Below are 144,179 nucleotides of genomic sequence, written 5' to 3'. Positions count from 1 at the left end.
TATCAATAATCAAATCAATGAATTCAAATTATGAAATTATTTTTTATATTTTATTTTTATTTAAATTAAAGTATAATATCATATTTTAAAATGTCAATATATCAAGGGTGAATTGGTGTCCAGTCCCTAAATCCAAAAGCAAATTAAGAATCAGTCCCTTTTCAGAAAAATTTGTTGGCACTCCCTGGGCCCACATTATTTTTCTCGGATAAAATTAAGTACAAAACATTGAAAATATGGTACAAATACAAGATATTTGAGCACTAATTGTTCAAGATCGAGTACAAAAAATATAATTTTGAGTATAAAATCTAAACATCTTTATTAATGTGAACTTGCAACATGTGTTTGAGTACTCAAAAATCATATATTTGTACCAGATATAACACATTGGGTACTAAAAAATCACATATGTGTACCATATTTTCAATGTTTTGTACCGATTTTCATCCAAATAAGATAAATGTGTTATTAATATCAATATTTTTTAGTACTCAAAAATCATATATTTATACTAGATCTAACACATTTGATACTCAAATATCATATATTTGTACCATATTTTTCATGTTTTGTACCAAATTTCATCCGAAACAAAACATGTGGGCCCAGAGAGTTTAAACAAAGTTTTTTTTCTGACAGGAACTGATTATCAATTTAAGTTTAGATCTAGGGACTGAATTATAAATTACCCATATATCAAACTAAATATATTATTATTTAGAAAAAAACTGCATGTTTGGTCGTGAAATTTTGTCAGTTTGTGATTTTGATGCTCTCCTTGTCAAATTTTAGTTTTAGTCCATTAATTTTTTTATTGTTAACAATTTTTATCATTTTCATTGAGGTTGTTTATTTAGTGAGATAGATTATATATCGATAATAATACTAATACTATTAAACCAATTTTATAGGATGTGGAATACTAATGTATAAACAATAACACGTTTACTATGATCGATCAATTTTTTAATTTAAGTTATGATTAAGTGACGAATTACAATTTTGTCTTTTGCGTATAACATATAATCTTATTTTTAATTTGTATTTGTAAAATTAAAATTATGATTTTTATTGAAAAATATAAATTATTATTGATCTACATGTAAATTATTTTAATTCACCAAATTTTTTGAGTATAAATATTATTTATTTTCAAAAAAAATTAATAAATTGAGTTAAAAAAATTATATGAATAAAATAAATTCTAATGAAATGTATTAATCTTATCTTAAATTATTATAATTTTTATTCATGTTTTATAAATTTTAAATGAATTTTTCATATATTAAAATCAAATAAAAGGTATTAAATATATCATAAAATATTTGAATTTTTATCAATGTTTTATAATTTTTTAAATTGGTTTTTCATAATTATTTTTGGGAAGTAAATGATATTAATGTAATTTTTTTCAATTGAAAAGATACATATTTAAAAAATGATATCACACGTTTCATTTGTGAGAAATCATCAAGGTTTAAAGTTTAAATTAAGTAAATGAAGATGAGTTTTATGAGTCAATATGAGCCATAAAAAAACAAGTAAATATGATATTGACAAAATTATTAATAATCATATGCTTATCATAACAAATAAAAAGCGTTATAGACACTATACACATTAACGCTACGTTAGTAGTGCATTATTTTCATGTCAATGTCAGATCGAAAAAAGGACTAAATTGCCACACACACAAAAAGAAAAAAAACAAAAATAACATACTAAAACTGAAATTTGACAACATAGAAGATCAAAATCATAAAGAGATAAACATGTTAGAGCAAAAAAAAAAATCATATTATTTATTCAAATGTATCCTACATTGTACTCAAATAATTTAATAGTACGAAAATTATTTATCAATAAAATCATATCAATCCAACTGAAATGAGGGAATTAATAGTTCTAGCCCGTTTCAAAGTCATATTTTTAAAAATAAATTTTTTTATTAAACACTTTACCTTATATATGTCATATATATACTCTAATACCTCTTTTGAGAACGATACTCTATTTAATTTTTATTAAAATTTGACATCGTATATTTGTGAGTAAGAAATATTGAAACAATAAACAAAAAAATAAATAAACAATTTAAAATAAAATTTTGTGATCCATCCCGTGAAAAAATTATACTCTAATACATAAACTGCATATTTATATGCGTACATTATTTTATATCAAAAACACAAAATGCTTTAATACCTAATTCATAAAAATAAAAAAATTTCACACATATCTAGTTACACAACTCCAATAAATCGCACAAAAGCCCCCCTACTTCCACTTCATAATTTTATAAAAAAAAATCAAAATTATGGGAGGAGTCATGACAATAATCAAGTCAAAATATATAAAAAAAAATAAAAAAAATCAAAATTAAAGCAATTAATTGTAGACATGTATGATGTATTCATCATGGACAAAATAATAGTTTGTATTTGTTTAAAAAAACAAATGGTTTGCCTTATATCATTATCAACGCATTTACAAAAATATAAACGTAAAACAATTATTATTTGTGTAAAACAAATATGTCGAAAAAAAATTCATATTTGTTTGAAAAAAAATAATCGACAAGTTCGAAAACCTTTTTCGTACGAAATTAAATGAGATAATGAAACTGGGAATTTGAAAAGGAGAAATTGACGGCGAATAGAGAAGGCAAAAAAAAATAAAATTAAAGAGTATATATCTTTGTAAGATATGATAAAAAAAAATTTTATTTTAGTAAATTAACTTAATTAGAGATTAAAAATTGATTATTGTAATGTGGTGGAGGGAAGCTACTTTTAAAATCCGCAGAAATTAACATTTGTCGGTCGGCTCTTGGGCAAATGAAATAGCATCACTAGATTCTCAAGTTTCACAGGCGACAATTCAAAGAGACAAAACAAAGCATGCCCCGACATTATTACTTAAAAATTCTCTAACGACTACTACAACATATTGGTGCCAGCTTTCAAATAATGTTAAAACAGGACAAGATCTACATCTGTAGCCGACTATAGTCAGCCACAAATACTTTCTTATGGGCTTAGATACACATATACATTGATTTTTCTAAGTGCAAATGTAGGCAACGAACTGATGTAAAATAAATGTTAAGATCTGATGCATTTTTTAAGATGAAACTGAGAAGACCGGGGACGGAACGAAGATTTAATGACGTTCGACCGAAGTTCCTGATCATATTATTGAATAAAGAAGTGGCCTTAAACTACACAATACCAAGTGTTAAAACAGACAATTATGTGTTTTGTTATGCTAAGATACTACTTCCACAGGATACTTATCGATGCAATCTGCCCAAGGGCTGTTTCTAGAGGTTTTAACATTGCGAATCGCCTCCCACACCGCACTGTTACATTTGAAACCACTCCCAAAAGCAATCTGCCACACTCTATGGCCCCTCCGCATTCTTCCCTTGGCTTCAATGTAAGCAAGCTCGTACCAGATGGAGCTGGAAGAAGTGTTCCCGAACCGGTGCAGAGTCATTCTCGAAGCTTCCACATGAACCGGCATCAGCTGCAGGTTCTTTTCCAGCTCATCGATCACAGCCCTTCCCCCAGCATGTATACAGAAATGATCGAAAGCCAGCTTAAAATCCGGGATATAAGGCTTCACATTCTTGCTCAAAAACTTCTTAAGTATCAATTTCGCGAAGAACAAGAGCTGCTCACTTATGGGAAGCACCAGAGGACCCAATGTGGTGATATTAGTCTTTAGAGCCCCTCCGGCTATAGCCATGAGATCTTTCGACAAAGAAACACCGGTTTTCCCCGCGTCGTCCTGCTCCTGATACACACACCTGAAAGCCTTATCATCCGATCCTTTATGGGTTCTCACCACATGAACAAGCTTGTACTTGGCCCTTGCCTTATCCCCTGTTTTATTAGACAACAAAACCGCGGCACCCCCTACTCGAAACAGACAATTCGGTATCAACATCGATTTCTTGTTCCCAAAATACCAATTCTGGGTGATGTTTTCAGTGCTCACCACAATGGCATAAGTATTCCTATGAACTTGTAACAAATCCTTAGCTAAATCAACTGCAATCACCCCTGCACTACACCCCATTCCCCCTAAGTTAAAACTCCTAACATTTCCCCTCAACTTGTACTTGTTAACAATCATGGCAGATAACGAAGGTGTGGGATTAAACAAGCTACAATTCACTACCAAAATCCCAATATCCTTAGGCTTCAAATTCGTATAAGCAAACAAATTATCCAGTGCACCGTACATTACCTGCTCCGCCTCCTCCCTGGCCGCCTGAATAGACGGCGTCGGCGGGAGGAAATGCATCGCCTCCGGAACGTAGGTGTCATCCCCAAGACCCGACCTTTCGAGGATTTTCCTCTGAAATTCGAGCGAAGACTCGTCAAAATCCCCCGTTAATCGCGAATGCTCCATGAAAGTCTGGAACGGAGCCTTCAAACGATCCGGGGCGCGGTAGCAGGAGTAATCGACCAGGTAGACGGGTCTGGGTCGGGTCATGATGTAGACCGTGGATCCGAATACGAGAAAGGCGGAGCAAACTACAACAGAAGCCAGATTGTATCGCAAATGAAGCCATAATTGACGGAGGTCGTTGTGATCCATTTGAGAAGCTTCGATGATTACGATGATCATCGAGGGGATTAAACAGAGAGTCAACAAATGGGAGATCAAGTAATGGTACCCGAGTTTAACGTACTTCAAGTTGACACTTTGAAGGAAGTCCGGCAGGCTGCGGCCATGGTGGATCCGCACGCCGACCGTGGCGGCGGCGGCGGAGGAGGCAGTTTCCTGAGATTGGCCGCCGCCTGATCCTCCGTCCATGGCTTCGGAGCTGAGCTGCAGAAGTCAAAGGAGTGGAGGAAAGTTTACGAAGAAGAGGATGGGTCCGAATAGTTCGTTACGTACTTGGTACCTGTTTGCACATGTATTGTGATATATAACTTAATAATAAAATATTTTTTGAAATATTATGGATTAAATAAAATATTTAACCAAAGTTATATTGACTTTTTTTTTTTATCTCATATAACTTTTCTTGTATCCCAGTGGAAGTTCCTTATATATTACACACGCGTGAAATAAATTTTAATTCATGAAAAATATTTAACAAATTATCATTTTTTTTTTGTAGAATTATATTAAATTATGCATTTTTTTTAATCTGCCGGCCCCACGTGAATTGTAAACCGTTGAGAATAGCTAGTTCTAGGTTAGATAATTAATTAATATGCAGAATCATAGAATATAATATTAACATTGATAATGCGAAACACAAATTACATTACATATTTATAATATGCTCAAGATAATTAATTATTTGATTTTGGTTTATACAATTTCCCTTCACATGAGTCGCGTGGAAGCAGGATCTGTGCGCTCTTAATTGGGCTTTAATTTACTTTATTGGAGCTTCAGATACTTCAGCCTGCCAACAAATATTATATTTATTTATTTATAAATATATATAATTAATAATTAATAAAAAATCATATTGTGTGATCTTAAATTAGAACCTTTGTTCCTGATCGTTGATAAATTTATTATATGATCCTTTGCCATTTTCAGCATAAGATTTGTAATTGGGAAGAGGCACTTTCCCATTCTCAATGTGATCAAGATCTTCGGCAAGCTTCTGGTAATGGCATTTCACCTCCTCCACGGTCTTCCCCCCCACCGCTCTGGCCAGACGGTTCCACCGCTCCGGCGAGTTCTTGTCGAAATCCGCTAACGCATCCTCGAACCTCTTGTTTTCCTTCTCCGTCCATGTCGTCGAATTCGAACCCATTATATATAATTTTATTTTTTTTTTGCTTTATATATAATTAGTAAGGAAAATATTGTACGTGTTGCGATAGATGTGCCTATATGGGTCGGTTTGCTGCTGTATTTATAGCATTGGCCAGTGGTCCAACTCTTCAGGTGATAAAAAAAGGTCCGAAAATCAGATAAGATTTGAATCAACAGCAAAAACAAAAAGGCAAAAGGAAAATTTTACCCATTGGCTTTTTAGATGGTTTTATGTAGTGTGTACATAACGTGACATGCAGATACATATATATTCACGGTGGGTAAAAAGTGAAATATTCAGGCCAGCTGGTTCGAGTTAGCACTTTTTTATTTCTTGAGCAGAGTTCACAGGTAAAATGTGGCCCCCGAGCTTGTATATCTTTACAGAGAATCTTGTCATGTCATTTAACCACAAAATCAAATGGCTCACAGTCACAGGCCACAGCCAGCATAGCACTGCGCTTACAGGATAATATTACACATGCATGTACGTACGTACGTACTTCACTTTCAATTTTTTTCTTGTATTTTGTGCAATTGTGCCAATTGCAGATCATAATCCAATTGGCTCTAGCTGTACGTACCGGAGGAGTCAGAGGGATAAAATTTAGTGTGTATATATATTTCATTTCTTAATTTCCTCATAAATGTGAATAGATTTTATTTTATTTTATTTTTTTGGTTTTGGATGATTATTATGAAAGCTTTGAAATGGGATATTGCAGGACTTTTCTTGATTCTCGAAGTCCCAAACCTATAAAACAATTAATCAAGTCAGCCAAATTCTGATTAATTTATAAGAAAAAAAGAAGAAATTAAACCGATCGATCGTGATTCCCAAAAGATATTCTTTGGTGGTGAAAGATGATGGCGAAACATATAGAATCCTTATCATCCACGTTGGTGTCGAGTAAATTTAATCTTGGTGATTGGTTTGCATTTCTTTGTCACCAACTTTAAGTCCCACATGCAACTTGGAATTAGGATCCTGTTGAAAGAGATCTTTCTCAAGGGATTCTTTGGTAAAAGATTCCATGCATTAATTATTCTATGCACTTTTGATAAGAATGGGGAGTTAATTAATTCTAGGTTTTAATTTGAAGTCAATTTTAGTGACCGGTTTCTAACTTTGACTTTTCATTAATTAATGGTTTGAGAAATTTGGAGATGGGAATTGGGATCGATGTGCTCATAACAAAGTTATAACGTGATTGAATGACCTTTTATATATCCAACTTATTAATTTAGGGTTTCGAATTTCATGGCATAACTGGTCCGAAACGCGAACCGGAACTAAGTAAATCTTTAAAGCTTCCACAACTTTGGAGGAATCTTTTTTTTTTTTTTTCCTTTCTTTCTTTTGTGAATGATACCTCTCGAGATACATACCATGCTTATCATTTAGGATTCCTTATCATTTTTGGTTATTCCTTGTGAAAATGTCATATGTGGTCACATTATTATTGCCCCTCTTTTCCATTTAAAATCTTTGAACTTAATTGTATTCTAACTTGTTTGGTCTTCCATCCGACAACTTGGAGCTGCCCACTTTCAGAGCCTGCAGGGGGTCCAATGTGTATAGACTTTACAGGGATTCTTTCATGCCAACTATTGGAAAGATATTCTGAGACTTGCATGTGTTTAGCACAATAATTTTTTTATACATAATAATAATTTTTCAGTCCCAGTTTGGGTTAAAATATGAATCTTATTAAGATAACAGTTTTCTGAAAATTGCTACAAGTACTCCATATAATCGTTAATACAATAAATTAATGATTTGTTAAAGTTATATCACATTTTGTAAAAAAGTTATATCACATTTTCTAAAAATATAACCGTTTGTCTTCCTATATATAAGTATCAAAATGGGCTAGCAGGACGGGTCGATTCACAACCCACCGCAATCCACCATTATGCGGGGCGATGGAGCGAACCACCTTTTAATAGGGTTGAAAAACACCAACTCAACCCACTTATTTTAGATGGCAGAGCGGTCAACCCAACGGACTTACTTGTAATTTGGCGGATTTTGATGGTCTGACCCGCAACAACCCACAGCCCACAACCCACCATTAGGCAGGATGGGGCGGGTCAGCCTGCCATTTGGTGGGTTGGGAAATTGTCAGCTCAACCCACCTAGTTTGTACAGCGGGATGGGACAGACCAACCCGACAGGCTTAACCCATTTTGACACATCTACTCCTATATATACAAAAATTCATATGAGACAAACAGTCTCACTGGTCAATTTTGTGAGACGGATCTCCTACCCGAGCCGACTCATAAAAATATATTATTTTTTTTATGTCAAACGTATAACTTTTCACAATAGACGTGAATCGTATAAATCGATCTCACGGATATAGATCCTAAACGTAACCAAAAAAGTCTATATTATACGATAAACAAAAATAAAGGGAATCGACAAACTTTAATTTTTCCTATCATTTTGAAGTTTTGGACGGCGTTTGCTTTATTTTCCCTTTCCTTTTTTGCACCAATATGGTGATATTCGCGTGAGAGAGTATCACTATCAATAAACCATATTTGACGGATTTTATAGGTTTTGGGTCAAACAAAAAACCAAAACAAAATTAAAGTTACTAACTTTGATAAATTAAAGCACTATAAACCAAAACAAATCAATTTAAGGGACTAAAATTACAATTTTTCTAAAATTGTATTTCACTCTCTCATAAAAATTCTTCAGTAGACAAGTCACAAATTTAGATAGCAAAAAACAACGGCGGCAGAAACTGAATAAGTTTAGGCACTTCATATATTTCTATATTTTTTAAAAATAAATTTACCTTTTATTTTTGTCTTTGATAAAGAATTATGTTGTACGTTTTTAATTATATCTCATTTTATCGTCAGTTCTTAGTTTTATGACTTTTATCCCATCAACTTGTATTTTTAAAAATTTTATTCATTTTTACCTGAGATCTAATTCGACATTTGTTGGACACTTCATCAATATTCGTTGTCATGTCAGTAAATTTTATTAACGTCATCATTTTTCGATGACATGTCATTGATTAAAAATAACTAAATGTGATAGCGCGAATTAATAAGTTAAGAATAAAAATTGACTGATGACATGATATATAGAAAATATAACCGATCAAATTTCAAGAGTAAAAAATTCAACAAATATCATAATATTGCTTTCATTGTTATTGTTTTCACATTCAACATAAGTAGACACAGCTAGTAATTAATAATTTAAGCAAATGATATATAAATAAATATCTGTATCATAAGTATTTATAAAGTGGAAAAAAATTTATATCAATCCTATTGATATATTATGTTGTCAAAATTGATTTCAATTCCACATTTTCAACAAAATGAATAAAATTAAGACGTTCAATTCGTTAATGAAATATCTCATTTGTAACCCAAAAAAAAAAAGTTATGAGAGGCAGCCCCATTTGCAGCAAATGTGAATTAAAAAATGTATTGTATGGGACGTTATTGCTAAAAGTAGAAAATTTCATTATATATATATTAAAAATATACGATTAGTCAATAGTCATTATTAACAATTGTAGAAAAATGTATAATTTCAATATTTCGATTTCTACAAACATTGTCTGCAAACTTTTTAAAAAAATTAAAAAAAAATCTGCTAAATTATTTCGGGTTTTCGATTCTTATGACTGTCCAATACAATTCCAAACAAAATTTAATTTATCGAGAGTTCTCGATTTTCGCTTATAATATCTGTCAATAATAAATATTAATGACTGGTTAAATTTATTTGAACTTAATTACAGCGAGATCGATTTCTTTACAATCATAACCACGTAAAACATGATAAATTTATAATATCATTTTTCTATTATATTTACTTGTGCACGATCAGTCTTGAGACCAATAAAATCATCACAAGTTAGAATGTATTAAAATTGCCTAAAGATACTTATAAATTTTTTTTTAAAAAAAAAATAAATAGGACAAAAATATTATTAATCAAAAAATTATAGTTTGATTTAAATCTCAATATAAAATGAAAACCCGTTAAATTTATAATGCATAGATAGCAAAAATATGAATTTCAAAACACATTTAATAAAAGTCTCTTAGATTTCTAAAACTATTGGGCCCCTAAAGTAAAAGGATGATTAAAAGTTCAATGAGATTACTGTATTTTTTACAAATTTCAAAACAAAACTTCATTTACAATAAATGAACGCCATCAATTTATCTTTACATAAAAAGTAAAAAAGTCTGCTAAAAGTAGAAACTAAAATTCTGCTCAAAACTTCTTTGTAAAGATAGTATAGACATTATCATTAAATTTAAAAATAGAAATAAAGATATAATTGGATTTAAAATTATAGATAAAGATAATATTGAAGATAAAAAATTTATATTATGAGTGATAGACTATTTAATCTAAAAAATTTAAAATATAGATAAAAATACGATTGATTTTAAAAAAAATTAAATATTTTTTTTTCACGATTAAACAAAATTTAATTTTTGTTTTCAATAGACTGTTTGTTTTTTACTATACACATATATATATACGCAGTAGAGATTAAAAAAATGAAAAATTATTTTTTTGGTCCTGTATCTTTGTCACTTTGCAATTTTGGTCCTATATATTTTCAGATTTCAGTTTTAGTTCGTTATCTTTATTTTTTTTTTGTAATTTTAGTCATTTTCCGACGTGACGCTGATGTGGCATCAATGCAATGTTGATGTGGAGCTGACGTGTACAGTACCACGTAAGTATTTTCAAATAAAAAGGACTGAAATTGCCAAAAATCGAAACATGCAGGACTAAAACTGAAATATAAAAACATAAAGTACCGAAATCGCAAAGTGACAAACATAAATGACCAAAATTGCAGTTTTTTCATAAAAAAAATGATATTATGAGTGATACATTATTTAATATAAATTTTTTAAAATATAGATAAAAATAAAATCATGATTGAATTTAAATAAAATTTACGGAAAAGAAGATGCAATATACGGAAAAGACCAACTATCCTAAAAACCAAAAAATAAAAAATTAACAGCACAAGGACATACACGTAAAATCACAAATTAAAGTCCCTTTTTAAATATATATATTCTAATAAATAGTGCAATAATTTCTATGTTGAAAATAATGAGTTACGAGACAAAACACACAATGGACTCTGCAAACCAGCTGTCGCCACTATGGCATAGTTTGCACGTACATTTTCCGATATCTTCACTTCAATATTGTTTAGACTCATATTCTGTTTGTGTGCGTTTTTTTTTTAAGCGAAAATAATATTCTGTGTGTTAATTTTGTAAGCAGCTAAGGTGTGCAATATCTACTTGAATTTTGGAATTCGGTTGTAAGTATTGTTATATAAAATTTTTTAGAGTTCTATATATTTTCGTGGATAACTTCATTCTTTGAGTTAGATTTTGGAGTTGAGCTAGGTTCAATTCTGAATATTAACAAGTATAATTAGCAAATTGTTTGAGTAATTGAATCTTGCAATTACTTCGAGGGTTTGCTAAAGCCTTCGTACTTTGTCGTTGAATGAAATTACTTTAGTGGATTCTTTTCTATTTGGAGAAGTTGAATTATCTATATAATATAATAATTAATAATGTATGAACCCTTTAGAATAACCACCTTAGTCAAATTAATGGATTGACAAAAATATTCTTGCTACTTATAACTATCATCTTTTAATTATATTTTTTAATTTAAAAATATAAAAAATAATCACAATTTTTAGATGTAATATAAAATATTTATGTAATATAAACTATTTTTGCATGTGAATTTTCTTTGCGTGAATTACTAGTATAGAAGAATTGTTGGGTCTGGGTTATGTGCAAACTTAAACTGTTTGGTTGATGTTCCCACATGCACCGAAACAAGACACTGTCAGAATGTTAAAGTTAATACTAGAGTTTGACTCTCTTTTCTTAAGACGATTTTGCCCCAAACACGATGTTTATTAAATACGGTAATCGTCGCCCACGATACGACTTTTGTTTAATTTATAATAGGAGCATTCCCAATTATAAAACCCAATAAACTTCAAAATGCTTTTTGAACCCTCAAAAAGTGCTGAACAAAAATTGTATGCAACAATATATATTCTGGACAAAAATATTGTATAAGGGAGTTTCTGAATAACAATTTTCATTCCTGAGATCTATTTATAGAGATTGAAAAAATATGAATGAAAATATACTTATTTACATGAAATAGTGCAATCTTTCGTACACGTACACATTATTTCTTTTAATCGCCTGACCTTTTGGTTATCATTGAATTTGTGTGGTATCTCTTCATTAAAGAGGTGCCAAACTAGGGGTTTTTTTTATTTTTACCGTAAATTAAATAATAAATGTCAAAAATAATGTAAAATTAAAAAAATTTTACAAATACCGTAAAACTCCAAATTTGACAGCGGATACTCAGTACACGTGGGCAGAGTCCGCTAACATTTGGAGCGGATGCTGCGGCGTGGCACACTCCAACGCCACGACACAGCATCCGCTCCATTATTGATAATGCACTGCCCCCACCCACATTATCAGTTTGTTTTTTCTGAAATCCTCCATTGTCTACGGCACTCTTCTCTCCTTATCAATTTTTGTTTCTTTAACATTAGATTTCTCCATCATCGTTCCTCCAATTACAAATCGAGAGTAGTTTCGGAATCCTTACAACGAGAGGTTTTTTTTTACACCAATTTTTTGAGTTTTCTTCGCCGTATCGAAAACATCGTCCGACCACAGGTGGAGCATTTTCACATCTTCCATCACCGCCGATCGTTGTTCAAACTAGCAAGAAGATATTTTGGTTGGTTGGAGCTCTATTTCAAAATTAAGGTAAATTCGAGATTAGGGTTTTTTAATTTGGGTGTTTTGGTTTAATTGAGTTACTATAATTGAAATATGTTTAATTGTTGGTTGCAGGTACTAAAAAAAGCCATTTGAAGGTATGGATTGTTTTTCAGAATTTTTTTAAGCATTATTTTGATTTTTTGAGTTTATTTTAATAATATGTTTTAGTATATATTTCAAATTTCTTCTTTTTTATAATTAACTATATTATATTAATATAATAAAAATTAAATGTATTAATAATAAAAATAGTTATGTTACGTTAAGTGTTGTTATTATTATTATTTTAATCTTATAATATATATAAATATAGAATTATATATATATATATATATATATTAAAATACTAAAAAATATATATATAAACTTTATTATTGTTATTGTTATTATATTAGATATATACGCATGTGATATTACCTTATTATTGATATACTATATAATATAGATTATTAGATTGAAATATACGTGTATATATATATATATATATATATATATATATATAAAATTTATTGTTATCGTTATTATATTAAAAATGTGCAATATATAGACATATATTGTTATATGTATAGATTAAAATTTATTTTATTTTATTTTATTTTATTTTTATGTTTTGTTATTTTTTAATTTTATAATATGTGTTTATTGGTTTGCATTATATAATTGTTAGTATATTTGTCAGGATGAAAACAAATCGAGGGCCAATAGATTCCAGTGTGCTATATTTACAAGCCACACATATGTTGTCAGAAGTTTTCACAATAACAATTGATGACATAGTTCGAGTCAAACGATCCGATAATTTGATTTGGCAGTTATTTAATGAGCATGGTCTGCACAGTCGTGTGATTGCATATTTAAATAATATGGGGTTTTATGGTGTTTTGTTGTGTGGATCTCGGCAATATGATAATCATTTAATTACTGCTTTGGTTGAACGATGGCGACGTGAAACACATACCTTTCATTTTAGATGTGGTGAAGCAACCATCACTTTACAGGATATTTCCATTATTTGGGGTCTACCTATTGATGGTGAGCCTGTAATTGGTATAGATGTTTCACGCAAAGTTGAAGAGTGACAGCATATATGTTTGGATTTATTGGGATTTACGCCACTGACGTCGCATTTCAAAGGTGGTCACTTATCGATGACCGCTTTATATGAGCATTGCATGGCTGCACATATCGATGATAATAGTCCAGAAATAGATGTCGTAAAATATACCCGTTGTGTAGCATTAATGATTATTGGAGGAATTATGGTTCCAGATTATCAAGGAGGATCTGTTAAATTGATTTTTTTGCAACTACTTCGGGATATTGAACACATCAGATCTTATAGTTGGGGAAGTGCAGTTCTAGCATTCCTATATCGTGAGTTATGCAATGCAACACGGATAAGAAAAGCTATAATATCCGGGCCTCTATTTATCCTACAGGTATAAATTTTAAGTTCACCTAATATCACATTATAATAATTTATAATTTAATTTATTACTGATGGCAGGTATGGGCATGGAGCAGGATTACATTTGTTAATCCTGATATAAATGGATTATCTCTGACTGTGCCTCAAAATGAATTCGAGGAAGATATTCCATATGCTCCTTATGGTGCACGGTAATATTTGAAAAATATTAGCTTTTTATAAATTACAAATTAATTTTGTAATAATTTTAATAATCTTTTTTTATTGTAGGTGGTCAAATGTGTTTAGTTACACTCATTCACCAACGCACGCTGCTAGAATTATAAGGGATTGCTTCGATCATATGACTAATGCCGAGGTGTGTTATTGGATTATTGAAATTTTACAGCAATTATATTAATTTATATTTATTAATTAAAAATAATTTTATTATTATTATTATGCAGTTTAATTGGATAGTTTACAACAAGAAAGATGTTGATGTTAAAGCGATCATTAGTACATACGATAATAGAATCTGGAGATGTGTTTGTCCTCTGATTTGTTTTGATATTGTGGAGATGCATCGTCCTGATCGGGTCTTGAGGCAGTTCAAAATGCGACAATCTATTCCTAGGCCTGCACTTGACAACGATAACCTACACAATGTTAATAGAACAGGTCATCGCAACACAGATTGGAGAGAGTATCATAAAGATGCAATTATTCTTTGGAATGGAAAATTGAGTAATGTTGCCCGAGGAGAACGCTACAGAAGATCTAGGGAAGTCGATGATGATTACTTTCCATGGTATGATCGCATTACTGTACGATTTATATCGCCTGCAGTAACTGGTCTTGGTTTTAGGCCATATCAACCGAATTTAGATATTGGCAGACACAGTAATATTCCACAAAATTTTAGTGTGTCATCCTCTGATTCGCATCAGTCATCATCAGGGTTTGTTCCTCCTCGTCCATCTGGTGAGTTCTACAACGCGGGTCCATCTGGTGGGTTCTACAACGCGGGTCCATCTGGTGGGTTCGACAACGCAGGGCCATCTAGTGGGTTGTACAATACCGGACCATTCGGTGGATTTACGGTGCAGGACCATCTGGTTCATATATTGATGCCGGTTATCATACTCCATTTTATGAAAATATCCAAAGTTTTACAGATCTGCTTAATACTGGTCAACGCAATATTCTGGCTCCTGAAAGAAACATTCCGTCACCTGTAATATTCTCTAGTTATTCAGATGAGCAACAAGAGAGGAGTGAAGAAATTGTTGATGCTCCTGTTGTGCGTAGAGGACAACGTAGACGTAGACCACCTGCTTGTGGTACCGGTGGTCATTTGTATAACTGCAATTGTCATGAACAATAATGATATTTTTTTTTTGTGTTATAGTAATTGATAATTAGTTATGCATGTGATTTTTTTTTTCTTTCCGTATGAGTTTTTTTTTATTACACCACAATTATTTTAAATACTTTATTAAGTTGATTCAAACAAATATGAAGAAAAATGCTAGTAGTGTAATAGATCAATGCATTTAACCAATATCAAATACATATCTTATTCAATGCATACATTATATGACACAATTATAAAAACGCATATGCTACCAACAAACATTTATTTGTTATACATTTTTCGTCAAGCAATCAATTGTCCACGTTCATCTGATACTCCTGAAAAAAAAATAGACATATACAAATTAAAATATATTACAAGACATATTCTTAGGAACAAATTAAATTTTCAAAGTTTATACCTGTTAGTTCTTCGTTGTTGTCTCTCTCTCGCTACCGGCATGTCCATCTCGTTTCTTAGTCGAGTCGTTGTATCCCTACCTGCTCTTCTTCTTTCACGTCTAACTGGGTTGTGTTGCAACTCAAAGGTAGGACGATCCCAATATCTTTCATCTGCAAGAGGTTCAAATCTTCCTTCATACGTTGCGAGGTACTCCGATATATTGTACCATGGCTGCACAAGTGTCGTGGGATCTAACGAGTGCCATTTAGCGGTGCAAATAGCATGAGAACACGGGATGCCAAAAATTGTCCATTTACCACATGAACAATCTGTTGTTGATATTCTAACCACTTGCATATGTTGGCCGCGACTTGGCCTTCCTCCGGTCGCAACCTGAGCAGTTTGTGATCGTACATCATATTTAACAACACGATGTTCACTAGATTTTTTTTCCCATTCCTCATACTTTCGCCGTGCATAATCCGACCACAATTGATTTTCTTGAACCATACGTTGACCTTTTGTCACACGTTCAATGAAGTATTGGACACATCTCAGAAGGGTCAAGTGTACTATTGCAGATATAGGCAGTCTACGAGCTCTCTTTAACACACTGTTTAAGCACTCGGACATGTTGGTCATCATCACTCCACGACGCCAACCTCCGTCATGGGCCATACTCCATTTTTCCTTTGATATTCCATCCAAATATCTGTGTGCCAAAATATTTTTGTTCTTAATTGCCTCCATTGTTGCATCAAATTTACAAATTTGATGTTGACTACCTGCTTCCCAGCACAAATCTTTCAAATGCACATCTTTGAACCTGGAATTAAAATTTGAGCACACGTGCCGCAAACAAAAACGATGCACACCTTGTGGAGGTTTGAAATAGGGTAGATCTTCAACGGCTCGCACGATTCCCTTGTGCCTATCAGATATTAGACACACACCATTTTCGCCACATACAACATGCCGTCCAACATTTTCCAAAAACCACTTCCAGGAATCAGACGTTTCTTCATCGACAATTGCAAAAGCCAATGGTAGAACTTGATTATTAGCATCGAGAGTGACAACGATCAACATTTTATGTTTGTACTTTGTGTACAAATATGTACCGTCGACACTAATGATTTTTCGACAGTGTCGAAATCCATTAGTACACGGCTTGAACGCCCAAAAACAATAGTTCAATGTTTTTATTTCTTCATTGTTTCTGAGATGCTTCCAGTCGACAATTGTTCCAATATTGTATTTGCAAAGAGCACACATATATTTTGGCAGTAATTGAACAGAGCTCTCCCAAGTTCCATAAACAATTTCCACTGCACGTTTCAGACTCCGCCACGCCTTCGTATACGAGATTTGATATCCATATTTATCTTTCACACTCTCTATTATATATTTAATCTCGTACGAAGGATCACATCGTACAATGCCCAATAGTGTATGTGCAACCATATCATTATTCAAGTTATGATGATCTATGCCGACGTTGGTTGATATACATGTATGAGGCCCACCATATCTGGTTATTTTCCAATAACATGTTTTCTCCTTGAAAGATGCGCGAAGACCCCAACGACATCTGACGGTGGAAGAATCATTTTTGCATTGAATTTTCCACAAAATGCGTGTGCTCTCAACAACAAGATATTCACGCCTAGAAACTCTGACCGAATAATACTTCACAGATGCAATCAGATCTTTTTTATCCTTGAAAACCATGTTTACACATAGTTCTCCTCTCTCCTCATTATAGTATCTTGTCCGTATGTCATGAGGTACGCCAATAGAATCAGGAATCTCTTCTCCAAAATATGTATTAAAGAAAGATGGCATATCAGAAGTGGTAGAAAAGAAAGGAACATCTTGCCTCTGTAATTTCTGACGAGGTGGTGGACGAGATGATGTTCCCTCATCAGTATTTGCATGGATATTCACATGTACATCATCATTCACATCTTCAACATCGTCATCATCTTCTTCCTCAGACTCCCCGTATGACATCTCTGGCTCTGTATCGCTTATCTGAATATCTTCGTTTTCACTCCTAGGATCATCAACACGTGGCACAAAGTTTTGAATTTCTGAATTCCAATTTGCTTCACCATAATTTTGTTCCCAAATACGTGTACTTTGCGGCCAACTTGCAGGATCAGGTTCTGATGTGCCGGCGATATATTGATCCCACGATCCACTTTCAGGATAAAGATACATGTTGTCCATTCCTTCGGTGACGTGTAAAATATCCGATTCTTGGTCGACATGACCAACGTGATGATCAATTTGGTTTGCTTCCACGTACAAATGCAATATACGTATATTGGGAGATTGCATCATAAACTCTAAAGCGTTGTCATCGACAAGATTGACTTGAATTTCATGCCAAGATGAATTTTCCATGAAAGAATATTTCGTTGACAATTTGAGAGTAAAAGTAGTTGGATCAATCCTCAATATTTGATGCACAGCTTCAACCAAATCAGACAAAGTAATGGTACGTAGAACTCGCATCGGTCTAGTATAAGGAATACTATACACAATCGATCCACTATCCACAATAATATGACCACCAAAATATAAAAATATATCAATGTTTTCCATTCTCGATATATTTTTTTGAAATAAAAATGAAAAACGGATAAAATAAAAGAGAAAATTTTAAAGAGTTTAATATTTGTATGAATGATATCCGAATAACATTTGTGAACATATATATATATATAGTAATACAATTACGCGTAGAATTAATTGTTTACGCGTTAAATTAATTCTTTACGCGTTATATAATATATTTAAAAATTTATTACGCGTTCAATACGCGTTTTTTTTAATAATTAAGTCAGTGTTAGATGATTTAAAATAAATTTAATTCTCCACCTAGGCATAGCGTCCGCGCTCCGTGGCATAGGACGCTGCCAAATAGGCAGCGTCCGCGCCCCGTGGCGGAGGACGATGCCTACGTGTAAATGAAAGTCCGCTGTCAGATTTGGAGTTTTACAATATTTGTAAAAAATTTTTAATTTTACATTATTTTTGAAATTTATTATTTAATTTACGGTAAAAATAAAAAAAAACCCGCCAAACTACCCATTCAAAATTCGAAATTTCGAATTGTCAACACATTTATTTTTCTTCTCATTTAATTATATATTATATATATAATCCTTTTATATTCAATATTTTCATGCCATAAAATTCAAATTAATATTTATGAACATTTAATTAATTTTTCATTCATCCTAATTGATAATCGATTTTAAATGGATACACACCCATTTTTTCCAACAAGAATTACATCGTTTTTAACTTTTGTCACTTGCATCTTATTTAGCGCTTTTATCATAATTATTTATTAATTTGCCGCTTTTATTGTTACATTGATAAATACACTCATGAAATCTGTTTCTAACGACAGAGATTATATGCACCATTTCACCCGGCAGAGCATAGCTTTTACGTTTCTTAAGATTGAATTAAATATAATATCTTACATATTTTCATCAAATCTTTCTTAAAATGTATGAATTCAAATAAGAAAAATTTAAGATATCTATTACAACTCTTTATGCTCCCACTAAGACTACAAATAAACCAAATCGAGCCGAATAATAGTAAAAAACTAAGGCTTGGATTCGCTCGAATTAAGTATATTCAACTTCGAGCTCGATTCGAAGCTCAAAAATTTTAAATATTTTGGCTCGAGTTTGGCTCGAAATATCAAACTTATTCGTGAACTATTCAAATTATTGCTCAGATATTAAGGTTCGAGAATTTCGTTCGAAATCTCAAAATGTCTAAAAGCTTCGAAATATATATATATCATTATATTATATTAATAAAATATTAAAACTTGCGAGCGGCTCGCGAACTATCGAACAAAATAATTTTGAGTCGAGTTCAAATCGAAAAAAAAAAATCGAACATGTTCGGGTTCGACTCGAGTTCGACAAATTTGGATACGAATCAAATTTTTATCGAATCGATCGACTCGAAAAACTCACGACTAGGCTCGATTCGTTTTTACCCCTACTCACAAGTCTAACAAATAACTCAGAAATTAAAGTAGTATAACAAAAACTTGGGAAGTTACGTTCTTCTAAATAATCTACTAAGTTCATATAAAATGGTGTAACTAATTAATGTTTTGAAGCTACAAATATTTAGAGAAGCGAAATAATTTTCTCAAAATATATCATGCATATAAACATATCAATGCATAACATGAGTTAAAGATTTTATCACTTTAACAAAAAATATAGCTGATTGTAAAGTACAAATCAAACCTTATAAATCATATATTGATCTAAACGTTACATGTCAATTGCTATCCCAGTAAGGGTCGTGATTACTTTTCAATGTTGGGGATAGTGCCCTTAAAGTGTTTAACAATACTATGTTGTATTATTAATAGAAGTGACATTTATTATCGAACATATTTGCATGAAATTTATTGTCTTGAATTCATAGCAAAATTTTTTGTTTATCGTAAAATTTATGATTTATATATATATATAGAGTTATATATACAAGAAGATTAACATTATGGATAATGAATGTAAATTAAGTCCGTGATGAAAGATTAACTGCAATAATGAGATCACGTAGAATTGGACAGATTTAACTATAATTTCATAATAAATTTTGTTATTACAATGCTATTCTAATTAAATCATAAATATGATCATATATATGGACAAATCTCAATCATGAGGTGATTATAATCTCTTGCTCATTGCAATGTACGTAATTCTTAATTTACTTGTTTAAATTTTGTAATTACGCATTCTCAACAATTGCAGTTTAGATTTGTTTTTAAATGAGTGGTTGATAATATGAATTCACAAATACGTAATTTATTCCTGCAAAAAAATAGAAACAAGGTTATCTCATTTGTTAATTTAGGAATTGAGTGCTTGTGTCTAACTAATTTTTTATTAATTGTGTTATTTATTGAAACATTCAGTACTAATTAATTAAATGGTAAATAGGATAAAAAGTAATTGGAAATGTAACGAAAAATTTCTAGCTTCAATCAGGAATTGTTTAGTTCAAATATAATGATTATATCAATGAGCTACTCTTTTCGTAAAACAAGATATTTCATGATAAAGAATAGTGCAATTCCATATTTCTAGTAGAGCAATAATGAAATTAATCAATATTTTGGATAATTTTTTTAAAGAGTAATATTAAGAGTTTAATTATTTTTTAAATTTTATTGGAGCTTCTTATTATGAGTCTATGGTTCTTAGTACGCCTTATAAAATAATAACGGGCTAGAAATGAAATCTATATCAAATGTGAAAATGGAAAATTGTTTGCGTGATTTCAAGGACTTAGAGATAATTATAATTAAATGTGAATAATTAAATTACAATTGTGAGGTAATTACAGATTTGGATCGTTGGTAATATCAAAATGATATTAATAATATTTTTAATATATGTATAATATATTAGATATGATTTAATTTTTTTTCTATATAAGTGTGAATGAGATTTAAAATACAAATATGAAAAATTAGATCTTTCAAGGTTTAAACATTTGTTCTTTCTTTTATAAAGAATCCATCGGACATTCTTAAAGAACGTCCTAGAGAAAATTTGAAGAAAATTTCTAATTTTTTTGTATTTTGAAGAGTCCACACACCATCGACGATAAGAAGAATCCTAGTTATTGGAATACGGTGATTTCTACGCTTTCGGATACACAAAAAAGAAAAACTACAAGAGGTTAGTTTTTCTAGAAAATACTTTTTCATCACTTATTTACATTCATATGTTCGATTTTAGTTTGTGAAATTATGTAATCGCTTCCGTTGTCTTTCGATATGATCAACAATAAAAAATTTTATAGTCGGATTTTTCCCGAAATTTCTATCGTTTCTAACACCCAACAAATAAAAATGGGAAAAAAAAAGATGCCAAATCCGACTCAGATATACCTGCATCGGTATAAAAAATCTTTTGCCATCAAACGATTTATGATAGATTAGCATCGACATAGATGAGTTTGAATGAAAACATTTTCCAGAAAAAAACAAGTCAACGCATACGTATAAAGACTTGAACCTAAAGAAAGTGAGTCAACGCTTCAGGTCAACATCATTTTTGGGCACCGACGCCGTTTAACATTCAATATTTTTAGGCCTGGCAGCCCACAGTCCATACCCAAATTGCCTACAACTTGAATGTGAACTATCTCATTTCTATGTCAAACTTTCAAATCAAATGGGATACCATTTTTCGTCTATTAATTTTAAATTCCCAATAATTGAGCAAAGAAATAATCTCTGTTTTTTTTTGGGATTGTAAAATAATCATATTTCTCATAATACTAAATAACATTATCTGTTATTTTCAAAATTCCTTTATATATATTTTTTGAGAACGGAATATATATTCATAATATAATGCGTAGCCTGCTATTAAGCAGGGTTAATGAGATACTTTCTCGATAATAAATTTTATGTATCCATGCATCAATTAAATTAGAAAATTTGTTTTACAAAATCAAATAAAAATCCGACTCGTGGCATAAGACCGAGTCAAGTAAGCTTAAAAATCATGTGAGAATGCTTGTCACGTCAATTTTACATCTTGACGTATTAAGTTACTTCATAATTATATTGACATATCAATTAAAGATTATTATTATATAGTTTCTTTCTTTTTTTTAAAAAAAGAAAGATTTCATTATATAGTTTCCCAAACTATATATTTTAGTCACCAGATTTTTTAACTCCTATATTGTTCCAACAGAATAATAAAAGAAAATCATCTCGATTTAATCATATACGCACGTGTACTCGATGTCGATTACTCGAGGACAAAATTAGGGCTACCACATAATAATTGTCAAAAAGAAAGAAATGATAATAAGGACCAAGGAGACAAACTTTTCCAAGTGGATCTTTAATAACGCGTTGAAACATTGGCTAGGCTCTTAAATAGTACTTTTATAATCAAAATCAATCGTTCTTAATTTACTTTTGTAATAATAATTTTTTTTTTGCCAAAAAAATTGTGAAGTTTATCTATGAATTAGGTCGATAGAGATAAAGGTTTGTAAAAGTTTTTTAAAAAATAGTGTTTTTAAAAATTTTGTAAAGAAAAACTCATAATTATATTCTTTAAAATTGTGAAAAAATGTACTTTGAAAAAAATGAAAATTGAAAACATGTTTTATTATTATTATTTTTTAAAAAAGAATTAGATTAGTTGAGATTGGTAAGAGAGCAGACTTGGACTTACTTTATTCCTAGTTTGCAGTGTTGTTCCAATTCCAATCATGCGGGTCATTTGAACATCTTGATTGAAAAGATGTTCATTTTTTCTCTGTATAATATATATATATATATATATATATATACATTTTTGAGAAAAATTATTATTTTCGACCTAATCTCTCATTTACCTTGCAAGATTATACATGCTACTTTTCAATTACATATTTACATGGTACAGTTTGCATGAGTTTATTGTTCTCATTTTTATAAAGTGGTCCGTTATTCATTTATAAAGTTTATACATTCATTAAATTGCTTTTATATATATATATATATATTATATACACTTACACTATTTATATTACATGAGGGATGTAGAAGTTAGTATAACTAATTTGAAGTCATATTGTATTTATAATAAATCAAATACTCTTATAAAATTACAAAAATATATCATTTTCATTTATTAAAAAAATATCATAAAAATTATTTAATACGAGTTTTGATTGAATATAACTATTATATCTCAATAAAATATTCATTTTATTTATATTTTTTAATTCAATTTTCATATCATAAAATAATGTTATAAAAAACTATATTATAATTTTTTTATTTTGGCGTGATATCTGAAAATATAAAAATATCAGTTAATGTCAAAAACTTTTAATTTATACACAAGCATTATATAGAGAGATTTTGTCTCATATATACACAATTTATGTTTAACGCGTTAATTTTGTGAGACTAATCTTATATTCAATCTCATTTATAAAAAAATATTATTTTTTACGTTAATAATATATAAGATCGAATCGACTAATCTTAGTAACTCGTATACAAAGATGGACTTACTTTGTTGTGATTATTTAATTACAAAGTAAGATTTATGTTTTTAACTCAAGTCATTGTCCTTATTAAACCGGAACTCATAACTAATCACATATTGCCGCCATAAATAAACTTCATTTTGAGAGATAATGCTATTTTCCCATTTCATTACTTGAAAATCTGCCGCCACATCTCACCAGCGCCACCGGCCATAGGCTGAGCGCCGCCAAGTCAACCCAGACGCCACATTCGTTAATTGGCTCCCGCCATGAAAACAACATCAAATATGTACGCACGGTTGTGTCCGTAGAAGAGTTCAATGTATAAATGAATTAATTTTCCCACGCACAGACACGTATTTACACCTTCCCAATTCACGCGCAAACATTTTTAAGTGATTGTGTTGAAATGAAGAACCGAAACCCGTGATCATATAGCTGTGCGTATAAGTGCTCCCGTTTTACTAGCGTTCACGATTGTGTGGTTGTTTTCATATCGAATACCTTCTTTTTTGGTTTTTCCCTTCTTCCATATTTACTTTTTTTTTTTCTCGTTTTTGCAGAGAGAGAATAGTCGGAGGGCTCGTACGATGAAGATCAGAGCAGTTCAGGGACAAAGTTGAGGTCTTGGGTAGAAATCATGGATGCCCATTTCAAGATTTTGGTTGTAATTTTCTTGCTCTTTCTTAATTCGTTAGTGGTTCAGTCACTGAGTGATGATTCAGAGTGGCGGGCACTGTTGGAGCTTCGGTCATCACTGGGAATCAGTGCTAAAAATTGGCACAAGAAATTGAATCCATGTCTGAATTGGACTGGAATAGCGTGTGAAAATGGCCGGGTAACCGGGATAAACTTGTCCGGATTAAGGAGAACCCGGAGTGGAAAACTCTATCCTAGGTTTGCTGTTGATTCATTACCGAATTTTAAGATGCTATCTTCATTTAATTCGTCGGGGTTTTTGCTTCCGGGACCAATACCAGAGTGGCTGGGCCAAAGGTTGCCTAATCTTGAAGTCCTTGATCTTAGGTCAAGTTCAATTTACGGTTCGATTCCACCATCAATTGGAAGCTTAAGTAAGCTTAATTCCTTGTATTTATCGGATAATTCGATTACTGGAATATTTCCATCTGCATTGGGGAAGCTGTTTTCGTTATCTGTTCTTGATCTTTCCCAGAACTTATTGACAGGGAGTATTCCTAGTGAGATTTCAGCATTGGCAAATCTCAGTAATCTTGACCTTTCTTCAAATTTCCTATCAGGATCAATTCCTATTGATTTTGGTTCATTTTCAAGTCTCAAGATGTTAAATTTGAGCAACAATAGCCTAAGTTCTTTCATTCCTAATCAACTTGGGAACCTCTCTCAACTTATAGAACTTGATCTTGAGTACAATTCTTTGATGGGATCGCTGCCGAATGAATTAGGAAGATTAAGAAACTTGAGGAAAATGTTGATAGGAAACAATGCACTACAAGGTTCACTGTCAGATTGCTTGTTTCAGAATCTCACTAAGTTGGAATATTTATCTCTCGGTAGCAACTATTTTGATGGCAAATTTCCAGATTCTTTGGGGGGAATGCCCCAATTGAAGCGCCTAGACATATCCGGGAATAACTTTACCGGTTTTTTTCCGATCTTTAATGCTTCGTTCAATGTTAATGGTGCAGTCTTCAACATTTCCAAAAATCGTTTTTATGGAAATTTGACTTTTGGGATTGAAAAACTTGGCATCCTTGACGTGTCCAACAACTATTTTGAAGGATTAGCTCCCAATGCAACTATGAGCAGTATTATTCTACTTTCCAACAATTGCTTTTCTAACGTAGTGGATCAAAGAAATACAGAGACTTGTGCAGACTTTTATGCAGAACAAGGACTAGTGTTTAAAGATAATGCAGAGCCTGTTGGACGTCCAAAGAAAGATCAGCACAAGAGAAAAAGAGGACTGATATATATAATGGTAGGCGTTTTTGGTGGGCTTGGCTTTGTTATATTTTTAATATTTGGACTGTTGTTGGGTCTGAGGATACGCAATGCTAGAAGTAAAAATCTGGTAACAAAGAGTAGAAGTGTTGAGCATGTTATAGGCAAAGGTAATGAGCCACCCCCTGATACCGCCATCGATTTGTCTAACCTGGGAGAATCATTTACATATGAGCAGATGGTACAAGCTACGTGTAATTTCAGTAACGAGAATCTCATCAAACGAGGTCACTCGGGACACTTATTTAGTGGAAAACTTGAGGATGAGCAGCATGTAGTTATCAAGAAAGTAGATTTACGTTCCTTCAGGAAAGAATCATTCATGTCAGAATTGGATTTATTCGGTAAAGTGACACATAGGAGGTTGGTTCCACTCATGGGACACTGCTTAGAGGACGAACACGAGAAGATCTTGGTTTACAAATATATGCCAAATGAGGATTTGTCCAATTCCTTTTTCAAGTTAATACGTACAGAAGAAGAGGTAGAAGAGGTACGGTCTTTGGACTGGATTACGAGATGGAAAATCGCTATAGGAGCTGCTGAGGCTCTATCTTACTTACATCATGAATGCATTCCTCCTATTATCCATAGGTATGAAAAACTTTGAAAACCACTATGTTTTCTCAGCGTACACATGAGTAGCTAACTGAAATTCATTTTGAATCTTGAAATTTGATTAGTCAGAACTACAAAAATAGGTCTGAAATCCGTTTTGCGCGTAAAATATACAGTCTGTTGTTTACTGGGCTACGTTCACGGAACAGTTATTGACTTATGTGTTCTTGGTTTATGAAGAGATATTCGAACTACTAGTATCCTACTCGATGACAAATACGAGGTGCGGCTTGGAAGTTTGAGTGAAGTTAGTGCTCAAGGAGTAGCTAGTCCACCAAATTTGATCTCAAGGTTGCTTCAAACACCACAGTAAGTTATTTTTTAAAAACTTCATCCTTTTGCCTTCTTATCTTGGTGAAACTGTGTTACATAGTACTCTTCTTTCCGATCCCCTTCATTTTCTCAACACCCTTTCTCTTGACAATGTGCAGGACTTCAGATAAACGACCTTCTGGTAAGAATACTCTTGTTTTTTTCAGCAAGATTGTATTTTCCATTCTGTAGTTGTAATGGGTTTGTATATTCCAGGATCATCATTTATTACATGTGCCTATGATGTGTACTGTTTTGGAAAAGTTCTACTGGAACTCGTGACCGGAAGACTCGGACTCAGCAGTCTAAACGATTCCGAGGCCAAGCAATGGTTGGAGAGTAATTTGCCTTATATCAGTCAACATGACAAAGAACTGATTCTTAAGATTGTTGATCAATCTCTTATCATAGATGAGGATCTTCTTGAAGAGGTATGGGCGGTCGCGATAGTGGCCAAGTCGTGCCTCAATCCTAAACCTTCGAGACGTCCCTCGATGAGGCACGTTCTCAAGGCGTTGGAAAACCCTTTCAAAGTTGTGAGGGAAGAAAGTTTTAGCTCCGGGAACCTGAGACAAACCCCATCTAGGCAGAATTGGACTGCTGCATTCTTTAGTAGTTGGCGTCGTAGTTCATCCGGGAATTCTAATGTTTCGAACCAAACAAATAGAGAGATCATCGGTGGGTTGAGACAGTCCGGGAGAGTAGGATCACGTGGAAGTGGGGCGAATACTCATTCGTCTTCCCATAAACGATCATCGAGTGATGTTTTTCCCGAACCGTTGGAAATGCAGGATGTAGAAAGACAGAATGATACTGGCTGAGTGTGGTGTTCAATCGTAGCTACCCTTTGTTTATGTGTTCATCGCATTATCGAGTTGGCGAGGGGGTTGTGGCCAGCTCGAGTATAGAATAGTCGGGGCTGCTTAAGCCACAAGTTCTTGAGAAGGAGAAATTGGGATGATTTGGCAGTGCAGAATAGTTCGTTCTGGACATAATATATGGCCATTTTTTTGAATCACAAGTGTAAATTGTACAGGAGCTGGTCTATGTTGGTTCAAATAAACAGGTCGGAAGATTTTTCTCCCCGTGTAGGTGTGCGTGAAGAGTGGGAAAAAGGTGTGTAGGATTGTTTACATTGTCCATTTGAATAATTTGGGCCCAGCTACTCTTCTTCCATTAGAATGCTAATATTTATTTATTCCCGAACACAAAAAATCTCGTTTAAACAATACTAAAGAAATAAAAGATGTAACACGCCAAATATTGAAGAGATTAAATTTAAGGATTGATCATCAGGATACTAAGGTGGACATATTCTCAACGCTATAAAACTAATTATATATATGTATATATATAATTAATATACATATAATTAATTTATATAATACAGATATTTTTTCTCGGATGAAGATTGTTTCAAATATATTTTTCTCTTATCTAAAAATGTCATCCCTAATTATAAAGCATTTGTGTTAATCTATTAACTTCTTTTGTATTGTAATATATCTTCGATTAATTAATTTTTAGATTGAGTAATTATATTAACTTAAAATTTTCACATACAAAATTGAAGAGCTTATTTTTCTCTTAACAGTAAATTTTAAACACTTATTATTTTTGAGAAAACTGCATTTTTTATCCTATAATTAAGTTATTTTTGTAAATTTGGTCATATGAGAAGGACATATGAGAGAATGACATATGAGTAAATTCACAATTCAACTCACATATTTATATATGTAAAAGAAATAGATAATATATTTAAATAAATTATTGAAAGAGAAAAACAAATTAATTATTTGATAATGAGAAAAGGGTAGTCAAGATATATATATGTAATAGAAATAGATAGATAGATAGATAATAATAATAATAATAATAATAATAATAATAATAATAATAATAATAATAATAATAATAATAATAATAATAATAAAGAACAAATTAAATTGAATACATTAATGAGAGAAAGACATGTGACTAAATTCACAATTCAACTCACATATTTATATATGTAATAGAAGAGTTTTGCTATCCTGCCCACCCACCGTGCCAACCTAATGTGCCCACCACGAGGTGACACTCAACTATTGGACGCACAATTCATCACATCCAATAGTTGAGTGCCACCTCATGGTGGGCACATTAGGTGGGCACAGCGAGTGGGCAGGATAACAAAATTGTGTAATAGAAATAGATAATAGATTTAAATAAATTATTGAAAGAGAAAAACAAATTAATTATTTGATAATGAGAAAAGGGTAGTCAAGATTTATATATGTAATAGAAATAGATAGATAATAGATATAATTATAATAATAATAAAAAAAAGAACACATTAAATTGAAGAAATTAATGAGAGAAGGACATATGAGTAAATTCACAATTCAACTCACATATTTATATATGTAATAGATAATAGATATATGTAAAAGAAATAGATAATATATTTAAATAAATTATTGAAAGAGAAAAACAAATTAATTATTTGATAATCAGAAAAGGGTAGTCAAGATATATATATGTAATAAAAATAGATAGATAGATAATAATAATAATAATAATAATAATAATAATAATAATAATAATAATAATAATAATAATAATAATAATAAAACAAAGAACAAATTAAATTGAATACATTAATGAGAGAAAAACATGTGACTAAATTCACAATTCAACTCACATATTTATATATGTAATAGAAATAGATAATAGATTTAAATAAATTATTGAAAGAAAAAAACAAATTAATTATTTGATAATGAGAAAAGGGTAGTCAAGATTTATATATGTAATAGAAATAGATAGATAATAGATATAATTATAATAATAATAAAAAAAAGAACACATTAAATTGAAGGAATTAATGAGAGAAGGGCATATGAGTAAATTCACAATTCAACTCACATATTTATATATGTAATAGAAATAAAAATAGATAGATAATAATAATAATAATAATAATAATAATAATAATAATAATAATAATAATAATAATAATAAAACAAAGAACAAATTAAATTGAATACATTAATGAGAGAAAAACATGTGACTAAATTCACAATTCAACTCACATATTTATATATGTAATAGAAATAGATAATAAATTTAAATAAATTATTGAAAGAAAAAAATAAATTAATTATTTGATAATGAGAAAATGGTAGTCAAGATTTATATATGTAATAGAAATAGATAGATAATAGATATAATTATAATAATAATAAAAAAAAGAACACATTAAATTGAAGGAATTAATGAGAGAAGGGCATATGAGTAAGTTCACAATTCAACTCACATATTTATATATGTAATAGATAATAGATAATAGATAATAGATATATATATTAATATACACATGCTTATATATAGTCGAGTGAGTGAGAGTAGAGAAAGGTTACTTGTGCAATTTAACAAACATGCTATATATATATATATATATATAATTAGTTGATATATATTTATATACACATGTTTATATAAAGGTGAATGTATGTGAGTGTAATATTACTTGTGCAAGTAAACAAGATTGCTAAGTATCGAAAATAAGCTCAACACTTGGCATTAACCTAGTCGTTACATTTGGCTTTAAATAGCAGCTCCTAATGAATAAAAATCACTTGCATTTCATCCAAACACTAAGAAATGAGTAAAGTGTGGAGAAAAATGTTACATAAGAGAGAAAAACTCTAGAAAATTAGCAAAAGTCCTCCAAAAATTCCAGAAAAATTCCCTAGTATTCTTATTCCACCCAAAAAAAAATGTTTAGTCTGGAAGGTATAGCAAACCATCAAAAAGAAATTTGTCGGAAAAATAAAAAACGTGAGAATTTTAGGAAGCTGCTGGATTCGAAATCACCTTTCTCAGGTTAAATGTTCATGCATGTTTATCTCTTACTTAATGTCAGTTCTAGGTCTAGGATATAACATGAAAGTTGATCCTTGGGTTACGTAGTATTCATGCTTGATCGCCATTTGCTCGGAATAGTATCCATGCTTGATCGTTGTTTGCCCGGAATAGCACTGGAATGGCAGTTTTTTCGGTAACAAATTAGCATGCTCACTGTTTTGAAAATATGAATTCTGGGTAATATCAGCTGAGTATTTCAAATTATTTTGTATACCAAAGTTGTAGAGCTTGCAAAAAATAATCAAGTCTCCAAAGATCAGCCGCGCATGGTTATTGGAGCAATCACACACGTCGATACATCGGCGCGTGAACTACACGCGCTGACCGGAATCGGAAAATTTCCGATTCCGACGCTTTATGCACTTGTTTTAGACTTCTATTTCAAATTTCATAATTTTTGGATGAGTGTATAAATTGTTATGGATTTTTCAAGGAATCCTCAAACCTATGAAACTTATTTTAAAGCAGGTTAGATGCTAGTTTATGGTATCGGTTTTTCAATCATGAACACTGTTTTTGGTCTAGAGTACAAAAGAAAAATTGTTCACTGTGATTTCTTGTCTACTAAGGGGCCGGCTGATGATCAGAAATATTGCCGGAAGCGGCCTTTTTCGGTGGTCAAAGTACCTCAAAAAACAGTTCGAAAATGTTAAATATGAGAAAAATCAACTGTGAATTTCGAAAACTCTGAATACAAAAATTATAGAATTTTATGAGTTATACATACTGTAAAATTTTTGGAATTTTCTGAACTAATTTCGAAATATTATGAATTTTATTGTAAAGTACTAAAGATGTTAAACCAAGTACAAATTTTGAACGTAACTAGTCGAGTTTTTATGATATTACTAACATATAAAATATCATAACATTATAGGAATCCGAAGTTATTGGATCGATAAAGCTATAAGACAGCAAGGTGAGGTTCCTCCCGTGAGATTTTCATTACTGGTTTCTTCAATAATGGTTATTTTGGCACTTGACCTGGAATTTATAGTAAACTTCATAAAATTACTTGGTTATTCATAATTATCGCATATTGTGTATGTCACAATTTGTTGATCATATTGATCTGCATATTTGATATTCGGACTATTGTTGATTCCTGATTAGCTAACGATCGACTAATGAATGACTGATTGAGTGAATGACTGAATTAATTGAGTCTGGACAACAGTCTATTACCGGATTACTAGTCCACTGAATGAATTGAGCCTGGACAACGGTCTATTACCGATGTCGAACCGAACTGCAGATAATATATAATCGGAAATAATTTACAATTTAAACTGGGATAATATTAACAGTAATACGATCATACAAAATCTATTCCATGATTCTGGGGGAAATCAGTCGAACTATGCTTCGAAAAACCAACAATAACTAAATATATACAAGGAGGTGAACGACTCACGAAGCGATCATATCGAGTTCGTGAGGCATGAAATCTTCGCTTGGCCTGTAGTATTTGTCTGGGGAGTATAGGCTCAAATTGGTAACCTGGCTAGTATACAGGCAAGCAAATCGTTCCACCTGAAATAACACCAAACAAAAATGATTCTAAATCGACAATAAAATGTAACACACCATTGCTATTGATCTTTTGACGTCCGACCTGATGAGCAAAGCGGGAATTCTGATAGCCAGTCTTCATCAGTTGTCCCCAAACCTTGTGAAACTGAACATATTTCATGATATATGTGACACTTGATTCTTGGAATCATCGTGGATAAACCAATCTTTTGTTATAGGCTAAATATAAGCAACTAATAGCAACTTCTTACCTCTTGGTGACATTCTCTTTGAGCTTGTTGATGACTCAACCGAACTTCTTCCTGCTGAGACTGGTATGAAAACAATATGGACAAAATTCAAGAAATATATTTTCAGCATCTGAAGCAGATGACCCAATTAAGGATAGCAAGCATCCATACTTCTCTAAGTCAGTGGTAAACATTATATAGAGACCCGCAAAGAACTGGTCAGTAAACGTTTCTCGCTTCTTGCAGACTTGCACTAATCTTTTTTCAGATTTATAAACACCACGCATGTAAAAGAATCTGATGCTACTCTTCACCATAATATTTACTAACCTGCAATTTTTCAACCTCAGCTAGTTTGCTTTCCTCATTTACAACATTCGCCTCATCGAACCTAAAAAGAGATGGCAACTTTTCCATGAGAAGACATAAATTTTACACATCTTTTATATGTTGAATATTACAGGTGTATGTGGGACAACAGCGCTCAGAATGCCTATGACAACTGAAGCTGTATGGCATTGCCAGAAATCACCACAGAAGAACAAAGGTTGAAAGTCACCTGAGAGACCACTTCAGATGGTGCATCTTGTCTTCAATGTGATCACGATCATTCCTCAATATTTGAAGTTGCTAAGAGAAGTACATGATTTATTTAGAATAAAAAAAGACAACCAAATCAAGATCGAGGAATTGGGGAATTGAGAAGAGGTAACAGGGTTAAAACAGAACGAAATCACTTTCTCACACCCAATGTTGCAACAGTCAAACAAGATCTAATCAATACAGCAGAAACCTGAGAGAATGAGTAAAAAGCCCAAAAGTATCTGAGAGAATGACTAAAACCCGAAAAATAGGCTTCTAAAGCTTATATGGGTGATGGACATTGGACAGTGGACAAAAGCTGTATTCAGCCCATCGTTTAACAATCAACCACAGTCCTAATAAGACCAGTCAACTAGAAAAGGCAGTTTACCTTGCGGGTATCCCTTAATGCCCAGAGAAGTTCGACTTCTTTCTCAAGCTCTGGAACAACAAGCATTGTTCTCCAACCTACAAATAATGATATAATTCTGAATCAGACTCAGAAAGAAACACAACTTTTCAAAACCTGACTATAAGATGCTAATCTTGAATCTTGATACAAGTATATTGCAAGAATGTTAAAACCACAATAATCATCTAAACCGAAACCAGCTAAAAAATGAAATTCGACAGTACTTGAACTCCAGTTCGGATTTAATTCTACAGGAATGACATGGTTGGTGGGACCTAAATTGACCACAAATAGATTCTCATTTGCTATTACTTCTTGAGGACAATGGTTATGTACCAGCTAGAAATACAGAAGAAACCCAGCTAAAAACCTGTAAAATTCTGTGCGAAGTTTGGTTTCCATCAAGGAAACACTGTTAAATAAAATCAAAAATCAACACGTCATTTTCAAATATAATATAAAATATTTAAAACTTGATACTAAATTGCTCCAAATTATCATCCATACAAATATAAATTCAAACGGTGGACAATCATGTTTACCAAAAGTTATCATTTGATTTGAGGAAACTATAAAATATTTTTCATTTATCAGAAAATCAAACCCAATATGCCTTTCTCTCTTCCAAATACAATTCTCAAAACCTTTTTCCAAAACTTATCACTTGTGCTGATTTAGGTTAAAAACGACAATCACTCATCTACAAGTTTCAATTAAAGTGCCCGCACACTTGATATTTATAATTATAATTGAAATTGCAAGTTTCACGCAGCAGAAACGGAACACATGGCACTTCCATTACGAGGAAAAATGTTTGACATATCACACACTAGTTTGCCAATATACTTTAAAGTCAACATCTTAGGATATACAAGTAAACGTATAGGGTTAAAGTGTGTGTGTGTATAGAAGCATCACAATAATGCGAGAAATAACGAAAACATACCTAAAATTTTTTTACTGCGCAAAATATCTCCATATATATGGTCCCCAACATAAAGCACCTAACATATGACAGATGAAGTGAGTACTCACACAGAGAATGAGTACTCATACAAACTGATGTAAAACATAAAGCTTCCACTTGATGAAAACCATGGCAACACCGAGGATTAAAAGTTACACGTTACACCCACCTATATCACTGTTCAGAAACTAAAAGTTACAGGGAAACAAAATTTATCAGGAAACAAATTACCCTTCATGAAGTAAATAAGAGTGATTATTGGTTTATTATTTGATAAACTTGGTTCTAGTTAAGGATATACTAGGAGAGTGGCGAAAAAACCCATTCAGCATTTTTGCAATAGCTTCTTATAGTGATGTATATGGCCTAAACAAGTGGAATACTTCCAACTACCACAAAGTGGTGACTTCATTTCTTATATGATGAGGGTACGACTCACATGAAAGAAGAAACTCATAACTAAAGTTGAACCCACAAAACTTTGAAATCGCATTATTCGCATCCACAACCTAGGGGTTTGAGATAACTATGCCTACAATTGTCAAAAATTGCCATGTGTGTCTTCATGCATTCAAATGTGCATTCAACAGTTTAAATGGCACTTGAAATAATAAATATATTTTAATTTTAAATAAATAAAATAAAAATACCAAAATGACTAGGAAGAAAAGACATCTTCATGAAGGAGAAAGATTACCTGGGAGCTTGATTCTATGGACAATAATTTGTGAAGATGTCCCACATTCCCTCCCTGAAAATGTAATTTAACAAATAATCATAATAAACAGAAGACTGAAGAATTAACAATTACAGAAAATAAAACTTAAATCCTGCTTATTTACTTTCACCTGAAAAACTCGGAAGTTTGTGTCTAAGTTCTTCAATGGAAGCCTCAGAGAAACATCCACCTGAGTTTCATAAAAAAATTGACTGGACTCGCAGAAAAGAGGCACACAATTCAGAAAAAACCAGGATAGTATAAACTAACCTGAGGCATAGGAGTTCCATTATCAGTATTAAGAAGCATTCCTGACTCAGGATCAACCTCAAACAGATTAGCACGATTTTCATCATGGAAAAAGCTTGGCTTTGCACTGAAAAAGAAATCATGACATAAAGCTATCTGGAGAATAGTCATGAGAAATATTAATAAAGCATCAGTTGGAAGAGAGTTTTGCACCTAAATTGAAGTGAGAAATGAAATACCATAGAAGTGATGCATCAATATCTTAGATTGCCGACTCATTTTCATTTGATGAATTGAAGCCAGTTAGGAAGGTCGTTTGCTACTCAATCCCCCACTTACCCCCCTCAACAAAATAACCAGCTAAAATTATCCAAAAATAGATGCTAAAATCCATCCGAAGCTACGTCACGGTCCTTGTATTAATGAATGAATAATGAAATATCGCAGTAATGATTTTGTTCTTTGTTCAATATGTACTGTTCTTTTCTGAATTTGGTACATAGATAAACTAAAACTGGGAAAAAATGATGACAAAGAGTTCCCATAAGATGCTTTATAGGTACTGATGGTAAAGACAGTATAGTCCCACCAAAATCATTAAGACAACTTATTACCATTAGGTAACTTGTCTACTTCATTCTTTTAAATCTGGCTTGGTGAAATTAAATTGACCAAAATAGCATTATTTAGGTACCGCGGAAAGACTTTCAAGCATCAGGAAAAGCTTATTACCTGCCAGTAATAACGACGTCAAAATACTGAAGCCAGTCAAAATTTGAGGTGGAGCAGCCATCCAATGCTTTTGGCTCACAGAGGAAGTTCATTACAATGTTTGTATAATCCCAAAGACTGGATCAAAAACAATGGAAGACGACAACTAAATTTGAGAAGGGAATACATGCACATAGCTTCAGTTTCATGGAATCATTACCTGTTAGTCACTAAAAATGTAGCACGGCCAGAGTCTCTAAGCATCTTCAGCATGGGAACTATTGAAGTGTCCTCGTTGATATATCTGGCAACACAAAATAATGGACAAATAAAAGATTGATCTGGGAACTGGGATTATTATTCCTCCACCCAGAAGAGGTGACAAAAATTATCATCGTGATCTTCCAATTCTTAGACTCATGTTATTCATGTGCAAACATTGTTGAATCAAAGAACAGGAATCAAATGATAATACTCATATTCACAATGTGAGACATCAGACATGTATTACCATGGAAATTCTAGTTTTTGGTAATGGAAATCTGGAATTAAGATAAAATTAAGAGGCGACGCTCAGAACTGTTAATGAAAAATATGACTTCTAAGCTATCAGGCCACAACCCGAAGCACGGCGTGATGTGTGGAAAGTAAACAAGTAAAATGATTGACCATAAGATTGCCTTCCTGTAAGTATTGAACGTAAATGGAGCGATATCTGCCAGAATGGTTCAGCTACAATTAATTAAGACATCTGTCTTTTTTGGTAAGGGATTAAAGAGAATTAGAACTACAGATGCTTGTTATTTTCAACAAACATGACCTGAAGAATTGAAATTCTCAAATACAATCAATTCAGTATGATGAACAATTTTTGTCATTTATTTCTATAATTTTCATAAAATTAACCAACCACTCAGAGAATTAAATTAAATAAAATAAAATAAATATGGTGGTTGATAAAAGAATTTTTATTTGCTAGCAATCATAATCTCTGTTCCCCAAATGTGGTGGTACTATCAACATTCTGCACGTTTTAAGATGCCAAAGTCATTTGACACTATTCAAAAACGACATGAACAAGAAAAATACACCATAAGCAAGTTTATACAATGGTAACTTTAGATCTAGAAACTGTTTTAACCTCAAGTATGAGAAGCCAATGACAAACCTGTTGTAGGAGTATTTGTATATTTAAGGAGTCCTAGTGTCCGTTGTCTTTTGAAACCCAAACACTGTTTTAAACAAACATATTTTACATTTCAAGAGATATTTTTCGGGGCGACATCGTGCACACGTTTCACCACTGATTAAATTGCACATAACAATAATGATTCGTCATGTAAGGTGCATGCATGTCCCATAACTTATCAGCAGTAGCAGAAAGTCGATGCTAATTTCAGCCCAGATAGAAAAGATGAAAACCATATGACACAGAAGAGAAGTATACCCACTTACGACAAAGAAAGCCAGATTAATGAAGAAACTAATAAAGATAATTAGCTAACAGAGCCAAAATTTCAGGCTGTCGTGCCTTATTTGGAAAGACAATTGATATCCTGTAATTTAAAGTGGTATTTGACTTTAGAAAACCTTTTAGGATCTTTTGCAACCATCTTCTTCAATGTACCATCACGATGGCACAAATCAACCGCAGCTCGGACGTCTTTATAGATGCGACCGTAACTGCCAAATCAACACGTGGAAAACATCAAAAAGGTTTACATAAATTAGAAAATAAAATAAAGGAATATGTTGGAATAAATGTCAATGCCAGCATAAGCAGGAAATTGTATACACTTGTAGTGTTCTAAGTCAATAAAACCATGCTCCATATGCTGACAAGTGACAACGCCATATAGTTGACATGTCAAACCTAAAACGATGCGGCAATTCATACTGCGATTTACATTAGTATGATTAATATGTTTGATTCTCTTTCTCCAACAGTTTCAAGCATTTTCTTCCTTGGCATGTATTTTTAAGAACAGTAGTTAATATCATCAAACTGAGTAGGAGCCTCATTATGTTTCTTGAAAACAGTAGAAGCCTCAATACCACATGAAAATATGGTAGTACCTAAAAAAAAGTGTCTTTGGTCAATTTTATTATCCTGGACCAGATGTGAGAAGACATTAAATTCTTTGTCACAGCTGACAAAACTTGTTAGATTTTGTGTCTGAGAATTGAGAAACCTTATTGAAAAGCTATACAAAATTATCAGGATCAATTTATCAACTAGATAAAGTGTACAACTTTCCTGAGACACAACGGTTGAGGACCAAGGTCGTAAAAAACGCGATTATGTGTTAACATTATAAATTTAGGTGTGACTCGTCGGATATCAAGTGTAAGAAAGTGCATTTGATTTTTAGTATAATCTTCATTGTATCAAGAAAAACGATAGATGAAATAAATATATAAACACAATAAATTTAACACCAAATCTGTACATTCTCAAGTTCTAAGAGAAAAAAAAGGTTTTAAAATCATAATTATAATAGTTTAATGTAATTATATCATATATCTAAAAAAGCTAAGCATTGTCTAATTCTTTGTTAGACTTTAAATCAATCTCGTCTTCTTTACGTGACTCATACAAACTCATTTTATTCAGGTTCATTTGGAGAAAAAGCAACAAGGCCAAAATTCTTTTGGGGAAAGAATTTCACATTAAATTCAACCTGAGAGTTTTATTGTTTTATTGTATTACATAAAATATTAAATGATTGTAATATTGATATTGAAACTGAAAAACTTGCAATTTTCTGAGCATTAAGCCCACCTAATGCAGTCAACCATGGGGTTGATTGAAACATTTTCTGTTACAATAACAGTTGTACGCAGACCTATGGTGTTGTCTATCAGGATATATTTGTTTCAATGGCCAAGATGAACACAATCAGAATTTTGCCATCACTTGTCGTCAACTTGGGAGAGGTATTTGAAATAGTTTGATGTTAAAAATGTTTTTCCTCATGGTAACTTAGAATATGACATGTATGGAAATTTCTCAAGAAATCATGAGGAATACGAGAAGCAGCAAGGTTGCAAGTTAGAGATAGCATTATATGGTCTCATGAGTTTTTCCTAAAGCCTGGTTTGGTATGTTTCCGAAGCGAGGTTGGTCATCTTTTATGAACAGAGTTAGGGAGATCATAGCTCTTTATGAAGCACTCAGATTCAAGGAAAGTAACCGCTCTGTTGATGATATAAAATTATGAAAGGTAACAATAGAAAGGACAAACAAGCCTTGCAAAAATGTCTAGCCAGGTAGTGTGAGATAAAAGAACTTGGTAAACTTTAGTATTTTTGGAAATTGAATTGAAATAGCCCGCTCCATTGAAGGCACTCTTATCTCACAGACCTTTTGACGGAAACAGGAAATCGACATGTAAACTAGTTTCCACACCAACTGATACGGATGGCAAACTTGGCAAGACAAATCAAGATCCAGTCATGGACAAAGAAATGTATCAGAAGCAAGTGAGGAAGCTCATATTAGGCCAGACATTGTGTTTGTTGCAAGTGATAAGAAAATTTATGCGAAATCCCAAAGAAACTCACTCGCATACAGTAAACAAGATACTACATAAATTAAAAAGGAATCCTAATAAGGGAATCCTATTAAATTGAAATGGTGAATTGACTTTTGACAATTTCCCATTGTCAAAGCGATGACAATGGGAAATTGGGAATCCCCGTGTATCAAGATACTTTTAGGGGACCTGAAGGTAAAGTGGGAAGAGTCCGTGACATTACTCTTTGACAACAGCTCTACCATTAAAATAGCCCATAATCTCGTTCAACATGATAGGACGAAGTACATTGAGGTAGACCGGTACTTTATTAAGAGGAAACTGGATAGTGGACTAACTTATATCTCAAGTCTCAAGAATGCCCAACTTGCCAATGTACTCACCTAGAGGCTTGATATTACAGCATTCCAAGGAATTATCTCCAAGCCGGGAATGCAAAATGTATATTTTAGAGTTTGAGGGAAATGTTGGAGAATTTAAAATATATATTTATATTTTTTGGATTTTCATGTACCATATTAAGAATGTATATTATTAATTTCCAAGGATGATAATGTAATCAGTTTCTCATTTTTTAGGAGATCTGTTTCCTCATTTTTACTGTAATTATAATGATTGCTATAAATCAGTGCATATTTTTATATGAGAAAAGCTGTGTAGGCCTCACCTAATATAATTTTTTCTTCCCAAACTGTTGATAACCAGCGCTGAGACATAAAGTATTCTTACTCTGCTATAACTTGCCCAATTAAAATCATCGAAATTCAACATATTTTCCAAACTCGCATTTTCACATTTTTCAACTTCTCCCCAGCAATGATTATTTTTTAATTCAAATCGTCATGTTCCCCAATAACAATTATGTTACTCTATTATATCCCTATGAAATATCATATGATATTAAATTTTAAAATACCAATATATCTGTTAAAAAATTAACTCACAAATTTGCTGCATGATTGATATAAAGTAGAAAACATCTCTTCCAGAAAATAAAACCAAAACATACATCATAATTTCCATTTTTTCCTGAAAATATATTTTCGGAAAATATTAGCGAAAAACAAACAAAACAACACATGGCTGAAATATTTCTCTTACTCTGCCGAAATTTTTCCCAGATTGTTGTCCTTGAAGTCAACGAGTTGGGCAAACAAGTAAGCTTCCGCAAGAGAAAAAAGGGTGTCAATGAGAGCATATTCAGGCTCATCGAATGAATCACGAATCAACGTATTTCCATATGCGGCAACTTTATCTTCCTTAGATAGCTCTCTGAATCCATGATAAGCCACCTTTACATATTTGTGTCGATCCATCTGTGAGTTGTATAACCAAATGAGAATTACAAACACATCTAACCAATTTCAAATTGAAAAGAGAAAAAGAAAGAGAGAACCAAAAAATCATAAATGCATTACAAGTAAACTGCACCAACCTTTAATATGTTGCCTCTCTTTTTATCCAGAACTAGTCCTCGGACCATGTAAGTCCAATCAAACGACCAGTCCAGCAACTACACAAAGCCAGTTAGTTTAAAACGTTAAATATTTTCATTATTGAAGAAGGGAAATTGACATAAAAAACAAGAAATCCACCGCATTAAAATTCTCATAACAAACAAGGAAAAGTTCTTTTTGCATGTGAGATTGCGGGGAAGTGGGGAATCAAATTTAAAAATACGAAACCAAAAGAAATTGCATTAGTCACTGCTTCATCCATAGACATCAGTAATGCATTCATTCTTTAGACTTGTTCTCATAAAAATGGTTAAGTACCAATAAAATAGTCGAACCTCTCTAGGATACCCCAAATCATTGACTAGCTTTCTGACTGTGCCGTCATAGGCAAGCGACTCAAAAGTCTCTGATTTATACTGTGCCAAAGTGTAATCCATATCAAATCCTACAGCGACGATATTCCTCATGTTTAAAGATCTATTGCAAAAGATTTGCTTTCCTCTAACAATAGTCTGCCCTCCTGGGGATGACCACACCGATGGGTACTTCTCACTCTCGCTGCAGCCAGTCCCATCCAACTGCAATGGTTTGCTCTCCATTATAGTACTGCTATGAAGTTGATTATTGCCTGATTCATTTATAAACACAAAGAATGAGATAAGAAATGGAAAAAAATAGAAGTAAATAATGTTTGCTGAAATGATGAACACCAGAGTAATTAACTCAGGACATGATATCCACACAATTAGAAATAAATCAGCAGGAGAAGATCAAATAAGTGATTATGAGTCCATTTCTCTGCAGATACGCAACTATATGCTTCACTGTTATTTAATATATTTCCACTGCTGTTCTTCAGAGAGATTTTGACGTTCAATTCTATTTCCTAATTAATAAAGAATAACCGATCATAAGGCAATTGGTATATTTCACCAAGAACGGAGGCATCACATGAAAGTTACCAAAATGAACGCTTTCACTCAACGTTTGATGGAGACATCTTCTGTCACTGATTAAATATATCCTTCAAAAAACATGTGACAGAAAGACGTTAACTGTAGGAACCAATAAAGGAAGCTTGACTAAAGTAAAAATCAACTCAAGAACGAAAACAACTTTGCATGAAACAGGTGCCGACCCAGACCTACTAAATTCTAAGTGATATTTCTTTAAATTAAAACTTTTTTAAACTAAAATTACATAATAAGAACGGAAACAAAGCCATCAACGTTCAAGTTCAACAACGTTTCACGGAAACTGATCACCAAAAAAAGAAGAAAGAAAAACTTTAAAATAAGCAGCAAAAACCATGTCAGTCGAGCAAGTGAACAAACCTCTGCTTCGATTCAACTTCCTTTCACTAGGGAAACGATGAGAAATCGAAGAACAGAAAACTCCGGAACGAAAATGTGGACGTCTCGGTGACGAAAGTGGGTACAAAGACTGCTCGGGAAACGTCAAGGGAGAGGAAAAGATCGAGAGGCAAAGGGAAAGCGAACGGGCTTTGGGAACGCGCATCTTCTTTAAATTATATAGCCATTTCCCAACATGGGAGGGAATTTCAATCAGCAGCAAAAAATGCCAATCACGAATGGAATTCGATACTCCTTGCTGTTGCACCGCTTGACGCATTTAATACCCAGCTTCAGCAACAAGCCTTGTTACATTTCCGTCGAGGAATTTCGTATTTTTCTACTGCTTTTTCCAGTTTCTCGCCTTCAGTTTGTTCTCTTATGCGAAAGTGCGGAAGAATTTCAGAATCAAAATGATGCAACCGCATCAAATGAGCTGTAATCGGAGTCAACTCCCGACACGTGGCGGCGGACGGCGGTGGTGCTCCTGGTGGCGTGGTACCGGCGTGAAATGTGTGAGTAGCTGACGTGGCGGTGGTTGCGTAGTTTTTCGTTTTTTTCCTCGCTTTGTTTTTTTATGGATTTTATTTTATTTTTTTTTGGAAATTTTTTTTATGGATTGATATATAAATATATGTAAAATAATCTAAAGCATATAACTGACAGACTGCGGGTAAGGAAGCCACCAGCGTATTTTAGCAACGACCGAAGAGTGTGGATGGAGACTTCGGACTAATTTCCTGCCTGAAATTTTCTCCATTTAAAATAAAATTTAGATTTTAGAAGGGAGCAACATGTCAATCTCCAGAGTATACATCACAATATTTCAGCAGGAAATATGCTCTATACAAGGATCGAACCCGCAACGCTGAAAAATTTCTTTCCACGTCACCTCAGGTTTTACCAACTCGCCTATGTTCCTATGGGTAACATAGTTCATTTATGGAACCATGGAGTAATGGTCTCGGGTAGGCTTGGGTCCCAAAATTTTGGGGAAACCAAAATGTAAAAAAGATTACTATAATATAGAGGGTATTTGGAAGAGCTTTTTTAAGCTATTTTTAAGAGCTTAAAAGCTCTCCGAATCTGTTTGGTAATTTTTTTTAAAAACAGTTATTTGACAGCTTATAAGCTGTTTTTAAAAACACAAGGGAATACTTTTTCAAAAAGATCTTATTTTAACATTCTATCTTTCTAAAATATCCTTAAATATTTTAATAAATTTCCATCATATCCTCCACCCATTAAATATTAAATATTATTTTTTAAAAAAATTACAAATCACATAAATTTTTCTGAAATAAAATATTATAACAATTTTATTTTTTAATATATGTTTATTCTAGAATTATTTTCATATATGTATAACTCGAAGCATTATTTTCATATAATTATACCCTTTTTGATAATTTTGACGATAAAAAGATCTTATAATACCAAACACATCAACATTTTTAACTTATTTAAATTAATTTTATCCAAACACCTTAACAGTTTATTTTTAAAATAAGTTCTAACAGCTTATAAGCTCGTAGAACAGCTTTTTATTAATCCACAAGTTCATCTCATAAATTATAATTAATGAGGAGTAGCCTATGATTAAAACTTGAAGTCCTATACCATCTATTTATCTTTATCTCACTCATAAACATTTAGCAAGAAACAATAATAAATCTGAAATACTTCTCTCACAATTTCCTGTAAAAAAAAACAAATCCTCCATTATTCTACGACGATCAAGCTCGTTCTCACTCAATTTTTGTCTATCGATCAGTTTCATGATATTTTTTTCCGAAACTTGACTGCATAATTTTTGTGATTCATCAGAAGTTACATTTTCCAAAAGGGGTTTTTTTCAAGTTAAAGTTGCTCGAAACTTATCTCATATTAACTATGTTATAAGAAAGACTAAATGACTTGATTATGTTATCGATCAAGAAAATAGTTGTTGAGAACACTGATTATGCAAAACTCAATCAATAGCTTCACTTCCAAAAATGCGAGACAAACGAAATTAAAGTAACTATGTACTTGTTCAAAAGATTGAATTCATATTTTTGTTAATTTGTATGGTATTGGCTTTATTAGTATTTATAATTTACTTATACATATTATTTTAGATAACATATTTTGTCTATTTTTTATTTCTAGAATCCATGTTATTTATATTATCATGTTCATCGATGAAAATATATATAAATAATAAACTTTAAAGACGTCAATTTTTTGTGCTCATCTCAAGCTAAAAAACTCAGGTCAAACACTGAGTTCAAGGATGGTAAAGAGATGGGTTAATTAACGTTGGACACACAAAGAGTTACATAATTTTTATTCAAACACATCTCATTAATTTATAAGTTGATTTTAAATTCGGCCAATTGTCATCCATACATTGTTCATTTTTTGAACCAATATGGATATACCTCGATTGGAGGTGCTCTTAAACATCTGTGTGCTCGTAAACAATTATCTATATCATTTGGCATCATATGATTCGAATGATGAAATTATTGAATTATTAGTACACATACATTTTTTTTTAAAAAAAGTAATGATTGATGGATAGATGCAATATATGGTGATAAAATAGTATCATATTTGGTAAGTTTTTTTTATTGTGAGATAAATTAAAAATCTTTTTATTTTGGACAAAATTTCTCTTCAAAATATATTAAAATTATTTTTTAAATGAAATTACTACCCTAATTAATTTGAGCTCCAACTACTCATCGTCTACGAAACAAACATGAGCGGCTCACAATAAGCCTTTATCGGCGGCCCAAAAATCAATAAATCTATTTTTATCTCAATCTTTTCTTCATGCATTTCGCCTATGATGTGGTCAAATTACAACCATTGGATCATTAACACACATGTCAATTTTCATAAAAATATAAGGGTCTCACGTGATCTAATGGTATTGAAATCGGGGAAGAAACACTCCCGGTGTAGCATAAACTAAGCCATACGAGATAGTGTGATTTTGCTCTAAGTTTGGAAGGTCTTCTTTCTCACGTTCTCGAGGTGTTGGATTTTGTAAAACCATATTCTATCTTTCTTTTCGTTTGAATATTGTGTGGTTTTTATTTAATTTGTCTTTGTTGTTTAATGACGTGGGAACCCGCAATGCCGCAACCGCTACCTTTTGGTGGATAAACCCCCGGACTAACACAATAGCCTGTAAACTAAGTTAGTGGGATAAACCACACTAAGCAAGCTCTGTGTGACAGACTAGTCAAAGAAGATATTGGTAGGGATAATTGAACTCATGACCTCTGGCCAAAAGTTGATATTTGAACCATATTTATGTGTTCTTTCCAAAATAAGGTCGGTAAATTGACAATTTTGAGAAGTTTGATAACCATTTTTTTAGGGAGATGATAACCAACATATTTATTTCAATTCGATATTTATCAATATTATTAAATACAATGATATATTTATCTATATTTTAAAATTTTTAACTGAATGTATTATTATTTCTAATGAAAACATATGAAAAAAATTAATTTAAAAATAACAAAATTATCATATTTAGATAACTATTCAACTTTATGAACACATGTGTGCAAAGGACCACTAGTATGCTGAGAAATTGTGACTCCAAATTTAGACGTTATGAAAACAATTCATTACTAAATCAAATCAATCAAACATAAAAAATATATAAAGATAACTTTAAAAATGAACTCAAGGTTTGGAATAAAAAATATAAATGGTTACAATACAAAACCATCAAACCAGAAAGGAGCAATATTATTTACATTTTATTTTGCTTTGTATACACTTCAATTTATGAACAAAATCATTTATGTTAACTTAAAAAATGGAGTACGAAACCCAAATTAGGTTAGGTCTATGGGAAACGAGTAGGGTGTAGCCATGTCGGGTATAGGGCATATATATTTAATTTAAAGTTATTAATATTTTGGTAGACCTATTGTCAACAAATCAGAGTGGCGCAGCGGAAGCGTGGTGGGCCCATAACCCACAGGTCCCAGGATCGAAACCTGGCTCTGATAGAGAACAAGCTTCCCGCGTTACATTTTTTTTAATTAAATTTAAGTATATTTAAAATATTAATTTTTAAAATACAAGAAACCAACGAAGGGGATGTAGCTCAAATGGTAGAGCGCTCGCTTTGCATGCGAGAGGCACGGGGTTCGATCCCCCGCATCTCCAAATTATCACCTTTTTTTTTCCCCTTTTTTTTTCCTCCGCCTAACCAAATACGGCCCAAAAACCATCCAACAGCCATGCCGCCGCCCCCGCCCGCCGCCTCCCTTATCCCTTCCGTCCCTCCGGCCGTTCTCCCGCCAACGAAGTCCTTAACTCCACCATCACTTGGACAGTTGCCCCGCCCATCGCTGGAAGCCGAATCCATCTCCCGCCGAAATGCAGCCATTTTGTTCTCGTCCATTATCGGTCCCCTCCTACCTTCATTCGTCCAACCACCTCCTGCTTCTGCATTCTCACTTGGAATCTGTACTCATTCTTTCCACCATTATATTTCACATTAGGTATAAAATTACCATCATAATTCCTTGTTTGATTGATTATTGTTTTCTGCTTAATAAATGATTAGCAGGACCAAAGGAATGGCTTAAAGAACAAAAGAAAAAATCTTCCAAGTTTTTGTTGGCGCCTGTCGACGCATCGCGCAACTTCCTTCAATCTGCTTACCGCTTATTAAGTTTGTTTTCATGTTTTCATGGATTTGTTTGTTATTTTATTTTCCTTTGGCGTTTGATATTTTCGACGCGATGAATTTGTGGAACATAGCGGAACCTGAAGCAGAGTTCAGCAAAAATGATTTGGAGGAGGTTCAGAAGCTGCTTGTCTCTGCTGCTAGAGATTGTGTCCCACAAGACAGGAATTCTTTTGTTGCGTTCCAATCCAAAACTGGAGTTGAGGTGAGTTCATTATTTTCAGTTGGTTCAACCTTAAAGTCTAACCAGCGTAGATAGTGTATATTCACCTTGTCGAAATTGTTTATTGTACCCTCAGTTTTTGAAAGATCGTTTTGTGTTTTGAAGTCGATCTTAGAGTATGTGTGATGTTTTTTTAAACAGAACTATGAAAATTAATTTTTGTTTCCGATTTGGTTAATTGTGCCGCAGTTTTAGAAAGTTCATATTGTGTTAAGAAATTGATGCTACATAATAATTTTTTTGTGTTGTCTAGAGTCGGCACAAATGTTCTTGCGTTGATTGCTGACTGATTAGGATGCTTAGCTTTATTAAAAAGTTAAACTCATAGATGCTTATTTATAATTAGTGTTCGTCCACATTATATGTCATAATTGTTGTAAGTTAGCTGTCTGACTCTATGGTTGAAGACTCAGTGCAACTCAGTAAAACTTGACAAAATATGAATTGGTATAAGACCACTGAAAAAATAAGGGAGTGAAGAACTTTTTCTGTCGTATCTCGTTTATTGGGTTTCTACCCTTTAAATAATTTACAGATTACAAATCATAATCCCAATATTTTGGGTAACTGAATCAACTTAAATAATTTACAATCCTACCAAAGATAAAATATCTTATCAACCATAAATAAACAAGATTTGATTTAGTCTATTATAATCGCATATCTCAACACTCCCCCTCAAGCTTGGTGTAGATGTTGATGAGTCCAAGCTTGTGGACAAGAGACTCAAGTGAGTTTTCTGTTAACCCCTTAGTGAGTAGATCAGCCAATTGTTGGGAAGTAGAAACATATTCAATATCAATTATGCCTGTCTCCAATTTTTCTTTAATAAAATGTCGATCTACTTCAACATGTTTTGTTCTGTCATGGTGGACTGGATTGCGAGCAATGCTGATGGTAGACTTGTTATCACAAAAGAATTTCATAGGATTTTCAAATTTCATCTTCAATTCCTCCATCACCCTCTTAATCCAAATAAGTTCACATACTCCATCAGTCATGGCCCTGTACTCTGCTTCTGCACTGCTCCTAGCTACAACAGATTGTTTCTTGCTACGCCATGTCACCAAATTTCCCCACAACAACGTGCAATATCCTGAAGTTGACTTTCGATCATCAATGGAACCCAACGTGCAATATCCTGAAGTTGACTTTCGATCATCAATGGAACCAGCCCAGTCTGCATCAGAGAATCCTTTTATACTCTTATCATTGGTTTTGGCAAAGAACAAACCTTTCCCTGGTGTTTGCTTCAAGTACCTTAAGATTCGATAGACTGCATTGAAATGGCCTTGACAAGGAGAATGCATATACTGACTAACTAGACTGACTGCAAATGCGATATCTGGCCTTGTATGGGAAAGATAGATTAACTTTCCCACAAGGCGTTGATATTTTTCCTTGTCAACAGGCTCTCCCTCCAACATCTTTTCTTTGTTACCAAGCTCAATTGGAGTCTTGCACGGTTTGCATCCAAGAATCCCTGTTTCCTCCAAGAGATCTAAAGTGTATTTCCTTTGAGAAATTGATATGCCTTTTTTGCTTCTCGCTATCTCCATTCCCAAGAAGTATTTTAATGCTCCAAGGTCTTTGACTTCAAATTCTTTAGCCATCATCAGCTTAATCCTCTTCATTTCTTCTATATCATCTCCAGTGATGATGATGTCATCAACATAGACAATGATAATGGTGATTTTACCCCTTTCAGAGTGTCTAACAAACATCGTGTGATCTGTTTGTCCCTGTTTGTAGCCAAATCTCTTGATGGCCTTTGAAAACCTGTCAAACCAAGCTCGTGGAGATTGTTTTAGGCCGTAAAGAGATTTATTAAGTTTACAAACAGTTTCACCTTCTAATTCAAATCCAGGAGGTTGGCACATGTAAACTTCCTCTTCCAACTCCCCATTTAAAAAGGCATTTTTGATATCAAATTGATGTAGAGGCCAATCTAGATTGACTGCTAATGAAATGAGAATCCGAACCGTGTTTAGTTTTGCAACGGGGGCAAATTTCTCGTTATAATCAATTCCAAAAGTTTGCGTAAAACCTTTGGCAACCAAACGAGGGCAAATTTCTCTATTATAATCGCATATCTCAACAACCACTATCCATTTTTATTGAAAGGTAGAACTTCACTGTGCATATGCATTAATTCCAGTTAACTGGATTCCATGGACTTCAACAATCTTAGTTTTCAACTTTCGTATGATTTTTTTTTTGGACGAACTTTCATATGATGTTATCCATTATATGTGGTTCTGTTTTGTAATAGTGCTCACTAGTTGCAACAACAAACCACCTTTACTACTGAAAAAAAGATTATTGATGGTAACGTATAAGTGAGGAGAAAATGTAGGTTGATGTAGTTTAATAGATGACATTTTATATTTTTCACTTTTGAAGGAAAATTAAATGCAATCTCCGTACTCTTGCTTTTAGGTATGCACGTTCCAGTTGATTCTGAAAAATGCATCTTCTTTACTTGATGATAAAGATCCAATCAAGTTGGAAGCCGAAGCCAAACTCAGTTCTCTCATACAGTATGTTTTCATTTGGTCGATTGATCCTTAGCCTGTTGTTTTTATTTCTCGGAATCATCTAACTGCTTTCATATCAAGGGACTGGAAGTGAGAAATAAAGAGAGCTGAGATATGCTAGAATTTATTTACCAGATTCATTCAAGAAAATTTTCCTCTTATGTAGATCATTTACATCTATTAGTGACATGACTAGAGAAGGCGATGTTCCACCGACTTCTATCAGGTATGTACAAGTTCTTTGATAACATACACCATGCTCTTCTAAATCACTCTTCGATTTTTGAGAACCTTTTTGGAAGTTCTTGATTCGGAATCATAATATGTTATGCATAATATTTTACTGTCAAGCAGGCAAAGAGTTGCGGTTGCACTTATGGATACAATAACTTCTCTGGACAACTTTGAGCAGGGTATCAAGAATTGTCTTGAAGTCTGATGTCTAAACCACCACTTCTTGGACATGAACCAAAATGAATTGTGAAATAGGTGACATTATTTTTTATCGCCAATTTTAGGTGCTGTCTATGGATACCCTGTATGAGTTCACTCGGTAATACAATGTTATGTTTGTGTATTTGTAGGCTTTTTATTTGATCGTTTGACATACATCAGTATCACATGATATCGAAGTTGCCTCATTGAAGCTTTAAAATTTTGATTTATTAAATATTTTCGATGTGCTTGGTTTCAACTTTCAAGGTAACAGGTTATTTAGCCTCTCATTTTTTTGGCCAATCTTCTAATCTTGGCAAATGTGTGTGACTGTGTGAGTCTGGATATTTAGTTGCACCAGATTTGACAGAGTGCATCTTTTGTGTAAGTAGTCACCATCCACATCAACTTCCTTCGACATTTTTTGATTGATATGAAAAAAACTATGTGAAAAGACTACGCTGTGGATATCCTTGTGCATTTGTAGATTTCAAATGGAATAGTTTAATGATTTGTGTGTATTTGCAGTGGATGGAATTATTCTCTCTTCTTGTATTGATAGCATATATATGGAGAGCATCCAATCACCCATTATAATTGCATGGGTCGAAGTTTTTTTTATAATAAAAAGAGCGTGTTAGTTTTCTTGTAGTTCTTCGTTGTAGTAACTAGTACCATGAAACATAGGTGCACATTTTATGCTAATGCCTTCAAATCGAGCTGAAGAGTGTCAGACACTAAACTCGTTGCGGATTTATGCCTCAAAAAAGATTCTGCACCTCTCATTTTACTTTGAAATATACTAATTCAATTATGGCAGCTTAAAGATGATGGACATTTGTAGCTATAAATTGAACCATTTTTGTTCATCACAATGCTTTTTATATTTTATATAGAGATGCAAACTGGATGATTTGCTCTCATTTAATATGATCAAGTTTATGACAACATGTAAATGATACTTATAAGATTTATCACCTACCTCTATAATGTAAAAGTGCAAGTTAAATTTGTATATCAAGTATTGTACTGAAACTTCCTCATGAAGTTGTTTGATTGGGTGAACCAGAGGCCTGCAACAAATACAAGCGGCCACATGGTGTACCATCCTCTGGGTGAATTTGAATAGATCTAGGCAAGCTGCGTAACTTATTGAACAAATTTAGTGGATCTTCCAATAATCCAAAATTAGCATCTGGGTCACCAATCTGAGAAAGAGTAACATTGGAAAACCCTAGAGATGGGAGTAATTCATCAGGCCAATCGCAGTAGAAATGAAAAGTGGAGCTTGATAGTGTTGTTGCTTGTTTGTTCATGAAGTCCGCTAAGAGAACAGTATGGGTAAGCTGGCATTTTTCGGCGATGATTTTAAGTACTTCCATGGCCTGACAACGTGATAGATAGTACAAGATACCCTCCAAAATCCATATTGTACTCTTTGTTGGCTCGAATCCTGATATTTGAAGCTTTTGAAGCCAGTCGTCTTCTGTCAAGTCAGCTGCCACTCGACTCAATGATTTGGCTTTCACAATGGGTTGTTGTTGCTCATCTATCGCATTCACCGCAGCCTCAAGAATAGCAGTTTTTGCTTGCAAAACTTCCGGAAAATCAACCTCGAAAACACTGCTTTCTTTCAAGCAGCTGAGACGATACGCCCTTGCATCCATTCCTGCAGATAAGAGGGAACTTCATCTTATTTCTTGAAAAATTGATATTTGTTTATTGTGTTTCTTTCATTTGGATTTACTTTATTCATTAGAAATAAGCTGGAATGATTTTATTGTGTAATGATAGTGTCGCTAGAAAAGATGGAGATTATATACATTCACTACATTTGGACTTTGTTGCATCATCTGACTGGCAGTTTGCAAACAGATTAGGAGACCAAATCTAAAATAAAGTTCCAATATTTATACATGTTCTAATACGGACATGTTACCACCAAATGGTTGCTTTAAGTTTCCAGTGGCTTAAAATTTCTAAATTTAATGAATGTTAGTCTTTATATTGATGTTGAAATTTATTGAAAGTCAATTTTGGTGATCTGAAATGAAATATGTTTCTTGGTCACATTAAGTAGTGTCCTTGTATACGATACACGTAAGAAGGTGGGCTTGCAAAAAGAATGTCGCAGTTGGAATCCAGGTATGTATTTTACAATTGGAAGATGCTATTTTTGATCACCAGTGGAATTTACGAACTCAACTGTCATTTGTAAGTGTGGCATTTTGGCTTTAGATAATTTACTTTTCAGTGTGATCTAATTTCTCTTCCTATGTAGTCCAAAAAAAAAAAAAATTTTTTTCTCTTCCAATGGTGCTTCATAGATTGAAATTTTATAGTGCAGGGATAAATTATCATAATTCAAAATTTAGTTAGTGGTTAGACTAGAAATTTTGCCATGTCATTGTCGTCTTGAAAAACGACTCCGAAATTATATGCATTCTAAATTTTCCATTTTCCCTTTTCCCTTTTCCCATATACTATATTCATACACAGGAATGACTGATATGCCATCAAATGTATGAAATATTTAATGGTTTAGCAATGTTGATTCCAGTTTAATTTTCTACAGTAAACCACTTCAAATTAAATCTTCTGATTTAGTAAAATGCAGAACCAAAACTATCTGTTGAATAAAATTCTAGAGCACTAACACCTTACCTGCACCCAGCAGCACAACCTGAGCTCCGGCACCGTCAGGGGAATCGAGTGCCGCCTCGAGTTTCGAATCCATCCAGAGGGTTCGAACGGCAAGAATCACCCCCGAAATCTCCCTGGCATTATTCAGCCTGTCTTTCTTAATCTTGTCATAAATGCTTCTCAAGTAGGTCTCACCGGCGAGCAACTCTGCCACCGGATCATGTATAATGTGCTTCCAAGACGCTCTCCCGGCTGCCGTCTGGCATCCTGATCGACGAAGTGAGTCCCAATCAGTTTCCATAGCTGCATGAAGAGCTCTAACGGTGCCATTACTTAGCAATTCAGGTAACTCAAGCTCTGGCCAAGACTTGTCTTCCGGTAACCCATTGCCTTGTCTCGACATATTATTATTATTATGTGGCTAGTGTTATATCATACATTCAAATGAATAGATGGAAGGGAAGAAATAAAGAGATAAACCCACAAAATTTATATAGTGAAGAAGGGAGGGAATTGTAAGTACTGGGGATAAGAAAAGAGAGCCACACACAAAACCAACGTCCGAGAAAGGTGCTCGAGTGTGATATCCAACCTTGTTTTTTTTGAAGGGCAAGAGAAGGTGAAGAAAGAACCACGATTTGCTTCCAATTCATCATCTTTTTGGGCTTTAAAAGCCCTTTTTCCCTTTCGAGCCTCTCTTTTGGCAAGTTGCAGAAAATAGGCTGAAAGTGGTTCCCACCCAAAACATGTCCCTATCTGTGGTGGTTTCCCACTTGCATTCTTCTGGCTAAGGCATGGCATAGAGCCAATTGCTCCCTTTCTTACCATTTCATATATTTTTCATCATATACACTCTCCGTCCCCATTTTCGTGCCAAATTTACGACGACAAGAACCTGGTGTTGGGAGGGATAGCAGCTGAAATGTTGTTGTTAATACCCTTTTGTAAGTTTAGGAGCAAAAGGATGAACCCGCCCGAGAAAAGGTTGAGAAGCAAAAGGATGAATCCATATCCACCCGAGAAAACTATAGCCAGGCTGGGGCTGAGGCATGACATAGACTATGTCGGGAGTCGACATGAAAATTTAAAATTCTTAACAACAAGAATAATAGATTTAATTTTTTTAAAAATAAATAAATAAATAAATCTACTACCAATTGATTGTTGATGTACAATATTAAAATATTCGATGTTAACAACATTTGCGCTAGATTTGTCAATCATGCACTCTTCGGGAAAAATTTAGATATTAATTCTTCTAATATTTTTTGAAGCGTCTGTATTCTACTAATATTGAATGCATGATTTGACGAGTGTTATTGGCTCTGTGTTTCGTCAAATAGTGTAAATGCAATTTGATCATTTTTCAGATTAAACAAGAATAAAAATCCAAGGGCAAGTAATGACCGTACGTATGTATTATATATTTAAATGAGTTTGACAATAGTCAAAATATTGGAAAATAAAGAAATTTTATTATTTAAATCAATGATTTCTGTTAATTGAATTTGTAGTCGTAAATGTGAAAAGATTTATTTCAAACTTATTCTAATTTGTTTTTAGGATTATTCTATTCTCGTTTCATCGTTTGCGATAAATAGTCAAGAATCTTCAAGTTTATGAATTTATTCATACACGCCGTTCATTTGAAATATATACAACATATTATAATTTTTGCATATTGCTCGTATTCTCAATATGAAGCAGCAAAAAAGACCCGATCTTACATATTGTTAAACAATGATAACATTATTGAGATATTTCAAAATTAAATGTTTTATTTTGTGTATGTATTGATAATTATTTATTTATATTAGTCAGTTTAGAAAATTTTAATTATATTTAATCACAATCAAAATAATATGTTTTTAAAAAATCAAGGTTTTAAATTGATATTCCAAATCAAATCAAATCGAACTAAACTTAAAATCTAATGGGTTAGAGACCCAATTTTATTAATTATTTACTTGAATCCAAGATACAAGAATCCAAGTCCGTCAAACATTCATAAATATTCATAAATAGATGTCACCTTTGTACAAGGTACATTTTCTCTTCTTCTTTTTTTTTTGTCCTCTCATTTCAGCTCTCTCATTTTTAGAGATATCAATCGCGCTCTTTGAAAAAGATTACACGGTTTTAAGTATGGAAAATCTCAAAACAATGTTGGGTTTCACGTTGGTTGCTTAACTGCAACACGAGCACGGTTCACAAAATCGTGTTAGCGGGTAATCATGCAATTTTATAAAATGTCTAAACTCTTAACTGCAACACGAGCACGGTTCACAAAATCGTGTTAGCGGGTAATCATGCAATTTTATAAAATGTCAAAAGTTTAGACGCCTATTTAAATATTTAACATGAGACTTTGGTGCAAAAAATACTAAATTTAGTTGACAATTCAAGAAATATCTAACAGAATAGGCTTAAGGCGATTCAGCTCCAAGTACGAGTACATTTGAGCTAAAGTCAAGTTTAACAATTTTGAAGACAAATTAGATGATATTTGAAACCGCTTGATTTTTTGCACCTTAGCTAGAGAAACTTCAACTAACTGGTGGAACGAGGCATTCAGGCTCCGGAGCCACTTCAGCTCCATTAAACTGGTGCTTATCAAATCCCCAAAACTTGGCAGCTTTAACGTCGTCTCGTGCCATCTGCATAGAGAACTCCTCATGATCATAGTGTAGTGTGGCTTTGCCTCCAAACTCAGTAGGGAGATTGTCTAAGTCGAAATATGAGCGCATGAGTTCAACACTATCTTTGTTCTTCATGTAAACAAATTTCACCTTTTGAAATGTTTTGGGGTCCAAAAAGTACTTCACGACCTGGAATCCAGATATATATATATACAGATCTTAAGTTCTTAACACTGAAAATCATATGTGAGACATCCAGAATTTTATAGAAACAAACCTTCCAGAAAGCTTCAAATACGCGTGGGGGGCTGTACAGAAATGCTATGGCTAGCCTTTCGGGGTAATGATTTTGTAGTATAGAGGCAGTTTCTCGAGCGCATTTGATGGGGACACTGGTGCTTAAAGACCATCCTGTGAAATCTATCAACCATGCCATCTGTTCTTGATCTTCTGGAAGATTAAGGATGGCGTTCTCTATGAGATACACCAGGTGTTTAACCTGGTTTTCTATTGAACTCGTATTCTGAAAAAATGGAAAACAAATAGGAGTTCACAAGAAAAGTGAATGATTAAATTCTTGATCACATTTTCAAGATTCTCCAGTAGTGAGTACCTGTTTCCCTGGCCTTAGTATAAGAACGGTCCTACCATGACGATCATGAAAATTTGCTCGAAAAACCTTCCCAGTTTCACCTTCTGTTGCAACCTCATGCTAACAACAAACATAGATTGGAATGGCTCATTGAAGTAGTGATTACACACAAGTGATAAGTGGGAATTTTTTTTCTGCTCTTACCCAACGTATTTCTTCGGGTTTATAGCTTGATCTCCATCTCAATGTCTCTTCTAACATTTTCTTTGATTTGTCGACATTCCAATTCCGAGCTTCCAGGTATCTCTTCAAGCATGCTTTGGTGCAATACTGCAGACTGCGACCTGAAAGTGGCCCCAGAGAAGCTTTAAGCTCGTTGATCTGCAAGAGAGTTTAAACTGGTTACTGAATCAATGCTTGCAAATTGAAAATATAATTTCTGTACAAATCAATCTTGCCACTGATTCTCCTCTTACTTGCCTTAGTCACAACGGATATGGCAACCAGTGGGGACATTCGCTATTCCCCCCACTTGAAATTTTGCCAAGAACTTTTCTGGCCTACTAAAAAATTTCGCTAGATTTTCTACATAAGCTATTTAATTTTTGACCTCCTAATGCGAAGTTTGCTGCAATTCTTGGCTATCAGCAGATGTAATGTACATTCAAAATGGTCGAAATTTTTCTTTTATCTCTGCTTTGGCGCAACTAAAAACAGTGGTTTCAAATAGAAGCATAAATGTTATGCTCTCAAACTAACATGAGTTTATATTTAATTACCTGGCGTGCGTGCTGCAGCTCAACACTCTCCTCATCTTGTGGGGAATTACTCTTGCGTCGAAACATGATATTGGCGGCGACGATGTGAATAGCAACCAAGCTTATCTACACCACGACATATGGTGTAAAATCATCAGCTACTAATCAGAAACCACATAACATAACCGCAGAGGAGCCGAACAGAAGAAAAATGATTGACAGCATGTTAAGAACTCAAGATACACGGGTCCATATTCACAAATTCACATGAAAAATCAAGTTATGGTTCAAAAGTCATCAACTAAATAGCACTAGATGAGCTTTACTCGAGTACCTTTACAGGAGAGGCACACAATTCAAATGAGGTTTGCTCGAGTACCTTCACAGCAAGACCATACAAGCATATTCTTCCCCATCTTATTTTTCTTTAGTGTAGAGTGTCGGCATTTGTGGATTTGGAGGATTATTGGGAATATACGTAAGAGTACAGAAGTCTTAAAGCAGAACAAATATTTCACAAAATAAAATGGCTCAGCCTCAGAAGCCATTTTCCGAGCAATGCAATCCCAAAAAGATCTGAACTTTGACTCACAGTGAGACACACTAACTAAAATGGTCAAAGCTAATTCAAAGATCAAGATTCAAGGCCCAGATCGAAGGAAATCCCACGTCTCATATTCATAAACAAATTATGCATGCATTAAAATCAAATCAAACACAAACCCACTGAAACGAAACATTGAAGTAAAAGAAAACAAAGCAGATGACAGATTTCTCACCCGTCGTCAATGGCGGCTACGGATGATGGGAATTTGTGTCCTTTGGTTATAATCAGAACTTCTCCACGAAATTAGAGCAGCTCCAAGAAAAGCCCAGAACAAATGCTTGTTGACACACGAAGATAAAAGCATATGCTGAAAGTAAATGCGATCTCAGCAGTGTGTGGGCCTGTGTGTAACGAAGTGCCGTATGATTGCTGTGATATCGAAATTGGAAAATGATTGTAAAAAGAGAGAATCAGATTTATTTTTATTTTTATTTTTTGGCAAGAGAAATTCGGCAACTTTTAGTACTCACTTATCAACTTTTTTTTAATTTTAACAAAAAAAATAATAAGTATTTTTTAAAAGCTATCTCAAACACTGCCGAAATATACGGGTGATGATCTAATCAGGCATGATGTAACCATGGGATCTGGCATTTGAAATAAGAATGCAAACGTGTAGAGATGTCAAAACGAGCTGGCGGGACGGGCCACCCCACAACCGTTGCAACCCACCATTAGGCGGGGCGGCCCACCTTTAGGCTTTAACGCGGGTTGAAAAGACACCAACCCAACCCATCAATTTTAGATGGCAGGACGAGCGGGCTTACGTGTAATTTGACAGGTTTTAGCGGGTCAGCCCGCAATCCACCACAATCACGATTAGACGGGACGTGCCGGGTCGGCCCACCTTTTAGGCGGATGGAAAATTGCCAACCCAATCCACCTATTTTGATTGCGGGCGGGCCGACCTGACAGACTTAGCTTATTTTGACACCTCTACACACGTGTCAATGGATCGATCATCTTGCAAATGCATATTAAGATGTGGTGGTGCACCCATGTCGGAAATTTCATCTTACATGTACAGGCACTACCTTAATAGTGCATCTAAGAATGAAAAGTTTTCAATATATGTAAGGTCCATTGAAAAAATAGTAGACTCCATCTCCATCATTAGATGTTCCACAAGGCAATGCATGTACATGTAGGATACTAGGAACTAATTTACTCATTCATGGCATAGCGGTTGATGTGATCCTAGCATAATTGCATGTATCATTATATTATATTAAAAGGTTTGTTTTATTTAATAGTGTGATATTTATATTTTTTGATGGAGTTTATATGTTCAAATCAATTTTGAATCTTTTGAATTAGTATTAGAGTAGTACTATTTCAGTTAAAAGGGTTAATTGCATACACTACTCTTCAAATTTTGAGATTGCTAAAAAAACTCCAAAGGAAAAAAAAACGATCTATTAACTTTTTTTTTTCAGTTGTAATAAGTTTCTCCCTATCTAAGAAAAATCGAGTTTGATGGTTTCCAAAACTAAGTAAACAATATCAAATCCATTTATTCGGTTCCACTTATGCTTTAAACCATGGAAATATATACAACAAATGTATGCATGTGACTTTGGCTTCGAATATTAATTAAGGTGAATTTTTTTATAAAAACAAATATGTCATTTTCATGTATTTAGAAATAACACATAATCATAAATTAAAAAATATATATTTTATACAACATCTCTTGTATAATAACATCACCAATTGTCTATGCAGTAGCATAACTTAATTTAATAAAATAAAATAAAATTTTAAGTATCATATAGTTTTATGTAACTATAACTATACCTGATTCAATTCAATTCGATTTTTTTATTTTTTCATATTAGATAGAAATTAAAGACCAAATATATAGTTATTTTATGAATTATGACGGTCTCTAGTCTCTACTATAAATATTACTTGGGACAGATAATTAAGGATAATAACAACAAATACTACGTGTATATAATATTTAAGATGTGTCATTTTCATACATCGGTAAGCAAAATTATATAATATTCACCAATGCAAATCGAGTCAAATAATTGTTCAAAAACATTCAAAAACTTATCGTGGGGTAATCCCAAACGCCAAATGGATCTGGAAACAAATCCGGGCACATGAGGCATATTCTGATTCGATTCCCCAGAAAAACAAAAAGGAGGAACTGGATGCTCGTAAATGTATTAATTTAAAAGTTAGTCTATACTACATCGAAAGTCTTTTAATTCAATACCATTAAATCACGTGAGACCTTATATTTTGTATGTAAATTGACATGTTTGTTGATAATCCAATCGTTAACCACATCATGGAGAGAGAAGTACTTCATGTGTAGTATAGAATAATCCCTAACTACGAATATCACGCAAATGGTAATAATAATAATGCTAAAACATTAGGCTAAAGTTGCGTTTCAAATTGAAAATTTTGAAGTGGAAGAATTTTCTTTGTAACTGGTAAAAAGCACATCTCCAAGTAAAGACTCATTCATGTTCCTTTTTCTTTCTTTTTTTTTTTTTTTTTTCCAAAATAATCCCTCTTCTTTTTGGACCGTAAAAAATGATCCATATTGTTTCACAATTATTCTCATTTCAATCTATATAGTATGTTTACATTTTTACACGGCCATCGTGAAACTATTAAATATATTAGAAGGTGTGTGTCTAAATAAACTAGTTAATAAATAGACATCAAAATCAAAAATATTTTACAAAATCACATCGACCAATACTCACTAAAATTTGAGGGTCTTTATCCGAAATCCGAATCCAACCCAAACCCAAAACTTTAATTTTGGAGTGAACTTGAAACCAAGCAAAGAATGTTAGATGGGGCGGGAGGATGACTCGGTGTAGCCTCTCGGACGCTCAAGTAAAGAGATGAGTTAGGCAACCCTCAAAATAAAAGTAATGGGTTGCAAATGGAATGAGTTAATATATTATGCAAACAACCATCTCAACTTCTTATTCACTAATATGTTATATGCAAACAAATTTGTCATATATATTCATTGTTAAAATAACAAGTTTTAACATTTCTTTTTGAAAACTTATTTTCTATAAAATAATATATATTAATTTTTGAATTAAATAATTTTGAGTTAAGAAATAACTGACTTGCATGCAAAGGAGTTCAAAAATATTATTCGGAGAAATATATTGTATAATTTAACAGTAACACACAAATAGAATATGAATATCACTGATTACCTTATATGAATCGTTGATATGCTTCGAATTAATGTCTTTCGACTTTGTTGTTCTCACATCCATCCAAGGGTTATCAATTTAGGGAAAATCGTTTTCAGATACTATTTTCGAAAATTTAAAGAGAGATGAGATGAATCTCCATTAGATTTTAATGAGTAGATTATGAGAGGTGCCAAATTGGGATAATTATGAAATTTTGGGGATCATTTTTGGCGGTCCGAACAGAAAAGAGACTATTTTGGAAATAACGTCAAACAAGAGGGATCAAAATGAATATTAACCCATTTCAAAAGTTTCAAGGGAGATACATGTCTTATCTCTGTTATTTTAGCGGAAAGATGACGACAAAAACAAAATTGAGAATAATTACGAAACATTAGGGATCATTGTGGCAACTTGAAAAAAAGAGAGACTATTTTGAGAAAAACGACAAACAAAAGAGACCAAAATGGATACTAACCCTACTTAATTTGATATGCATAGGAGTTGAACGCATAATAAAGGTACTTAACATGAATAAAGCAAAAGAATCGGCAAGATCACGATACACTTATACCAACTTGTTAATAATATACAATTACCTGAGAGTCATTTTGGATACAAAAACAATAACTTAAAAAAATGTTTAATAAGTCAAGTTTTTTAAAGTGTTTTTGATTATGTTTGGTTACAATATTCAACAAAAAAAAAATATTTTGTTTTTTTCAAAAGTGATTTTATTAAAACAAAATGAAGTCTTTTTTTAAAAACTAGAATTTCTGATTGTTTAGCTTCTGCATCTATTTTATTTAAAAATAAAAATTTAAATAAAAACATTTTTCAATATTTATCTAAATAAAAAAACTGCTTTGATTTTTTCTTTATATATAAGCATTGTAAAAAGGTTACGCTTATTTAAAAAAAGTTAACCATTTTTTTACGTTTTGACAAGTGTTGAAAATTATTTTTGAAGCCAAAAAACTAGCTTTTAAGTGTTTTTTAAAATAGGTTTTTTTTCTATTATTTCTCTAACAAAATCGGGCTAATTGCATCCACACCCCTGTAAAAAGTCTAAAAAACATAAAACCCCCTGTGTAAAATTAATAGCATGTTAGACCCTATGTTTTAAAAAAATTAGTATAAAAACCCCTATAAAAAGATATAAATGTGCCTAAGTTTGTATAACATAAGAGTGAAATATGCTACATTTTAAAAAACTGAAGGATGCATTAGCCTATTAATATTTCTTAAAGGATTTTATGTCTTTTAAACTTTTTAGCCCAACAAAATCACTTTCTTCAAAAATATATTTTTTTGAGTTGAATCTTGTAACTAAACGCACATTTAAGTGATTACAAGAAATGGATTGTAAGTAGTAAATAAATGTAAAGGGCAACTCTGAACAGACAAATATCAAACATAGAATTGGCTTCTGATAAGGTTTTGGTTAACACAGTATCAATCTGGCAAACTAAAAATCAAGCAAGGGATCCAGGTGGAATCGAACCACCAACCTCTCAAACACAATTGAGCGCTCTCCCATATGTGAGCTTGTGGATCCATCCAAACGTTTTTACAACCATTCATCACTCGAATTGTACATATTATGGGGTTAATCTAGTGATCACTCAAATGATGAGATTTTAACAATTCATTTCGAAATCTATTTTAATCAAACTTATCCAACCTCTGACCGAATTTTAACAATTAGCACCTTAGACAACACATTGTGAAATATTTCAAATATTTAGGCATCACCAGACCAGCCCAGAAATATACACATCCAAGCAGATCCATAAAACAGTCCGGTCTGAAATGATTTGACTGTTGTTGGACAGTGTTTGCAACCCTTTAAATAAATGATTGTAATTTTTTTTAACAAATAAGCGTTTACAAACACTAAAAATAAGTGAAATTGGATTTTTTTAAAAAAAACCTGTGAAGAAAAAATCTATAATCATTTAGAGGTTTGCAAACACTCCTTAAAATGAGAACCTGACCCAATACATAATGTACCAGAGCATTACGGCCCAAGCTTATCCATAGTCTAAATGCATTTTGTTTACCAACTATTGCTTTAAAACAGCTGTGCCACGTGCAATCCTTTACGTTCGCAAACTTTTCACGGTTTGATATAGTAAAATCATCACGTATAACCAAAAAATCTACAAGTTCACTGTCTATTGACAAACAAACCAACCTGTTAACAGAATAATTAACCAAACAAAAAAATAATCTCGTTGGATTTATTCAGCGGCACAGTCACAATCACAATCACAATGAAATAAATGAGGGTAAAATCAAAGTAAAAACTGACCGCGTTTGAAAATCCCAACCAGTTCTCAGCAGGCAGCAACCGTTAACATTTAAGTCCAGGTAAAAATTCCGTAGTAATACACACGTTTTACGTAGCAACCACACAAGTTCTGCAGTGTTATCATCGAGCCTATGTCGCAACTGCCTTGTTCCAAGGACCAATATTTCTACACTTGAATAAGGGCCAACTCCAAAATTAACATTGCTTGTATGAACAATCAGTTACAAAGAAAATTCAAAAGGATCTATAAATATTGAATAACTTAATCATCATATCAAAATGCATGCTTCACCTCCAGCAATCAGACTGTCGTCCACACGGCACAAAGATAAACTGAAAACTCTACCTTCACAGAAACAAACACAACAGATTCACAATAATAATTACATGGTTACCAAAATCCAATCGATTTCACAGCTCACGTTGAAATGTCCGACAATGTCCGACGACAAATATCTGCACCACATGCAAATAATATAATAATATCCGCAAAAAATTCAACAGATGTACGAAAGCAAGCGAATATTCACCAGAAATGTTCAGAAGCTCAATGAATGCAGCAACAGATCAAATCAGAGAAGGGAAGCAAATCCAACACTTAACTTCCAACCGCTGCATATTCCACAACATTGCAACAGCTACTGGTTACAGCCGTATTCGTTCGCACAAATTCACCAGTCTCCACCAGTCTAATGACTATCCAGAGTGAACATCATTGATCTATTACAATTTACAGATGCCTTCGAAAAATTTCAGACAAGGCTTTCCTCTAATACATTCTACATTACAATATATCAACCATTGATAATTCATAACGCAACCAAAATCCCAATAACTTAATTGATACAGTTTGTAAGGCAAAGCTTCGAGATGCATACATAAATGATAAATCCAATAACTAAATTGATAGTAGTGTGTATGGCAAAGCTTCGTATGCATAAATGAAAAAATTATATTAAGTTTCCGAATATAATATATATATATATATATAATATAATATAATATATATAATAAATAAAAACATGCATAAAAAAATGCTGTCATGCAATGCCAAACATCATACCAACTGCGAATGTAAATTACCGAATAAGTTAGAGAAACAAATCAGCTGTGGATCGTACGATGCAACTTTGTACTTTCAAACAGTTTCTATGATAAAGGTGAGCAGGAAGCCGGCACAATATCATTAATGTTTTATGGCTATAGTTGTTTGCGTCAGGTCATAGATGACACGCTCATTCTCGTGAATTTGATAACATGACGATATACTTAAGACATTGAGATCCATTTTCGATAATCCAATTATTAATGTATCAGAGATCTTATAGAGTACAAACTTTGAAAAATTTTAGACGTGAAAACATTTCGACCGACATGCCCAACAAATAAGAGGAAAACTGATTTATACCTTTCAATTTCGTTGATGCTTTGGATGACAGAATCCTTGTTTGCTTGCTTACTTCTTTCCTCTCAAAGATTGAGATTCAGTTTGGTATCGAATCGATTGTGATAGTGTTTGATTAGTTTATGTAATCAGTGACACATTCAAGACCAAACTGTGGTGATAGATTGCTGGATGCGCGCCATCGAAGGAAACAAAAGCGAGGAGCAAGAGCAGAGAAAAAGAAAAGGAAAAAAAAAACAGAGACAACGCACACCAGAGAGGAGAGTCGGGCAATCTCCCGTACCATCTCCCCTCCAAACCAAAAAACTTCTCTTTTTATTGAATTAGCGACCTGCCATGCGAGCGCACCCATCATGGCAAAGGTCAAACATCGACAAACGATCGCCGAAATCCTAATCTCTCTAGCAACACACATAAACCTTTTCACTCTTTTTTTTACACGTCTTTAACCTCACTGTTCATCCACAACAAAGTACGCAATGATGCTATTGAAGCAATAACATGCAGTCAAATGGTTATATGTTAATAACATTCAAACCGTCGAAATCTCTCCGCATGGTATCCGCTTTCTACTGAATAGTTCGTCCACGCATCGGCAAAAAAACTCCGGTTCGAAAAAGCTCTTCTCCGAACAAAATTCACCTCAAGATCTGAGACAAATCAAAGCACGGGAAAAGAATTAAAAATCACGTACTTAAGTGATAGCAAAAAAGCAAAAGTAAGATTCATACAATCCAAAACCAAGAAAATCCGAGTTGAAAACTCACCAGAAGCCATGCACACACTACTCTGAGAAAAACGGACTTGGCGGCATAAAACTTCATCCATACATCCATAGATCACCTCTTCATAGGGTAACAATAATTCTACAAAACATTGATAAAACATCGTCATCAAAGACTACAGATAATACAAGAAGATCCATAAATTACCTTCATCGAGCAGTCAAATTCCACAACAAATCTACCGAGTTCCGAGCCTCATCGATCGAAATCCACATCGGACCCGAAAGAAAGGTCCGTGAAACGGAAGAAAAATAGTAGAAAATCATTTGGAAAGCCGAAAAATTAAAATCCATGCTCAAAACGTAGATCGTCGCACGATCAGACGGAATATGGAAGAAGTTTTTACAAGAAAGGATCAAAGAAGCGAAGATCTGAGAAACCAAGAGAGCGTAGGAGGGGCTTCATAATGAGGCGGCGATAGAAGGGATTGCAACTTGCCAGGCAGCTGATAAGGAAGAGTACAGAATGGGTAGCGTTATTTATTGAGGGGGTCAGATGATCGAACGGCTATGAATCACTTGGTCGGTGCATGTTTGAACGGTGTGGATGTGTTAAGTCAATATTCGACGGGTGGGATTAGATCCCAGTGGGAGGAAATTTCTGGATGCCGAGTCTTTGACGGGGCTGAAACTTTGGAATAAATTTTCCTTTTTAAAACACTTGGAAATTGGAATAAGGGCCTGCGCAGCTGTAGAAATTCAACGCAAATTTTTTTTTTTAACAGTTTAACCTGATTGGGTAAAGAATAAAAAAATCTAGTCCAACATAATTCTTATTCAATTATCTCAAGTTCAACTATTATTCAAGGTTCCCTCAAAAAATAAAACTATTATTCAAGGGATTCACTGTCAACTTAATCAAGGGATTCGCTTTCAAATAGGACATGGTAAACTCCTACATAGATTTTAAGTTGAATTAACTATTCAATTCTATTTTGATCACAACCAAGTATGATAGATCTTCAATTTAAAATCTAATAAAGACACAAAAATCAATTCACAACCAAGTATGATAGATCTTCAATTTAAAATCTAATAAATACACAAAAATCATGTATACGTGAGAACAAAAGATGTTTTGACAATATATAATATAGTGACCCGACCCAGGTCACCTACTATTAAGAACTTAAGTATGCAATTAACTTAAACATATAATCATAATCAGAGACAACTACGGAAAATTAAACAACTGTTTATCTGTATGGATGACAATGGGGCGGGACGGGGATTGGGATGCCTTCCCCATCCCCATTCCCGAATACAAAATATGACCTCATCCCCACCATATTCTCCATTATTTTTAATCGAGGATTTCAAATCTCTATTCCCGCGAGAACTTAATCTCTATTCCGTCTCCATACCCGAATATATATATATATATATATATATATAATTCTATTTTATTGTAAAATACATAAATTAATTTGGTGTAGAAAAATTTAATTTTAAATAAAATTTTAAAATTAATCACAATATCTTAAAAAATATGTCACTACCAATCAAAATTGTTTTTTAAATAGAATATTAAATATCAAAATTTAATATGAATAATATATTTATTTCAAATAAATAATAAATATACATGATTAATCTTAATATTTTATTTATTTTTACGTAATTAAATGAAATTTAAATAATATTTTTATATTTTAAAAATTATGTTATCATAAGTGAATACATTATATATAATTAATAAAAATAATTCAAACTCATAAATATTACTATTTTTAATTTTAAATTTAGTATAATTTATAATTAGTTCAAAATTTTAAAAAAATTAATAAATAAAAAAATTTACACTTCAATAATAATAATATATATTATTATTATTATTATTATTATTATCATCATCATCATCATCATCATCATCATCATCATCATCGCGGGGATGGGGTGGTTATGGGATGGGATAGCATCCCCATACCACCCAATATGTTTCAGAGATTTTTAAAAAACCCCGAAGCAACACCCTAAAAACATATCAAACCCAAACTAAGCTAAATTTTGCGGAAACATATTGTTGAATCCGACATTTTGGTGATAACAAACAACAACTCATTGTATAGGAATGTGCTGCCAATCTTTTGTATTTCGGGAATCTACTACAACTCCTACCGCAACCGTCTAAACCCTTCAAGTTATCTACCGAAAGCTTGTCAACCGCCTTTGTCTCTCGACCGGTTGCAGTCACAAGCCTATCGACTGGTTATTCAAACCAGCAGAGGATAAATCTATCTACCGGTAGAATGCCAACTGCTTATCAAGATATCTCAAGACAAATACTTGTGACAAGACGTTCATTGCAAGATCTTTTATCAAAAGCAGAACCGGCGTATCAGAAGATCTGTTGACTCTTGCATCGAGACAACAGGTTGCACTCAAAAGGCAAAAACGCAGAATGGCTACAGATAAAGCATTCGACCGTTTATACCAGTTTTGGACCCTGAAAGTTGTCTGCATTTAAAGAAGTGTACGATCTTCATGCAGAATCATCAATGCATTTATGAAGCATTAAATGTGCATTCAATGCAGCATCAGAACGTTCAAAAATAAAGACGTTGTTGATTGACCTATATAAAGGGAAGATTGCTCAAGAAGTGACAAGAAGACAAGAAACACGAAAAATCTCAATCAACTCAATCACTTGAATACTATCAGAAGTCCTCATCTGATATACTGAAGCAATACTTGAGCACACTTACAAGATCATTCACTTGCTGCTCAAATAAACCCTCGCCTACAGTTTACATATCTGATCTTCAAGGATCATCCTAGGGTTTCCAAGCCTCTCGACCGCTCTGCAGTTTGAGAAGCTCAACCGGACTGTATTCATTATTGAAGAGACTTGAAGCTACTCTGAAAGCTTCCACCAGTATGATAAGAACTGAGAATCTTATCTGTGTAAATCTAGGAGTTTCGGATTAGGCATTGGATAAGTCCTAAGTCTGAAGTGGGTGTATTGCAAGACGTTGTAATAACCAAAGTCTTCTAGTGAATTCCTTCCTAAGTGGAAGAAGGGGAGACGTAGAAGGATTAAGCCTTCGAACTTCCATAAATCGTGCCTTAGTCTTTACTGCATATTTATCTTATATATTGCTCATACATCGTGTTATAACTTGCCTTTGCATCACTAAAACCTCTGAACTATTTCCGCACTATTTAAGTTGTTCAAACCATTTTAGAAGTTGAGAAAACAGATTAAGTGAACTAAACTTCACTTGATCATTTTGAAAAGAAAGAAAATAAGTTTCAGAGTGTATTCACCCCCCCTCTACCCTCTGAACCGATCCCAACAAGTGGTATCAGAGCGGGTTCCTTTCTCAACTGCTGATCTAAAGTTTTAAAATCATGACTTCTTTCAACAAAATTCCTATGTTTTCTAAAGAAGATTATAATGACTGGAAAATTCGCATGCAGGCACATCTTGCAGCACAGGACGATGACATGCTATATGTCATAACAGACGGTCCTATCAAAATCATGAAGGTCAACCCAGCTCTAACCGATGGTGCAGGACAAATGATTGAGAAACCAAGAGCTGAGTGGACTACTGAGGACAAAAAGAAGGCCAATCTTGACAATGTGGCCCGGGACATCCTATACAAAACGCTGGACAAGAACATGTTCAACAAAATCAAGTCATGCTCCACAGCAAAGGAGATTTGGGAGAAGCTCACTCAGCTGTGTGAAGGAAATGACCAGACCAAGGAAAACAAGCTCACCATGGCCATTCAAAAATATGACAATGCCAAAATGAAGCCAGGGGAAACCATGGCTGAATTTGATGAACGGTTCAGTAGTATCATTTGTGATCTTATTGCTTTAGGAAAAACTTATACTAACCGTGAAATTGCTGTGAAGGTTATGAGAGCTTTGCCCAAAGAATGGGAGATCAAGACAGTGGCCATGAGGGAGTCAAAAGACTTAAGCAAGGTTGAACTGCATGATCTCTTTGCAGATCTCAAAGCCTACGAGTTCGAGCTCAACTTGAGGACAGAAGATGAACCATCTACCTCTCAACCAACCAAGGCCTTAACCTCAACGGTGATGCGTCCACCGGTCGAGGAAGCTCCAAAGAGATCAGCTGAGCAAATCAGCAACGAAGCCATGACACTCTTTGTCAAGAAATTTGGTAGATTTATGCGTAAAAACAATTCTAAATTTAAAAATTATCATAAATCGGACCATACAGACGATGGTCCTACTTGTTTTAACTGTGGCAAGCCAGGCCACTTCATTGCAGATTGCACCAAGCCTAAGAGCAATGATCAGAAGCAATTCTTCGAAAGAAGAAGGGGCAAGGAGGACAAGAGGACGTTTAGAAAAGGAAGAGACCAAAGGGTTCTAGTAGCAGACGAAAGCAAAAGCAAGTGGGCTGAGTCTGACTCTGACAACCCCAATACCGGAAGCTCTTCAGATGACAGCGATGATGAAAAGGTGGAATGCCTTATGGCTGACATCGAAGAAGAAGCTGAGGAGGTATTTGACTTTGGTTCACCTGAATTTACTCACAGTGATCTAGTTACTGCTTTACACGAAATGGCTAATGAATACAAAGCATTATCCAAGGAATTCGAGGAGGTAAAGGTAGAAAGAGCTGACCTAAAAGATAAGTCAAGCGAATCAAGCTGCATGCAGCGAAAAGAGCTTGATGGTCTTAAGGTCAAGCTAAGTCTGCTGGCTACTGAGAATGACACCTTGAAAAGAGTGTTCCAAGCAACCTTGACTGAGAACAAAAAACTACTTGAAACAATTAAGGCTTGGAATAAATCTTCTGTAACCATTGACAAGATTCAATAAATCCAAAGACCGGCACATGACAAAACCGGTCTAGGGTTTGGAACAAATGAACAGTCTATGGAATCTTGTATTCAGTCAAGCCTGGACAAAGGCAATCTTAACAAAATAAGATTTGTCAGGTCCAGCACGATATATGAACATGATGAGTGCAGCTTTGACAAAAATCAGAAAGTATCTAACGAACGAAGCTCTAAACATAGAGGGCTGGGATATGTGGATCCCCAGATTTCTAATCAAAGAGGAACTTGGATTAAACCAAAACCTAATGAAAGAAGAAAGAGAAACCAATCTAATTTCAAAAGGCCATGGAATGAGTCTAACTACTCTAAGAGAAGATGGTCAAAGGAGAAGCCTTACCAGTACTTTAATTGCAGGCCAGTTCAAAAGAGGTACAGGCTAACTGATAAAGATAAAAAAGGCAAGCAGCACACAGCAACCTCACAAGCACACACATTTACTGCTTATCGACCGCACAGATTTCTGGACACACACACGGGCAAACCTGTAAGGGTGTTCCAGGTGTGGGTCCCGAAAGGGCTAATCCGACCTGGACCCTACTAGATATGGGTACCAAAAGTTCTTCACTTTTTGCAGGTACTAAAAGTCCAAACGGGCGAGAAGACCGCTTCTATCAAGGACACTACCTGGTACTTAGATAGTGGTTGCTCACGACACATGACAGGGAATCCAGAACTTCTAACAGAAGTTGTGCTGTGCAAAGGACCAAAGATCAGCTTTGGAGACAACTCCAAAGGTAAAACCGTGGATAAGGGTAAGATTATCCATGGTAACATCATTATTAAATATGTGTTGCTTGTTGACAAACTGTGCTATAATTTGATAAGTATTAGTCAACTATGTGACAATGATCATTCGGTCGAGTTTCACAAACATACTTGCATCATCAAAAATGACAAAGGTGAGACTCTTATGACCGGTGTAAGAGACCTAAACACCTACAAGGTAAACTGGTCTTGCTCACATATTTCTTCACCTACTTGTCTTACTGCTCATCATGATAAACATTGGTTGTGGCATAAGCGGTTAAATCATCTAAATTTTAAGTCCATCTCTAACTTGAGGAAGCATGATTTGGTTTCTGGTCTGCCTGAAGGAGATTTTATAAAAGACAAAGTTTGTCCTGCTTGTCAACTAGGAAAGCAGGTGAGAGCAACCTTTAAAAATAAAGGGTGTATGTCTTCTTCCAAATGCTTAGATTTACTTCACATGGACCTATTTGGTCCTATACCAGTAAGAAGCATAGGGAGAATGAGATATGTTCTTGTTGTTATAGATGACTTTTCTCGATTTACTTGGGTCATCTTTCTCTCTTCAAAAGATCAAACTGCACCTCACCTGATTAAGCTTTTTAAACGCTTGCAAAATGAACAATCTACTGTGATAGATAGAATCAGGAGTGATAGAGGGACTGAATTTTTAAACACCACTCTTATGACTTATCTAGATGATCAGGGAATCAAGCATGAGTTGTCAGCTGCTAGATCCCCACAGCAAAATGGGGTGGCTGAAAGAAGGAACCGTACTTTAAAAGAAGCAGCCAGAACTATGATTGCTGATTCAAATGTTTCTCAAAGGCTTTGGGCAGAAGCAGTTAACACAGCTTGCTATACTCAAAACAGATCTATGATTAATAAACGATTTAACAAAACTCCATATGAGATCTGAAATGACACAAAACCTGATATTTTATACTTCAAAATTTTTGGGTGCAAATGCTTTATCCACAACAATGGCAAAAATCATTTGACAGCCTTCGATGCCAAAGCAGACGAAGGAACTTTTATTGGTTACTCAGCCGTTAGCAGAGCTTATCGAGTGTTCAATCAAAGATCACTAACGGTCGAGGAAACCATTCATGTTATTTTTTATGAATCTACTCTTTGTACAGAACAAACTCAAGGGAGCATAAATGATCTGAGTCATAGACTGGAAAACACAAATCTACAGGAAGAGAGTGACAGTGATCCATATCCTCCAAAGAAGGATGATTCAGTTTCCTCTACCGTGTGTGATCAAACAAGGCCAGAAAAGGATCCACCGGTTGATAACGATCCTCCTGCCAATGATGATCCAGTAAACGAGGACGTTCGTCAACCAATTGATGACAACCATTTAGGGAATTATTTTAGGTGGAACAAAGATCATCCACCTGGATTGGTCATAGGTGACCCTTCTGCTCCTCGAAAAACACGTGGTCAAATGATTAATGAATTCTTGCATGCAGCTTTCATATCTCAGGTAGAGCCCAAGAAGATAGATGAAGCTCTATCAGATGCCAGCTGGATTGAAGCTATGCAAGAAGAGTTGAATCAATTCACCCGCAACAATGTTTGGCATCTAGTTCCTCGACCGGAAAATCAAAATGTGATTGGAACTGATGGGTGTTTCGTAACAAGCTCGATGAACATGGCACTGTTGTGCGTAACAAAGCTCGGCTTGTTGCACAAGGATTCAGACAAGAAGAAGGCATAGACTTTGAGGAATCCTTCGCGCCAGTTGCAAGACTAGAAGCAATCCGCATCTTTCTTGCCTATGCAGCTTTCAAGGACTTTAAAGTTTATCAAATGGATGTCAAGTCTGCATTCCTCAATGGTCTACTTCAAGAAGAGGTGTACGTTGAACAACCACCAGGTTTTTTCAATCCTACTCATCCTCAATATATCTATAAACTTGACAAAGCCCTCTATGGATTAAAACAAGCACCGCGTGCATGGTATGATACATTACTAAAATTTTTACTGGAACATGATTTCCAAATTGGAACGGTCGATAAGACCTTGTTTAAATTTGTAAAAGGTGATCATGTGTTACTAGTACAAATTTATGTTGATGACATTATATTTGGGTCAACTAACCCCAAGTTGTGCTCAAAGTTCTCTAAGATGATGCAGGAGAAATTTGAAATGAGCATGATGAGCGAGCTAAATTTCTTTCTTGGATTGCAAGTGAAGCAACTTGAAACTGGAATATTTATCAATCAATCCAAGTATGCCAAGGAATTGGTAAAGAAGTTTGGAATGAAACAGTGCTCAACTGTATCTACCCCCATGAGTACATCAATCAAGCTTGATAAAGATGAAGGGGGAATCCCGGTCGAGGTAACAATGTATCGAGGCCTTATTGGCTCATTGCTTTATTTGACTGCCAGTCGACCGGATATCATGTATTCAGTTTGTTTATGTGCTAGATTTCAAGCAGCACCTAAGCAATCTCATTTCATTGCCGCCAAACGAATAATTAAATATATTAAAGGAACTACTAATGTGGGTCTTTGGTATCCCAAAGATTCAAATCTTAATCTTATTGGCTATTCAGATGCAGATTATGCAGGTTGTAGAATTGATCGCAAAAGTACAAGTGGCACATGTCAATTCCTTGGAGATAGACTAATTTCGTGGTCAAGTAAGAAGCAGACATCAATTGCTACCTCGACCGCCGAAGCAGAATACCTTGCTGCTGGCAGCTGTTGTGCTCAAATACTCTGGATTCAACAGCAGCTTAATGATTATGGAATCCGGTCGAGTGAAGCTCCAATCTACTGTGACAATACAAGTGCCATAGCCATCACTCACAATCCAGTGATGCACTCTAGGACAAAGCACATTGATGTCAGACATCACTTTATCCGAGATCATGTCTTAAAGAAGGAAGTCAGGCTGGAATACATCTCTACCGATCAGCAAGCAGCAGACATATTCACCAAGCCTTTACCGGACGCTAAGTTTTCATATTTTCGAAATATTCTTGGCTTAATAGATCTAAGTTAGTATGCATGCTTTTAGGGGGAATGATTGCTAGTATGACGTTAATAGCTTAGCTGTTACATTGCCATAAATGTTGGCATATCATCCGCCTTTAGCTAGTCTCTGACAGGCTCCGTACTAGCAGTTTTGTGCTTTGAACCAAATGACATTAATTGGGCGCGGTGATTATACTCTTCAAAACTTTTTGAATTTCAAAAATACTTTTCATGACATCACCATATGACTCATAGGTTCCTATATATACTTCTTTACACTCGTATATCAACCTTTCACCGTTGCTAAAGCTTTCATATTGCATTAAAAGTTCTATCGTATTACTATCAAGCTTTTGCTTACTCTCTGCTCGAGTTCTTATCTACAGCTATCATGTCGATCCAGAAGACTTGCCTTGCAATCAAATTTGATTCCGTTATTGAGGCAAACAATGCAGGAATCACTGAGGTCTTCACCATGCTTGAAGCCTCTGGACTGAAGAAGTTTTTGGGAAGCAGCGCCATCTGCGATCTGCCTGTCTTGAAGGAGTTCTTTGCAACCGCTCAAATCGAGCATGGGACTGTCAAATGCTTGATCCGGACAGAGTCCTACTCCTTCAATCAAAAGTTCTTCGCCAGCACATTTGATCTGCCCTCCAGGGGTTTGACAAAATGCGCGGATCTTCCCGATGGTAACTGCTCATACTGGTTGAAGGAATTCTCAACCATTGATGCTTCGATCAAACTGCCGGCTCAGAAGACATCTCTTAAAGCTCCATTCAGGCTATTGACCAACATCGTGGCCAAGAATCTTCTTGCCAAGGCTGGATCGTACGACAAGGTGACGATGGAGAAATTCCAATACATGGCTTGTATCGCCTCCAAAATCAACATCAACTGGTCAGACATATTATTCACTACTTTATGTGAAATGATCAGGGGAAAAGGGCAATCCGAGGGATTTGCTCTGCAAATTTGCCACATCTTGAGCGTCCTTGGAGTAGACTTCTCCAAGACTGAGCCTCTGCATCCCACCAAATGGCTCAACAAGTCTACCATCTTCAAGTTTCTGAACAAGAAAGAGGTTGCGGTCGACACTCTGCCTTCAACCGCAAGTGTTGTTGCTGTCACTCAACCACTTTCAACAGTCCCAGTAGCGGCCAAACCAGCCCATACCAAGAAATCTGCCAAGCGTCAACTTATCATAGAGTCTGACTCTGAAGAAGAATCATGTGAGAACGTTCCACTGATTCAAGCCTTCAGCAAGTCATCTCCTTCTGTCTCCAAAGCAGCTGTGCCATCCACGCCTGCAGACGAGAAGAAGAGGCAGCACAAGAGGTTAAAGTCCCTTTCTGGACTTGCTCCTACCGTTCCAACACCAATTATGCCAACGATCGAGACTACTACCACTACTGCTACTACTGCTCCACGTCCTACCAAGGGTGTGATAATCATGGAAGGTGCCTCATCAACTCCAAAGGTCACTCTCGCTGATCCCAAGGACAAAGGGAAAGGTGTGATGATCTACTCACCTAAGGCTCAACCAGCAGCTACTGTAGAGCTCAACTTGATCATCTCTCACGTTCTCCGCACTGTCAAGCGTCACCTACAGCGCTTTGACATATGGCATCATTCCCGTACTCACCTGACGCTTGCTCAAATATTTCCTAAGTGGAAAGCTCTGAACGTTATTGAGCAGAAGATGCTTCTTTTTGCTGACACTGAAGACATCGTGGAGGCTCTGGGAAGAAGACAGCTCATCGACTTGAAGCTTCGAGGAAGTCTGATATCTTTGTTGATTACTGAGCGTGCCAAGAACTTCAAATCCAAGAGTCCTACCGCCACCGATGACTTTGTGATTTTGACTGGACTATAGAATAGTCTACGTCAAATCACTCAACTACTTCAGCACTTCCAAGCTCTTAACAACGTAAAGACGACAGCTTCAGCAGCTTGTATACAGGCTTATGGACTGGAAGCACAGGTGATGATGAAGACTTTTCTTACCCAAGATCAGGGTGAAGAAGACGTCTCTGCTATTACTCTTTCAGATGGGATTCTGACCGGTCTCATCACTGCTGACCTGTTTCAGTCATCCGCTCTAGGATCGATTGTGGCAGCATCTTCATCGGTCGACCCCGCCTCAACCGCAGTCCAAGCAGTAATTCAACCGGAAGCAGCTGTGACTGCTCACTCATCTCCAGCGGCGACCGCTCACACCTCTCCCAGTCGTCTACAAGATTTTTTAGAAGTGATTGAACAAGAAATTCCTGTCACCTCTGTGACAAAGGCTCCTTGCAGCAGTGAAGCAGTAATGCCCCCAACAGAGATACCAAGCACTATTGTATCACTTGCACCTCCAGAACAGCCAGTGAATGATGCTGACCCAACACTTCAACCGTATCCATCTACTGAAAAGTTTGTGGAAGATCTCCTAATGGATGAACCGAGTGCTGATCCTGCTACTCCACCAACCATCTTGGCTGTAGTCGAGACCCCTACATCTCCAACTGTACCACTATTGGAAGGTACATCAGCTAGCTCACCAGCCAGATCACCAACACCACATCATCTTGAGTCTGGCCCGGCTTCACCAAGGAATGACACACAGAGTCAAATGCTTCAGACTGATGACTCATATATTGAAGCCATGGCAGCAGCTCTGGATCACACATAGATCCTTTTCACAAGACATCACAAACAAATCCTCATGGGTTGACAATTCACGCAAGACGATGATTCGGCATTTTGAGACCGTGTCTAGAGACCTTGCTCATCTGTCCAAAGAGATCACTGCCCATCATCGCACTCAAATCAAAACGCTCTCTACCGTCTCCGAACAAGTTGTCAAATCCAAAAACCGCCTTCATAGGCAGTTGAATGATTGGATGGACACTATGCAAGCTACTCTAATTTCTCAACTAGATGCAAAAATTGATACTATGCAAGCCTGCCTTGGCACTCAACTCACTGAGATCATCCTTCGACTCAACCAAGGTGATGCCAAAAAGGGGGAAGAAGAGCAACGAAGAGCAGCAGAGGCAAGAAGACGTGAAGAAGAATCCAGAAGAAAGGAAGAAGCCGACAGAAGAAGAAGAGAAGGCAATAGGTCAGGAGGAGCCAGTTGGTTCAAAAGATGAACAACTTGTCTCTTCTTTACTTATCGCAGCTGTATCTCATTTTGTTTTTCTTCAGTAGGTGTAATAAGAATGCTTATTGTAATTAATGAAATTCATTCTCTCAATGAAGTTCATTTTAATGCTTTCATATTGTCTTCGGAGCACTTAAGTTTTGTCATCACCAAAAAGGGGGAAATTGTTGAATCCGACATTTTGGTGATAACAAACAACAACTCATTGTATAGGAATGTGCTGCCAATCTTTTGTATTTCAGGAATCTACTACAACTCCTACCGCAACCATCTAAACCCTTCAAGTTATCTACCGGAAGCTTGTCAACCGCCTTTGTCTCTCGACCGGTTGCAGTCACAAGCCTATCGACTGGTTATTCAAACCAGCAGAGGATAAATCTATCTACCGGTAGAATGCCAACTGCTTATCAAGATATCTCAAGACAAATACTTGTGACAAGACGTTCATTGCAAGATCTTTTATCAAAAGCAGAACCGGCGTATCAGAAGATCTGTTGACTCTTGCATCGAGACAATAGGTTGCACTAAAATGGCAAAAACGCAGAATGGCTACAGATAAAACATTCGACCGTTTATACCAGTTTTGGACCCTGGAAGTTGTCTGCATTTAAAGAAGTGTACGATCTTCATGCAGAATCATCAATGCATTTATGAAGCATTAAATGTGCATTCAATGCAGCATCAGAACGTTCAAAAATAAAGACGTTGTTGATTGACCTATATAAAGGGAAGATTGCTCAAGAAGTGACAAGAAGACAAGCAACACGAAAAATCTCAATCAACTCAATCACTCGAATACTATCAGAAGTCCTCATCTGATATACTGAAGCAATACTTGAGCACACTTACAAGATCATTCACTTGCTGCTCAAATAAACCCTCGCCTACAGTTTACATATCTGATCTTCAAGGATCATCCTAGGGTTTCCAAGCCTCTCGACCGTTCTGCAGTTTGAGAAGCTCAACCGGACTGTATTCATTATTGAAGAGACTTGAAGCTACTCTGAAAGCTTCCACCAGTCTGATAAGAACTGAAAATCTTATCTGTGTAAATCTAGGAGTTTCGGATTAGGCATTGGATAAGTCCTAAGTCTGAAGTGGGTGTATTGCAAGACGTTGTAATAACCAAAGTCTTCTAGTGAATTCCTTCCTAAGTGGAAGAAGGGGAGACGTAGAAGGATTAAGCCTTCGAACTTCCATAAATCGTGCCTTTGTCTTTACTGCATATTTATCATATATATTTCTCATACATCGTGTTATAACTTGTCTTTGCATCACTAAAACCTCTGAACTATTTCCGCACTATTTAAGTTGTTCAAACCGTTTTAGAAGTTGAGAAAACAGATTAAGTGAACTAAACTTCACTTGATCATTTTGAAAAGAAAGAAAATAAGTTTCAGAGTGTATTCACCCCCCCCTCTACCCTCTGAACCGATCCCAACACATATGTATCTAATACATATGTATTTTGTTTTCTCCAAAAGACAATACATGCTTATCTAAGAAGAAAAAAATATCGTTTGAAAATCACAAATATTACTTTTCACGAAGACTTTTTTCTCCAATTAGAGACCAATGTGCGCAACATATGTGTGTATTCAACTTGACGGTTACATGCGTCGAGATGATATGCAGGATGGTTCGAACTGAAATCAAAGATTGTCCTAATGACTTTTTCGATGTAAACGAGGTTCATGACTATATATATAGGGTATAGCCCAATCCTCATATGATGTAATTTGTTGAATCAATGAGATTCTCTTTTTTAATTTTGACTTATAATTCTGGGGTTTGTCTGGGATGCTTCGCGATATTGTCAAGAACAGATTCACCTATAGAACTAGTCTTGTTTTTTCAATGTCAAGGAACTCAAAAAAAATTTATTATTTGTTTTTCGAATAAAAATTGAATGAGAGTTTATTTCGACATATTTTTTTGTTAAATAAAGATAGCATTAATGTACTATATAGGGGACGGGGATAACATCCTATACTGCCTCAATATGTTTCAAATAAGAATCTCCGAAACTATACACGAAAAACAGACCAAACTGAAACTAAGCTCAATTTTTTAGAAACATATGTGTCTAATACATTTATATTTTGTTTTCTCCAACAGGCAACAATTTAGAAAACAACTACATGCTTATCTAAGAGGAAAAAATATCATTTCAAAATCACGGATATTACTTTTCACGAAGACTTTACTTCTCCAATTAGAGACCAATGTGAGCAACATGTGTGTGTATTCATCTTGGCGGTTACATGCGTCGAGGTGATATGCAGGATGGTTCGAACTGAATCAAAGATAACCTTAATTACTTCTTCGATGTAAACGAGGTTCATGAAAATATATATAGGGTATATCTCAATCCTCATATGAAGTAATTTGTTGAATCAATGAGATTCTCATTTTTTTAATTTGAACTTATAATTACGGGGTTTGCTTGGGATGCTTTGCTATATTTCCAATAACAGATTCACCTATAGGCCTACTCTTGTTTTTTTTAAAAGTCAAAGAGACTCAAAAAATTTTATTATTGATTTTTTGAATAAAAAATGAATGAGAGCTTATTTCGACATTTTTTTTGTTAAATGGGGATATCATAAATGTATTATATAGGGGATTGGGATAGCAACCCATACCGCTCCAATATGTTTCAGATACTTTTAAGAATCCCCGAATATGAAAAACAGACCAAACTCAAAATAAGCTCAATTTTTCGGAAATATATGTGTCTAATACATATATATTTTGTTTTCTCCAACAGACAACAAGTCTGATTACAATTACATGCTTATCTAAGAGGGAAAAAATATCGTTTCAAAATCATGGATATTACTTTTCACGAAGAATTTCTTTCTCCAATTAGAGACCATGGTGAGCAAAATGTGTGCGTATTCATCTTGGCGGTTACATGCGTCGAGATGATATGCATGATGGTTCGAACTGAAATGAAAGATTGCCCTAATTATTTCTTCGATGTAAACGAGGATCGTGACAAATATATCTCAATCCTCATATAATGTAATTTGTTAAATCAATGAGACTCACTTGCCATTATCTTCCAAGAAATGTGATGCTATTTGGATCGTAGTAGATCGGTTGTCGAAATCTGCTCATTTTCTTCCTTATCATAGAGACTTTACCCATGATCATATGACATGATTGTACATCTAGGAGATAGTAAGACTGTATGGTGTTCCTTTAAGTATTGTCAGTGATAGAGATCCGAGATTTACCTCGCGGTTTTGGGGTAGTTTTCAATGAGCTTTGGGTACGACTTTGAGTCTTAGTACGACTTATCATCCATAGACTGATGGACAGTCAGAGAGGATGATCTGTACACTTGAGGATTTGCTGAGGGCGTCACTGATGGATTTCGGGCCAACATGTCATGATCATCTGTCGTTGATCGAGTTTGCCTATAATAACAGCTACATTTAAGTGCATCCGTCCAAATTTCTCTCATACGGATTATGAACCTGGCGGCTCTGATACCACTTAAATGTCACGTCCAGATACATTTAAGTGCATTCACCTGAATTTATCCCATACAGATTAGGAACCCGGTGGCTCTGATACCACTCAAATGTCACGTCAAGAAACATTTAAGTGCATTCACCCGAATTTCTCCCATACGTATTATGAACCTGGCGGCTCTGATACCCCTTAAATGTCACTTTCAGAGACATTTAAGTACTTTTTTTGTGACTGATGATTTGTGAATTTAGAAATTCTCAAATTGGGCATTCATTCGCTGTAAATCCGTATCTTCTACTTTTGTTTATAGCTAGCTGTTCCACTCCACTAAATTTGTTAGGTTAAAGAATTTTTCGTCGCCGAACTACCAGGTTGGTGTGGCAGCATTCGATTTGAGATCAGCTTCGTTGCATCTTTCCCAGTATATTGAGACCAGTAGATATTATCAGAACACAAAGACACTGCTCAATCCTTTTTAATTTGGATTATAATTCCGGGGTTTGTCTGGGATGCTTCGCGATATTGTCAAGAACAGATTCACCCATAGGCCTAGTCTTGTTTTTTCAAAGTCAAAGGGACTCAAAAAATTTTATTATTGGTTTTTCGAATAAAAAATGAATGAGAGTTTATTTCGACATATTTTTTGTTCAATAGAGATAGCATGAATGTACTAGATAGGGGATGGGGATAACATCCCATACCTCCCCATAAGTTTCAGAGATTTTTAAGAATCCCCTAAGCTATACCCGAAAAATAGACCAAACTCAATCTAAGATCAATTTTTCGGAAAACATATGTGTCTAATACATATATATTTTTACACCAACAAGCAACAAGTCTGAGAACAATTACATGCTTATCTAAGAGAAAAAATATATCGTTTCAAAATCACGGATATTACTTTTACGAATACTTTTTTCTCCAATTAGAGACCAAGGTGAGCAACATGTGTGTGTATTCATCTTGGCAGTTACATGCATCGAGATGATATGCAGGATGGTTCGAACTGAAATCAAATTGCCCTAATTACTTCTTCGATATAAACGAGGTTCATGACAATATATATAAGGTATATCCCGGTCCTCATATGATGTAATTTGTTGACATAAATTTGATTCTTTTTTTTAAAATTTAGACTTATATTTCCGGGGTTTGTCAGGGATGCTTCGCGATATTGTCAAGAACAGATTCACCTATAGGCCTAGTCTTGATTTTTCAAAGTCAAAGGACTCAAAAAATTTTATTATTGGTTTATCTAATTAAAAATGAAATAGAGTTTATTTCGACATATTTTTGGTTAAATATAGATAGAATTGATATACTACATAGGGGATGGGGATATCATCACATACCGCCCCAATATATTTCAGAGATTTTTAAGAATCCCCGAAAAACAGATTAAACTCAAACTAAGCTCAATTTTGCGAAAACATATGTGTCTAATACATATATATTTTGTTTTCTCCAACAGGTAACAAGTTAGAGAACAATTACTTGCTTATCTAAGAGAAAAAAATATCGTTTCAAAATCACGGATATTACTTTTCACAAAAAATTTCTTTCTCCAATTGGAGACCAAGGTGAGCAACATGTGTATGTATTCATCTTGGCGATTAATGCGTCGAGATAATAAGCAAGATGTTTCTAACTGAAATCCCTAATGACTTCTTTGATTTAACGATGTTCATGACAATATACATAAGATATATCTCAATCCTCATATGATTTAATTTGTTGAAATCAATGAGATTCTCCTTTTTAATTTGGACTTATAATTTTGGGGTTTGTCTCGGATGCTTTGCAATATTATCAAGAACAGATTCACCTATAGGCCTAGTCTTGTTTTTTCAAAGTCAAAGGGGCTCAAAAAATTTTATTATTGGTTTTTTGAATAAATAAATGAAAGTTTATTTCGACATATTTTTTGTAAAATATAGATAGCATTGATTTACTATATAGGAGATGGGGATATCATCTCATTTCGCCCCAATATGTTTCAGAGATTTTTAAGAATCCCCGAAGTCATACCAGAAAAATTGACTAAACTCATACGAAGCTCAATTTTTCGGAAACAATTGTCTAATTAATATATATATTTTTTTCTCCAACAGGAAACAAGTCTTAGAACAATTACATTCTTATCTAAGAGGAAAAAAATATCGTTTCAAAAAAACGGATATTACTTTTCATGAAGACTGTCTTTCTCCAATTTGAGACCAAGGTGAGCAACATGTGTGTGAATTCATCTTGGCGGTTACATGCATCGTGATGATATGTAGGATGGTTCGAACTGAAATCAAAGACTGTCTTAATTACTTCTTTGATGTAAACGAGGATCATGACAATATATATAGGGTATATCTCAATCCTTATATGATGTAATTTGTTTAATCAATGAGATTCTCCTTTTTAATTTGGACTTATAATTTCGGGGTTTGTTTGGGATGCTTCGCGATATTGTCAAGAACAGATTCACATATAGGTCTAGTCTTGTTTTTTCAAAGTCCAAGTGACTCAAAAAATTTTATTATTGGTATTTCCAATAAAAAATAAACGAGAGCTTAATTTGACATATTTTTTGTTAAATGGGGATATCATAAATTTACTATATAGGGGATTGGGATAGCGTCTCATGCCTCTCCAATATGTTTCAGATATTTTTAAGAATCCCCGAAGCTATATCGGAAAAACAGACCAAACGCAAACTAAGCTCAATTTTGCAGAAACATATGTGTCTAATACATATATATTTTGTTTTCTCCAACAGGCAACTAGTTAAAGAACAATTACATGCTTATCTAAGAGGAAAAAAATATTGTTTGAAAATCGCGAATATTACTTTTCACGAAGAATTACTTTCTCTTATTAGAGACCAAGGTGAACAACATGTGTGTGTCTTCATCTTGGAGGTTACAAGTGTCGAGATGATATACAGGATGATTCGAACTGAAATCAAATATTGCCCTAATTACTTCTTCGATGTAACGGGGTTCATGACAATATATGTAGGGTATATCTCACTCCTCACAAGATGTAATTTGTTGAATCAAAAAGATTCTCCTTTTTAATTAGGACTCATAATTCCGGGGTTTTCTGGGATGCTTCCCGATATTGTAAAGAACAGATTCACCTATAGGCCTAGTCTTTTTTTTTTTTTCAAAGTCAAAGAGGCTCAAAAAATTTTATTATTGGTTTTTCGAATAAAAAATGAATGTGAGTTTATTTCGACATATTTTTTTTGTAAAATATAGATAGAATTTATGTACAATAAGGGATGGGGATATCATCCCATACCGCCCCATTATGTTTCAGAGATTTTTAAGAATCTCCGAAACTATACCAGAAAAATAGACCAAACTCAAACTAAACTCAATATTTCGAAAACATATATGTCTAATACATCTATATATTTTGTTTTCTACAACAGGCAACAACTCTTTGAACAATTACATGCTTATCTAAGAGGAAACAAATATTGTTTCAAAAAAAACGGATATTACTGTTGGAAAACGCGGCTCTCAGATCAATCACGATTGATACCCGGTGCAGCGGAAGTTTAAAAATTTTATTATGGAACAATTCCATAGTGTGGGTATCAACCGTTTAACGATTAAATTATAAGTGTGTGTAAAATTAAATAACTATTATTAAATTTTACCTTCAATCTCGAAGCGAGATTATTGGACACCACACAGATTTCTCTGCGCTTCTCTGATCTCCCTGGAACTGATGAACAAGCTTTCCTTCAATCAGGTCCACGAATAGAGGTTTAATCCCTCTGATAGATTGCACTAGAAAATCTATCATAAGTTTTCTACGAAGAGAATAAACGAATTTGATTCGCTATTCTAGACTGCAATTCAAAATCACAGACCGGAATTTCTCACGCAGAGAAGGGAGGGGGCCGGCCGAATTGAGAGGGGAGGCTAGAGTTTTTTTTCAAAAAATCCTGTCTCAATTATGACCAGTTGTGTTGTAATTTCTGTACTGCAATAACTTATTTATAATGCAGGCCACTAACACCTTAGGGCCCATTAGTCATAAGTTGAGGCCCGACAAGCAAAGCCCGCATGTTCAGAAATTAATATAAAATTCATCGTGACTCCGATTGATGAACCGATTTCACCAATATGCACAGAAACCATTTCTGCACATTTTAAAGTCAAGATAAATTTTCCTGAATCCGAATTCAGTGATTTCCAAAAAATGTCCATCCCTATGTCATTTTAGGAAATCCTACTCCCTTACTCTTATTTAAGAAGTCCAACTTCTTTATTCATTAAATTTAACTCTTTAAATTTAACTATCTCAACGGGGATTAAAACTCCATTACACTGTGTGACCCTCAATGGTTCAGGGATACAGCTAGCCGTGGGCTCACAACTCCTTGTGACTCGGAACAACGATTTCCGACTTGCCCAACGAATCATGGTAAAGCGCCTAGCAACATCGCCCCATGATTCCCTAGGTATCACTGATAGTGCCTACAAGAACCAGTAGATTTTGGTTAGCGTACAGTACGGTCCCTTCATCCATATATCCCGATCGAATCAACAACCATTGGTATATCGAGAGTCGCTCAAGATTCGATAACTATGCAATACATCTTGAAGATCAAATTAGTGACATCGCATGTGCTACTAAGAAACCATTTCTTAAATCACATCAAGTACTCTGGCCAGAGATTCGTCACACTAATATCTCCTCAGATCGCATAGGATATCCACACTCGCAAGTATGTGGTGAATCCTTGACAACAATGCATCGACTCCTATATGTGTTGTAACTGTACCCAATCCCGACACCTGATGACCCCCATAGAGTCGGTAAATGAGTCAAAGCACAGTACTAGCATATAGAGTCTCCATGATGTTTCAAGTAGTAAGGACTAATGGTGTACAACCAAAACCGCGGACTTTATCCACTCGATAAGTGATAACCACTTGGAAAGTCCGGATAGGGTAGTTCGATTATTCATCCTATGAATATCCATTTGCATGCTTCGAACATCTCCATGTTCCCTACCAATGAAACGTGGTACTCCGCATCGCAAATGCTAGTCTCAAACTCGAGCGGTCCTTATCCTTATTATCGGACGGCTCAATCGACTAGGAACAGTTTAGAATATACAGTGACTATAAGATGTATTTCATGATAGACATCCCCATGTTCTACCACATCTTACATACACTATAGTATATTCAAGGTCTTTATCAAAACAACAATAGTATATCACAATATAACAATATGAAGAAAGATAAAGTCATTGCCATTAATAAAAGTGTAAATTATATTAAACACAAGATCGTTTGTACAAAGAGTCATCAAAGCCCATAGCCACAAGTTGGCTCACTGGGCACCCACTCTTTCAATCTCCCACTTGCCCTATAGCCAACTAGTCATACTACGTAGACCCATTGCTTCGCGATGTTTGTCAAACAATGGTCCTGGCAAGGGCTTAGTAAGCGGATCAGCGATATTGTCTGCAGAGGCCACTCGTTCGACAGTGATGTCTCCTCTTTCCACAATCTCCCGGATGATGTGGTATTTCCTCAGTACGTGTTTGGATCTTTGATGAGACCTTGGTTCCTTTGCTTTGAGCAACGGCACCCGTGTTGTCACAGTACACCGAGACTGGACCAACAAATTCAGGAATGACGCCCAACTCTTGGACGAACTTCCTCATCCAAACGGCCTCTTTAGCAGCAGCTGATGCTGCAATGTATTCAGCCTCAGTGGTGGAATCCGCTGTGGTGTCCTGCTTGGAACTCTTCCAAGAGACAGCACTGCCATTGAGCATGAACACAAATCCAGAGGTTGACTTCGAGTCATCCACGTCACTTTGGAAGCTAGAGTCGGTATAGCCTTCCAATTTCAGATCTCGTCCTCCATATACCATGAACATATTCTTAGTCCTTTGTAAGTACTTAAGAATGTCCTTCACGGCTTTCCAATGCATTTGACCGGGATTAGCTTGATATCTGCTCGTGACACTCAGAGCAAATGCTACATCCGGTCTGGTAGATATCATCCCATACATGATACTACCTATAGCTGACGCATATGGTACATGTGTCATATTCTCTATCTCTTCATCAGTCTTGGGACACATAGACTTGGATAGAGAAACTCCATGACACATGGGTAGATGTCCTCTCTTGGACCCATCCATTGAAAACCGTTTCAATATGGTGTCGATGTAGGTTGATTGAGTGAGTCCTATCATTCTCTTAGATCTATCTCTATAGATCTGTATCCCAAGAATGTAGGATGCCTCACCCAAATCCTTCATCGAGAATCTACCTGATAACCATATCTTTGTTGACTGCAACATCCCTACATCATTCCCAATGAGTAGGATGTCATCAACATAAAGTACTAAGAATGTCACAGCATCCTTAACTACTTTCTTGTACACGCACGGTTCCTCTGGGTTCTTGATGAAACCAAAATCTTTTATTGTTTCATCAAATTTCTGGTTCCAACTTCTTGATGCTTGTTTTAGACCATAAATTGATCTCTGAAGCTTGCATACCTTATGCTCGCTTCCCATGGATGTGAACCCCTCTGGCTGCTTCATATAGATTTCTTCCTTAATGTCTCCATTAAGAAAAGCAGTCTTCACATCCATTTGCCATATCTCATAGTCATACCATGCAGCTATGGCAATAAGGATTCTTATGGACTTGAACATTGCAACTGGTGAAAAAGTTTCATCATAGTCAACTCCTTGTCTTTGAGTGTAACCTTTCGCCACCAATCGCGCCTTGTAGGTCAATACCTTACCATCAGGCCCAAGCTTTCTCTTGTAGATCCATTTACACCCTATTGGAACAATTCCATCAGGAGGATCTACTAAAGACCAAACTTGGTTTGTATGCATTGAATCCAATTCAGACTGCATAGCTTCAAGCCATAAATTTGAATCCGCATCAGAAATTGCTTCCTTGAAGTTTCTTGGATCACATCCAATGTCGGGTTCATCTTGATCCCCTTCAAGAAGAAGACCATATCGAACAGGAGGTCTAGAAGTCCTCTCGGATCTTCTAGGTTCAGGCGTGTCCAGTAATGGTTCCTGAGGCGTAGGATCGTTATTTTGTATTTCGGGTTCTTCTCGAACTTCTTCGAGTTCCATCATCTCGCCTTTCTTATCCAATAAGAACTCCTTCTCCAAGAAGGTGGCATTCCTAGAAACAAACACCTTTGTTTCAGCAGGATAATAGAAATAATATCCGATTGAATTCTTCGGATACCCTACAAAATAACATAAGCTGGATCGACTATCCAACTTATCTCCCAATGTCCGCTTCACGTAAGCAGGACATCCCCAAATCCTCAAGTACGAATACTTAGGAGCTTTGCCATTCCATAACTCGTATGGTGTTTTGTCCACTGCTTTAGTGTGGACGTTGTTCAACAACAATACCGCCGTTTCAAGCGCATAGCCCCAAAACGAAGGTGGAAGCTCAGTGAAGCTCATCATGGATCGAACCATGTCCAACAAAGTTCGATTACGACGCTCCGATACACCATTCAGCTGTGGTGTCATAGGAGGAGTCCACTGAGAGAGAATCCCATTCTCTTTTAGATAGTCCAAAAACTCGGTACTTAAGTATTCTCCACCTCGATCCGATCGAAGTGCTTTAATACTTTTACCTAGCTTGTTTTCTACTTCAGCCTTGAATTCTTTGAACTTTTCAAATGCTTCAGACTTATATTTCATTAAATATAAATACCCATACCTTGAATAATCGTCAGTAAAGGTAATGAAGTAGGTGTGGCCATATTGAGTCCCAACTCTAAATGGTCCACAAACATCTGTATGGATCAAATCCAACAGATTTTGACTACGCTCAGGCTTCCCCTTAAAAGGAGATTTAGTCATTTTCCCTTTTAGACAGGATTCACAAGTAGGTAGAGAGTTAATATCAGACATATCAAACATGCCCTCTCCCACTAGCTTGTTCATCCTCCTTGAGGAAATATGACCTAGCCTAGCATGCCAAAGGTTCGCCGGGTTTTGACTATCGATTTTCCTTTTGTTTGTTGTTGCCGGTTTATCAATATAATTTATTGGAACGTCTTTCAGTTTTAAGTTGTATAGATCATTTTCAAGTTGTCCATTTCCAATCAAACATTCATTCTTGTAAATATTGCAAATCCCATTCACAAAATTGCAAGAATAACCATCTCTATCTAGCATAGAAACAGAAATAATGTTTTTAATTAAATCCGGAACAAATAAAACATCTCTTAAAAATAACTTAAAACCGTTCTGCAAAATTAAACAAACATCTCCAATGACTGTAGCTTCAACTCTGGAACCATTCCCGAGCCTCAGCTGGGTCTCACCCATTCTAAGCCTGCGACTTCTTGTCATCACCTGCAAATTATTGCAAATGTGATATCCACATCCGGTATCCAATACCCAAGAAGTAGTATTAAGTGAAATGTTTATTTCAATATAGAACATACCCTTTGCAGTTCCCAACTGCTCTAGATATTCCTTGCAGTTGCGCTTCCAATGACCGGGCTTCTTGCAGTAATGGCAAACATCCTTGGATTTTCCATTGTTTGAAGCCTTTGTCTTGTGCTTCTTCTCGGGCTCGACTTTCTTGGGTGGGGCAGAACGTTTCTTGCCCTTCATACTTGGCCCCTTCTTAGCAGAAGATGAGGAGCCCACCAAGAAAGATGGCTTATCCTTCTTAAGTGTGGATTCATATGTCACAAGCATATTGACCATCTCTTCAAGGGTGGCCTCTATCTTGTTCATATTAAAATTTACCACAAATCCGTCAAACGAAGAAGGAAGAGACAGAAGCAGTAAATCCACGTTGAGTTCATGCTCCAACACCAAATCAAGGGTCGCTAACTTTTGTATGAGCCAAATCACTCGTACCCCATGATCACGGACCGAAGTCCCTTCACGCATGCGACACGTCATTAGCTCCTTAACAGTAGCGAACCTTTCAGCCCTCGATTGAGCCCCAAAAGTTCCTTGAGTTGAGCGTGAATGTCAGCAGCATTCACGGTGTCCTCAAATCGCCTCTGGAGTTCATCAGACATCGAGGCTTGCATATAGCATTTGGTCTTGATGTCATGGTCCCACCATGCATCAAGTTTGGCCAATTCCTCCGGACTTACGTCAGCTGGTGCTTCCTTCGGAGGTGATTTCTCTAACACGTAGAGCATCTTCTCCGAAGTAAAGACAATCTTCAACTTCCGGAACCATTCCGTATAGTTTGCGCCAGTCAACTTGTTTTGTTCGAGGATCGAGAATAATGGATTACGCGAATTCATTGTATGAAATACTGAAAAGAAAAACAGAAATATATCAATGATTGTTTAAGCAATTTACTAAGACATAAAATAGGCGAAATTTAATTTTATGAATCTCACTCCCACTATTTTAACGATTTCACTACCCTCTAGTGAAAACGGAAAACTTTTTCCTTAGTGAGAACATGGAGTCCAATTGACAAACTTATGGTCCCGAATAATATCAGCCAACCATAATTCTCAAAAGGTAGAGCCCAATCGCTTCCAAAGCAACCCCCATGTATTTACCTCATGTCCAATAAGGGCCCAATAATATGACGTCGTTTATAGTGGCATGTCAAGATGACCCATCAATATTAAGTTGTGATGGACGGTCGCCATGTGGATCCCCCAATAATATGAGCCGATCCCATGGGAGTTCCACCCAACTTACAACATGTGTCGATCCAATGTACAGCTTTCCGACGGACGGGCCCCCCCAATAATATGAGCCGGACCGTATCCGCGGGTAGCATCACATACATTGACCGTTGATGGAAGGTAGGAACATTTAAACAAATTCAAATTTCCTTTATTTATCTTGATATCAATTTTAAATCATATTTAAAATGAGGGATTTTTATTTATGAAAATTTGTCTCATCATTTTTCAATTTATTGTATGCTTGCCGGATTCATACAATTATGTCTAAAACATGCATACAATCATAATATCACATATTATATATATGATGATCGATTCCATTTCTAATTGACTCGTGGTTGCCAATCACGAGTCTTAGTCCAATCCTAGGTAATATGCAGTATGCAATGCAATCCTATTACATTAGCTTCCAATTTACATTTCTTCGTCTTTATTGTCTGCTGGGCCCACCATCTTCAAATCTTGATCTCCCACTAAATCTAATGTATTTACAATAAATAGCAATGACAAGTAGGGGATACATTTTAGGGGTGGGAACGGGCCATAAACCAAGCCCACTTTTATTACATATGACATTCATATTGGGCCATAAACCAGGCCCATTAATAAAACCAACAACAATAAAACAAATGTAAATTCCTAACATACACCTACAAAATTGGTCATGGCAATCGATCATCCTTATCCAATAACATTTAATTCAAAATTAATTTATTGGATATCATGCATATGGCAATTTAAATTTAAACAGGATAAAATCATATTTTATATATAAAATCATATTTTACATATAAAATCATATTTTACCTTTTATTAAATAAAATCATATTTTATCTACAGAATCTAATTTTATAGATAAAATCATATTTTACTTAATATATACATAAGATCAAATCTTATCATCAATTGTACCAAAAATAATTGATTTCAAAATTCAATTTAAGGATAAAATATTAAAATTTTCCAAAAATTCAAATTTATCCAAAAATCAATTTTAAAATTTTCGGACTCGAACAATTCGATCCGATGCCTCGTGAACCAATCAAAAACAATTTTTGACCGGACCAAAAATAAAATTTTAACACATTAAAATTAATTTAAATAAAAAAATAATTTTTCCCGCGGGCCGCCCGGGACACTCCCGGGCTGGCCCGCACCCGTGGGCGCGGGCCGGGGCAGCCCGGCTGCCCCTTTAGGGCAGCGACAATCGCTGCCCTGGCGGGGCTGAGCGCCGCCCCTGGGCGGCGACGTGCGCCGCCGTGGGAGGCGCGGTGCGCCCCCTTTGGGCGGCGCCGTGCGCCGCCCGGGGCAGCGACCGTCGCTGCCCCACCGGGCAGCGATCCAATCGCTGCCCGGGTTTTGCCCGGAAATTTTTTTTTTTTTTATTTAAAATATTTATTTTGTTTTTAAAAACCAGGACTCAAAAATTTTTGTACAATCGATTAATTTAATCGTTTGATCTGAGCAACCTGGCTCTGATACCACTGTTGGAAAACGCGGCTCTCAGATCAATCACGATTGATACCCGGTGCAGCGGAAGTTTAAAAATTTTATTATGGAACAATTCCATAGTGTGGGTATCAACCATTTAACGATTAAATTATAAGTGTGTGTAAAATTAAATAACTATTATTAAATTTTACCTTCAATCTCGAAGCGAGATTATTGGACACCACACAGATTTCTCTGCGCTTCTCTGATCTCCCTGGAACTGATGAACAAGCTTTCCTTCAATCAGGTCCACGAATAGAGGTTTAATCCCTCTGATAGATTGCACTAGAAAATCTATCATAAGTTTTCTACGAAGAGAATAAACGAATTTGATTCGCTATTCTAGACTGCAATTCAAAATCACAGACCGGAATTTCTCACGCAGAGAAGGGAGGGGGCCGGCCGAATTGAGAGGGGAGGCTAGGGTTTTTTTTTCAAAAAATCCTGTCTCAATTATGACCAGTTGTGTTGTAATTTCTGTACTGCAATAACTTATTTATAATGCAGGCCACTAACACCTTAGGGCCCATTAGTCATAAGTTGAGGCCCGACAAGCAAAGCCCGCATGTTCAGAAATTAATATAAAATTCATCGTGACTCCGATTGATGAACCGATTTCACCAATATGCACAGAAACCATTTCTGCACATTTTAAAGTCAAGATAAATTTTCCTGAATCCGAATTCAGTGATTTCCAAAAAATGTCCATCCCTATGTCATTTTAGGAAATCCTACTCCCTTACTCTTATTTAAGAAGTCCAACTTCTTTATTCATTAAATTTAACTCTTTAAATTTAACTATCTCAACGGGGATTAAAACTCCATTACACTGTGTGACCCTCAATGGTTCAGGGATACAGCTAGCCGTGGGCTCACAACTCCTTGTGACTCGGAACAACGATTTCTGACTTGCCCAACGAATCATGGTAAAGCGCCTAGCAACATCGCCCCATGATTCCCTAGGTATCACTGATAGTGCCTACAAGAACCAGTAGATTTTGGTTAGCGTACAGTACGGTCCCTTCATCCATATATCCCGATCGAATCAACAACCATTGGTATATCGAGAGTCGCTCAAGATTCGATAACTATGCAATACATCTTGAAGATCAAATTAGTGACATCGCATGTGCTACTAAGAAATCATTTCTTAAATCACATCAAGTACTCTGGCCAGAGATTCGTCACACTAATATCTCCTCAGATCGCATAGGATATCCATACTCGCAAGTATGTGGTGAATCCTTGACAACAATGCATCGACTCCTATATGTGTTGTAACTGTACCCAATCCCGACACCTGATGACCCCCATAGAGTCGGTAAACGAGTCAAAGCACAGTACTAGCATATAGAGTCTCCATGATGTTTCAAGTAGTAAGGGCTAATGGTGTACAACCAAAACCGCGGACTTTATCCACTCGATAAGTGATAACCACTTGGAAAGTCCGGATAGGGTAGTTCGATTATTCATCCTATGAATATCCATTTGCATGCTTCGAACATCTCCATGTTCCCTACCAATGAAACGTGGTACTCCGCATCGCAAATGCTAGTCTCAAACTCGAGCGATCCTTATCCTTATTATCGGACGGCTCAATCGACTAGGAACAGTTTAGAATATACAGTGACTATAAGATGTATTTCATGATAGACATCCCCATGTTCTACCACATCTTACATACACTATAGTATATTCAAGGTCTTTATCAAAACAACAATAGTATATCACAATATAACAATATGAAGAAAGATAAAGTCATTGCCATTAATAAAAGTGTAAATTATATTAAACAAAAGATCGTTTGTACAAAGAGTCATCAAAGCCCATAGCCACAAGTTGGCTCACTGGGCACCCACTCTTTCAATTACTTTTCACGAAGACTTTCTTTCTCCAATTAGAGACCAAGGTGAGCAACATGTATGTGTATTCATCTTGGCGGTTACATGCGTCGAGATGATATATAGGATGGTTTGAACTGAAATCAAATATTTCCTTAATTTTTTCTTCGATGTAAGATATATCCCAATCCTCATATGATGTAATTTGTTGAATCAATGAGATTCTCCTTTTTAATTTGGACTTATAATTTCGAGGTTTGTTTGGGATGTTTTGCGATATTGTCAATAAAAATTTCATCTATAGGTCATGTCTTGTTTTTTAAAAGTCATAGGGACTCAAGAAATTTTTTTATTGGTTTTTCGAATAAAATATGAATGATAGCTTATTTCGACATATTTTTATGTTAAATGGGGATAATCTAAATGTAATATATAGGGGATTGGGATATAATCCCATACTGCCCCAATATGTTTCAGATATTTTTAAGAATCCCCGAATCTATACCCGAAAAACACACCAAACTCAAACTAAGCTCAATTTTGCGGAAACATATGTGTCTAATAAATATATTTTTTGTTTTCTCCAACAGGCAACAAGTTAGAGAAAAATTACATGAATATCTAAGAGAAAAAAAATATCGTTTGAAATTCGCGGATATTACTTTTCACGAAAAATTTCTTTCTCCAATTAGAGACCAATGTGAACAACATGTGTATGTATTCATCTTTGCGGTTACATGCGTCAAGATAATATGTAGGATGGTTCAAGCTGAAATCAAAGATTGCCCTAATAACTTTTTTGATGTAAACGAGGTTCATGACAATATATATAGGGTATATCCCAATCCTTATATGATGAAATTTGTTGAAATCAACGAGATTTTCCTTCTTAATTTGACTTATAATTCCGGGGTTTGTCAGGGATGTAATGTGATATTGTCAATAACATATTCACCTATATGTTCGACATATTTTTTGTTAATTATAAATAACATTGATGTACTATATAAGGGGGGCGGGATATCATCTCATACCGCTCTAATATGTTTCAGAGATTTTAAGAATCCCCGAACCTATACCAGAAAAACAGACCAATCTTAAACTAAGCTCAATTTACCAGAAACATATGTGTCTAATACATATATATTTTGTTTTCTCCAACAGGCAACAGATCTTATAACAATTACATGCTTATCTAAGAGAAAAAAAATATCGTTTCAAAATCACGGATATTACTTTTCACAAAAACTTTCTTTCTCCAATTAGAGACCAAGGTCAGCAACTTGTGTGTGTATTCATCTTGGCGATTAAATGCGTCAAGATGATTAGTAGGATGGTTCGAACTGAAATCAAAGATTGCCTTAATTTCTTCTTCATTGAAAATGAGGATCATGACAATATATATAGGGTATATCTCAATCCTCATATGATGTAATTTGTTGAATCAATGAGATTATCCTTTTGAATTTGGACTTATAATTTCGCGGTTTGTCCGGAATGTTTCGCGATATTTTCAAGAACAAATTCACTTATAGGCCTAGTCTTGTTTTTTCAAAGTCAATGAGACTCAAAAATTTTATTATTCGTTTTTCGAATAAAAAATGAATGAGATTTTATTTCGACATATTTTTGTGTTAAATGGGGATATCATAAATGTACTATATAGGAGGATTGGGATAGCATCTCATACCGCCCCAATATGTTTCAGATATATTTAAGAATCCACGAAGCTATACCAGAAAAAAAAGACCAAACTCAAACTAAGCTCAATTTTTTGGAAACATGTGTCTAATACATATATATATTTTGTTTTCTCCAAAGGCAACAAGTCTTTGAACAATTAAATGCTTATCTAAGAGGAAAAAAATATCGTTTCAAAATAACGAATATTACTTTTCAAGAACATATTTTTTTTTATTTTTTGAATGAAATGTTGAACATGAAAAAAAAATCGGGATTTTTTCTCCCTACATTTTCGGGATCCCGAATAGTCGGGTTTCGAAATATTTCGGGTACAGGATCGGGAGAAAAAAAAGTTTCCCGATTCTTTTCAGGACGGGAGTTGGGTAGGGGGTTTACGGGACGGGTCCCGACCCTATTCCACCCCTACTTACTCCGTGTCTTCTAGCACAATATTGATTAGTTTGGTGAGTTTTCCAGAGACTTCTCTATTCTGTGGGGAGCTTTTTGCGACAACTTTTCCAATAACATCTGAAAAACAATTAGTAAGAATCACAATCAAAAAATCCGTAAGAATCACAATCGAAAGTCATTTTTTAAGAATAAATAACTATAAATATATTATGTAAGGCTTGCCAAAAATAAATTAAATCAGGCTTACCCAAAGGGATGTCGTCTAATGCTTCTGAATTTTTCAAATCAGTAAATGATTTAAACTGGTACATTAGTGATGGAAATGTTTCATCAAAAATTTGACATACTTGAGTTTTCCCAACGAAATTGATCTTATACTTGGTGAAAGTTGTTTTGAATTTCAAGATATCATATGCAACTATTACATCTTTTATTGCAAACAATTTCTCCTCTTTGAGTATTGGTTTCACTCTTTTAATAACTTATTGGTTCTTAATTGACACATGAATTCTTGAACCCTTGAAAAAGTGAAAACATAGAGAGTTAGAAGTGGCTTTGTAGGTACGAAGATAAAAAAAACAAATTAATAAATATACTTCTTGATCATGAAAAATGCATTCCAAGCTGAAATTCTGTTTGTCATTAAATGCAGACAACTGGTAGCATCGAACCAGACGAAGTTTGAGTGACCATTCTCTTTTGGTTGCTGAAACTTCTCTTATCAAACTGAATATTGGTGCCGATAAAAAAAACTTAGTGGGTGAAGATGTTGAATGTGCTCGTGGAGATTTTGAAACACGAAGTGATGTTCCTTTTGCCAATCAGAGACATTTAATAGAATTTTTTTATGGATTCACTATACAGAAAACGAAGAGTCAAATAACATTTATCAGTTTAATTTTGAATTTTAATAATTTCGATTCTCGAAATTATATAATTATTAGTTTTAATTTTAAGGACTTTTAATTCCCGAAATCGCCTGATCAAATTCTGTAAAAATGTAGATAATACGTGTAATTTTTTACATACAAATGCGTGCATAGATAAATAAGTCTCTTTCATTTTTCTAAATTATTTAAATCTAAATTATATTGAAATTGTATTTTAAGAGAAAAATCAATAAGATTTATTTTTTTTAAAATTTTACCTTTGATTTGGGTAAGCATTATCACAACAATCGAGAGGTTTAATAATGAGGTTATCAGAACATGCGCAGATTTTTAAATATATTTTTAATATATATTATTATTTTTTTCTAATTTTTAATTTAGATATATGTTAAATTCGTATTTGATGTAACATATAAAGAATTCAAATCATTAGATGAGAAAAAAATAATAATATATTGGTGTACTTTTGCTGAAATTTTGAATTTAAATTTGTTAGTGAATGGAATCGAAGAGCCTTAATGATTCAACCACACATCCATATATTTTAAAAATATTTAAATTTAAATTATATATTATATAATATTGGAAAGGTGAATAATTTTGTACTTAAATTATTTTATATTAATGGATTAATATTCTAATTAAAGTAAGTTTTGGGCGGGAAAATTGGATGTTTCTCTTTTTGGAATACTTGTTTGGTTATATATATATATATATATATATATATATATATATATAGATAGATACATTTTTTCTCCAACATCAACATGCAACAAGTCTTAGAACAATTACATGCTTATCTAAGAGGAAAAATTATCGTTTCAAAATAAAGAATATTACTTTTCACAAAGACTTTCTTTCTCCAATTAGAGACCAAGGTGAGCAACATGTGTGTGTATTAATCTTGCGGTTACATGCGTCGAGATGATATGCAGGATGGTTCGAACTGAAATCAAAGATTGCCTCAATGACTTCTTCGATGTAAACGAGGTTCATGTCAATACATATAGGACCTGTTTGGTAGACAGGATAAGGGGTTGATTAATTAATAATCAGTCATTATCATTTGTTTGGTACGTTTTTTGGCTATCTCAATGGCACGTCAACGGTCCGCACTGTACACCTAAAATGGCAGATAATTTAACCCTGCTGAGCCACGTGATTATTTATGTTGGGGCAAGGATAAAGTGCATATTTACTATTCTACCCTTTATAAATGAATATAAAATTCAAAAAAACTTTTCAAATTGTTTGTCTTGTACAATACGCTACTGGGAGTGAATGAAATCTTCAAAACTAATAATAATAATATATGTTATTTTCGAAAATTGTGCTAAACCCAATGAACAGATTTACTACCCATTTTTTAATTTTAATTTATTTTTCAGATAATATTATTAACGAGAATAATAACATATAAAAGGATTAATTAAAAATCAATAATAAAAAATGAAATAATGAGAAATATTAATTAAAGTAATATGAATTCATTTTATAATATTATATTAATTATACCATTATCTAATAAGAACAAATTATTGATGGATGATAAGAAACAAATTTATTTAACTAATATTGACAAAGATAGTTAAGATGAAGTATACGTTTTAAGTAAGAAATACATATCAATAAAATAATAAAAATAATGAATATTAATATTTAAATTAAATTTAAAAATTAAAAAATAATTTAAATTTCAAATAATAAAAATATTAAGAGTTCCATCACTGTTTATTATAAAAATATTTCATATTCTTAAAAGTTACAATGAGAATTAAACTGCATAATAAAAAAAATAAAATTTTAAAATTTATGACAATGTTGTTACTAATATTAATATCATCATATTATTATCACATTTATTTTTATTTATTATTATTTATACTAGTTATTATATATTTTTTTATTGTTGGGGGTATTTTTGTCATTTCGAGGTAATACACAAAATTAATCAATCATATATTAAAATCATACCAAACATCATATATTTTATCACGATACATTATTTGTCCTTACATCTCAATATATTATCACTTCAATTACAATATCCTTTCACTATCCTATCATTCAAACCAAACGGACCCATATGGTATATCTCCATCCTCATATGATGTAATTTGTTGAAATCAACGAGATTCTTCTTTTTAATTTGGACTTATAATTCCGGGGTTTGTCTGAATTGCTTCGCGATATTGTCAAGAACAGATTCACCGATAGGCCTAGTCTTGTTTTTTCAAAGTCAAAGGGACTCAAAAAAATTTATTATTGGTTTTTCGAATAAATAATGAATGAGAGTTTATTTCGACATATTTTTTTTTTGTAAAATGGGGATACCATAAATGTACTACATAGGGGATGGGGATAGCATCTCATACTGTCCCAATAAGTTTCAGAGATTTTTAAGAATCTCCGAAGCTATACAAGAAAAACAGACCAAACTCAAACTAAGCTCAATTTTTCGGAAACATGTGTCTAATACATATATATTTTGTTTGCTCCAACATGCAACAAGTCTTAGAACAATTACATGCTTATCTAAGAGAAAAAAAATATCGTTTCAAAATTCGGATATTACTTTTCACGAAGAATTTCTTTCTCCAATTTGAGACCAAGGTGAACAACATGTGTGTGTCTTCATCTTAGAGGTTACGTGCGTCGATATGATATGCAGGATGGTTCGAACTGAAATCAAATATTGTCCTAATTACTTCTTCCATATAAACGAGGATCATGACAATATATATAGAGTATATCCCAATCCTCATATGATGTAATTTGTTGAATCAATTAGATTCTCCTTTTTAATTTGGACTTATAATTTCAGGGTTTGTCTGCGATTATTTCCGATATTTTCAAGAACAGATTCACCTATAGGCTTAGTCTTGTTTTTTCAAAATCAAAGAGGCTCAAAAAATTTAATTATTGGTTTTTCGAATAAAAAATGAATGAGAGATAATTACGACCTGTTTTTTTGTTAAATGGGGATATCATAAATGTATTATGTAGGGGATTGGGATAGCATCCCATACCGCCCCAATATGTTTCAGATATTTTTAAGAATCCCTGAATCTATACCCAAAAAACAGCTTATCTAAGAGGACAATTACATGCTTATCTAAGAGGAAAAAATTATCGTTTTAAATCGCGAATATTACTTTTCACAATGAATTTTTTTTCTACAATTAGAGAGCAAGGTGAGCAACATGTGTGTGTATTCATCTTGGCGGTTACATGCGTCGAGATGATATGCAGTATGGTTCGAACTGAAATCAAAGATTGCCCAAATGACTTCTTCGATGTAAACGAAGTTCATGACAATATATATAGGGTATATCTCAATCCTTATATGATGTAATTTATTGAAATCAAAGAGATTCTCCGTTTTAAATTGGACTTATAATTTCGTGCTTTGTCTAGGATGCTTCACGATATTGTCAAGAACCGATTCACCTATAGGCCTAGTCTTGTTTTTTCAAAGTTCAAGGAACTCAAAAAAATTTATTATTGGTTTTTCGAATAAAAAATGAATGAGAGCTTATTTTGACATATTTTTTTTATTAAATGGGGATACCATAAATGTATTATATAGGGGATTGGGATAGCATTTAATATTGTCTCAATATGTTTCAGATATTTTTAAGAATCCCCGAATCTATACCCAAAGAATAGACCAAACTCAAACTAAGCCCAATTTTGCGGAAACATATGTGTCTAATACATATATTTTTTGTTTCTCCAACGGGCAAAAAGTTAGAGAACAATTACATGCTTATCTAAGAGGAAAAATAATATCGTTTGAAAATCGCGGATATTACTTTTCACGAAGAATTTCTTTCTGCAATTAGAGACCAAGGTGAGCAAGATGTGTGTGTATTTATCTTGGCGGTTTCATGTGTCGAGATGATATGCAGGATGGTATGAACTGAAATCAAAGATTTCCCTAATAACTTTTTCGATGTAAACGAGGTTCATGACAATATATATAAGGTATATCCCAATTCTGATATGATCTAATTTGTTGAATTCAACGAGATTTTCCATTTAATTTGGACTTATAATTTCGGGGTTTGTCTGGGATGATTCGCGATATTGTCAAGAACATATTCACCTATAGGCCTTGCATTGTTTTTTCAAATTCAAAGAGGCTCAAAAAAATTTATTATTTGTTTTTCGAATAAAAAATGAATAAGAGTTTATTTAGACATATTTTTTGTTAAATATAGATAGCATTATGTACTATATGGGGGATGAGTATATTATCCCATACTGCCCCAATTTGTTTCAGAGATTTTTGAGAATCCTCGAACCTATACAAGAAAAACAGACTTAACTCAAACTAAGCTCAATTTTTCAGAAACATATGTGCTTAATACATATATATTTTGTTTTTTTTCCGACATGCAACAAGTCTTAGAATAATTACATGTTTATCTAAAAGGAAAAAAAATATAGTTTCAAAATAACGGGTATTATTTTTCACGAAGACTTTCTTTATTCAATTAGATGCCAAGGTGAGCAACATGTGTGTGTATTCATCTTGGCGGTTACATGCGTCGAGATGATACGCAGGATCGTTCGAACTGAAATCAAAGATTGCCTCAATGACTTCTTCGATGTAAACGAGGTTCATGACAATATATATATATATATATATATATATATATATAGGGTATATCACAATCTTCATATGATGTAATTTATTGAAAACAAGGAGATTCTCCATTTTAATTTGGACTTATAAATCTGGGGTTTGTCTGGGATGCTTCGCGATATTGTGAAGAACAGATTTACCTATAGGCCTAGTTTTGTTTTTTCAAAGTGAAAGAGGCTCAAAAAATTTTATTATTGGTTTTTCGAATAAAAAATGAATGAAAGTTTATATACATTTTTTTTGTTAAATGGGGATATCATAAGTGTACTATATGAGAATTGAGATAGCATCTCATACCGCCCCAATATGTTTCAGATATTTTTAAGAAACTCCGAAGCTATACCAGAAAAACAAACCAAACTCAAACTAAGCTCAATTTATCGGAAACTTGTGTCTAATACATATATATTTTGTTTTCTCCAACATGCAACAAGTTTTAGAACAATTACATTATTATCTATGAGGAAAAAAATATTGTTTCAAAATAACGGATATTAGTTTTCATGAAGACTTTCTTTCTCCAATTAGAGACCAAAGTGAGCAACATGTGTGTGTATTCATCTTGGCGGTTACATGCGTCGAGATGATATGTAAGATGATTCAAACGGAAATGAAAGATTGCCCTAATTACTTTTTCGATGTGAACAAGGTTCATGACAAGTTATATAGGGTGTATCCCAATCCTTATATGATGTAAATTGTTTAATCAATGAGATTCTCCTTTTTAATTTTGATTTATAATTTTGGGGTTTTTCTGGGATGCTTCGCGATATTGTCAAGAACATATTCAGCCATATGCCTTTTCTTGTTTTTTCAAAGTCAAAGAGACTCAAAAAATTTTATTATTGGTATTTCGAAAAAAAATATGAATGATAGCTTATTTCAACATTTTTTTTTGTTAAATGAGAATATCATAAGGTTGCGATTGGTACGTATGATGAGATTATTAATGTAAAGATAATTTATGGGATAATAATATTTTTTGAATATAATTATGAAATATATTTATAAAACTTAATTTGTTTGTTTGGTTTTTTGTGTGTAGGAGTAAAAGTTGGACTATCAATTTTTTTCCAAAATTGCCCCCGATCTGATAAAAGAAAGAGAGTGCAAACAAGAACTCATCTCCACACTTACTTCTTAGATCCGATGGTGAACGACGGTAGGTGTTATAACTTTTGGTCTTTTTTTTAAAGAATATTTTCAGATCTGTAATATTTCCAAAAAAATCGTGAAACCAATTTTTTGGAAACCAAACTCATTTCTCATCGTTGCGCAATATGTCTTCGTCTTGTATTTCAAAATTTGAAGGTGTCATTATACTTATTTTGTTGTTCTACAATTATCTCTGTGCTATCTGCAGCTACAATCTCCGATAATCGTTGGTGCAAACACTGCGGTTGAATACAGAATCTCAGATTCGTTAACGACAACTTTCTTTTGTGCGGTCTGAAGGAGAGAAAGAAATCGGCATACCCTCGAATTAAAAACAATAGGGAAACGGTCTCATACCTTCGCGAAGAATGCATCCGACTTTTCCATATGAAGAAATGATGTGTTGAGTCTCGGTGATAAATGAGTAGGGCAAAGGGTGGGTTAGAATTGTCATTCTCACTTTAATATGAAGAACTGTAGCGCGTTGGATAATTAAATACAGGGGTAGCTGGTGGACAATAATACGCCCTTTTCAAGTTTGTATAGTGGCTTTGTAACAGGCCCGCCGATAACTAAAAGGCAGTAAAAAACGAGTCAAACGCCAGATTATTAACTTATCATTGGCCAATCCGGCCTACCAAACGCACCATAAATGTACTATATAAGGGATTGGGATAGCATCTCATACTGTCCATATTTGTTTCAGATATTTTTAAGAAACTCCGAAGCTATACTAGAAAAACAGACCAAACTCAAACTAAGCTCAATTTATTTGAAACATGTGTCCACTACATATATATTTTGTTTTATCCACAGACAACAAGTCTTAGAACAATTACATGCTTATCTAAAAGAAAAAAAAATATAGTTTCAAAATAACGGATATTAGTTTTCATGAATACTTTCTTTCTCCAATTAGAGACCAAAGTGAGAAACATGTGTGTGTATTAATCTTGGCAGTTACATGCGTCGAGATGATATGTAGGATGATTCAAACTAAAATCAAAGATTGCCCTAATTACTTCTTCGATGTAAACGAGGTTCATGACAATATATATAGGGTGTATCTCAATCCTCATATGATGTAAATTGTTGAATCAATGAGATTCTCCTTTTTAATTTTGATTTATAATTTCGGGGTTTGTCTGGGATGCTTCGCGATATTGTCAAGAACATATTAAGCTATATGCCTAGTCTTGTTTTTTCAAAGTCCAAGAGACTCAAAAAATTTTATTATTGGTTTTTCGAATAAAAAAAATGAATGAGAGCTTATTTCGACATTTTTTTGTTAAATGGGGATATCATAAATGTACTATATAGGGGATTGGGATTGTAAGGGATATCATGGTTCATAAAAATTATCAGAATCAGATGTTGTCACTAGGTGTTGACAACATCCTACTCAACATGCAGCGGAAATATTAAAACGTGAATAGTAACAGCAAACTAACAGTAAACCAACAATAAAAATAATCAAGAGTAAATATGCACAAGTACTAAAGTAATACAAGGTTGCACATAAAACAGATTCAGATGTTGTCACAAGATGTTGACAACATCTTCAATAACACCTTGATTAACATGCATCATAATTTTTGAAAGCATGAATAAAATAGATAAGCAACCAAACAAATCAGACTCAAATATTTAAGCAAGAGTATAAAATACTCTTGCAGCGCCTCAGGGCAAAACTTTCACTAGAAAACAATCAAAGAGTTTTACAAACCCTAAAACTAGTGAATTATTTCAAAAATCAATTTTCTCAATCATGTGAGAAAATAAAGAATAAATAAAAACAACTCCCTTAAAATTCTACTGAAAGTAGAACAATAAAACCGAATAAGGAGTTGGTTCTGATTGCCGAAATATGAGAACAACAAAAGGTCTTTCGACCAACACTTTTGCAAGTGTAAACTCCAAGTGTTCTGGAAAAACTTCACGGCAATACAGAAACACAACAACCACTGTTGTGCTATCTTCGATCTTCTTCTTCAATTCAGAGCTCTTGATTTCTCGTGAATGTATCTCTGAATTGTCTATATGAAGCTCTGTGGTGCGCTCTCTTTATCTCGCTCAAACTCTATATTTCTGCACACCACGTTCTGCACGATCTGCTCTCCTATTTATTCAACGTGAAAGACACCCAATTAAGCTTGAACAATCTTATCTCCAATAAACCTTGATCTTATTTCCTTTCAAACTCGAACCAATCTACAAAGATAAGGAAATAATATTTAAGTTATGAGATAAAGATATATTATGATAAGTGCATAATATCTCCTACAAATAATCAAGTAAATATAGAAATATTTAAACTCTTTCGAATATAGGAAATATCTTTCTATAATCCAATCAACCATATTTTAAATCTAGGAATATTATTTTATCTCAATTCAAATCAAAACAATTCCTAGTTTAAAATATATCAAACATATAGATAGGAAATACAATTTTAAATATCAATCCTAGAAAGGAAAAACACATTAATACAATCTTTCAAAACATGGAATATATCAAGGAATAATTATTCCTTTTAATCTCTCCCTTTTTGCCTTTCTGGACAAAACACCTAAAAGAAAATCAGCAACTCCCCTTGAATATTAATTCTCAGAACTCCCCCTGAGTTCAAACTTATCAAGTCTGTTCTCCACCTGAATTTGATCTTTCAGTTTTGAGTGTTGTCAAGAATGTTGGCAACACCTGCACACAACACTTGGCGAGATCAGAAAATACTTAATACATGTTCAGAAGTGAATCACAAAACACATTTAATCAATTTAACACACATCACAAATCTCTTGAATATCAATTCTCTCCCTGAATACGAAAATACATTCTCCCCCTTAGTCTAAGCACAGATGTTGTCGAGGATGGTCCCAACATCTCCTCACAACACTTAAGTCAGGGCAGAAAAAAACTTAGAATAAATCAGAGAGTCATAATCAAACAAGCTAACATTGATTAGAACCAGATCAGAGCAAAAATATAAAGACAAATCAGAGCAGAGCAAAATAAACCACAAAAAATTAAACTTAATGCTCTATGATGATCTATCATTTGCTTCGCCAGAACTAGCTTCTTCTCCTTCAGAACCAGAGTCACTATCTTCTCCATCAGAGCTAGAGCCACCAGATTCAAAATCTTCTCCCCTTTTTTGTCCAGAAGAGGTACCTACACCAAGAAAAATTCGATATTAAGACATAAGAGATTCATAGTAAGCAATGTCTTCTTTGGCTTGTAAAATCTTTTGTTCAACATGCAGCATCTGGGATTGAATAAAGATAGAATCTCGTTGTTGAAGTAGGAGGAACAAATATGGCAGTGGCAGGGGAGGTGTTGGCAATATCTGCCACAACATCTGCAGCAGCACCTGTTTCTGACCAAGGTAGGTCCAATTTCATGTTACCTTTAAGTAATGCAGGTGCAAGATTCAGTACCTTAACAACAGCAGATAAAAGCTCATCATCATGTTTTTCAAAATATTGAGATACTAGCACAACAAATATCAAAGAAAGAAACATGAGCATGTAAGATACCAACCCACAGTTTGCATATTGCATAACTGTAGTAAAACACAAGCTTTCCAAAGTTCAAAGCTGCTCCAGTTCCTATAGTAAACAACACACCAACTTGTTGTTTGGTGACAAAGATGGAATTTGTGGATGTAGTCCAAGTCTTGATTGCAGTCTTGTAAATAACATAAGCTATCTTATCAGAGCAGACTGCACATCTTCTTCCACCTCGGTTGAGTTAAAGAATCCATTAATCACAGTAGGACTAAACTCGAAAAATATGAACCCTCACATGAATTTTCCCAAATTTTGCGAAAGAGGGTTCGACACAGCTTTAGTCAAATTTCAGTAGAATTCCAAGACCATAGGTCTACAGTAAGGAGTAGCATATATCACAGTAGCGAACATATTTATGAGTTAGAAAATTCTTACCAGATTTTGTGCGCCATATGCTTCCAAATCAATGATGTGGTCTCCAATGAAGTCACAATTGGCATAGTGTTGCCAATCGTTTGCAGCATTCTCAGAAAAAAAACAGAGGAATATGATTGGCTTACTCGGTAGTCTTCATCCAAGGTGTTGTCCAGGGTGTCAGCAACACCTTAAAAAAACATCTTCAGCAAAAACAGCAACACCAGCTTCCATATTCAAATACTCCTCATCTAAGATGTCAGCAGGAATGTCAACAGCATTTGATGCAACATTTTCTTTTGAGGCAGATTCCTCAGAGTCTTCATCAGAGAATGCAAGGGATGGATCAGCAACAGTAAAAATGACCATCAAAGATGGATCAGCAGCAGTAACAATGACCATCAAATATCTCAATTTTAAAAAAATCATCCTCTAAGATGTTGTCAGAGATGTTGTCAACATCCGGCTCAACATCTTCTTTGTAGCTCATCTCTGTTTGAATATCAGTGAATCAAAATTCTTCTCTGCCATAAAATTTTGAACAGTTAGAATAAGAAGAGAAGAATTTGACAATAATGCAAGGACCGACAAAATTCTGTAGAAGTGATAATGTGGTGAGGGTGAGCAAAGAGTAACAAGACCATAAAATATTCTGATGATAAGATCAAATTTAAACAAAAAACCCTTCACCTATTAATCACTCGGTTGCAGTTAACGTTCCACAACAGTAACAATTGCCAACGTAAAATGGAGTTTGAAATCATTATGGCAACAAATTTCCGAATTAAGGCAATAAATCAAGCCAATTGATTTTCACAAAATTTCCATAAAGAAACTCCACATCGAAATAAACTCCACTAAAAACACTTTCAATCACAAAACAATTCGAAATATTAGTGGATTGGGCAAATCACTAAATTTTGCTTATTTCGAACTTCAAACTTCTCAGCAAGATATATTCACCATAAAATAAATATGCATGTCCTAATTATGTCTAAAAATAGAGTGTAACAATGCAATAAAATGCAATCACATGCAAAATAATATGTTGACAAGTGAGGTGTTGTCCACGATGTTGGCAACCTCTTCCAGCAATACTTCAGGATTCTCAAAAACTTTGATTTCCAGATAGCCATTAAATTCATTATTACAGAAGTGGTAGCCTGCACACTAAAGGAACGATCTTCAACGGACCCCTTTAGGTAGCTTTTTCCATTTGCTTCTGATTTTCAATCAAATTTGATAATTGAGATGATCTCTTTTAACCATTTTGTTATTTTGAGTTTCTGAATTTGCGAAATCACTTTTCACTTGGGACGGGATCATGGAATACACGAACATCCCTCCACTACTTCGTGATTTAGTCAGAACTCTTCTTGAATTAAATCTCATTAAACTGTAAAATAATTTGCAAAGAATCCTTAGTGAAAACTGGTCAATGATTACAAAGTATCAAACACTTCACAAAACAGAGTGTATGCATGAATGCAACATGCCTAATGATCCTAAAGATGCACATGCATGAAAAGGTGTTGTCGCAGAGTATTGGCAACACTCCAGACAACATCTCAGTTCTGTCTATAATGTACACATATTGAGAGACTTCCTTAGATTGAAAAATCTCTCGAAATACAATGCTTTGGTGAAAATATCAGCTAATTGGCTATCAGTTCTAATAAACTCAATACAAATCATGCCTTTCTCGACCAAATCTCTAATGAAGTGATGTCAAATGTCTATGTGTTTGGTTCGAGAGTGTTGTACTGGATTTTTGCATATATCAATAACGCTTGAATTATCACAGTACACATTGAACTAAGCATGATATCTAGCCTAGTAGCACAAAAAATAAGATACTTCCAATTATGCTTCTGTAGAGGGTGTTGTCAACACCTTCGGCAACATCTTCCCTCGACAGTTTTTCACTTGACCTCATCGGTGTATGCATGTGTTTACAATTTTCATTCAAATATTTTATCACAAGATTTATAGCATACTGTATTTGACACACAAAGATTCTACCATGCATTTGTTTCACTTGCAATCCCAAGAAATAATTCAATTCACCAACTATACTCATCTCAAAATTAGACGACATGCACTTCACAAATTCATCAACAACTTTTTCACAAGAAGCACAAAAGATTACGTTATCCATATAAACTTGGCAAATAAGAATATTACCTTGAGACTTTTGCACAAACAATGTCTTACACACCTCACCTCTTTTTAATCCAAGATTGAGCAAGTATTTGATTAATCATCCATACCATGCACGTGGTGCTTGCTACAATCCATACAGTGCCAACCTTTTTGGGTTCACTGTTTGACACAAATCATGAAAATATTGCCTGTGAAAACGTGGAGCTCATGCAAATTAGTCCAGCCATATTTCGATAATCCACATTTTCTTTCCTTCGGGTTTGCATATCTCCATGCACATCTCCAATTACTTGTGAGGTTGGACGATTCTTCTGAATTCTGCTTGGAACATTTTTTCCAGCTTCGTTTACCTCACTGTCCTCATCAATATTCTCATCAGTAGGCTTTTCAACTTTTGTTTCTGGAATCTCAGCAAGAGGTGTTGTCGGAGGTGTTGGCAACACTCCTTGGTCAACATCTGAATTTCCAGATTTATCCAGCATATCATCAACTTCATCCTCAGCTGTTTTCTTCTTTAGATCTGCAAAATCATCAAATACAACATTAATAGACTCAAAAATTGTTCGAGTTCTTAAGTTAAACATCATGTAAGCTTGAATATCCGAAGAATAACCTAAGAACAAACACTTCTCATTTTAGCATCAAACTTTGCAAAATGATCAATATCATTCAAAACGTAACATACACAGCCAAAAACAAGAAAGTACTTAAGGTTTGGCCTCTTTCTCATGAGAGTTTCATAAGAAGTCATAGTAGAACCATTCCTCAAGTATACTCAATTTGAAATGTGACGTGCTGTGATTAAGGCTTCTGCCCAAAAAAGTTTTGAGATATTTTCAGAACTTAACACCACTCTAGCCATCTCTTGCAAAGTTATATTCTTTTTTTTTTTTTAACAATTTCATTCTATTGTGAAGTTGCAGAGAATTCAAGAGAAATACCTTTCTTACCACATAAATTCTCAAAAGAAAAGTTTTCGAACTCCTTACCATAATCAGTGTGAATTCTTGTCACCTTCAAGATTCACAATCCTTGTGAGCAATTTCTTAAAAACATCAAATGTATCTGATTTTTCTCTCAAAAAAAACTTACCCAAGTATATAGTGAAAAATCATCTACACAAACACCAGAATATGTCTTACCTCCACAGCTTTCCACATCCATTTAACCCATCGATTCCATATATACAAGCTAAAGACAGAGTGTTGTCTCAGATGTTGGCAACATCTGGTGCAACACCTTGGTTTCCTTCATTTTGACATGCCTCACAAACAAATGGAATTCCAGATTTTAGATTAGGCATACCTCTAACAGCATCAAACTTACTTAAGTTCTTCAAATTCTTGAAGTTTTCATGTCCCAACTTCCGATTCCAAAGGTTAAATTCATCCATCTTTGTATGTGTACAAGCCATCTCTTCTCCAAGTTGGTAGCGATTATCAGATGACCTCGTACCTGTCATCACACACATGTTAGAATTATGAAAAACTTTGCATGATTTCTTATCAAACTGTACAAGCAAATTATCATCACAAAGTTGGCTAATGCTTATTAGATTTGCAGTTAGTCCTTGAACATGTAGCACGTTGCGAAGCTTAGGAAGTCCAGCAACTTTCAATGTGCCTTTTCCTGCAATATTTCCCTTTGAACCTCCTTCATAAGTCACTTTCTCACTCTTTTGTTCAACATAATCTTTGAGAAACTTTCTAGAACCTGTCATATGGTGTGAACTTCCACTATCAAAGTACCAAGCACCTGAAACATTAGTTTCCAAAGCAGTATAAATCATATAACAGTTAATATCAGCTTTTGGTATCCAAACCTTTCTTCCAGTGGATCTGTTCTTAGGGATGTTGTGGGAAGGTGTTGGCAACACCTTAGGCAACACCTTAGATGCAGACCTCTGCCAATAATCTTCCTGCAGCTTAAAACAGTATGGTTTGATATGACCAGGTCTATGACAGTAGTGACAAACAAACTTACGTTTTCTTCCAGACTTTACAGGAGCAGTAGGCTGTTGCTTTGGTTTTGGAGGATCGGTTGTTGTGACCTTTTCTGTTAAGATTCCTGGACAGCTACTTTCTTTGACAAACACAGGAGCTTTTGAACATTCACCAACCTCAAATTTACTGTTCTCAAAACCTAGCCCAGCCTTACCATCTCTTCCCATCATGAGCAAAGAATCAAGCTTGGTTGTGCTTGAATTGAATTTAGCCAGTGTAGCCTTAGCCTTCATGAGTTTATCCTTAACCTTACACAATTCCAGGTCCTTCTTACTCAACACTACTTCAAGTCTTGACATAGAAGCCTTCAAATCAGAATTTTCTCTTGAAAGAAAAGTGTTCTTCTTATTTCGTTCAACCCAATCAGCATTTAACTCTTTATATTGCATTCGCACGTCTTCCAGAGACATTCTTTCATCACCTGCATCAGAATTATTCACATTATCAGCAGTAAAAGAATTTAAACATACTGACCTTTGGGAGATGTTGCGGCCAGGTGTGGCAACACCTGCGGCAACACCTAAAGGATTGACTTGCATAAGTTTCTTTCTTTCCATCAAAGCTGTCAGGGATGTGTGGCTTTCTTCTTCATTATGTTCTTTATCTTCTTCAGAATCTTCACCACTCAAAGATGTGCTCATCCCTTTCCGAATCCTGTTTGCACATTCATTGGAAAAATGTATCATAGCCTTCACATTCATGACATTGCACCATGTCAATATTCTTTGTAGTAGGCTTTTTCTTTCCTTCCAGCATAAGTAGAGGCTTTTGAGGATCAGGAAAATTCCTTGATGATTGATCAGGCCCGCCTATTTTCAGAGTTTTGTTAGCAGCCAAAAAAAGTGGAGATTTGAGTTTCTGATCGGTCTTCTTTGTCTCCCTCATCTTCTTCAGATATTCACCAAACTTCTTTGTGATGAGTGACATTGAGTCATCTCCCGAATCCGATTCAAAGACTTCTTGAGGTTTGAAGAATGAGTTTGCTGTTGTTAAATCTATAATATTCCTGAAAAAATAATCCAGAATCAGCTCTAAGTGTATCAAGAGTAGGCTTTGATACCACTTGTAAGGGATATCATGGTTCATAAAAATTATCAGAATCAGATGTTGTCACTAGGTGTTGACAACATCCTACTCAACATGTAGCGGAAATATTAAAACGTGAATAGTAACAGCAAACTAACAGTAAACCAACAATAAAAATAATCAAGAGTAAATATGCACAAGTACTAAAGTAATAAAAGGTTGCACATAAAACAGATTCAGATGTTGTCACAAGGTGTTGACAACATCTTCAATAACACCTTGATTAACATGCATCATAATTTTTGAAAGCATGAATAAAATAGATAAGCAACCAAACAAATCAGACTCAAATATTTAAGCAAGAGTATAAAATACTCTTGCAGCGCCTCAGGGCAAAACTTTCACTAGAAAACAATCAAAGAGTTTTACAAACCCTAAAACTAGTGAATTATTTCAAAAATCAATTTTCTCAATCATGTGAGAAAATAAAGAATAAATAAAAACAACTCCCTTAAAAGTCTACTCAAAGTAGAACAATAAAACCGAATAAGGAGTTGGTTCTGATTGCCGAAATATGAGAACAACAAAAGGTCTTTCGACCAACACTTTTGCAAGTGTAAACTCCAAGTGTTCTGGAAAAACTTCACGGCAATACAGAAACGCAACAACCACTGTTGTGCTATCTTCGATCTTCTTCTTCAATTCAGAGCTCTTGATTTCTCGTGAATGTATCTCTGAATTGTCTATATGAAGCTCTGTGGTGCGCTCTCTTTATCTCGCTCAAACTCTATATTTCTGCACACCACGTTTTGCACGATCTGCTCTCCTATTTATTCAACGTGAAAGACACCCAATTAAGCTTGAACAATCTTATCTCCAATAAACCTTGATCTTCTTTCCTTTCAAACTCGAACCAATCTACAAAGATAAGGAAATAATATTTAAGTTATGAGATAAAGATATATTATGATAAGTGCATAATATCTCCTACAAATAATCAAGTAAATATAGAAATATTTAAACTCTTTCGAATATAGGAAATATCTTTCTATAATCAAATCAACCATATTTTAAATCTAGGAATATTATTTTATCTCAATTCAAATCAAAACAATTCCTAGTTTAAAATATATCAAACATATAGATAGGAAACATAATTTTAAATATCAATCTTAGAAAGGCAAAACACATTAATACAATCTTTCAAAACATGGAATATATCAAGGAATAATTATTCCTTTCAGGGATAACATCTCATTCTGCCCCAATATGTTTCAGATATTTTTAAGAAACTTCGAAGCTATACCAGAAAAATAGTTCAAACTCAAACTAAGCTCAATTTATCGAAAACATGTCTCCAATACATATATATTTTGTTTTCTCCAACAAACAACAAGTCTTAGAACAATTACATGTTTATCTAAGAGGAAAAAAAATATAGTTTCAAAATAACGAATATTGCTTTTCATGCAGACTTTCTTTATCCAATTAGAGACCAAAGTGAGCAACATGTTTGTGTATTCATCTTGGCGGTTACATGTGTCGAGATGATATGTAGGATGATTCAAACTGAAATCAAAGATTGCCCTAATTACTTTTTCGATGTAAACGAGGTTCATGACAATATTATTAGGGTGTATCTCAATCCTCATATGATGTAAATTGTTGAATCAAAGAGATTCTCCTTTTTAATTTTGATTTATAATTATGGGGTTTGTCTGGGATGCTTCACGATATTGTCAAGAACAAACTCAGCTATATGCCTAGTTTTGTATTTTCAAAGTCAAAGGGACGCAAAAATTTTATTATTGGTTTGAGATCTTATTTCGATATTTATTTGTTAAATGGGGATATCATCAATGTACTATATAGGGGATTGTGATAGAATCTCATACCGCCCCAATATGTTTCAGATATTTTTAAGAAACTTCGAAGATATATACCAGAAAAACAAACCAAACTCAAACTAAGCTCAATTTATCGGAAACATGTGTCCAATACATATATATTTTGTTTTCTCCAACAGACAACAAGTCTTACAACAATTACATGCTTATCTAAGAGGAAAAAAAATACAGTTTCAAAATAACGGATATTACTTTTCATGAAGACTTTCTTTCTCCAATTAGAGACCAAAGTGAGCAACATGTGTGTGTATTCATGTTGGTAGTTAGATGCGTCGAGATGATATGTAGGATGATTCAAACTGAAATCAAAGATTGCCCTAATTACTTCTTCGATGTAAACGAGGTTCATGATAATATATATAGGGTATATCTCAATCCTCATATGATGTAAATTGTTGAATCAATGAGATTCTCCTTTTTAATTTGGATTTATAATTTTGGGGTTTGTCTGGGATGCTTCGCGATATTGTCAAGAACATATTCAGCTATATGCCTAGTCTTGTTTTTTCAAAGTTAAAGGGACTCGAAAAATTTTATTATTGGTTTTTCGCATAAAAAAAATGAATGAGAGCTTCTTTTGACATATTTTTTTGTTAAATAGGGATACCCTAATTTTCTGTTTGGTTCATGTATTAGATGATGATGGATTAATAATATAAGACTTTTAAATCAATATACTTGGATTAGACAATGGTGCATGTCAGTAATCCTTGGAAGAACTTGAGTCAAGCATTGCACAAAATAATGATTATTAATCAATCAATTCGTTATCTTTCACACTAAACGGTGCCTTAAATGTACTATATAGGGGATTGGGATAGCATCTCATACCGCCCCAATATGTTTTAGATATTTTTAAGAATCCTCGAATCTATACCCGAAAAACAGACAAAACTCAAACTAAGCTTAATTTTGCGGAAACATATGTGTCTAACTAATACATATATATTTTGTTTTCTCCAACAGACAACAAGTTAGAGAACAATTACATGCTTATCTAAGAGGAAAACAATATCGTTTGAAAATCACGGATATTACTTTTCACGAAGAATTTCTTTCTCCAATTAGAGACCGAGTGAGCAACATGTGTGTGTATTCATCTTGGAGGTTACATGCGTCGAGATGATATGTAGGATGGTTTGAACTGAAATCAAAGATTTCCCTAATGACTTCTTCGATGTAAACGAGGTCCATGACAATATATATAGGGTATATGTGGGGACCTCGGGTGCTAATCTCATCTTAAGGGGCAAATTAACATTTAATCATAAAAGAATCACACTTGAACGAATAAAATCAAAGACTGAATTTTTTTTTAATTCTGCTCACACACGGACCTTGGTCCCGACCCTTGCACGGACCATTGCACGGGGTCCGTGCAGCTTTTGGACAAGGGTTCGTGCCTTTGCAGAAATTGAAATCAAAAGGAGTTGGGGAACAGAGGACACACAGACCCTTACACGGAGGCTTACACGGGGTCCGTGCCTCCTTTTCTCAAAACATTTTGGGACAGAGTCCATCCGGACCCTTGCCCATGTCATGCACGGGGTCTGTGCCCTGCGCATAAAATTCAGTCTTTTTAAGCTATCAAGTCTGAAAAATGATATAATCTATCATATAAACTTTCCAACATGATTCTACATAATTGACATGCATTTAAACATCAATCTACATATCTGTAGACAATACTCAACAACAACATATACAAAAGTTCTTGTTGTTCTAACATGATTACCAAATCATAAAATACATGTCATCTGCTTAAAAACCCGAGTCTCCACTTCTAATCTTTCAATCTCGTGCTATCCAAGCCAAGTTTGACTTGCTTATGCCCCAACCTGATGCAATGCACACATACAAACAAAGCAATATCCAGATAACTCCGGTGAGAATAAATCTCAATATGAACGACATGCATATACATCATTTAAGCATATTAAATCTATATTCCAAATGAATCTTAAATCTCAAATCATGTAATAACAGTTAAAACATGATAGTATATTCGTTCATCTATAATAAAATAAAACCAAGCATATAAACTCATTCAAATCTTTAATGTAAACTACTAACATGCTAGCATTTATAAACGCATATTCTAAACCATAGAAATCTCTAGGTTAATGCATAAATACAATGCATGTGTCAAGGAATAGGCTATCAAATCTGATATCAATAAATCGTAGTTCTGGGATCCCGGAGAAATAAAATCTTTAACCAACCACCTACTCTCCCACTCGAGGTGATGTTAAATATCTCAATTCCCCTGACTTTGGTGCAACTATAGTGAGTCATCTAGCTCTGAAAATAAATCTATATTCCGTGCCATGCGTCATTTGACTCTGGAAGTAAATCTACATTCCATGTCACTCTACTACAGTTCTCCAAACGTCATCTGCACTCTAGGCCTTTCAACCCTCTGTGATTTTCAGGCTGGAGTTCAAGATGAATGCAACATAATCTGGATGCATCAAATCATACATAAGCTAAAACAACATCTTGAACACATCAATCATATAATCATATGATCATATAATCAGTCAAGGATACCGACAAATCTGTAAGCATCACATAGAATACGTAAAACATGTTCAATACAGAACATAATATAAATCAAAGAAGACAAGTAAACATTTACATAAATATTCTGGGAATTCAAGAAGATATCTATCTTGAATAATCTATCACATTTATGCAAACGTAAACAATAACATATATTAAACATGCATGTATGTGATTTTAGGCAACTCGATAATCAGAAACAATCTCGAGTTATTCTGTCAATCTCGAGTTTAGATGATCCAAGTCTAGACAACTGTCATCAAAGAACTTCTATCAAAATCTGCTCAAATCATTACAATCATTCAAGGCAAACTAGCTTCACACCTTCTTCAGTCTTTCTCGATTCAACGGCTAACTTCTCGAGCTCGCCGACTCGAAATCGATATGTTGCAATTCAAATGTGAAATGCATTGATATATACTTCAAGATGAGCTTTCAATATAATTTCATTCTTATGTAGGATCAAACAATCTAATAACTTGATCCCGTGACCGGAAATCAAACCGACGACGTAACGGATCAAAACCGAAAATTCTAAACACATGAACATCATCAATACTATAATCTCAACATGATATCATCTCCAATTCTTCAGCTGAATTTCGAAATATGCAGCCCCTAAATTTCAGAATTGCAAATAATCTTCAAAAATTCATAAACAGGTTCAAACGACAATCTTTTCTCAATCCATCTTAGATATGCTATCGTCGTATATGCTAGAACATGTTTATACAATCAAATCTTAATTCTACCAACATCATAAAATTTAAACATGGTAGAACTTCATAAAAATTACATCAAAACGTAGCACTCGGAGCTGTGATCGCAAATATATGCTCAATCGGAAATTCTACCGGGCGGATCAAAAGATATGGAAGCTTAAAAGATCAAAAATGGACTTGGAAACCTTGTTTCCCCATTCTCTCGTTTGCTTCTGCCCAATTCTGATTCTCACGTGAATTGCTTGGATATATATTAGCTTATTTGCATTTTAGCCCCTGAACTTTGGCCTAATTGCAATTCAGTCCCCAGACAAGCGATTTAATTCAATTTCCATCCTAAATAATTTAAGAATAATATAATTTAATTATAAACTCTAAATATTCTCAAATTAAATATTCTCGAATTAAAATTAAATCATTTCGGACCTTATCGCATTTTAGTCCTTGATTTTCTCAATATTTGCAAATTGGACCTTGCTCAGATTTCATTCTCAAATTAAATCCTTGATATTTATAATATTGGAATTTACATATTAAATTCCATAAATATCAATTCAAATATTTTTAATCTTTTAATTTAAGAATTCCGAATATTAAAATCTTTAAATCCGAAAAATCCTGAAAGTTAATATTTTTGACCCGAAATTGAAATCTCTAATGTCCATAAATTCTTAATTCATCTTTTCACTATTATTCGGAATTTAACACTTAAATTCCGTCATTAAGAACTTAATATTTTCGGGCCTTACAGTATATCCCAATTCTTATATGATGTAATTTGTTGAAATCAACAAGGTTCTGCGTTTTAATTTGGACTTATAATTTCGTGCTTTGTTTGGGATGCTTCGCGATATTGTCAAGAACAGATTCACCTATAGATCTAGTATTGTTTTTTTTAAAGTCAAATGTGCTCAAAAAATTTTATTATTGGTTTTTCGAATAAAAAATGAATGAGAGTTTATTTCGACATATTTTTTGTTAAATATAGATAGCATTGATGTACTATATAGGGGATAGGGATATCATCACATACCACCCCAATATGTTTTAGAGATTTTAAAGAATCCTCGAAGCCATACTAGAAAAATAGACCAAACTCAAACGAAGCTCAATTTTTCGAAAACTTGTGTCTAATTAATATATATATATTTTTCTCAAAAAGGCAACAAGTCGTAGAACAATTACATGCTTATCTAAGAGAAAAAAAATATAGTTTCAAAATAACGGATATTATTTTTCACAAAAACTTTCTTTCTTCAATTAGAGACCAAGGTGAGCAACATATGTGTGTATTCATCTTGGCGGTTACATGAGTCGAGATGATATGCAGGTTCATTCGAACTGAAATCAAAGATTGCCTCAATGAATTCTTCGATGTAAACGAGGTTCATGGCAATATATATAGGGTATATCTCAATCCTTATATGATGTAATTTGTTGAAATCAACGAGATTCTCCGTTTTAAATTGGACTTATGTCGAGATGATATGCAGGTTCGTTCGAACTGAAATCAAAGATTGCCTCAATGACTTCTTCAATGTAAACGAGGTTCATTACAATATATATAGGGTATATCTCAATCCTTATATGATGTAATTTGTTGAAATCAACGAGATTCTCCGTTTTAAATTGGACTTATAATTACATGCTTTGTCTGGAATGCTTCGCGATATTGTCAAGAACAGATTCAGCTATAGGCTTAGTCTTGTTTTTTCAAAGTTAAAGGGACTCAAAAATTTTTATTATTGGTTTTTCGAATAAAAAATGAATATGAGCTTATTTCGACATATTTTTTTTGTTAAATGGGGATACCATAAATAAGGATGACAATTAGACCCGACCCCGCATCGAACCCGGCCCGGCGGAGCGGGTCTAGACCGATCAAGAGGGTCCATATGAGGGTCCGGGTCCGGGTCGGGTCTCGGGTTTGGCCGGACCCGCCCCGCCAAAAATATATATTAATATATAAATATAAAATATATATGTATATATATATATATTAATAATATATAATTATATTTTTATATTAAATAATCAATACTTTATTCATAATTTGAGTTTATAATATTTTTGGGTTGAAATAATTTTAATATATCATGATATTTTTAATATAAAAATATATTATTATAAAATTTCTTTAGTTTTTAATTATTAATTAAATAAAAAATAATATATTTTAACTTGTGAGAATATTTTTTGTCCTAAATATTGTTAATATAAATTTGAAAAATAAATTTAATTATTTTTAATTATTTTTTAACTTATTTAAATTTTTTATATAATAAAATTTAAATTATCTAAAATTTGGTGGGTCTAACGGGTCTAACCCGGATTGAACCCGCCGGGTTCACGGGGCGGGGAGGGGCGGGTCGGGTCCAAGGGGAGGCGGGGCGGGTATCGGGTTTGCCCAAACCCGCCCCGAACCCGCTGCCATTCCTAACCATAAATGTACTATATAGGGGATTGGGATAACATCCCATAATACCCCAATATGTTTCAGATATTTTTAAGAATTCCAGAATCTATACCCGAAGAATAGACCAAACTCAAATTAATTTTGACTTATAATTTCGGAGTTTGTCTGGGATGCTTTGCGATATTGTCAAGAACAGATTCACCTATAGGCCTAGTCTTGTTTTTTCAAAATCAAAGGGGCTAAAAAAAATTTTATATTGGTTTTTCGAATAAAAAATGAATGAGAGTTTATTTCGACATTTTTTTTAGTTAAATGGGGATATCATAAATGTACTATATAGGGGCTTAGGATAGAATCTCATACCACCCCAATATGTTTCAGATATTTTTAAGAATCCCTGGAGCTATAACAGAAAAACACAACAAACTCAAACTAAGCTCAATTTTTCGGAAACATGTGTCTTATATATATATATATTTTGTTTTCTCCAACAGACAACAAGTCTTAGAACAATTACATGTTTATCTAAGAGGAAAAACATATCGTTTCAAAATCACGGATATTACTTTTCACGAAGAATTTTTTCTCCAATTAGAGACCTATGTGAGAAACATCTGTGTGTTTTCATCTTGGCGGTTACATGTGTCGAGATGATATGTAGGATGGTTCAAAGTGAAATGAAAGATTGCCCTAATTACTTCTTCGATGTAAACGAAGTTCATGAAAATATATATATATGTACATAGGGTATATCCAATCCTCATATGATGTAATTTGTTGAATCAATGAGATTATCCTTTTTAATTTGGACTTATAATTCCGAGGTTTGTCTGGGATCCTTCGCGATATTGTCAAGTTTAGATTCTCCTATAGGTATAGTCTTGTTTTTTCAAAGTCAAAGGGACTGAAAAATTTTTATTATTGGTTATTCTAATAAAAAATAAATGAGGGTTTATTTCGACATATTTTTTGTTAAATAGAGATAACATGAATGTACTATATATGGAATGGGGATAGCATCTCATACAGCCCTAATATATTTCAGATATTTTTAAGAATCCCCGATGCTATATAACCGAAAAACAGACCAAACTCAAACTAAGCTCAATTTTGCAGAAACATATGTGTTTGATACATATATATTTTGTTTCTTCAGTAGACAACAAGTTAGAGAAAAATTACATGCTTATCTAAAAGGAAAAAAACATCGTTTCAAAATCATGGATATTACTTTTGACGAAGATTTTCTTTCTCCAATTAGAGACCAAGGTTAGCAACATGTGTGTGTATTCATCTTGGCGGTTACATGCATCGTAATGATATGCAGGATGGTTCGGACTGAAATAAAAGATTGTCCTAATTACGCCTTCGATGTAAACGAGGTTCATAACAATATATATAGGGTATATCCCAATCCTCATATGATGTAATTGTTTGAAATGAATGAGATTCTTCTTTTTAATTTGGACTTATAATTACGGGGTTTGTCTGGGATTCTTCGCGATATTTTCAAGAACAGATTCACCTATAGGTCTAGTCTTGTTTTTCAAAGTCAAAAAGACTCAAAATTTTTTTTTTTTTTGGTTTTTTGAATAAAAAAATGAATGAATGTTTATTTCGACATTTTTTTTTGTTAAATAGAGATAGCATGAATGTACTATATAGGAAATGGGGATAGCAACCCATACCGCCCATATTTGTTTCAGAGATTTTTAAGAATCCCCGAAGCTATATCCGAAAAACAGACCAAACTCAAACTAAGCTTTTTGGAAACATATGTGTCTAATACATATATATTTTGTTTTATCCAACAGGCAACAAGTCTGAGAACAATTACATGTTTATCTAAGTGGAAAAAATTATCGTTTCAAAATCACGGATATTATTTTTCACGAAGACTTTTTTTCTTCAATTAGAGGTCAAGGTGAGCAACATGTGTCTGTATTCATCTTGGCGGTTACATGCGTCGAGATGATATATAAGATGGTTCAAACTGAAATCAAAGATTGCTCTAATTACTTCTTCGATGTAAACAAGGTTCATGAAATATATATATGGTGTATCACAATCCTCATATGATGTAATTTGTTGAATCAATGAGATTCTCCTTTTAATTTGGACTTATAATTCCGGGGTTTGTCTGGGATGCTTTGCGATTTTGTCAAAAACAGCTTCACCTATAGGCCTAGTCTTGTTTTTTCAAAGTCAAAGGGACTCAAAAATTTTTATTATTGGTTATTCGAATAGAAAATGAATGAGATTTTATTTCGACATATTTTTTGTTAAATAGAGATAAATGAATGTACTATTTATGAGATGGAGATAGCATCTCGTACCGTCCCAATATGTTTCAGAGATTTTTAAGAATCCTCGAAGCTATACCCAAAAAACAGACCAAACTCAAACTAAGCTCTATTTTGCGAAAACATATCACATGTGTGTCTAATACATATATATTTTGTTTTCTCTAACAGGGAACAAGTTAGAGAACAATTACATTTTTATCTAAAAGGAAGAAAATATCGTTTCAAAATCACGGATATTACTTTAACGAAGAATTTCTTTCTTCAATTAGAGACCAAGGTGAGCAACATGTGTGTGTATTCATCTTGGCGGTTACATGCGTCGAGATGATATGTAGGATGGTTCGAACTGAAATCAAAGATTGCCCTAATTAAGTCTTCGATGTAAACGAGGATCATGACAATATATATATGGTATATCCCAATCCTCATATTATGAAATTTGTTGAAATCAATGAGATTCTCTTTTTTAATTTGGACTTATATATAATTTCGGGGTTTGTCAGGGATTTTTTGCGATATTGTCAAGAAAAAATTCACTATAGGCCTTGTCTTATTTTTTCAAAGTCAAAGGTACTCAAAAAAGAAATTAATAGTAAAAAAGACTCATTAACTTTGGTTTTTCATTATTTATCATAATCTTTTTTGTGGGGTCAGCTCAATAATTATAAGATTGTATTACTTGTGGACCGTAGCATTTGTTTTTTGTTATTGAATGAACGATCATTATTATATTTTTTGCAAAGTTGATTACGATAAATTAAAATGAATTTTGTTGTAGGTTATGAAGATCAGTAATGTTGTCCTTCAACTTTCATGCGCAGTGGATATGGGATGAGCATGATGTTTTCAAGTGGTCTGCACATGAAAGTTGTAAATGAGATTTAATCATAGTTGACGATGAGACATGTATGTACGAATACTTTAAGAATGAGGTGGTTAACATTTGAAGTTGGTTTTTCATATTAATAGAACAAAATTCAGTTATTTGCTTATTGTCCCATATTGTCACCCCCTCCATTTTATATTAGTGATGATAGAACTTTGTGTGCGTATCTTTATTTTGTGTGGCTCCAGCTAAGAGACGTGCTAGCCAATTATCATCCAGAACATTGTTGATCTGCCATTCCTAACAACTGCTCCTCTACCCTTTTTGAGATATATGTTCGCCTTTGAGATTCCTTGCCACGCATTCGAAGTTCCCTTTTTTCCAAGAATACCATTGTCGTCTCGCATATATTTTCCCTTCATAACCCATGCCCATAGACTATCTTTTTCCTTTGTTAGTCTCCATCCAAGTTTAGAAATGAAGGTTAAATCCATGGGATAAAGTTTTTTAATCCCAGCCCTTTTTTCTTTTTCATTTTTGCCACCACATTCACCAAGTGACATTTCTTTTCTGCACACTCACCGCCCCAAAGAAGCTTCGCGTAATTTTCTCAATCTCCTTACGTAAACCAATAGGCACAAAGGTTGTTTGCATTGTATAAAGAGGGATCACATTGATGACAGATTGAGCTAAAACCTGGCGACCTGTTAGACTCAGATATTTTGACTTCCATCCCTCCAATAGAGTCTTAACTCTATCAAGAACCTATTTATACAAATTCCAAGTAACCCTACCATGAATAGAAGGCACCCCCAAATATCTTCTGAGGTCCTTTGTCAGAGAAATCCTTGCCAAGTACGACAAATTTTGAGTTATGTTATCTTCGACATTTTTTGGACACAAACATATGAAATTTTTGCAAGTTTAATCTTTGGCCTGACACTGAGCAAAATTTATTCAAACATTTGACACTAATAGGAATCTGGTCATTGGAAGACTCTGCAAAAAGAACCATATCATCAACAAAAAAAAAGTGTGATATCAAGCATCCATGTCTCGACAATCTGATCGCTTTCCAGGAACCTTCGCAAATCGATTTTCCAACAGTGTGCCACATTTTTTGATAGAAACCAGCATGTATCCCATCGCTTTGAAAGGTGCCATCTCAAAAATTAAAGGCGCTGATTTTCGAGTCTGACATTCTAGGGAAGATGCATGCCATTAGGTAGTGGAGTATTTGTATATCTTGGCTCTCGGCTTTGAAAAGATACGTAAAGTAGTCTGTTGAAGTTGGTTCTCATGCATCCGTAATGCAATCTCCATTGTCCTTGAGAGCTTCGATCTTATTCCTGCTTCGGTGGAGCAGTTTAAATTAAACCCGTGATCCAGGTTAATTTAGAGCCTCCAAATCCCAAGTCAAAGAGACCTTGATCACACATCCACGATTAGCAATTCATGATGCATGCATGATAGTTCCACTTTTGTGATTCCTTAACTCAAGAGGCAATGTTTGATGTTTCGTGAGCATACGGTTACATTTTTCGATCTTTATGTTCTTCCCTTTGTTATTTTTTATTAAATCATTTTCTGTGTCGCGATTCATTATACAATCCTTTTTCGGATGTGAGCATACGGTCACGAATCTGATTGGCATGCTCTATTTTCTTGCCCATACACAATAAACACATGGTGTCTCTCGCCCATTGGGAATTATGTTGCAGCCATGGGATCAATTGTGGAAAGGTGGAACAATATAGTTCTTACTCGAGAACATGTGACAGAGATTGTAGCTATGGTCTTATTAGATCTTTATCAACTGCCATGTTGATACAACCATATTTTCAAACAGCCCACATATTTGTTATGGATGTATATTAAGGAATTCTCAAGGACAAGTGATTGATGATATCCATAACAAACTATATGGCAGCAACAATCCAACAGTAGCTGAAGCGTTGGGAATCAGAGAAGCTCTTATTTGGCTCAAGAATTTGCATATCTCAAATGTTATAATCAAATATGATGTTTTGCTGGTCATTGATGCTTTAAATAATCCAAACCTTGACCACTCCAGCTAAGGTTTGTTTGTTTAAGATTGTAGATTCCTATCTAAGGACAAAACATCTTGTACTTTTGTGTTCGTACCTTAAGGTGAGAGGCCCCACAAGGCGAGATCTCTGCGCCTGGGTTCATACTAGGCACAACCATTCAATAAGGCGAAGCCCAGACGAGTTTTCTCAGGCACGCTTAATTTCTTTAGATAACAATTATAGTAGCCCAACTTTTCCATTTTTTTTATAACTTAATCTCCTTAGGGTGTGTTTGAAGTTATAGATAATTAATCTATCTATAAATTATCTTATCTATCTCACGTTTTTTTATCATATTATTTATCCATCATTTAATTATTTATCTCACATCAATCAAATCATAAGTTATTTATCTTACATCAAACAAATCATTGAATTTAAATTACTATATTACCCTTTATAAATAATATTATTCATATTTTTATTAATTATTAAAAGGATAAAATAGTAATTTACTATTTTCATATAATATATAATCAATTAAATCAAACAACTATAATCTATCAATCAAATCAAATCTTATATTAACTATCATTTCTTATTTATTTTTTATTAAAATATATTACTTATCTCTATATTATTTATCTTATCTTCAACTTCAAACGGACCCTTAATGAGTATATCAGGATTGATAAAGTAAAAAATAAGTAAAAATTGTGGTAATTTTATTATTTGTTTGATAGTATTTTGTATTTACACATATTGATAAAATCTTGTTGGATAATTTCATGATCGTTTTATCCCTTGGAAATTCAATATTTTATTTCAACCTTAGAGGGTTTGGCAGAGCTTAAAAGCTCTTTGAAACAACTTATAAACTGTTTTAGGGTGTTTGGCTAAGCTTATTAAAAACAGCTTATAAGTTGTAGGAGCTTATAAGCTGTTTTAGGAACTTATAAGCTGTTAGGTCTTATTTTAAAAATAAGTTATTAAAGTGTTTGGATAAAATTATTTTAAAAAACTTAAAGATGTTGATGTGTTTGGCTTTATAAGATCTTTTTATTGTCAAAATTACCAAAAGGGTATAATAATATACCGGTGATGTAAATATTATATATATACGAAAATAATTTTAAAATTTTATGATAAATGTTAAAATTAAATAAAAACTATTTTATATTTTAATTTAATTAAATCTTACACTATGAATTTTTTTTAAAAAAAATATATATGTATTATTTTAAAATTACTCAATAATATCTTGATAGTATAGTTTTTTTTAATTATAAGAAAATGATAGAAGAAAAAATTATTTAAAATTATATATATATATATACTATTTTATATTTTAATTTATAAAAATCGTATGCTTTGATTTTTTTTAATAAAAAATATTTAATGTTAAAATAGTATCGATAGTTTAGTTTTTAAAATTATAAAAAAAAATTATAGAACAAAACATTATTTTAATATATATAACAAATTGATAATGAAAACTGTAATTGAATATATTATGAAATTGAAAAAAATATATATATAAAAGGATAATATAGAAGGATAATAGTGGGAAACAAAATATTAAAATAAGATCTTTTCTTAAAAAGTAGGGGTGTATCTACTTTTTTTAAAAACAACATATAAGCTGTCAAACAACTTATTTTGACAGCTTATAAGCTGTTTTTTAAAAAATTTACCAAACAGTTTTGGAGAGCTTAAAAGCTCCATAAGAGCTTATAAGCTGTTTTAAAGAGCTTATAAGCTCACCCAAACACCCTCTTAGAGCTTTTAAGCTTCGAAATTGTGTTTGGTAAATTTTTAAAAAAACTGCTTATAAGCTGTAAAAATAAGTTGTTGACAGCTTATAAATTGTTTTTAAAAAAGTAAGAGGGGAGGTAATTTTTTCAAAAAGATCTTATTTTAATATTCTATATCTCTAAAATATCCTTAAATATTTTCATAAATCTACATCATATCCTCCACCCATTAAATATTAAATATTATTTTTAAAAAAATTACAAATCACATAAATTTTTCTAAAGTAAAATATTAAAACAATTTTATTTTTTAATATAGGTTTATTCTAAAACTATTTTCGTATATGTATAACTCGAAACATTATTTTCATAGAATTATATTTTTTTTTTTGTAATTTTGACAATAAAAAGATCTTATAATACCAAGCATATCAACAATTTTAAGTTATTTAAAATAAGTTACCCAAACACTTTAACAACTTATTTTTAAAATAAGTTCTAACAACTTATAAACTTGTAAAACAACTTTTAAGTTCTAGGAGCTTATAAGCTCTTTTTAATAATCTTAATCAAACACCCTTTATCGTCCACAATCTTACATAACCTAACCAAATTTCACATGTGCGTACCAAATCTTAGACACATCTCTTCAATTTCGTTCTCTCTGGCAACGTCGTTCCCTGATCTATTGCTCAAGTCTCTATCCATCGATTTTTTTCCATCTTCATCTACTTTTTTTTTACATGACGATTGTCTCTGTACTCATTAATTTGATGTTGTATTTTCACTCTTGTAGTTCCAACAGAAAGAAGACCCGTGGATTGAAGCAGTACCGTGGTAAACCAAAGCTCGGATCCATTGCCTAAACCTGTTCTTGTCGTGATTTCATTCGAGAGTCCATGGTGATTTTTCAATTTCCTTTGTTACTCAATAATTATGCATTCAAGTTTTTATGTCTTCTGTTCACTCCGACGCTTTGTTAAATGTTAAATTTTTGTGTGCTACATTTGAATATGAATATTTGGGAAAATATACATCACAAAATTATATTGTCTCACTTGAGCTGAAAATATTGGAAACAATGGTATTTCTTATTAGGGCAAATGGCAGAAATGGAAAACATTTCAGAAATCTGTACAACCGTAGACATTGGGTTTCTAATACTACGTATCAAGAGTGAGTTGTCATCCGTCATTTTGAAGATGGTAGAGTAGATTATTACCGGGACTAAGGATATCCGAATTCGCTCAAAAATTGATACAAAAAATGGTTTGTATTCCACATGTTCATGGCAAAATTAAATACAAATGTCAGCGTACAAGAATGAAAAACTTAAATACAAAGAAAGCTTATTTAATGGTTTGTGTTTCACATGTTCATGGCAAACTTGTCTCTCCAAACATCCCATACGTCGGACGACTCGCAATTTAAAGTAGCAACATACAATTTATTTTAGCTTGCAGGTTTTTGCCCTCTGAGTGTAGAGTTTTTTTAGATTGGCATGACTTCCAGTCTTGCATTATATTTCTTCGTATTTTTTTTTTCTTGTTTTCTTTTTCTCGAGGAGTGCAACTCATCAGTTTTCTCGATGCGTATGTATTTTTTGGCTCTAGACAACAGCTTCTCCAAGGTGTTCGGGGATTTTTCTGCTATAGATTCCTTGAACCGTCCAGGGCGCAAGTTTTGCTGCATTATTCCAGACAGCAAATCGTGGTTCACGTGTAGGACTTCGTGAACTGCGTGAGTAAATCGTCGAACATATTCTCTCAAGCTTTCTCCTTCTTTCTGAATGATTTTAAATATGTATGTTGTTGTTTTTGGGGATTTTTTGTTAATTGAGAATTGCTGGATGAAACACTGGATGAGTTGCTCCAAGTTGGCGATGGATACAGATGGCAACTTATTGAACCACGAGAGTGCTTGCCCTAATAAGGTTGTTCGGAATATTTTACATTGTGCAGCATCTGTTATGTCATACAAATCTTATTTCTCATAGAACTTGTCAATATGATCTTGAGGGTCACTGGTTCCATCGAACTCAGGTAGGTTGGGTGATAAGTGCATTTTGTATGCATAATTTCATGTTATTTTTATGTTTATTTTGTGTGCATTCATTTTATTTTATGTGTTTTTATGTGTTTTAGTTCATGTGTGTGTATTTCACTCTCCCGGTTAATTTTGTAGGAATATGGATTTTTGAAGAGTGAATTACGGAGCAGCTTTGTTCAAAAAATCAAATTTATTTTTAGAGAGATCCAAATCCGATCTCCACCGTTCAGAATGAATTCAAGATGTTTTGAAGCTGCTGTCCAAATTTCAGGTCAATCCGACAGCTAGAACTCAAGATATGAATTTTTCAAATTTGTCGCTCGGAGCAGGTTGAAAGTTGCGCTGATGGTGAGAGTTGTAGCGCATTAGCAATTGAGTTTGGCGCTACGAAGAGTGCTAACGCGCTTAGAACAAGGTGGTTGGCGCAAGGTAAGGCGCTATCGCGCTTAAGAGAATGGAAGTTGGCGCATGAATGAGTGCTATCGCGCAAGGTTATCGCGCTTCAGAAATTAAAACACGTGCGCGCGCGAGGGAAGCAATGCGCGCGAGCGCAGAAGGAAATTCCAGGAGATTAGAGGGGAGGACGCACGCGAGAACTCTGTTTTATCGCATTGCGCGCGCGCGAGGACTTCATGGCGCACGCGCGCGTGTCGCGAAGAATAAAAATTCCGAGAAATTCCTTGTTGCATAAGGAATTAATTTTTTAGGGAACCAAAACACTATAAATAGGAGTTTTTATTATTTTATAACGGTTCCAAAATTCCAGAGGCAGAGAGAGAGCAGGGCGGCTACGGCTACACGTTTTGGAGAATTCTTTTCTTTGATTTTATTTTATTAATTCATGATTTAAACTTGGTTTTGAATTATGAATTATGAGTAGTTTTTATTCGATCAAGGCTACGTGATTGGGCCAGACAATTGTTGTAGAAAACTCGTTTGTTTATTTGAGATTTTCAGACTTGATTTGAATTTATTGTTTATTGAATTTATATTTGTCTTGTGAATTTCCTGGCCAGTTATTTGCTTGCATGTTAATTGATTCCAATTCGACAGAGGATGTTTCGATTTTGATCACTTCAATAATCAACATAGTGTAAAACTGACTAGAAATAGAATTCGGTTTCATTATGCGGTTTAGGTGTCTACTGAATTTTCACAGTTATTCATGCATTCAAATTTGATTAGAATTACGAAAGATTAGTTCATCAATATTTGAATATGTTTGATTGTTCTAGAAATAGTCCTTCGAACAAATTAGGAAAATTCCCGTGAATTAAGATTAAGTCTGATGTCTTAGATCGACTGCTGGTTACATGAATTGTCTGGTACCTACGTGTGTCCTTGATCGAGTTTTTCCCAAATTTAATTTAAATCTAAAATTTCCAGCTTCATTTTATTTAATTTAATTTTAATTGCAACTTTTTATTATTAATTTAAAATCTGAATCACCTTTATTCTTTAGTATAGATTAAGTAGAAATAAATATATTTTGGTATTCATATATATACAGTCCCTGTGGGTTCGACATTTGGACTTTTGTTCACTATATTATAATTTGACCTGGTGCGTTTGCCAGTTGATTTTTAATCACACCGATTTAGCCGGTCATTGGGGATTTTGACTCCCGTACGTAATGTTTCAGATAGAATAGCGTAGGTGAAGGGGCTCCAACACGCAGGGAGAATTGCTGACGAATTTTATCCGTCGATATTTGTGTGAGACCCATATCCTAGGGTTGGATTGGTGGTTTTGTCTTCCTCGGAGTGGTCGTGAAATGTGTGGCTACTTGGTTCGCCTTCTTTGCAAGTCGTATTTTTATTAGTTCCCTCGGGATCTTTGTCATTTGTTTTTGACGCGGTTTTCTTTGGGTCTTTGTTACCAAGGTCATGAGATGAGGAGCCTCCACTCTGAGCTCTCTTGTTGGTGCTTCGGCGTTGACGGGATGTCACGAATTGAGCGACAGCTTCAGTCGCTGCACGTGCGATTGTTCCTTCCATTAAGGTTGTTAACATTTCCTGTGTGAAACTGAATCCAGGCGGTGGTTTGGAGATGAGAGGTGGTCTCCATTGCAATTATTTCCTTGAGATATTTGTGATGTAATATGCATTCTCAATGATGTAGCGAACAATTTTTCATAGACGGCGCCAAGATGATGTAGCCAAAAGTTGATATTTACCCAATTAGAGAAAATCCGGGTAATTTGTAGGGATCCGGGTAATCGGATTAATACTCGAACAGTTCTAGAGAACGAACTTCGTGGGCAGCTGCATCACAAAACAAAGTGAGTGGCGCCGGGGGTTGTCCAGTGAAGACACTCCGACGTTCAAGTCAATATTTTTCCAATAAAAGTTTCAGTGAACTAGAGCATTTGACTATAAAGAATGTACCTTAACAATGAGAGGAATTGAGCTAAGAGGCTTTTAGGAATTTATGGGTCTTGATAAAGTGTCCAAATAAATATCTAAATAATATGGGGTCCAGATGGATTGAGTCATTGGGCTTTGGTTTTGGAAAAAATCAAATTGAGTCATAACTCATCAGCTCATATTTACAGTTTTTCAAATGGTTTTTTTCTTCTTCTTAAACTCAACTTTAAAAAAGGTATTCAATCTATTTATCCAAACTGGCCCTTAAAAATGATTTTTAAAAAGCTAAAATTTCTGACTGTTTAGATTCTGCTTTTATTTTTATTTAAAAATTTAAATAAAAAACTAAGCACATTTATCTAAATGCACAAACTGATTATGTTTTTTTTTTTTCTAAAAAAATATAAACAGTTTAAAAAACTAAGCTTATTTAAACCTTTTTTTTTTATCCAAACGGACACTTATTAAAAAAAAGCTTAATCATCATATTTTAAATTTCGATAAATGTTAAAAAAATTTATTTAAATTATCAAATATAGGGACAGAAGACAAAAATGTTAACTTTAAAGTGTGTTTTTAAAACAGCTTTTTTTGATAAAACATTTCACTTTTTTAACAAAATCACGTTAAAAAAGCTGCTTTTTTAAAAAAAAGAACCGCTAACACTGTGCTTGGATCAGTGTCTAAGTGGATTAGAGAAAATTTAGTTGGATTTGAAATTGAAAATACTTTTCAGTGGTGGACAAAATAGAATTTTAAAACGAGATTGATATTTGATGACATTTTTATAAAATTTCACTTAATTAAGTAAAATCTTGACAAAATTGATTGGATTTTACGTGATTTGAATCTATAAAACAATAAATTATTTTTAATAATAAATTTATATACTTTACTTATAAAATTTTAAGTTTTCCTTATAATTTTCAATAATAAAATATCATTTATCCAAAATTTATACCAATCAATTCCAAAATATATTTTAACTTTTTACCAAATACCAAAATGAAATTCTAATTTTAGATTTAAAATTCACCTTCAATTTCAAATTCTATTTAATAAACATCCAAACACAATGTAATTGATTACAAGAAATGGATTGTAAGTAAATAAATGTAAAGAGCAACTCTGAACAGGAAAAAATATCAAAACATAGAATTAGGTTGTTTGCCAGGTGGAATCGAACCACCAACCTCTCAAACACAATTGAGCGCTCTCCCATATTTGAGCTTATTATGGATCCATCCAAACGTTTTTAACAATTCATTTCGAAATCTATCAACAATTAAACCATTTGACCTTTTGATCAAACTTATCCAACCTCTGACCGAATTTTAACCATTAACGCTTTAGATTTTCCATTTCTTTAACAATTTCAAATATTTGGAACCGCCAGACCAGGCCAGAACATACATCCAAGAAGATCCATAAAAAAACAATCCGATTCAAAATTATTCCGACTGTTCTTGGACAGCGTTTGAAACCTCCAAACATAAATGATTGTGATTTTTTGTAACAAATTTGTGTTTACAATCACCGAAAATAAGTAAAAATGAGTTTTTCTTAACAAATTTGTGAAGAAAAAATTATATTATAATCACTTAAAAGGTTTCAAAACTCCTTTAAAAGAGAACCTGATCCATCATTTAAATGCATTCCATTACCGATATAGCAAATTCATCACAGATAACCAAAAAAAAATCTACAACTTAACCACTGCCAATTGACAAACAACCCGACTTGTTTACAGAATAATTAACCAAACAAAAAAACAATTTCTTTGGATTATTTTAGCTGCAAAGCCACAAACACAATGAAATAAAATAAGGTAAAAACAAAGTAAAAACTGACCACGTTTGAAAATCCCAACCAGTTCTCGGCAGGCAGCAACCGTTAACGTTTAAGTCCAGATACAAATTCTGTAATACACGAGTTTTACGTAGCAACCACACAACTTCTGCAGTGTTATCATCAAGCCTATGTCGCACACTGCCTTGTTCCATGGACCAATGTTTCTACACTTGAATAGAGCGAACATCATTGATCTATTACAATTTCTATTACAATTCACAGATGCCTTCGACAAAATTTCAGACAAGGCTTTCCTCTAATGCATTATAGATTACAATATATCAACCACTTATAATTCATAACACAACCAAAATCCCAATAACTTAATTGATACAGTTTGTAAGGCAAAGTTTCGAGATGCAAACAAGTAACCAATAACTTAATTGATACAGTTTGTATGGCGAAGCTTCGTGATGCATAAATGAAAATATTCAATTATCTTGCTGCATATTATATTAAAATATACCTAAAAAATGCTGTTATGCAGTGCCGATTATCGAAAAAGTTGAAAAAACAAATCAGCTGTGGATTGTTCGATGCAACTTTGGACTTTCAAACAGTTTATATAATTAAGTTAAGCAGAAAGTGTAGCAGAATAATTTGTATTGGGTGATAACTCCTCCCCATCAGGATTCCTAAAATTTTCAATAAATCGTTAATGTTTTTATGGCTATAGTTGTTTGCGGTCGATCATGGAAGACAGTCATTCTCGTGAATTTGATAATATGATGATACACTAAGACATTGAGATCCATTTTCGAGAATCCAATTATTAATGTATCAGAAAACTTATAGAGTACAAACTTGAAAAATTTTAGACGTGAAAACATTTTGAGTGACATGCCGAACAAAATAAGAGGAAAACTGATTTATACCTTTCAATTTCGTTGATGTTTTGGATGACAGAATCCTTGTTTGCTTGTTTACTTCTTTCCTCTCAAAGATTGAGATTCAGTTTGGTATCGAATGGATTGTGATAGTGTTTGATTAGTTTATGTAATCAGTGACACATTCAACACCAAACTGCTGTGATAGATTGCTGGATGCGCGCCATGGAAGGAAACAAAAGCGAGGAGCAAGAACAGAGAAATAGAAAAGGGAAAAAAAAGCAGAGACAACGCACACCAGAGAGGAGAGTCGGGCAATCTCCCGTACCATCTCCCCTCCAAACCAAAAAACTTCTTTTTTTTTTATTGAATTAGCGACCTGCCATGCGAGCGCACCCATCATGGCAAAGGTCAAACATCGACAAACGATCGCCGAAATCCTAATCTCTCTAGCAACACACATAAACCTTTTCACTCATTTTTTTACACGTCTTTTACCTCACTGTTCATTCACAACAAAACACGCAATGACGCTATTGAAGCAATAACATGCAGTCAAACGGTTATTTGTTAATAACATTCAAACCGTTGAAATCTCTACGCATGGTATCCGCTTTCCAGTGAATAATTCGTCCGCGCATCTCTGAGAGGGTAGTAAAGGCTGACATCGGCAAGAAAATTCCGGTTCAAAAAAGCTCTTCGCCGAACAAAATTCACCTCAAGAACTTAGAAAAATTAAAGCACGGAAAAAAATAAAAAAAAATCACGTACTTCAGCCGTAGCAAAAAATCGAAAGTAAGATTCATACAATCAGAAACCAAGAAAATCCGAGTTGAAAACTCACCAGAAGCCATGGACACACGACTCCGAGAAAAACGGCCTCGGCGGCATAATACTTCATCAATACATCCATAGATCACATCTGAATAGAGAGTAACAATAATTAAAAAAATATCGTCATCAAAGACTACAGATAATACAAGAAGATCCATAAATTACCTTCTTCGAGCAATCAAATTCCCCAACAAATCTTCCCAGTCTCATCGATCGAAATCCACATCGGACGCGAAAGAAAGGTCCGTGAAAAGCAGTAGAAAATCATTTGGAAAGCCAAAAAATTCGAAACGGAGGTCGCACGATCAGACGTAATATGGAAGAAGTTTTATGAGGGCTTCATATTTAGGCGGCGATTGAAGGGATTGCAACTTGCCAGGCAGCTGATTAGGAGGTGAAAACAAGGTGGAGTTATTTATAGAGGGGGTCAGATGATCGAACGGCTGGGAATCACTTAGTCGGTGCATATTTGAACGGTGTGGATACGTTACGTCAATATTCGACGGCTGGGATTGGATCCCAGTGCGAGGAAATTTCTGGATGCTGTCTCTTTGACGGGGCCGAAACTTTGGAATAAATTTTCCTTTTAAAACATTTATTTTCTTTTATTTTTTTAGAATAATGCTATAGGTATGCACTACGATATTTATAATAAATATATCATGAGATTTTGCTATTATATTGCGATATTTTACATTCAATTTATCATGAGATTTTGATAAATGAAATTTTTGTATTGAATTTTTTATGTTGTACAAATTGATGTACAAATTTAGTTGTACATATAGCATTACTCATTTTTTTTTAAGTTATGCGCAGGGTAAAAGTCCAAAGCAAGTTTTTGTTTTTATTTGTTTTTTCTTTTATTTTTGTTTTTTTTACGGTTTCATTTCACCTGGACCCTGGTTAGGTTAAAATTTTTTTTTAAAAAAAATATCATTGAACATAATTTTTATTCAATTATGTCTACTATTTTTAAACACTTAATTTTTAAACCAAAATCACTATAGAAATTTTTTGAACATTTATTTTTTCATTGCAACCATTGATTTTTAAACTTTATAACAGTTTTTTCATAACCAGACGCGTGATTGAACTGGTCGAATACTAAAAAACGGTTCAACCGGTTCGACCAAACGATTCAATCGGTTTAATAAAAATTAATATTATATTCATTTTAAATAGTAAATAAAGTTATAATATATTTATTATTAATTACACCAAGCACAACATGCAGCGAAATAGTAAAACAATAATAAATAAAACAAATAAAATTCAGAGATAATTATGCACAATTAACCAGTACTTGTGCGGTGCTCAGGAAAAAATAATTACTAAAAAAATATTCAGTTTATAAAAAGCACTATTAGTGATTTTTTTTTTTTTTTTATGAAAAACTACTTTCCCAATAAAGTGAGAAAATAAATAATACTCTAAAAACAAAGAACAATAAAACCAATAAAACCAATAATGTGTTAATCTTGAGTGCCGAAATTTGAGAATTGAGAGAAAGTCTTCAATCAACACTTTTGCAAGTGTTGTCTTCAAATGTTCTCAACACTCCACGGTAGCACATAAATCACGGCAGCGACTCTCCGTAAAAAAAACTCTAGAAAATTTTCAACGGTCTTTAACTTAAAGACCTTGATTTTCTGCAGTAAACATCTATCTCTCTTATGTATTGCATGCATCCCATCCCGTCTTCCCTCTTAGAGTCTTGAAAGTTTAGGGAAGTTTCATTAATTAGATTTCTACATAAGATGAAAACAAGAGTTTAATAAGAATCAATATTTTTAAACACAAGAAATCATATCTCGATAAATAAAGCTAATAACAGATCAAATCTTATTAATTGAGAATGAAAATAAATCTTGAAAATAACAATTCTAGTTAATAATAAATTTAAAATATAACAAGTCTAAAAAGAAAAAACTAATAAATCAAATCTCATTAAAATTAAGAAAATATCATTTTGCGTCCAATTCATATTCCTCTCAATTTTAAAGAAAATATCAACAAATATCTAATTAAAAATCATATTTCAAATTCTAAAGTCCAAAACTCCAAATTACACATAAGATATAACCAAATGCTAGCTACCAAATTTAAATTTCAAACATAACAAGTCTAATTATACAAGTTACAAAAAGTCTCAAACATAAAATTTAAATTCATAACAAATATATATATGTCACTTAATATGCAGAACCCGATACCATTTTACAAGATTAAATTTATTATGCATGGATTAAGGACATAATTTGGATTTAATTGAGAAATGTATGATTTTTTGTTAAGGAGAGTTCGGAAGGTCCGAACCCAAGTTCGGAGGGTCCGAACACTTCGAAAGCACAATTCAGAGTTCGGAGGCTACGTTCGAGATCGGAACGTCCGAACGTGATCGGAGCTTCCGAAGAGGAGTTCGGAGCTTTCGATCGTTGCATTTCTGCAACGTGGCTGACATGCGAGTTCGGAGTTTCGAAGGGAAGTTCGGAGCTTCCGAACTCGGTCTATAAATAGGGCATTCGGGAGCCCATTTTCTTTGCCAATTCACCAAGTTTTCCTCTCTTTCCTGAGTTGTTTGGGGCATTTCCAGCCACCCTAGGCATGGTCCGGGCGTGGGAGAGGTGCTCCGGAGCAATGGTGGAGTGGTGCCCAAGTTCTGGAGGCTTTCGACAGCAAATGACTGACGACGAACGAATGTACAACCCTAGATCCTACAAATAGTTTGGGAAGGCTTTTAGATGCTGTTTAGTGAGATAGTAATCTTTTGATTATAGGCTTGGACAATAGAGCTGGTGTAGCTTTTCTAGTAGTATTGCGGTACGAAAGTACTGTTATCCTGACAAAGTATGCATGTATTATGTGTTTGCATGATTTATATGACATGATTTTATTTGCATATATTATGTCACGTTATTATGATTCATGCATGATCATCTTGAGCTTGTATCCTTTTAATATCTTGTAGTAGAGTTTTCACCCTATCCTGTTAGTTGATGGTTGGACACGTAGATTCGTGATCAGGTCACCTATATCCACTGTCGAATATGTGAGCCACCTCCTGGTGCGACGATGCAGAGTGCTACATACCTAGGGCTCGAGTCTGTTCTTGACCAGATATTCTTGACCTCGAGTCTTGGTAGCGCGTACACTTGAATTCATGCACATATAATATTGTATACTCATACTTTCGAACTGAGCATAGTTCGCTCACGTCTTTTAATAATGTGATTATTGGGCACCCTATTCGACGAGACAGGCCTCAAGTTGGATAGCGCAGGAGATGCTGGAAGATCCTTGATGTTGAGGTTGTTAGCGTGAAGAGTTTGCCATCGTGGTGATGTGTATCATTTTCAGGGGTATTGGTTTGAGAATGTTTTATTCGATATTGTTGTATTAACTTAAGTTTTCAGATTTCGTTCTTTGGGTTGTATAACTTTAAATTTGGTTTTTCCGATATTTAAGAATTAATTGCATGCTTATGTTTTAATAAGTAGGTGATTACGTTGCGGGTCACTACATAATATCTTTCAACTTTCAAGTTGCCCTTGTCGTCCATGTCGCATCCAATTCTTGAAGTGTTCTTTCATAGTCATTATTATCTTCATCAACACCATCAAAAGTTCATCAAATTCCAAAGAAGGAGCTTCTTGCATTTCACCAACAATTAAGATATTTACCAAGCAATAATTATATTTTTAGACTACTTAACAAAAATAAAAGAAACAAAATTCACCTTCCTATTCATTCATTTCATGCTCATAAAATTTCATGCTTGAAAAACATTCATGTTATTTAAAAAAGATGAACGCATCCCTTAATTTTTTTCATAAAATATCATGCTTCATATATAAAATAACATTCATGAAACAAATACTTATATCATCATGCGTTACATATAGTTAGCGATCCACGTAAGCCGTTCTCGACGAAAACTTCATGCATCAAACACCCACAAGACCTTAAAAGGACCATCACATGCATTGTAGAACATGAACATATGAAAAAAGTTCAAAAATTGCATTTCAAAATTTTTGGACAAAACCCTGCAGACTGGAGCACACAATTCTGCGCGCCCCAGCTGGTCGAGCGTGCTAAGGCGCGCAATTCTGCTCGCCTTAGTCCGACACGTTTTGCCTGCACTTTCAGGTAGACGTGTCCAGGGGTTTTATTCAACCGTTTTGCTCCCAAAATATTTTATACGCATCCAAACGCTTGAAAATTGATTCCTATAAAAAAACAGATTCAAAACACAACATAAAACTCATTAAACAATTCTTTCTCAATAGTTATTAAACCCAAAAACGCATCAAACATAACTCAACACCAAAATTTCAGATTTTTTATTCTTTAAAACTCTTGTTGTGCCTAAACATGTCAACATCAAAGCTTAATCAAAAATAGATTTTCGACTCTTTTGAAACCCTTGAAATTTCGTATATGCATCAAAACATAAATCTAACGACTTGAACCAAAGAACATGACACCAAAAATACCTCAAAACTAAAATCATCATCAAAACATATTTTCCTCTTTTGAAAACTCTTGCACCAAAATATATGCTCACAACTCGCCGAAAATGACCTACACTTCAAGGATGCATGCAAACATATATCGTTCTTTCAAAATATTATCGTTTCTTGCAAGAAAAATATCATATACATTAGAATACACACATCAATATCAAAATATCTAATATTGTTTGTATGATGGTTCAAGAACTGAATAAAACTGGTCTTTTTTTATTGGTATGGAATAATCTGGACTCCGGAAACTTGATCTCAGTCTTTACCCAAACGGCGACATCAAAATCCTCTTGATCATAAATGTGAAAGTTTTGAATTTGAGGGGAATGGGAGAGGCTGCTGAACGTGAATTAGGGTAGGGAAGAAAATAAATTTTGACTACGTAAAGTTTGGACTCTTAACATTTTTAATAAAAAAAGTTTATAGGCCGAAGGTTGGCCCATTAACTTAAAAATACAGCTTTTAAAATATCCCTACCTAGACTTAAAAATTAAATATCATGTACCACTTTTAAAAATATTCACAAAACATACTTGACTTAAAATCTCTTAAACCTTGCTCGTAGGTTAGTCTCGATTCGCTTCGTCATCGGAATCAAACTCATACCTGAATCAAAAGCTAATTTTTCCATAAGAATTCATAATTTAAACATTTAAACACAATTTTTTTCATAATAATTAATAATTAAATTCTCGTGAGTTGATTGTGGATTTTCAGACACTACAGCCTATCTAGGAGGTCGTCTTATCATCTAAGCGTTAGGGCGGTGGGTGACCGCCTGTCTTCCGCTTACTTTGTTTATAACATCGGACATCAGAATATTTCCTTAAGATAAGGTGTTTGTTAACATTGAATCAATCAGGTGAACTAATAATCAAGCAAGGTGTCCAGGTGGAACTCGAACCACCAACCTCACAGACACAATTGAACGCTCACTCTAAACATTTTTACAACCACACAACCATTGATCACCCTTCTCCACTTGTCAACGTTCATACCCATGAATAAAAAAAACCCATTTCTACATATGTCTTTCCTTCTTCAGTCTCAGAAAATGAAAGCTCTGACACTATGAAGAATAATTACTTGTGGTTAACACTTTGACCAATAAACTTACGTAAACATCAGTTAAGCGAGAGTAGAAGAAACCAAAATATTCAAACATTACTTTCCGTCTTTTTGTGAAATAAAATTTTCAAAAGGTTTGCACATAAAGATTCGGTAATAAGTATTCCAAATTAAACACGAAAAATATCAGCCTAGATGTGAAATACAGTAGCTGAAATTCGCATATATTGCGTATGCACTCTACCGAAAATGCATACGAATAAATCACCCCGATCATGGTTTCATGATTTTCAAACTCATCAAGAAATTTCTTACATAGAAATATCACAAATCGAAAACCACGAACCGGTTTCGAAAATGGTGAAATGATTCCAGATCTAAAGTCGGGATGCAAATTCTCGCTTCACCTCACACCGCCTGGAGAAGCTCGAGTTTCTTGTCGACCACCCAATCAGCTTAATATTACAAATTACAGTGATTATGCAAACTAAACAGAGTTTGTTGCGGAAACTTAAAAACCTACTAAATACAAGATAAACTGACGGAATACAACTTGCATAACAAACCCAAGTCTTTTCACCCAAAATATATGCAAATGAAACAGACTAGAGCACGTAAGGCGTCTCCAAAACTCGCAACTAACCCTGCTTTGATCCACCCGCTCCATCCAGCCTAAGACCTGTCGCGTGGAATTGGGTGTCCAAAATAATACCAAAACGTGAGCGAATAACGCCCAGTACGTAAATATGATTATTCAAAACTTAATGTGATGCATGCAACGTGACGTGACAGGGGTGCCAGACTAGAATCCAATGAGTATGTAGCAACATCTGGGACTCTGATCTCGGGTGGTTCACATACTCGTCTAGATCACCATGGTATTAGTATCCTCTCGGTGCGGTAACTTCCTGTGTCAGACAGTTTAAACAGGTGTAGGGCTGAACGACACTACGAGAAAGGCTATCTTGAAGGAGATACAGCTCAACGTATGTGCACATGCAGGATGTATTTAAAACAGTAAAACTTATCGTGGCACATAAAATGCAACACATAAACATGCATACTCAGCTGAAAATCTCAGTCAGTACTTCCGTACCTCTAGAATTAGATCAAGCATAGCAGAGTCTAGGTTCCAACCCTACAGTCAAGATTTTATCGTATCACTACACATGTTCTACAAGACTTAACTAAGCTAACAGATACTCCTATTTCTTAAATAGAGTTCTCTGACCATACTTTTGTCTGACGTTAGCTTTTTGAAAATGCTACTCGTATGCACTTGAGATCACATCGTCCGAGCTATAGGTCGGTCTTACCCAGCACAGGTTGGGCCGGTTTTACCAATCTCAGTTCGAGTCGGATCTCTCAATCTCTCAGTTCGGGTCGGGACCTCAATCTTACTCACTTGAGCCATGGTCTCAAGAATGAAAGCTTTGAAAATGTGTTTTGAAATGAATCTGCGACCCCAATTTATATATGAAATTTTTGGGGTGTTCGGGCTGCCCGAGCTGAGGTCGGAACGTCCGAGCTTCTGCATGAATGCCACATTTATGATGCTTGAGACGAGTCACCAACAATTTTGACACCTCATGCTTAGGTGCCACCTACAATTTGGACCTCCCGAATTGGACCCTTAGCTTTCGAACACAACCATGCCATGTGCTGCAGTTCAGACCTCCCTAGATGCAGATCAGACTTTCCGAACTAGTTCTTTAATTCGAAACCCATAATTATTATTTTTAATTCCAGATTAGGCCTCTGATTTGTTCAATTAGTAATCCTTGATCATATTTCTCATTTAATTAACTTAAATTAGGATGTGGGTTAATACATGAATTAATATATGATTAGGACTAGATTTAATTGAAACAACGAGATAAGATATAGATTAATCTAAGATTATGATTCGATTCAATTGAATCAACTAGCTTATATCCGAATTAATATATTATTATGATTAGATGTAATTGAATCAACAAGATAAGATACAAATTAATCTATGATTATTATTTGATTCTGATTCAATTGAATCAAGTAGATTATATCCGAATTATTATACCATTAAACAAAATGTGACTTATTTATTGAGTGTGATTTTATTAATATGTCATTTTCATATCATTTTTTCTTCCTAAAAACAAGGATTACTATAAAATAGAGATAGAAAAATACCATTTACTCTTTCTTCTCTGATAAAAAGGATTGGAGGATGCGACAAACTAATATTATGACTACTTTTCATTAAATAAAAAAGATTAGATCCGAATTAACCTGGGACATATTTAGGTGGTACATTGGGTGACGGTAAGTAGAACTTTAGTTACAGTCGACATGTGTTGTTTCCAGTCGATATCATCAATCAAGATGAGACGAGCATGCGCAATCTAACAAGACAATAAAGTCACTGCAAATTAATAGTATTCCCCTTGCGTTCGTTACAGTCGGCATGTGTTTTTCACAATCAATTACATCAAAATAACAGTCGATCTTAATCTTGACATTTGCTTGTTCAATAAAGCCATTACACAGATATCTAGGGATATGATCCCCAAATTTGGAATTTCTCAGATTACCCATTTTTAAAATTATATCGTATTGACAAGTGATAACCATAAATACGATTTAGCATTGATGTAATATTTTTTTTACAATAATTTAGAAAATTATAATTTTTTCATTTAGAGTATAATATAAAAATAAATATAAAAGTTATTCATCATTTTATAATATCTATAAGGTTAGTTGAGAAAATTATGCAAATATATATAAATGAAATCAAATTTTCTTATTCATATAGTGTAAATGACAATTTTGGAAAAAAAGATTGACGTCCTCTTTCTATGGTGCTCAACAATTATGTAAAGATCAAGAAATTTACATGCATGCAATTTCAAAAGCAATTACACCAAGAGTTATGTAAGATTAATTATCTCAATTAATGTTGGCATTAACTCAAAAAGTTGGAAAGCCAAAGGACAAACCATGAAACTCCCATCATCAATTATCATTATGGACATGATTAAGGACTTTTATGACCATTAAGAGTGTCCTTTCACCTTCTACTAAACCTCACCTATAAATAGAGCTCAAGGTTGAAGGAATTAGATACACCAAACCCAAGCTTTGCTCTCTCCATATCTCACAAAATTTAGTATCTATAGTGGTCGAGACTCTGCCTAATTTTTGAATCTGGAGTAGCTTGTGTTCAAAGCAAGTAGTCGAGCAAGAGTGCTGTTGAAAGTCCTGATCGAGGTGTCATCCAATTTCGAGTTAGAGTTCTGACCAAAGATCCAATATACTTCAATTTTTGTGGGAATCAAGTAAGTGGGTTTTTGTTTCTTTAAGCCATCTTTGTTTCAATTCGATGGAAATCATTGAGTCTTGTTTCTATTGGACTCTTTTTGTTAATTTTGATTCTCTAAGCATTATTCTAAGAAACCATCGAAATCTTTGTTTGAGCTTATTCTTGTTTGAAATCACCAAGTATCCGTTTCAAGTTTTGATCGTACACTGTTTGTTTTATGTCCTTTGATTTCGTTTCATGTTTCGTTCTGTACGATTCCTCTGTTATGCAATGAGATCTTGAAATGCACTGTTAGGATTCAAATTAAGAAATGGTAAGGAAATTCCGAAAACATGATATGATAAGGCCCTGATGCGGTGGGTTATAATAACCGTTTAAGGCCTCGTCCCCTTAGAGGAGTAACAATTAGGGACTGATCAGTAGCCAGGATTAACGAGATGAATAACAGTGCCATGTATAAGTTATGATTCGGTTATGCTATGTCTTGATTCTTTGTTTCGTATTCTGTTTGTCTTCCGTCTTGACTCCTATTGAATTCGTATCATGTATATATATTCGATATTTGTGTGTACGATTGGCCCCCACTTGTTGAGTGTTTTCCAAAACACTCACCCATTTACTCTCCCTCCCCAGATAAGAATGAAGATGAGTTAGATGACAAAGAACAGATTATGTCATGGGGTTGGTGATGACGGATCAGTTCAAGTTGAAGAAATATTTTTTTTACTTTAAATTTTAATTTCGCTTCCGCATTGTCGCACTTGTGTTTTTCTATGTAAAAACAGTTATAGTTTATGAAACAGACTGGTTTTTGGCAAGATTTGTACTACGAGGCTTGTTGTTTCAATGTTAAATTGTTAAACAACGCCGATGTCAACTAGGCCCGGTTTCGGGGCGTGACATTTTAGTGGTATCAGAGCCGCCAGGTTCCATAATCCGGATGGAAAGAGCTTCTTGCTAAAAAAAATAAATTTCAGTTGTGAAGCATCCCTAGTTCAGATAGACCAGCTGGGACAATAGACCAGTTGGGAGAGAAAGAATCTGATAAGACAAAATAGTTGGTTGATAGAATAGATTTGTTAAGAGTAATCTTATTCTAGAATGAACTTCAATTTTGTCCTTGAACGAGTTATGGGACGTGCAAGTACTCAAATCAAGTTAGCTACATATCAACACCAGTTATCAAAAGTTAGGACATGCTAACTTCAAAGCTCTGAAGAAACTGAGCAAGTATGAAGCTGTTCGTGGGATGCCAAATTTGACTTCTGGAGTTCCATACGTGCGTGGAAACTGTCAAAAAGATCTGAAAGGGAAAACAATTGAAGACCATATTGATGATCTGCTAGATACTGTTGCTCCACAGACTGATTTCAGTGTTGTCAATAGTGTTGTCCCACCTGAA

The 144,179-nt window shown here is 34.1% G+C and overlaps 6 protein-coding genes, 3 long non-coding RNA genes and 2 other non-coding genes across 21 annotated transcripts; 5 read left to right on the top strand and 6 right to left on the bottom strand.

Moving 5' to 3' along the window:
• Window positions 1-2,961: 2,961 nt before the first annotated feature.
• LOC140876061 (3-ketoacyl-CoA synthase 4-like) lies at window positions 2,962-4,922 on the bottom strand. The gene has a single exon (XM_073279917.1). It carries the CDS (start codon window positions 4,828-4,830, stop codon window positions 3,271-3,273), a length of 1,560 nt encoding a protein of 519 aa, XP_073136018.1. The 5' UTR covers window positions 4,831-4,922; the 3' UTR covers window positions 2,962-3,270.
• A 19,105-nt stretch (window positions 4,923-24,027) lies between these two features.
• Window positions 24,028-28,105, top strand: LOC140890091 (probable LRR receptor-like serine/threonine-protein kinase At2g16250). 5 transcript variants are annotated; one of them, XM_073297861.1, is made up of 5 exons: window positions 24,028-24,180; window positions 24,455-26,468; window positions 26,673-26,801; window positions 26,924-26,946; window positions 27,021-28,105. In XM_073297861.1, the coding sequence occupies exons 2-5, from the start codon at window positions 24,532-24,534 to the stop codon at window positions 27,623-27,625; spliced, it is 2,694 nt and encodes an 897-aa protein (XP_073153962.1). In that variant the 5' UTR covers window positions 24,028-24,180; window positions 24,455-24,531; the 3' UTR covers window positions 27,626-28,105. The 5 variants fall into 5 exon arrangements, with proteins under 5 accessions (XP_073153962.1, XP_073153965.1, XP_073153950.1 ...); XM_073297864.1 differs by having other exon boundaries at window positions 24,036-24,213; XM_073297849.1 differs by lacking the exon at window positions 24,028-24,180 and adding an exon at window positions 24,195-24,331.
• A 3,866-nt stretch (window positions 28,106-31,971) lies between these two features.
• Window positions 31,972-43,045, bottom strand: LOC140885530 (uncharacterized). Of its 2 annotated transcripts, XM_073292524.1 has the most exons (18): window positions 42,446-42,521; window positions 42,074-42,135; window positions 41,447-41,739; window positions 41,090-41,167; window positions 40,756-40,970; window positions 37,709-37,801; window positions 36,339-36,422; window positions 36,140-36,256; window positions 35,429-35,534; window positions 35,289-35,348; window positions 35,138-35,191; window positions 34,420-34,477; window positions 33,453-33,529; window positions 33,039-33,109; window positions 32,810-32,870; window positions 32,501-32,560; window positions 32,332-32,394; window positions 31,972-32,249 (listed from the first exon to the last, which is right to left on the bottom strand). In XM_073292524.1, the coding sequence occupies exons 3-18, from the start codon at window positions 41,708-41,710 to the stop codon at window positions 32,127-32,129; spliced, it is 1,584 nt and encodes a 527-aa protein (XP_073148625.1). In that variant the 5' UTR covers window positions 41,711-41,739; window positions 42,074-42,135; window positions 42,446-42,521; the 3' UTR covers window positions 31,972-32,126. The 2 variants fall into 2 exon arrangements, with proteins under 2 accessions (XP_073148625.1, XP_073148620.1); XM_073292519.1 differs by lacking the exon at window positions 42,074-42,135 and having other exon boundaries at window positions 42,446-43,045.
• Window positions 43,046-46,413: 3,368 nt separating this feature from the next.
• On the top strand, window positions 46,414-46,485 carry TRNAM-CAU (transfer RNA methionine (anticodon CAU)). Its single transcript has one exon. It is a non-coding gene; the product is annotated as a tRNA-Met (tRNA).
• Window positions 46,486-46,572: 87 nt separating this feature from the next.
• TRNAA-UGC (transfer RNA alanine (anticodon UGC)) lies at window positions 46,573-46,645 on the top strand. The gene has a single exon. It is a non-coding gene; the product is annotated as a tRNA-Ala (tRNA).
• Window positions 46,627-50,650, top strand: LOC140881104 (uncharacterized). Of its 2 annotated transcripts, XR_012149801.1 has the most exons (7): window positions 46,627-46,948; window positions 47,049-47,156; window positions 47,246-47,376; window positions 49,834-49,934; window positions 50,098-50,157; window positions 50,286-50,420; window positions 50,516-50,650. XR_012149801.1 is itself a non-coding variant. In XM_073286144.1 (6 exons), the coding sequence occupies exons 1-6, from the start codon at window positions 46,720-46,722 to the stop codon at window positions 50,368-50,370; spliced, it is 714 nt and encodes a 237-aa protein (XP_073142245.1). In that variant the 5' UTR covers window positions 46,627-46,719; the 3' UTR covers window positions 50,371-50,509. The 2 variants fall into 2 exon arrangements, 1 of the variants encoding a protein (XP_073142245.1); XM_073286144.1 differs by lacking the exon at window positions 50,516-50,650 and having other exon boundaries at window positions 50,286-50,509.
• Window positions 50,651-51,391: 741 nt separating this feature from the next.
• LOC140881096 (uncharacterized) lies at window positions 51,392-53,627 on the bottom strand. The gene is made up of 2 exons (XM_073286126.1): window positions 53,031-53,627; window positions 51,392-52,035 (listed from the first exon to the last, which is right to left on the bottom strand). The coding sequence occupies exons 1-2, from the start codon at window positions 53,410-53,412 to the stop codon at window positions 51,407-51,409; spliced, it is 1,011 nt and encodes a 336-aa protein (XP_073142227.1). The 5' UTR covers window positions 53,413-53,627; the 3' UTR covers window positions 51,392-51,406.
• Window positions 53,628-55,418: 1,791 nt separating this feature from the next.
• LOC140875572 (uncharacterized) lies at window positions 55,419-64,627 on the bottom strand. 3 transcript variants are annotated; one of them, XM_073279290.1, is made up of 9 exons: window positions 63,635-64,627; window positions 63,397-63,560; window positions 63,105-63,270; window positions 57,778-57,946; window positions 57,020-57,124; window positions 56,445-56,621; window positions 56,262-56,360; window positions 55,926-56,171; window positions 55,419-55,837 (listed from the first exon to the last, which is right to left on the bottom strand). In XM_073279290.1, the coding sequence occupies exons 5-9, from the start codon at window positions 57,083-57,085 to the stop codon at window positions 55,556-55,558; spliced, it is 870 nt and encodes a 289-aa protein (XP_073135391.1). In that variant the 5' UTR covers window positions 57,086-57,124; window positions 57,778-57,946; window positions 63,105-63,270; window positions 63,397-63,560; window positions 63,635-64,627; the 3' UTR covers window positions 55,419-55,555. The 3 variants fall into 3 exon arrangements, 2 of the variants coding, with proteins under 2 accessions (XP_073135391.1, XP_073135390.1); XM_073279289.1 differs by having other exon boundaries at window positions 57,778-57,974; window positions 63,105-63,560; XR_012148507.1 differs by lacking the exons at window positions 55,419-55,837; window positions 55,926-56,171; window positions 56,262-56,360; ... (1 more) ...; window positions 57,020-57,124; window positions 57,778-57,946 and adding an exon at window positions 62,349-62,987 and having other exon boundaries at window positions 63,105-63,560.
• A 296-nt stretch (window positions 64,628-64,923) lies between these two features.
• On the bottom strand, window positions 64,924-65,750 carry LOC140875573 (uncharacterized). Its single transcript, XR_012148508.1, has 3 exons — window positions 65,442-65,750; window positions 65,277-65,375; window positions 64,924-65,159 (listed from the first exon to the last, which is right to left on the bottom strand). It is a non-coding gene; the product is annotated as an uncharacterized lncRNA (long non-coding RNA).
• A 60,792-nt stretch (window positions 65,751-126,542) lies between these two features.
• Window positions 126,543-132,666, top strand: LOC140887852 (uncharacterized). 3 transcript variants are annotated; one of them, XR_012152041.1, is made up of 4 exons: window positions 126,562-126,645; window positions 126,746-126,851; window positions 127,563-127,882; window positions 129,641-132,666. It is a non-coding gene; the product is annotated as an uncharacterized lncRNA (long non-coding RNA). The 3 variants fall into 3 exon arrangements; XR_012152036.1 differs by having other exon boundaries at window positions 126,543-126,851; XR_012152030.1 differs by lacking the exons at window positions 126,562-126,645; window positions 126,746-126,851 and having other exon boundaries at window positions 126,867-127,882.
• LOC140887765 (uncharacterized) lies at window positions 132,062-134,249 on the bottom strand. The gene is made up of 3 exons (XR_012152006.1): window positions 134,042-134,249; window positions 133,887-133,964; window positions 132,062-133,767 (listed from the first exon to the last, which is right to left on the bottom strand). It is a non-coding gene; the product is annotated as an uncharacterized lncRNA (long non-coding RNA).
• Between the last annotated feature and the right edge of the window lie 9,930 nt (window positions 134,250-144,179).

This window comes from Henckelia pumila, chromosome 1, assembly GCF_033568475.1.
Source record: "Henckelia pumila isolate YLH828 chromosome 1, ASM3356847v2, whole genome shotgun sequence".
NCBI lineage: Eukaryota > Viridiplantae > Streptophyta > Magnoliopsida > Lamiales > Gesneriaceae > Henckelia > Henckelia pumila.
Note: the sequence above shows the minus strand (reverse complement) of the source record. Positions and strands in the feature narration are given on the sequence as shown.

Bases quoted from the DNA above. Each gene is read 5' to 3' on its own strand.
- LOC140876061 (XM_073279917.1), bottom strand. From the start codon at position 4,830: ATGGACGGAGGATCAGGCGGCGGCCAATCTCAGGAAACTGCCTCCTCC.
- LOC140890091 (XM_073297861.1), top strand. From the start codon at position 24,532: ATGGATGCCCATTTCAAGATTTTGGTTGTAATTTTCTTGCTCTTTCTT. The intron at 26,469-26,672 runs GTATGAAAAACT...TGGTTTATGAAG, and splicing joins ATTCCTCCTATTATCCATAG to AGATATTCGAACTACTAGTA. The intron at 26,802-26,923 runs GTAAGTTATTTT...GACAATGTGCAG, and splicing joins AGGTTGCTTCAAACACCACA to GACTTCAGATAAACGACCTT.
- LOC140885530 (XM_073292519.1), bottom strand. From the start codon at position 42,743: ATGCGTCAAGCGGTGCAACAGCAAGGAGTATCGAATTCCATTCGTGAT. The intron at 41,168-41,446 runs GTTCGACTATTT...GGCTTTGTGTAG, and splicing joins ATTTGGGGTATCCTAGAGAG to TTGCTGGACTGGTCGTTTGA. The intron at 32,250-32,331 runs GTCGGACGTCAA...GTGTTATTTCAG, and splicing joins ATTCCCGCTTTGCTCATCAG to GTGGAACGATTTGCTTGCCT.
- LOC140881104 (XM_073286144.1), top strand. From the start codon at position 46,720: ATGCCGCCGCCCCCGCCCGCCGCCTCCCTTATCCCTTCCGTCCCTCCG. The intron at 46,949-47,048 runs GTACTCATTCTT...ATAAATGATTAG, and splicing joins TGCATTCTCACTTGGAATCT to CAGGACCAAAGGAATGGCTT. The intron at 50,158-50,285 runs GTATGTACAAGT...ACTGTCAAGCAG, and splicing joins GTTCCACCGACTTCTATCAG to GCAAAGAGTTGCGGTTGCAC.
- LOC140881096 (XM_073286126.1), bottom strand. From the start codon at position 53,412: ATGTCGAGACAAGGCAATGGGTTACCGGAAGACAAGTCTTGGCCAGAG. The intron at 52,036-53,030 runs GTAAGGTGTTAG...TCTTATCTGCAG, and splicing joins GGTTGTGCTGCTGGGTGCAG to GAATGGATGCAAGGGCGTAT.
- LOC140875572 (XM_073279289.1), bottom strand. From the start codon at position 57,085: ATGTTTCGACGCAAGAGTAATTCCCCACAAGATGAGGAGAGTGTTGAG. The intron at 56,361-56,444 runs GTAAGAGCAGAA...GTTTGTTGTTAG, and splicing joins AACCCGAAGAAATACGTTGG to CATGAGGTTGCAACAGAAGG. The intron at 55,838-55,925 runs GTTTGTTTCTAT...TCTGGATTCCAG, and splicing joins TATTTGAAGCTTTCTGGAAG to GTCGTGAAGTACTTTTTGGA.